Source organism: Homarus americanus, unplaced genomic scaffold, assembly GCF_018991925.1.
Source record: "Homarus americanus isolate GMGI-L3 unplaced genomic scaffold, GMGI_Hamer_2.0 scaffold11150, whole genome shotgun sequence".
Lineage (NCBI taxonomy): Eukaryota > Metazoa > Arthropoda > Malacostraca > Decapoda > Nephropidae > Homarus > Homarus americanus.
In genome coordinates, this window is record NW_024720555.1 from 2567458 (window position 1) to 2711636 (window position 144179).

Genomic DNA, 144179 nt, shown 5'->3' on the forward strand with positions numbered 1-144179 from the left:
AAACAAACACAATCGTCTAAAGTTTGCTTTTGATAGTTTAGATTCCAAACTATCAAAAGCAATATTCTGTTAGAATTTAAAAAAAAAAAAAAGGGGGGGGGGGAATTTAGTCAAAGAAAGAAGTCGCATTAACCTTACCATGCCTTATGTTCTGAAACAGATGAAGATTTTTGGTAAAGTTCCCCATTTACTGTAGACTTTCACCTCAAAGTTTTGTTGTCACTTTACCGAAATTCTTCATCATGGGTTTCGGATTACAATGCTAGCGCTGTAAAACACGACTTTACTCTTTTACTGTATTGTAAACTCGTCATATTCCACAGAAGTTTAAATCACACACTTCAAAATAGCTTAAATACAAGATATAGAAGTGGTGATGTACTGGTAAATAAAGGTAGGAAGTCTGGCTCTGGGCCTGTTTAAGCTAGCCTAAACCTAGGCTATTGTAATGTAAGTAGGCATAAACATCCAGAAACAAAAATCTGATAACCAAAATGCATTCAGCCCCAAGGTTTGTTGATAAAGGATCCTGGACCTGTAATTCTTCTTTGCAAAACACTTTTCATTATCATGTTTATGAAAATAAATATTCTTGTTACCTAAAACAATGCTGGAATATGTGAATGTGTATGAATGTAATATACTGTATATGGAAAAGTGATTGCTGTAAGAGCAAAGGGACAAGTTAAGGGTGCCAAGTCAAGATTCTGTACACTTTAATTCATCTACCTTCAGTATTTTGGATGAGCATTTTCATCTACCTAACAATCTATTTATCCTACCTGCTCCTCTCCATGCTTCAGGGCAGTTTCAGCCTTGTTCAGTCCAGTAAGACCACCGTAGTGACGCTCATTGAGTCGCCAAGTCTTGTAAATTGGGATGTCTTTCTGGTCAATCTCTTCTAGGATAGCAAACAATGTTTTGTGGGCACGAGTAAGGACCGAAGTGTGTGCAACATCAAACTTGAAGCTTGCGTCCTTTAATGCCTTCCCTGCAGCGTGAGCCTCCTTTACACCTGGTGATCATAGAAAAAAATATTATTGAAATGAAACATAGATCTTCTATCTATCTCTTATCTTTACTCCTCTACTACTGTGGTATGGAAGAAACAATAGGTCCTTTGTGATAAAAAGTAAGCGGTAGGAAAAGGCTGCAAGAGCACCACTTGCCATCCGATCAGTGAAGTTTAGCAATGTTGGGTCTGGTTAGTATTTGAGGGAACACCAGATGCTGCTGGCATGAGGACCCTAATGGATACAAGCTTCTAATGGCTTTGTCAGCTATTCTGGGTCAAATTAACTATACATTAATTCATCAGTTAGGTATTACAGGTATTAAATAAGAATGGAGTGTAGCTACAAAATCGTATTTTCTCAGATCCATATATGAAGACCACCTTCATGGATGCCAACTCGAAATCGTCTACTACAGAACATTATTTTAATGTTCTGCTGCAAGCATGGAACCTGAGAACTCTTCTCTGAAACCAGCCTGTAGAAATACTTAAATACTAAAGAAGAGAGATCAACTGCACAATTTAGTCAAATTCCTTAGAGAATAGGACACAATCAAAAACTGCAACAGTATATGTAATGTACTGTATATCAGTAGTCATCGTATTTATCCCAAGCACACCTTTACGATTAATTCTGCAAATTCTGCAGAAAAGTAGAAACCAACAAAACAAATTCCTACATCCTTTACAGCTCAAATCTGGAAAATAATTCAGTTATCTATGGTACATGAATCCAGGAGGAATAGAAAGAATATTCTGCCCGAAAGATCTCTCATTCCCGGTCCGACTAATTACCCAAATGTAGCCGCAATGAAGTCAAATAATGGTCGTACATGAATAAATCAGACTGCTAATCACTTCTCGACTAGTATTTGGTGTCAGAAAGTCACAAAAAATTGGAAAACTTACTTTAATCTGAGTTAATAGATCGCGTGCATGTACCGACGGAGCGAGGAATTACCCAAATGTACCCAAATGTAGCCGCAATGAAGTCAAATGATGGTCGTACAAGCGTAATTCGGCCTGTGAATCACTTCTCGATTATTATTTGGTGTCAGTCAAAAAAAATTGGGAAACTTAATTTAATCTGAGTTGTGTTGTGTTAGGTTAGGTTAGGTACATGCACTTGATCTATTAACTCAGATTAAATTAAGTTTACCAATTTTTTGTGACTTCGTGACACCAAATACTAGTCGAGGTTAGGTTAGGTACATGCACTCGATCTATTAACTCAGATTAAATTAAGTTTACCAATTTTTTGTGACTTTGTGACACCAAATACTAGTCGAGAAGTGATTAGCAGTCCGATTTATTCATCTAGGACCATTATTTGACTTCATTCCGGCTATATTTGGCTACATTTGGGTAATTAGTCGGACCCATCGATAGTACTGTTTTGTCTATGCTCATTTTCTTATATTAAATTAGGTTAGATTAGGTAAAAAAAAATATCAGACACTTTGATTGCTGTAACCTGCAATTTACCAAACCATTAAGGGTAATTCACATTAATAAATACAGCTAACTGTACTTCCTCCTCGTAATCATATTGAGTAAATATGATGTGCTACAAATAGATCAAGACATCTCAATCTATTAGCAACCTCCTAAGCTTATCTTTTGAAGAGAATTGATGGAGAGTAGCCTGCCATATTCTATTAAATTACTTTAATCACTATCAGAAACCTACGTAATTTGAAATCTGGATGACTTTCTGTCTAAGTTGCCAGGAAGTGAGTGGAATACATTCTCTACTTGCCGAGATTTTTTTTTTTCTCCAAGCAACAAAATTCTCACCCTGCTCGGAGAGTTCAGCGTCGTGCCACCCACAGAATTTGTTGAGCTTGTTCCATTCGCTCTCTCCATGACGGACCATAACAATCTGATACTTGGCCATTTTGAAGAGGAGTCCTGTAAATCAACGAACAGAAAGACAGACTGAAGGAGACTGAGGGAGGGAGACAGTGCCGGCTGTGAGGTGTGTCGTCTGCCCGCTGCCTCGACCGCTGTGACCTTCAACGTCCCTGACAGTGGTGCCAAACGCTCCTCTTCTTCTGTCTCTATTTTCCTCAATATTTTAATTATTAGGAAGATGTTTTTAGACTTGTTAAAAAAAATCATTTAAGTTCTCATTTATATAACTGCGTAAAATCAATCAACATAAAACGAAAGGTTTGTATTGAACTAGTAACTTAGCAACAGTAACCTTAATTGTGAGTCTGACACTGAAAATATGCGAAACTCGTACGTGCGTCATTCTCATTTTTAATAATGCAGACTAAAATGATCTGGCTATAACGTTTTACAGTATTCATCATTAATAAACTGTATATAGTCAACGGCATTTGTATAAATAGCCTTAAAAAATTGCATGAAGGTATAAACACACGACTAAAATTATTATTTTACTCGATAATTCCAATAATTATCTAATAACACTTATGAAATTAGAAATAATGGTATTCAATGTATATTTGAAGCTAAGGTTTTAAATAAATATTCTAATCATCATACTCTAGCAACGCTGGTATCAGTCAGGTAACCTTATGCGGTACAATAACCTTAACTCAGGCACCGGGCGCCAGTCTGGCTCTCACTTCAAAAGTAATTACCGTACGTGAGAAAATTTAACTCATCTACTGTAAGTAATTTCAAAGATGATTTATTTTCAAGGTAACTTTAAGGTAATCTGTAAGATTTCACTGCCAGAACGTATGGTATTCCGAGATACGTACTCAAAACTCATCGTAGTTACATACTGTAACCGATTACACTACAGTATTAAAATTTACAAACCTTGTAAATTCCTCATACTCAAAACTATTTTGCGATGCTGTAATTAGCAGTCACTGAAAATACCTTCTCCATACGTATCTTGGACTGGGAGTTGAACCCAGGATACAATAGTGAGACATATACAGTATATATGACTCAATTAAGAGTTCCAGCTTGCTATCTCCGTTTTCATGTTTATTATAAGCCACACCATCCTACCTAGACATGGGGTGGGAGCTTCGTGTAGGTTCCAGAATTTTTATAACCCGACACTCAGTGCTCATCAGTTATTGGCGGGCGGCACATTACTGCGGTTTATGAAACTACAGCACCTATACTAGCCCTTTATTGGCCCACCACGTTATTCTTCCCAATGTACTGTAGGTAGTTTGTTGTGCTTTTTTTATTTTACATTTTATTCGTTAATGAAAGTTTGAAGGAGCTTTTCTCCGGACACCTTGAATTATCATTAGCCAAACTTGGAACATAATATTGATTTGGGGGTGAAACAAAGGGCAAAATTTCTGTATTTTTCCCCAAAACTTAAAATTTATCATGAAAAACTTAATATTTTAAGTTTTAATGATTTATCTCTCTCTCTCTCTCTCTCTCTATATATATATATATATATATTGTTATGTCATAAATTATCAACTTGAATTACGTTAAAGATCAATATACTAATGAGGGCAAACATGGCACAACAAAACAAAAGAAAAAATGGCAATCAACCCAAAACCCAGCTTAATCTGTGAAAGTTTTGTTTGACTGGGCCTATGCTTATATTGCAGGCACCGTAGACACTCACCAATTTGATAACATGAAAACTTCCTTCACCAGTCACTGTCTTGTCAGGTTTCTCGACTACATATATTGCCATATGGAGAAACGAAAAACGTCAGTAGCTGTCGCCTTCATGGCGTTCAACCTAGTCGACCACAATTTAATCAACAAAGCTAACGACATCAGGTTTCGAAGAAGTCTTATACTATGGCTTGCAGACTTCCTCAGTAACAGACGCCATGCTGTACGCTTCCGAGGGGCTGTCTCCACCTTTGTCACTCACCTGTGGCGTCCCCCAAGACACCAAGATGGGACCACTATGCTTCCTCATGCTTATCAATGATGCCCTAAGAGAAACCCCTGCTCACTGGAAATATGTCAACGACTCCACCATTGGGATCAGTGTCAACAATTCTGCTCCCGACTATACTGCCCTTCAGGATTTATTGAAGTCTCCAAAACTGGGCCACCAAATACCATACCAAGACCGTGGTTATGCTCAGCAACCTCTCCTCCGACATTGTCCCACCCCCTACCATTACTTTAGATCCCAACACACTCCAGGTTGTAGATTCCACGAAGCTCCTCAGCGTCACCAAAGACAACAAACTAAATTGGAAATCACACGTCAGCGAGGTTGTCAAATCCTCCAGCTTCCGTCTCCACCACTGACTCACGTCCCTCGAAGTTCCTGCCCCCGAGCTCCTCGGTGTTTATTCGACATTCATACTTCCCAAGCTCACCTATGCCTCCCCTACCTGGTCTTCCTCCCTAAATACCACAACGTCAACACCTAGGAAAAGTACATGCAAGATTCTTCTTTCCCCTTCCTACTCCACATATCAAGAAGCATTCAACACACTGACCCTCTCGGCTCTCACTCACCATCACCACGACCTCATCTGCAAATTTGGCGAGAAGCTTCTGTACCATCCTTGACACCTGCTTCTATCACCCAAGATCCCTCGTCAGAACAGCCCAGTACCAACCATCGAAAAAATTACCAATAACGTGTGATCAACCAGTGTATTCACTCCCAGTCATTATTACATTTTGCAGTCACTATGTTGAAATGCCCTGTAGTTTGATCTTCACCCCACCTAGTTATTACAGCCTTCCGGCTGCCATGTCTTCCAATAAACATTTAATATATATATATATATATATATATTATTTTTTTTTTTTATTATATATATAATAATAAAATCGATAAGATAAATCTTGATAAAATCACATGAAAAAGGGAAACAATGGAGCACCTTAGCTTTCAACTTTATTCAAGGCATCATCAGGGCAAACTGAAATACAAGGACAGAGAGGGGCTTAAGTACACAGGGTGACCTTACTAAACATGAAGTCGGGTCATAAACATGACATCCACTAATCCACACACACAAAGGAGCTTAAAAGAAAGGGATGCAACAGGTCATGTTAAATCAGATAAAAAAAAGGAACCCACTGATCATCCATCCTACATCTTACTCTAATGTTTTCAAATTTATTATACTGTACAGTGGTCCCTCGGTTAACGAGCACAATCTGTTCCAGCAGGTTGCACGTTAACCAAAATCTCATTAACATAAACCATTGTTTCAATGGGTAATTGGTTTCAGCTCACAGAAAATTGCCTAAATTCAACAAAAAAGGTAGAAAAGTACACTTACTTTGAGGTGTGTATGTAGAAGGCCCCTGGATGATGGGAAATATAATGGGGGTGGAGAAGGGAAGGCATTGGGATGGAAGAGAAGTCACCCCATGGTGCTATTTCACCCATAAAATTTTAGTTCTCTTGGTGTAATTAACGATTATTTTCTTTAAATCAAAACTGCACTGCAATATATATATATTAACAATATGTAAAATAAATTTCAAAATGACCAATAATTTGCTTGGAAACAAAAAAGTGTTTAGTTGGAGTCAAGCAATATGTTACCTCCACTGAAAGAGAGACTAATGCCTGTTTGTGTTTTAACAGGCTGGATGGCACACCAGAAACTAGTTTCTTTACCTTCAATTATGTTCAATAATTGTTAAAATGACTAAAAAAAATTATTAAACTTTTAAAATTATTGAATAGTATAACTTAATATTTACTAAAATAGTAAGGAATTCAAGCCCTAAAACCGATTACTGTACTAGCGGACTAATACTACAGCTGGTGGACCGCCAAATGCAAGCGAAAACATGTTGAGGTCGGCTTGTAAAAAAACTCGTTAATCGAGGGATTGCTCATTAACCGAAGTTAAGAATCTTATGGAAGGTAAATTGTTAACCGAGGGGTCACTGTATATATCTCAAGTGATTCGAGATGTATAAAGGGACTTGGGTTATGTTATAGTGCACATTGGGTATGTGTTCCGACTTAAGGACGTCCTCAAGAACACGAATAATTAGCAACCCGGGGACCCCCAGTATTTTCAATATATATTTTAATATGGTTTACTGGTAATATTTTAGGCATCCACTTTGACTGAAAGTAAAATATCTATCTGAAAGTTGAACTTAAATCTCTGGAAAAGTTCAAAGGTATGCAGAGAATAAGGTGAATAAATACATAGAATGGCTTTTATAGTTTATTACTGAAAATGTAATGGCTTAATATATTATTATTTGGCAGACCACGGCAGAGGCTGGCACGACAGTTGAACTTGATAACCACCATCCACAAGTTATTTCTGTACAAAATCAAATCTAAAATTAACAATCCCATTTATAACCATTAAAAGGTTTTCTATATAATACAGCAATTTAAAAATATACTAATGTAGACAAATTTCCATAAAACTGTTGTAGTGTAACCCTCCCCTCCCTCCCCCAATAGAATAATTCAATTGATTAAAATTCCAATCCCAAAACTCCTAATAACCATCAAGTTACAGCATGCCAGATACTACTAAGTATCAATGGAATTTTGTTCGTAACTGAACAGCACCTGCAGTAATATTTAAATTATACTTTTGCATCTCAATTACAGTTAAAAGGGAAATATTATTTAAAGTGTAAAACCTTAGTGCAAGGAAACCATGATAATTGTTTATTCAAGTTAAGGTTTATATGGACAAATGGATGAAAAATTTCTGTAATAATAAATCATAACTTAAAACTGTACCACATGAGAGTTTAGTTTAACCACAACAAGGGCTATTGATGCAAGACAACAACAATATATGAAGTCCACCTGTATCGTTGGTTAATATTTGTCTATAAATTATTGAATATCTTTTGTTTGTTAATGACTTTGCTTTAGGAATTATTGGTTTGTGAAGAATGCATTTGGTGTTAATTAAATTTACTAACTTTCTTGTCGGTCTACAGTACCTATCACAGGTCTTGTCAAGCTTTCTTAGTATTTTACCACCTGGTATAGTATTGTTAACTTATATTTTAAGTTGCCAAGTAGTAATTTATTCGGTATACACAACTTCGAGGCAAGTTAACATTCAGTACAGAATTTTTTTTACACAATACCATCTATTTTTCTCAATTATTTCAACATCTAAATATTAATAAAAGCAAAAATTACTTTACACCCGTTTCTTATTTTCAGGCAAATTAATTGAAGGCTGTCGGTAGCTGCAACCATCCAAAGGATACTGTGCACGTTGTGTACACATGACTTAATCCATTGCATAAATATATACAGCATAATAAAAAGTATGGACTAATGCTCCAATTCAAAATAATCAAATCTAGTATTAAAATCAAACCAACTAACTGTTTCAATGAACTTTGAAGTTGCATGTTCATCAGGAAATTTCAAATAACCCTGCCCACTTTCTCCCATCTTGGATTAGCTTTTGATTGCCCATCCTGGATGAGCCTGATGTAAGGACTCCCGATGATCAAGTACATGTCTAGCAGAAGTGATCGAGATTGGTGGAATGAGAGCCATTTGTCTGTTGCGGTTTATAAAATGATATCTATTAGTTTTTGATGCAACACATTCATTAATGACCTTGAAGGTGTTACCAAAATATCCTAATACAAGCATTTATCTAATTCAATTAGTCTTCAATCTTTATTTCTAAATATCTGAACAACTGTCATTTACACAAGGCAGACAGCACACACATGTAAAACTTACCCCCTAGTGTTGATCGACCACAGTGAACCAAGTGTAGACCTGAAATTATAGTACAGTATACTATTACTATAAATTCAAGTCATGTCAACAGGAAACATTTTACACATTTCTTCAGTAGTAGCTGATAGTGATCACAAAGTCTCACACACAAGTTTTATCATCATGTCATTAAAACACCACCTAATTTATGTCCATATAGTCAACGATACTTCCTTACCGCTTCATCAAAAGGAAGAGATTATATTTACAATAAATAGAATAAAATAAATCATGATCGATAGTGTTAGAAAAATTTTAGGGGACCTCAAAATCTGTGTATTTACCTAGTAATATACAGCAACTCCTCCAACCCAACAGTAAATGTCTTCAGGAATGCAATTTCCTGTTGAATATAATGGTGTTAATTATGGATATGTACCAGTATTCTAATAATTACATCATTCTTTTGCATTTACTTCAGTTAGAGCTAATAGTTATAACATAGCAATATTTCAGAGAAGAATTTATCATCATTTTGAAACTGATAAGTCAACATATTATGTAGTGACATCAGGTCTTTGTTAACACAGGATACTTTAATATTAAACTAGGTGTACCATATTGTTCATTGTCAAACCAGGTGATATAATGAGGTAGGTCTCCAAAATTACATCAATGCAGATTTAATTAGAAGTTAAAAATGAAAATTCATACCTGAACCATGGGTACAAATAAAGTTACTGTAGTCTTTTTTAAACAACCATAACTTCACAACTGTAGGCAGGTCATTTCATCATCTTGAAAACCTGTGAAGTAGTCTCTATTAACCTTGATATTAACCACAGTAAAATAAAAATGCTTTCAGAGTTTCAGTTTCAACTAAGATTTTTGCAGCATATTGTAAATCAGATCTGGTGCCGTGTTATCATCAGCTTTACCCCATAATTTTTTAAAAGCTGAAGTAATATCAACCTCTTTAGGCATTTGCACATTTTAGCCAAGAAATTCAGACATATAAAGGGACTTTAGGATCCACATGGTGGAATAACTTCATTACTAACCTGATTCATGAATCCAACTGTTTACAGCTTGTTCTTCGTCAGCTCATTCTCCAAATGTTAAACAAGTTCCTGTAAAGGAAGTACAGCATATATTTAATAAACTATTACCAAATTACCATAACTTATCTGGCCAAATATCCTCAGAATGTTGGGACAAATGTGTCAACAAGAAATTCAGGTGAAAGATGTTATATCATCATTAAATATCAAGATGTAGATAAACCATTTCTCTATACACTAGAACCTCACTACAGTACTGACTAATTAGAAAATTTTTTTTTTGCTCATTAAATATATTACATCCATCTTTATATTTGCTTTCAAGTGTTTGGGCATTTCCAGAAACAATACAAAATTTATACAAGAGATAACCATGCAGTACAAGTTCCAAGCAGGTTGGAACAGACAGTTTCCATGCAGGCCTTCAGTAAGTTTTAGAAAAGATTGTGATAAATATTAACTTGGTAACCATTAGCGATAGCACCGTATTATACAGTAAACTTTTCCATTATGTAATTAGCCTTGCAATACAAAGGTAACATTTGATTATTCAGGTGTTGGTACTGCCTAGACTGACAATGAAAACATTTTAGCTAGTTGTACAGGTGAAAGAATTAGTTTCATTAAGGATCGCACATGACGGTCTGTTCGGTTCCATATCATGCGCCTACAGTGTGAAGCAAACATTATGACCTAATGTTATTAGTGTTATCACCCCACATGTACTATTTGTAGGTCATAAGCAAAATATAGTAATGTTTCATTAAGACAGACTTACAGCTACTTAACTTTGGACAAATATTATGCAAAGCACAAAAAGGGGCCTTTAAAATGGGGTAGAGCTCAGAGCACATTAAATTAATGAGGTAAGAGTGTATATACAATCTCTTCAAAACTGGTTCTTCCAAGCATAAGACATACCACATGAATGTAGTATATGGGCTTGCATTTTCAATAGTTGTCACTACACAACAGAAATTCAATATCTCACTAGAGAAGTTCTCTCAAGCAGTGCAGCCATCCCCTGTAGATCATTTCATATTGTAGCAGTAGTTTTTGACCAATACCCTTGTGAATTCTTTGTCATCCTGCTGTACACTGTAAGCGAGAAATTTAAGAGTTAACAAAAATAGTCCACCACAACCTAACCTGTCATACAATTCAGCGACTTACATAAACCATCAATTGTTCAGAGTAATTGTTTACAAAATTTTACTTATATATTTTTTTTATTCTAAATCCTCAAACTACTAAACACTGAAGCAGTAGTTCTTCCACAGTGCGACAAGTAATTGTTGGAGAACCATTGTAGATTTCTAATTCAAACCAAGATTACTAGAATAAGAATGAGGGTATGTCAACAGCATCCTTGTTCTTTATGAACCGAAGTTAAAAGTTCCAAACACCGTAGTTGTGAAATAATCAATGCAGTACATGTACAATAAGTGTGAGGTCCTGAAAAATTGGTGCCCGAAATATTCGAGTACGAAAGATCCGAAAAATTGGGAATTGTGACATTTGTTACGCATTTAAAACAGCAGCCTCACCTAAAAGTAAAGAAAGTTTTGCAAAGATGTAAAGGTTTCTGCAATGATTTCATTTTTTATCTTTAATGTATAGCAGTAATGACACTGTTTTATATAAGGTACTCTAGCCCATTTTCAAAATGGAGATTGCGTTAGGCAGAAGTTATATCACCGAAAGGTTCTAGTGAACATTTTCACACAAATTACTACTTGACCAGCATCATCTTTAAACTCCAAGACCTCTCTCTTCCATTGCAGAATGCTTTCAATTTGGGAATTTTGGCCAATATTCTAATCAATGGTGGACTAATTTGTAGTGAGCCAAGTTAAAAATTGTTAATTTAAATTTTTCCATACTAAAGCAACTTGCCTCGTGATAATCAAACTTGAACTCGGCTAACATCACATACCTGTAAAGATAAGGTTAATAAAAATTTCTGAAGTGGGGGAAAAATATTACAGTATAGATTTAAAAACCTTAGTCAGAAAAAAACTAGTGCACAATGTTGACTAATCATAGACTGTCATATCCAGTTATCATCATAGTGAGTAAAGGCAGGAGAACAAATCAACACAGGAACTGAAAATGCTGTACTGTATACCCAACAGATAAAATAAATGTAGTGCAGTTTGTCTCTGGAAAATCTGCAGTGACATTTTAAATCTCTTGGCATACAGGGTTATCAAATTAGTATTCAAACAAACCCCAAGTTCAATACCACCACAATTTAAATTTATTTCTCTGCCAGTATCATTCAGATCAATATCATATCTTGGCAAAAATTCCAATTAGCTTGGCTAAAAAACTCTGTATATACTAACCACCAGATTGACGTGGATGTGCCATAGCATGCGATGGCTTCCTAACCTGAAACAATAGAATAAAAGTAGTAATTCCACACAAAAATCACTGGACATATAATTGGACACTTAATATCCTCAGAGATCTTGGTGGAAATGTAATCATTCCAATCATAAGTAGCAAATATTATCATTATATAAGACAGCCATAATGCTGCTGTGAGACAGCTTGCTTCAAGCTATATTTTTACATTTATAAAGAAAGAATTACCGGTAGTAAAGAGGGATGTACAGGTACTGTATGATGTGTTCGCACATTGTAGACATTTAATTAAAATTACCTGTTGATACAAGTCATATTTCAAACCAATGCTTTTCTTGTATTTCAGGGTACAACATTGGGGGTTATTACAAAGAAAATTATCTGGCAATAATACTGTATTTAACTCCCAACCAAACCCTTTATAATTACCATCGACATACTTGTTAAGTCGTTTTAGTTATGACAAATAAGAATACATTACAGTGACTTAGTTTCTCAAGATTGCTTGTCAAAGGAACCACAAAACATTAATCAACTCATACACACCTTTCTTCACTGCATTTGTAGAATTAATCCAAGTTTCTAGCAGCCTCCCTCTCCATTTTTTGTTGCTTGAAATCTATTAAATCCACAGGATCTTGGTCAAAAGTACCCCCCCGCTCCTTCTCATTCCACTAAAGTTGTGTTCATATTCACTTTGTTTAGCAAAGTAATCCCGACCATGACCAGCCATTTTACCTGAGGAAACAATATAGAAATCTTAGTGTGACGTTAAAACCTTCCTAAAAAAATTAAAACCTAGATTACTGTGACAAATTCAAATGTACCTTTTCTCATTGAGGCATAGTGCATGAATAGCTTGCTTGACTCACCCAATAGAAAAGAAAATATTCTACTTCCTCTTGACGGCCAGAAGGGAACAAATCCAGACTGGTGCTTTTGGGAAGCTAAAAATATGTTTAATACCTTAACAACCCTCTTACAAATTAATATCCCAAACAAACTATCAACTTTTTTTCCTCAAAAACTTTTCAGTAACCTTGGATAAGATTGAAGGGTTTTCTAGACTGACGCTCAAATCTTTTGAAGTTTTGAATTTTCCCACAAATAATTTAAGTTAGCACAGTCAAAGTCCTGGACTTATTGATGCCTCCAGGATCCACTATGTCTGAATTATGACTTCATTGTCAATATATATCCATCTCTCCTGCATTATGGTGCACAACATATTGCTCAGGTGTGCAGAGTCTGCCAGCACAGTGACCCAGCAGTAAATTTGACAACTATTATGTTAATCATCCAGTTTAAGCCAACTGTAAAGTATCAGGCAACACAAGACTTCCAGGTTGCTACACCATAGCGGGCATGCTTTTAATTTGTGTCACTATGGAGAGGTGATGTACTGCAATGTTTTCTAGGCCTTAAATAATTCCACCAAATTACATAAAATTTTAATGTTCCACTCGCCGTAAATATTACACGATCATCATTTTTCAAAAGAAACGCCTTTCTGCCATTACAGAATGCTTTTAATTTGGGAACTTTGGCCAATATTTTAATCAATTGTGGACTAATTTGTAATGAGCCAAGTAAAAAATTTGAATTTAAATTTTTACATACTAAAGCAACTTACCTCGTGATAATCAAACTTGAACTCGGCTAACATCACATACCTGTAAAGATAAGGTAAATAAAAATTTCTGAAGTGGGGAAAAAATAATACAGTATATATTTAAAAACCTTGTCAGAAAAAAATTAGAGTGCAATGTTGACTAATCATAGACTGTCATATCCAGTTATCATCATAGTGAGTAAAGGCAGGAGAACAAATCAACACAGGAACTGAAAATGCTGTACTGTATACCCAACAGATAAAATAAATGTAGTGCAGTTTGTCTCTGGAAAATCTGCAGTGACATTTTAAAACTCTCAGCATACAGGGTTATCAAAATAGTATTCAAACAAACCCAAAGTTCAATACCACCAATTTAAATTTATTTTTCTGCCAGTTTCATTCAGATCAATATCATATCTTAGCAAGAATTCCAATTAGCTAGGCTAAAAAACTCTGTATATACTAACCACCAGATTGACGTGGATGTGCCTTAGCATGCGATGGCTTCCTAACCTGAAACAATAGAAAAAATTAAGTAATTCCACACAAAAACCACTGGACATATAATGGGACACTTAATATCCTCAGAGATCTTGGTGGAAATGTAATCATTCCAATCATAAGTAGCAAATATTATCATTATATTAGAGCCATAATGCTGCTGTGAGACAGCTTGCTTCAAGTTATATTTTTACATTTATAAAGAAAGAATTACCGGTAGTAAGGAGGGATGTACAGGTACTGTATGATGTGTTTGCACATTGTAGCCATTTAATTAAAATTACCTGTTGATACAAGTCATATTTCAAACCAATGCTTTTCTTGTATTTCAGGGTACAACATTGGGGGTTATTACAAAGAAAATTATCTGGCATTAATACTGTATTTAACTCCCAACCAAACCCTTTATAATTACCATCGACATACTTGTCAAGTCGTTTTAGTTATGACAAAAAAGAATACATTACAGTGACTTAGTTTCTCAAGATTGCTTGTCAAAGGAACCACAAAACATTAATCAACTCATACACACCTTTCTTCACTGCATTTGTATAATTAATCCAAGTTTCTAGCAGCCTCCCTCTCCATTTTTTGTTGCTTGAAATCTATTAAATCCACAGGATCTTGGTCAAAAGTACCCCCCCCCCTTCTCATTCCACTAAAGTTGTGTTCATATTCACTTTGTTTAGCAAAGTAATCCCGACCATGACCAGCCATTTTACCTGAGGAAACAATAATATAGAAAAATTAGTGTGAAGTTAAAACCTTCCTAAAAAAATTAAAACCTAGATTACGGTGACAAATTCAATTGTACCTTTTCTCATTGAGGCATAGTGCATGAATAGCTTGCTTGACTCACCCAATAGAAAAGAAAATATTCTACTTCCTCTTGACGGCCAGAAGGGAACAAATCCAGACTGGTGCTTTTGGGAAGCTAAAAATATGTTTAATACCTTTACAATAACCCTCTTGCAAATTAATATCCCAAACAAACTATCAACCTTTTTTCCTCAAAAACTTTTCAGTGCCCTTGGATAAGATTGAAGGGTTTTCTAGATTGACGCTCAAATCTTTTGAAGTTTTGAATTTTCCCACAAATAATTTTAGTTAGCACAGTCCAAGTCCTGTTCCTGGACTTATTGATACCTCCAGGATCCACTATGTCTGAATTATGACTTCATTGTCAATATATATCCATCTCTCCTGCATTATGGTGCACAACATATTGCTCAGGTGTGCAGAGTCTGCCAGCACTGTGACCCAGCAGTAAATTTGAGAACTATTATGTTAATCATCCAGTTTTAGCCAACTGTAAAGTATCAGGCAACACAAGACTTCCAGGTTGCTACACCATAGCGGGCATGCTTTTAATTTGTGTCACTATGGAGAGGTGATGTACTGAAGTGTTTTCTAGGCCTTAAATAATTCCACCAAATTACATAAAATTTTAATGTTCCACTCGCCGTAAATATTACACGATCATCATTTTTCAAAAGAAACGCCTTTCTGCCATTACAGAAAGCTTTTAATTTGGGAACTTTGGCCAATATTTTAATGGTGGACTAATTTGTAATGAGCCAAGTAAAAAATTTGAATTTAAATTTTTACATACTAAAGCAACCTACCTTGTGATAATCAAACTTGAACTCGGCTAACATCACATACCTGTAAAGATAAGGTAAATAAAAATTTCTGAAATCGGGAAAAAATAATACAGTATATATTTAAAAACCTTGTCAGAAAAAAATTAGAGTGCAATGTTGACTAATCATAGACTGTCATATCCAGTTATCATCATAGTGAGTAAAGGCAGGAGAGCAAATCAACACAGGAACTGAAAATACTGTACTGTATACCCAACAGATAAAATAAATGTAGTGCAGTTTGTCTCTGGAAAATCTGCAGTGACATTTTAAAACTCTTAGCATACAGGGTTATCAAAATAGTATTCAAACAAACCCAAAGTTCAATACCACCAATTTAAATTTATTTTTCTGCCAGTTTCATTCAGATCAATATCATATCTTAGCAAGAATTCCAATTAGCTAGGCTAAAAAACTCTGTACAGTATATACTAACCACCAGAATGACGTGGATGTGCCTTAGCATGCGATGGCTTCCTAACCTGAAACAATAGAAAAAATTAAGTAATTCCACACAAAAACCACTGGACATATAATGGGACACTTAATATCCTCAGAGATCTTGGTGGAAACGTAATCATTCCAATCATAAGTAGCAAATATTATCATCATTATATAAGAGCCATAATGCTGCTGTGAGACAGCTTGCTTCAAGTTATATTTTTACATTTATAAAGAAAGAATTACCAGTAGTAATGAGGGATGTACAGGTACTGTATGATGTGTTTGCACATTGTAGCCATTTAATTAAAATTACCTGTTAATACAAGTCATATTTCAAACCAATGCTTTTCTTGTATTTCAGGGTACAACATTGGGGGTTATTACAAAGAAAATTATCTGGCAATAATACTGTATTTAACTCCCAACCAAATCCTTTATAATTACCATACATACTTGTTAAGTCGTTTTAGTTATGACAAAAAAGAATACATTACAGTGACTTAGTTTCTCAAGATTGCTTGTCAAAGGAACCACAAAACATTTATCAACTCATACACACCTTTCTTCACTGCATTTGTAGAATTAATCCAAGTTTCTAGCAGCCTCCCTCTCCATTTTTTGTTGCTTGAAATCTATTAAATCCACAGGATCTTGGTCAAAAGTACCCCCCCCCTTCTCATTCCATTAAAGTACAGGTTGTGCTCAGGTTCACTTTTTTTAGCAGTTTAATCCATACCATGCTCAGCCATTTTACCTGAGGAAACAATAACACAGCAAAGTTAAAACCTACCTAAAAAAAATTTAAAACCTAGATTATGTGACAAAGTCAAATGTATCTTTTCTCATTGAGGCATAGTGCATGAATAGCTTGCTTGTCTCACCCAATAGAAAAGAAAATATTCTACTTCCTCTTGACGACCAGAAGGGAATAGCTCCAGGCTGGTGCTTTTGGGGAGCTAAAAGTCTATTTAATACCTTTACAAACCATGAAGTTAAATGATGGTTTAGGAATTAGCATGAAATCATTTTTTGTAAATATATGACAAATTTTCTCACCTCACTAACTGGGCTTCATAAACTTGGCTTGAATAAATATTCTCCGAGCATTTATCCCTTCTTTCTTGTTGACGGTTTGACGCGACACATAATGGTTACTGGACACCACAAAACCACTTCCTTCAAACAATTGCCTCAGCTCTTCCTCCGTAAAGTAGTAAGACCTAAGTTATAAAAAGATAATAAGGACAAGACTCACTTCACATATTAACACATCACATATGTACAGTACACGTAAAAAATTTCAAAACCTGAGTTAACTTACCTAGTCCCATCTTGACGCACATAAAAGCGTTCACCCAATTTGTTTCCTGGTCCAAATCTTAACATGGCCATGTCATATAATCCATAATCTCGAACCAACACCATTCCTCCTGGTTTCAAGCAACGGTACAAATTGGACACTACTTCCTTAAACTTCTCTGGATGTAATGCAGAGAGAACAAATATCAAACTTATTATATCCACTTCATTACCAGTTATACTCCTTAACTCCTCCTGTAAGGAAACAAAACAGTATTTAGTTTTTTAGTTTCCAAAGTTCATCCAGTTAACATCATCTTTTAAAGACATTCAAAATATCACAAACTAGACCTTAAAGAAATACTGTACTAACATTACCTTTGTTATGTCACATTCAAAAGCTTTGACCTTGGATTCATCATACTTGGGATGACTTTTGACAAGCCGAATGGCACGTGGAGAAAAGTCACAAGCATATACAAAGAGGTTTAGGTTCTCTTCCAGTAGCGGATACAAAAAGTTCCCAACACCACATCCAACCTGAAAATAAATTTCCTTTAGTATTTTTTAACAAAGGTTTACAATTACAGTACTGTACAGTTATCTTAAATTCCCAACCTTTAGTGGATTAAATTAGTTTAAAGAGCCATAGATGGTAATATACAGTGGTCCCTCAGTTAACGAACACAATTTGTTCCACAGTCGTTAGTTAACCGAATCCATTGTTTCGATGGGATATTTGGGGTATTGGTTCCAGCTCAGAAAAAAAAAAAAAATACAGTACTGTACACTTACTCCGAGGTATGTATGTAGAAGGTTCCTGGTGGTTGATATGATGGGAATTAGAAGTGGGGGTGGAGGAAAAGGGAGAAGAGAAGGAAGTGGGGATGGAGGAGAAAGGAGAAGAGAAGGAAGTGGGGATGGAGGAGAATCGCCTTTCAGGGGACCCATGCTTGATGCAGTAATTTTACCAATAAAATTGTAAGTTCACTGTGTAATTCAAGATAATATTTAAATCAACACTGCACTGCACTATACTGTATATTATCAATATGTTAACTAAATTTCAGAATGACCAATAATTTTAATGTAAAAATGCAAAAATATTCAAGACACCAAAAAAATCAATGTTCACTCCACTGTCAACAAAGCCAAACTGACGCCCGGTGGCTGAGTCAAGCGGCTGATGGGCGCACAAAAAACAAGTTCCCTGTACTGCATATACTATCAATATGTTAACTAAATTTTAAAATGACTAAAAATTTTAATATAAAAAATGCAAAAATATTAAAGAGCACAACTTAATTGATATTTACTCCACTGGAAATAAATGTAAACAAAGAACAGATTACTGAATTGGCAGACTAGCCCATCAGCTGATGCTCACAAAACGTGTTGTTCGTAAGGATTTCGTTAATCGAAGTTCTGTTCGTTAAACGAATCGAAGATCCGTATGGAAGGTAATTCGCTAACCGAAATTTCGTTAATCGAATCGTTCGTTAACCGAGGGACCACTGTATCAGTCACAGATGGTGCTGTTGACTCAATGAATCAAAGAAAGAATAGAAGTTTAAAGATCAAACATAAGATTTTACTATCAGGAAGTGTTCAGTGCTATTACCCATCTCAAAGTACTGTACTGTACTGTACTACTGTAGTCTACTGAAATTTCTGAGAGAAAAAGGCTTCACTCATCCTAATCAACTTTTCTAAGAAGCAATTTAAAAACAAATACGTACAGTAATACTTACTTCTATCAGTGTCCGTGTGGTTTCCCCGTCCCCAATCAATTCTTGAAACTCCCTCGTTGTCCAATGACGATCCTTGAAGAATCTATACAAACAAAACAGGACAATAAGCGTTTGACATTATCACGATAAATCTAATTGCAATTGGTTAAACAGCATTCTTCTATTCAGGACTTCAAACAACAGTTATTTGGTGGCTTTTTATTTCTGTTACAGCTAGCCACTTAGAGGAACTAAGACAGACCGTGTGAGCACGTACGTGTACAACTTTCATGACTTAAGCTTGAACTGCAAAACTGCCTCTATCAACTTAAACACACCTTGTTTCATTGCGTTTGTAGAATTTATCCCAATTTTTTGCAGCCTCTCTCTCCAGTTTCTGTTGCCGGAACTCTCCCACTAATCCACGGGAATCTTGGCGAAGTAGACCCTCCACCTCCGATTCCAGTAGTGTGCGTAAGTAGTGCCCAACTTCACTTTCTTTCTCAGGTGAATCCAAACCAGGCTCTGACATTTTACCTGAAGAAACAAGAATAATGCAGCTACCTTAAAACCTGTGTATAAAACTAAAAGCTGGGTTAATAAACAAATGAAAATATTTAAATGTATCTTTTCTCATTGAGGCATAGTGCATGAATAGCTTGCTTGTCTCACCCAATAGAAGAGAATATATTCTACTTCCTCTTGACGGCCAGAAGGGAACAACTCCAGACTGGTGCTTTTGGGAAGCTAAAAATTTATTAAATACTTCTATCTTTCCTTTCAATTAATATCCCAAACAAAAAATATTTATTATCCTTTAATAGGAATCCACACTGCCCCAATACACTCGGGGAAAGTAAGACACTGGAATATTTTAAGTGCAAAAATAGATCTAACTGCCAATATGCATTCTCATTTTATATACAGTATAATAATGGATCCCCTCGCCATCGAGGATGGCCGGCCCTAGAGCCACCTAAAAGTGAATTTGTTTAAGGTGTAGAAGCTGTCACCAACAACACTCAGTGAAAGTAATAAGGAAATAGGGATCACCTGAAGAATTGTCACCCCAGAGTTAGGCAGGGTGACAATTCTTCAGGTGGGATATCCTGGGGTGATTCTTTAGGTGATCCGGAAATAGTGTACACACACATACAATGAAATGCGCACACACAATGAAAATGTATTATTGCACATGAGTACTGTACGTTGAAAGGGATGAAAATTTTTTTTATACTGTACAGTATACCATTAATTTATAAATAAATACTACAGTAGTATACTTGTTCTGCTTATTTTGATGAAATGGGACTCCTGGTTTAAGTACTGTACAGTATATGGTGGGAAAAGAAACCAGGCATGTGGTGGATGTGGGAGGCAAGTATGGGCAGAGTTAAACACACTGTAATGGTGGCGGGGAATGGCGGCTGTGAACAGATTGCAACCAGTGTGAATAATGGGAATTAAATCGTATATACTGGAGTCACACACTGCTGTCAAGGTGTTTAAACTGTTACAGAACTGGATATTAAATTTTTTATGCAGATTAATAAACTTTCACACAATATTTTGTGTGTAATGGTCAGCATGCTCGCCTCGCAAGCAAGTGGACCCAGGTTTGATTACCAGGCAGGGTGAAACTTTGGGCTAGTTTCTTTACCGGTATGCCATTTGCTTCTGTCTGCCCAGCAGTAATTGGGGACCTGTATGTTAATTGATTTGTGGATCGTGTTCCAGGGCAATAGTCAGCCAATGTAGTTGGCAAGTTGTCTGAACTTCTTCCACTATTCCTTGACACCGGATCATGCAACTACATAAGAACATAAGGAGTCTGCAATAGGCCGGTTGGCCTGTGCAAGGCAGCTCCTGTCCAGAGTTACTACCACTATCATCCATGAATCTATCCAGTCTCCTTTTGAAACTTTCCAGCACTTACTACAAAGTTGCTAAGCTTGTTCCACTCATCCACCCTATTTGTGAACCAGTTCCTTCCTATCTCCCTCCTAAACCTAAACTTATCCAACTTAAATCCGTTGCTATGAGTCCTATCCTGCTCAGATATCATTAGAAGATGATAAAAGTAAAATGCACCATAATACAGTAGTAATTTAAGAGGTGACAACTTTTTATAATATATATATTTTTTTAGTTTTTCTATCTAAGACCACAAACCACCTGTAGTGGGCAGGGCATGGACGAGGGAAATTGTGGGGGTAAAACACCAAAATGACATTTAGGAGCCTTGAAAGCAAGGAAAATTATTTACCATAAATATTCCTCCAAAAAAATTGGCCAAGTCCCCACGTGTCATCAGTTTATTTACAACTGACCCACTTGGTCTAAGCATAATAGCAAAAAAAAATATAATAATAAATAAATAAAAATAAAGAAATATAAAATTACACCACATCGCTTCAATAAAGTTGCTTTCATTGGTACCAGATACCAAAATAAGTACTTTCGGTATAATTGCAGTTTCAAACAATATGGCTCTAGTTGAGCAATGTGTTCTTCCGATGGTTTATACAATTTTAAGACCCCTTTCTTATGACATTTCCATTAAACATTACTTAAATTGTCATGGGTTGCATTAGGCTTACCCATGCAACCAACTCCAAAGTTTGTTTTACTAGAGATATGGCACCCGGCAAGACATGACCGACATTTTTTTCCATTAGTGGTATGTTAGTCAGTCTATGCATAAGAACATAAGAAAATAAGGAGTCTGCAATAGGCCGGTTGGCCTGTGCATGGCAGCTCCTGTCGAGAGTTACTACCACTATCATCCATGAATCTATCTAGCCTCCTTTTGAAACTTTCCACAGTTCCCGCACTTACTACAAAGTTGCTAAGCTTGTTCCACTCGTCCACCACCTTATTTGTGAACCAGTTTCTTCCTATCTCCCTCCTAAACCTAAACTTATCCAACTTGAATCCGTTGCTCCGAGTCCTATCCTGCTCGGATATTAAAAGAACTTTATCTATATCCCCTTTATTGATAGCAGGAGGCCAGTGAGACAGTGTTGTACTGTTCATAGCCTCACACCCCAGAACCACATTTTGAATAGTATCCCCTAGGCCATGGGTTAATACGTCGTCCCCACCCTCTCCCTCCTGAAGGGAACGGGACACCGCCACCACGTCCTGTGGACCGTCAGCGACACGAGATTAAGTGTGCTAACCTAGGTTGTTATCCCCGTGGAAATATGTGTGGATGCCTTGTTGCAACAAGAGCAATCCAGGCTGGCCTATCAAACCTACAGTAAATGGTTAATCAAGTCATGTTTACAGAGTTGTCCTGCACGACACCCGTCTAGTGACCTTGATCGACACGAGTTTAAGCGTGTTAACCTAGGTTGTCATCCCCGTGGAAAAATCATGTGTGGAAGCCCGATTGCGAAGAAAGCAACCCAGGCTGGCCTACTGAACCTAAGTGGTTAATCATGTCACGCTTACCAGTTCTCCTGGCCGCGACAACCGTCTACAGTGACTCAGTGACGCAAGACCATGTGTGGTAACCCAAGAGTATCTTTGTTATTCCCCATGGAAAGAATTTCTTGTGCGGAAGCCTGGTTGCAACAAGAGCAATCTAGGCTGGCAGTAAATGAATCACTTGAAGAATTAAGGCTGTTAAGTCATACCCATAGAATAATCACATGTCCCCAAACTGAAAATTCCTTCTTTTAGAAGATTAATTTTATTACAGCGTGAATGTGAGGGACTCATATCCACGAGTCACCCATGCCCGTATCTGTGATCCTATTTTAGTATTACTAAAGGTAATGACTGATTGGTTATGACAAAGTATAACCAATAACTTAAATGGATGTTGGAAATTAATCAAACTCATTAAATCATCATTTATCAAGTATAAATCATGGAATGTCGGGTGGTGGAGTGCATTTCTACGTAGGTGCACCATAATCTCCTGTAAGCAACCAGTGTTAAGGTATCGAACTCTACGGTAAGAAATATAATTAGCAATATATTATAATCTATATATAATATAAACCACACTTAGACCATCACGATGAAAATCCATGACAAATATACCGGGGAGTCGAGTTGGGTTATGTTAGGTAATTTTAGGTTAATTGCGTGGAAAAAGCCACTGTCTTAAGTTTTCTCAATTATCGGAAAAACACATTAATCAACTCGAGAACCACATTGGTTGAAAAAGTAAATTTACCATACTTCTGTTTAATATGGTGGGGGTCTGCCCTCCTGGCTAGGTAGTTTGGTTAGTTAGGTTTCTTAGAACATAACATAAGGAGTCTGCAATAGGCCGGGTGGCCTGTGCATGGCAGCTCCTGTCGAGAGTTACTACCAATCTATCATCCACGAATCTATCTAGCCTCCTTTTGAAACTTTCCTGAGTTCCAGCACTTACTACAAAGTTGCTAAGCTTGTTCCACTCGACCACCACCCTATTTGTGAACCAGTTTCTTCCTATACCTAAACTTATCCAACTTAAATCCGTTGCTCCGCGTCCTATCCTGCTCGGATATTATAAGAACTTTTATCTATATCCCCTTTATCGATTCCTTTCACCCACTTAAATACTTCTACCATATCTCCCCGCACTATTCGTCTTTCTAGGGAATGCAAGTTAAGTTTCTTTAACCTATCCTGATATGGAAGGTTTCCAAGTTCCGGAATCATTTTCGTCATTCTTCGCTGCACCAACTCTAGTGAATTGCTATCCATTCTATAATAAGGGCACCAGAACTGAACCGCATTGCGGCCTGACTAGCGCAAGATATAGTTACAATAAGACCTCTGCACTCTTATTACTTGCACTTCTAGATATAAAACCCATTTTTTTTTCTTGGGTTGGTTAGGTCAGGTTCTATTAGATTCTGTGCAAAAACATGTGGAAAATAAAATTAACAAAATCTAACAACACCTCTTGGTGTTACAGTAGTCCTGTTCTCGGATATTACCCCAAAAAGTTACCAAGTGGAACATAAGCGAGTTCTGAAATAAAGTACAATACTATACAAAATACGATTTATCAAGTAAAGTGGAGTTATGGCAGGTACGGTTAGGTCAAATCTTTATTACTTACGGCGCTATAACTATATACAGTACTGCATACGATTTTGAAACAAGACCTTTATCCGAGCAGGATAGGACTCGGAGCAACGGATTTAAGTTGGATAAGTTTAGGTTTAGGAGGGAGATAGGAAGAAACTGGTTCACAAATAGGGTGGTGGACGAGTGGAACAAGCTTAGCAGCTTTGTAGTAAGTGCTGGAACTCTGGAAAGTTTCAAAATGAGGCTAGATAGATTCATGGATGATAGTGGTAGTAACTCTCGACAGGAGCTGCCATGCACAGGCCAACCGGCCTATTGCAGACTCCTTATTTTCTTATGTATCTATCTAGCCTCATTTTAAAACTTTCCAGCACTTACTACAAAGTTGCTAAGCTTGTTCCACTCTTCCACCACCCTATTTGTGAACCAGTTCCTATCTCCTTCCTAAACCTAAACTTATTCAACTTAAATCCGTTGCTCCGAGTCCTATCCTGCTCGGACATTATAAGAACTTTATCTACATCTCCTTTATTGATTCCTTTCACCAACTTAAATACTTCTATCATATATCCCCGCACTCTTCATCTTTCTAGGGAATGCAAGTTTAGTTTCTTTAACCTATCCTGATATGGAAGGTTTCCAAGTCCCGGAATCATTTTCGTCATTCTTCGCTGCACCGACTCTAGTGCACCCGACTAGCGCAAGATATAGTTGCAATAAGACCTCTGCACTCTTAATACTTTCACTACAAGATATAAAACCTAATACTGTCTTATTTCGAACATTAACGCACTGTTTTCTAGGCCATAGGTCCGGGTAACACTCAAAGTATAAAATAAACTATCATGAATAACCATCAGTGGCGGTATTTCCTTAGAAGATTGAATGAATTATTGATTAATTTAACTACCGTAAACCAACAGAGGAATTGCTTAGTACGCGGTGGCCTCCCAAGATAAAATTGACCAAATGCACTCGATCTATAAACTCAGATTAAATTAAGTTTACCAATTTTGTGACTTCGTGACACCAAATACCAGTCGAGAAGTGATTGGCAGTCCCATTTATTCATGTAGGACCATTATTTGACTTCATTGCGGCTACATTTGGGTAATTAGTCGGACCCAATGACTACAGTAAAGGAATGAGCCAGCTTTAACATTTACAAATTACTCGGCAGAATAATTTTACAAAAATAGTTAACATTTGGAATCCAAATCCGGTCATGCGCAAAATTAAAATTAAAGCAATATTTTATCTTCCTTGCAGTATAAATAAAATATGCCAATGTGGGTAAATAGTACCGTGAAGGCCGTACTTTACAGATCCATTCACCCAGTAGCAATGACCTTTTTAAAACATCAGCAGGAATTTAAGATTATGAATTAAATAAATGATAGGGTACAAGTAGAAGGAGAGTAACGGGAGAATGATTATGAATTAAATATTACCAAGTCGCCAAAATTATTTTAGTTAGGTAGTCGAACAGCAAATCGAATTTTGTGCTGCACGTATAAAAAAAACTACAATTATATAACTCCATGTGGGTTCCTTGATGGCCGGGACACGTTGGTAGTCGATGACCGCGTGGCAACATGGACGGTGGATCTTGGTAACTAAAAAACCTTAAAATTATCAAAGTTTATCGGCCTCGAGAGAATGTTCTGAGATTATGTACACATGGCACAACTATGCTTACGTGTCGAACAAATTATCAGTCGATGCTTTAACAATACTTACAACTAACTGGACCGTACAGCAGGAGAGGAAGAAGTGGACGTGGACGTTAGTTTCTGGTGCTTTCTCGGCGCTACACTGACGTCACTTCCTTGACGTGTAAAAAATGAGAACCAGTAAGATCCTGAAATTTATTTTAAAACTATTACTGAAAAATAATTACACCTTTATTTTAAAATAATGTATAAAATATTTATTTAAACTAAAATATCCTTTAAGTCTATATAGTTTATAATATATAATACTCATTATTATTTCCAGGAAAATAAAAAATAATATTTCAACACTTGAAAACAGCGAACCTTGGCGTAGGCAGACGTGTACCAATAGCAGTCGAGACTGTGTGATGACGTTGACCAATCAAAATAACAGAAGTTGTACCACGTGGTTTAAGCTGACCAATAGGAAAGGTACACGAGACTTAGCAGACGATATTTCTAGTGCCTCTCCGGGAACGCTCGAGCAAGTGTCATTCACCGACCAATAGTGAATGGTGGTAGGAGTTGTGAATATTGTTTTGGAAATACTCTAACGGTTCTAAGTGGTTATACGGTGTTAAATACGGTAAGTTAATGGAGTAAACTTCTTGTATATTTTAGTTATATGTTGAATTGACAAACCTGTATTGATTTCATTTAGGAGCTTTGCCGGCATTTTTCCGACTTTGTGAAGTGGATTTAAGGGGGCGTCAATCTCTCTAGGTATTTAGGTGGAGATTGATATAAAAGTGTATATTGATTAACATGTGGTTAATATCTATTTAAATAAAAAATTGTAGAATTGGAAATAGGAAGGTATTGGGTTTTCTAGAATTTTCCATGATACGCCATGTAGCACAGGCTAGAGGCATCCATTCTTGGTTATTGTGTAACTACTGGGAATATAGTATAGAGCAGATATAACACGATTTAACTGTTTTGAGATGGAAATAGGCTTGTGTATAACTGCCGTTCATGTACGTATTAACCAAATTCTTTGTTTAACCTGGGTTAGTTTTGGAACTTAATCCTTGTGCTACAGTGTGAGTGGCAAAGTAAAATATATTTACGTCCTGTAGTAAAGGTTTTGGAGTTAAGGGTGGCCGGTGTAGAGTTGGTACCGTTAGTCGCTGCCGCCCGTAACTAGGTCAGGCAGTACCCGCCTTTACGATCTTTAAATGTCAACCAAGATTCTTGAGAAATACCTGGTTTGGTTACTCGGATGTTCAGTATGCGCATTTTTTTTTATTAGAAGCCTGCATGAATAATTGGTCTTTCCAGTTACGAATTTTAGTTCTGTAACGCTATGGTTTATTTACAAAAAAGTAAGGTACAGATAATATATTACGTGAGGGTAACTATTTTGTAAGCCCTTGACTCGAGTTTTAATTGTGGTTTTAGCCAATTTATGTATATGGCTTAAATTTTTTTAATGCCCATAGTACAGCCACTAACCCAGTGACTGTATAAACCTAAGAACATAAGAATGGAGGAAACTGCAGCGGACCTATTGTCCCATACTGGGCAGTCCCATTTACACCCAACCCCTATTGCTCATATATCCATCCAACCTATGTTTGAAGCTATCCAGCGTATTCGAGTTCATGATATTTGGTATCTTGTTCCAGTCGTCCACGACTCTATTTCCAAACCAATGTTTACCTTTCGCGCCTAAATCTAAATTTGTCTAATTTAAAACCATTGTTACGAGTTCGCTCCTGGTTGGATAGTTTGAGTACCTTTGTAATGTCCCCTTTGTTCAGCCCTGACTTCCATTTATACACCTCGATCATGTCGCCCCTCACTCTCTCTCGAGGGAGTGCAAATTAAGATGCTTTTACCTGTCTCTGTACTCAAGGTTCCTAATGCCCGGGATTAGGCTCTTCTAAAACTGGTGGGAACTGGGTAAATTAAAAGTAGTTAGTTAACCCAGACTTCATCCAGGATCATATCTAATAATGCATTTAATGGGCATAGACAAGAGCTATTGATATTTGGCAAGACTGGGAATGTCTGACGTAGCAGATACTGCCATTTTGTTATTCGTTAAATAAACTAAATTAACTTGCCTAACCTTTATAATACAAGCAATACAGTGCTGTTTAATGTTTGGCCATTACTTTGCTGACGGCAGCTAAATTGTCGCCCCAGGACCTTCACGCTTTGGGGTACGAGTTCAGTGTGATTAATTTTATGAACAATTGTGATTTTCTGCTATTTTGGAAAGTTCCCAGTCTTGGCAAGTTGGTTTAATTCTGTTCTCCTGGCCACTGAAGTTTAATTGGAGTTCAAAGTGCCCTTTGTCTCGTTACTAATAGTGTTTTAAATTTCTCCAGTGTTGACAACTTTGAGCTAATAAAATAATTATTTCAGAAAAATGAGGTGTTGGACAGTTCTAGCCCTGGCAGCTGCAGTTGCAGTTGTGACGGCCAAAGAGAGCAAGAAGGAAGAGGTTGGAACGGTTATTGGCATAGACTTGGGAACCACTTATTCCTGGTGAGTGAAGGAAACTTTGGGCTACCAGCTGGTCCTTAGGCCAGCTGATCAGTTATTTTTAAAGTAAGTTGTAACCATGGCATTTGTTAACATCCTTTAATGTCCTTGCAACTAACTACAGTACACTGTTCTTCAGGAGCTCTTTTGAGAGGTTAAATTTGTTTCTAAAGGCTAAACCACATTTATCCATTTTGCTTCCAACACCTAATAGCATCTCATACTCTTGCAGAGCTAGCTGCATTGATCATTCATATACATTACTAGTTCTTCGTGGATGCTCCCTAACCATTTTCGCCCCCCTATCCTTCCCTGGTCTGCCCTGGCACATACATGTTTGCACACTAGATTGGAATGTGATACAGTATGGTGTAATTTCATTAGGCAAATGTTCAGTAATTTGTCCACTGGATTTATTTTTCATGTGTAATTTATGATCGAGTTTTGAGATGAATAAGACGACCGCTTTGGCAAGAAAAATTAGTGAACAATCTAAATCTGCATTATATTGTACTGTACTTGCTTCAAAGCACATACCTTTAAATTTGGATTGATTGTGTACTTATTTCACCATTGCATTTAGCATTGGAAGTAAAAATGCTGTAATTGGTAGTTTTAAGGTCCTCTTGAATCTTTCTGGACATTGCATTCTAGTCTTCAAATTTGAAAAATAACTCCAAGTTATGGCCTGACCATCCAATTTCATAATTGCTGCAGAAAGCATTTGTTGGAGAATACACTAGTGACTTGCTATGCAAAGTGCTGATCTTATTACTTCAACTATTATGTACAACGTAGTCTTTGTATTTGTCCATAAATGAATTTCTGATTACAGTGTGGGCGTATTCAAGAACGGCAGGGTTGAGATCATTGCCAATGACCAGGGCAACAGAATTACCCCTTCCTACGTAGCCTTCACTGCTGATGGCGAGAGGCTTATTGGAGATTCTGCCAAGAATCAGCTCACTACAAATCCCGAGAACACTATCTTCGATGCAAAACGTCTCATTGGCCGTGAGTGGTCTGATAAATCGGTTCAGCATGATATCCAGTTCTTCCCTTTCAAAGTAATAAAAAAGAATGACAAGCCACATATTCAAGTCTCTACATCTCAGGGTGATAAAGTATTTGCAGCTGAAGAGATCTCTGCCATGGTGCTGGGCAAGATGAAGGAAGTTGCAGAAGCTTATCTTGGCAAGACTGTTACTCATGCTGTTGTTACAGTTCCTGCCTATTTCAATGATGCACAGCGTCAGGCTACTAAGGATGCTGGAACTATTGCAGGCATGACTGTCATGAGAATTATCAATGAGCCTACTGCAGCTGCCATTGCATATGGTATTGACAAGAAAGATGGAGAGAAGAATATTTTGGTGTTTGATCTGGGTGGTGGTACTTTTGATGTTTCCCTCCTTACCATTGACTCTGGTGTGTTTGAGGTAGTGGCAACAAATGGTGATACTCATCTTGGCGGTGAGGACTTCGATCAACGAGTCATGGAGCACTTCATTAAGCTCTACAAGAAAAAGAAGGGGAAGGATATCCGGAAGGATAACCGTGCTGTACAGAAACTCCGTCGTGAAGTAGAAAAGGCGAAGAGGTCTCTCTCTGCTAGTCATCAGGTCAGGATTGAGATTGAATCCTTCTTTGAGGGTGAAGACTTCTCGGAGACACTTACTCGTGCAAAGTTTGAAGAGCTTAACATGGATCTGTTCAGATCAACAATGAAACCAGTGCAGAAGGTAATTGAAGATGCAGACCTCCAGAAGAAAGAAATTGACGAGATTGTACTGGTTGGTGGATCCACCCGTATCCCAAAAATTCAGCAGCTTGTTAAGGAGTTCTTCAATGGCAAGGAACCATCCCGAGGAATCAACCCTGATGAGGCTGTGGCTTATGGTGCAGCTGTCCAGGCTGGTGTGTTGTCAGGTGAAGATGATACTAACGACTTGGTGTTGTTGGATGTTAATCCTCTTACCCTGGGTATTGAAACTGTGGGTGGTGTCATGACAAAGTTGATTTCTCGCAATACTGTAATTCCCACCAAGAAGTCGCAGATTTTCTCCACAGCTTCAGATAACCAACACACTGTCACCATTCAGGTGTTTGAAGGTGAGCGACCAATGACAAAGGACAACCACATTCTCGGAAAGTTCGACTTGACAGGCATTCCCCCTGCCCCTCGTGGTGTACCCCAAATTGAAGTTACTTTTGAAATTGATGCTAATGGTATTCTTCAAGTATCTGCAGAAGACAAAGGCACAGGGAATAAGGAAAAAATTGTTATCACCAATGATCAGAATCGCCTTACACCAGAGGACATTGAACGAATGATAAAGGATGCAGAGATCTTTGCTGATGAAGACAAGAAGCTCAAGGAGCGTGTTGAAGCTAGAAATGAATTGGAGTCCTATGCTTACAGTCTTAAGAACCAGGTTAATGATAAGGATAAGCTTGGAGCAAAACTTTCTGATGAAGACAAAGAAAAGATTGAAGAGGCCATTGATGAAAAGATTAAGTGGTTAGAAGATAATCCAGATACAGAGGCAGAAGATTACAAGACACAAAAGAAGGAACTCGAGGATATTGTTCAACCAATTGTTACAAAGCTCTACCAGGGTGCTGGTGGTGCACCCCCTACAGGTGGTGAAGAGGAAGATTTTGATAAGGATGAGTTGTAAAAATGTTTTGGTTTATTGACAACAATAGTAAATTATTGATTTTTTGTTTGTTTAAAGGACATCTTTCATCATCATCATGTTATCACAGGTATTTGGCTAGGTTTTCATCTCATCATGTTTCAGTGGGGGTACCACAATGCCAAGTATGTATGCACAAGTCCATTCCAGTATGTGTGAGTGAGGAAGAATGGTTTATAATAAATATGAAAATCTACTTTTGATTTTTATTATTTCCATAAGAGTTGAAAATAAATTTTTTGGACAGGTTAAGTTTTGCTTTCGCGATGTTGAACGAATCTTTCTAAGGAATAGAAATGGTGGACACCATAAATTAATGACCAGCATGAAAATGTAGCTAGGAATTGAGATTCTCGAAGGTTGACCAGGAGTTTGAAATGGTTTTGGATGCAGACAGTTTCTGGAGGAAGTTTTTATTAATTGGTATTAAATGAAATTACATACTGTGCACCAAATGGGTTATTTGAAACCCAAGGGGGGGTTAAGTCCTGAATTACTGTAGATGACCCAAATTGCTGGGTCATCATTTAATCCAACAATTCCCTGTTCATTAAAGCAATCTAATATACAGATGTAACATTTTCATTAGACTTTGTGCAGGACACTAGTGTACCATTTACAATACAGTAAAAATAATGTTCAGGAAAACAAAATTATTTACTAAATCTTTACTTGTGAAAAAAATTCATAGAACAGTGCAAGTCAACAATTGGGCTTTGCATGTGTTGTTTGGGACTGACCTCTTTAAGACTGCATAACCCAATGGTATAAAGTAGTTTGACTACTTCAGGGAATGATCTGAAAGTTTACAATTTTTGTTTAGGAACTTCGGCTGTAATTAAAATTAGGAAGATAACTTGACCGCTCATCCAAAGCCGACATTTTAGTCCATATCCTCCTCACTGTCACTAAGCTCCCAGATCTGAAGAGAAATGTAGATTACACTTTATAGATAAACATTGTATACAAGAAGTAACATAACTAAATGGTGGTCACCTACCTAGCTGAAATATTTCTCACTGGAGTATCCATGGAAGAATTGCACTAAAGCATTGTCAGCATATGGCTACTAAAAAAATTCTAGGAATCTGTTCTCACTCGACAGTATCAACTTCAGGTTACTGAAGCTAAGACCTATTAAAGGATGCAAAGTTAAGATGTCATATCCTAATGAGTTCTCATACTTGAGCCACTTGCATCCCTTGAAAGTATAAAAATTACTGTGGGGAACAAATGAGTACGTCTGTCTCAAGGCATCACTGGTAAAACTTACATAATTTAATCAGTACCATTCTCTCTCGGACAGTACACTATGAATGGCGATGGTTGTATTAATTTACATTAAACTTCAATTAGTTTGCAGTTCTTAAGTCTGCAAAATTTACAATCCACTTAAATATATATAAAACGTTCATTTGCAATTGGTAATGTACTTGAAAGGTTACACACCTAGAGAGATGTTAAGATTCCTCAAAATATCTGGATCAGCAGGAAATAAACCACTTTTCTTCAAATAAAAAAACAAATTACTGATGTTGTCAAACATTAATCTCAGTGAGAATAATGCTGTACATATTTCAAGTTTTATTCTTTTATATACCCTGTAGTTGTTTGATGTTGAATGTAATACCATATCTCAACATATGAATGTTTCTTTGTGAACTGCAGCACTAAAAATTATGAATACACCTATATAAACAAAGCAGTACAGTACAGGGAACAGATCTTCTGGCATCATTGTACCCAAAGGAGGTACAGTCTTGTTCAAGATTCTTCGAACACTGCTGGAGACGGCTGGCAACTCAAGGCCGTTTATTTACTATAGTACGTAGTAAAAAATTATGAATAAATGTAAAAGTGATCAGTGTTTGGTTGCTTAGTTCCCCATTGCTTAATTTAATGGTTGGGCTTTGTTGTTTCGTATTATATTATACAGCTCCTCCCCGGCTTACGACGGGGTTAGGGACCCAAATCCAGGTCGTAAGTCAAAAATGCTTAAATAATACATGGAAAACCTAAAATGGTTGTCTCTCTTTCTTCTCAGCACCACAAAACTCTCACTTTTAAGCTTGCCAGCCATTTTAAAGCGAATTACAAGCGAAAATTTTGTCAGTACACAGTGCAATCACTGACGTTGGGACTCGAAAATACGTAATTTGACAAAATTACGTAAGTCTGGGAGTAGCTGTACTATCGTAAACAAACGGCCTTGAATTGCCAGCTGTCTCCAGCAGTGTTCAAAGAATCTTGAACGAGACTCTACCTGTACTATATCAACAAGTAAGCTTACCCTGTTCTGGCAAGGTGATTATAGTATTTGCTTTCTAAAAAGAAATGACAACAGTGTGATTTGTGCATAAAAATTCCTTTAACTTCCATTATTCTATTACATTAATTAACTTACCGGTATAGCAATTGATGGTCAGACACTACATCACTTGTCATAATATTGTACACTCACTGATCAACTTACGGTACATTTCAATCTTCTGTTCCGTAACAATACTCACTAAACGCCCTCTTTCTACACATTTTAATCGGACTCCATTTTCAGTTATTCCAGACCCTCCAAGTTTCCCCGTAATTCCTTCCACATCCCTATTACCAACTGAGGCTTTCATTGCAGTTATTCAGGTCTTCCCAGACCCCCTCCCTTTTTTATTTCTAGCAATGTATGTACTTTCTGTAACCAACATTTCACTCCCATTTATACAGCTCCACATTTCATCATTCAACAACAAAACCAATCCTTTCACTCTTGATTTTACTCATTTCACTTCTCTAAAGTTCACTGCTCATTTGCTCTTCAGCTTTGTTTTGGAGAAAATCGGTACATCTAAATTACTTATACTCATCATAGTTTCAGTCATCTTCAAGCACTGTTTTTATTAATTAACTTTTTTTCTTTTTAACTGTTTACAATAAAGTGAGGTTAAGTTTGACTGGTGGCCTCACATGGAAGTCACTCATGCCAATACACTATTGTATAATCAAGGAAAATACATGAGTGTTTTTAATACTGAATATACTTAAGACAATTTTATTTAACGTAATTGTATAATTTTTGAGAAATTGGTTTTGCACAGAACAAATACATGGAAGATGATTCACAGGTATTGCTTTACCAATGGCAGTGGTGTCAACATAAAATTTGTGATTAAGGCAGATTCACAGGAGATGAGCTTGATAAATATGTTAACTAAATCTAAATCAAGGCATTATAATAACAGACAAAACAAAGCTGTATCCACACTTATTGTTCTTACCCATTACTGTGACAATAAACCATAGCATATGTACTCTATATTGAACATGACAAATTAATCTAAAATCACAGCGTCATAATCTTCTGGAGTGATTACCTGAGAATCATCGATACACTGGTGCAGCTCACTAAGACCTGATACTTTTTCTAAATGTGTTGAGGAGTTGAAAACTTTTAACAGAAATTCAAACCCTTCTTCTCTATACGCTGATATCACCTGTTCGAAGAAGAAGACATACATATTAATGTACATACTTTACTGCAATCCTTAAAGTGTACAATACAAAAGTAAAAAGTGAGTAATGAGTAAAATAACAATACAGCTAAGGTAGGAACTACAGTATAATGAACCTATGTTGTGGTAGAAATACTGTACAGGATATTTAAAAAGGATTACTTTCCCTGTAGAAAAATTCCGTGACTTACATAGGGGTTTTGTTGCTAAAAGCCCTTTGTATTTTAAATTGATTTTCACATCATATTGCAGTGTACTGTGTAACCTAAACTTTTCTTTCTTTATATCTCACTACTAATGTGTTTATTCATGTGCTAAACAATAATATCTGCATTTATCAGAGGAATTTGATTTCCAAAGAAGGAATTTTTGTCAGAATTGTAAAGGATTGTCCTCCAAATTATATTTTAATATTCAATGTTTATTGTTTGTCTCACATCACAGTTAGTTTTGGGGTTTAAGTGATTTTCAGGGCAATATTTTGTGACTGGAGTCTAATCCTACTTTCATCACAGGCACAAATAATTTACAGACTACAATACAGTAATGTACAGTATTTATGACCTGAGGGATATGGGGGAACGTAACCCCATAGATTGGTCAAAATTGATACACACCAATAGTATCATATCAGGTTGTGTGAAAATACATTACACTGAAGACTGGTGGACAAGTTAATACAACAAAATTTTGGATGGAATCATGGAAGAGCATCAATTTGGTACAGGCACGTCATCCACCTATAAACACCAGGTGTACCAAGACCACATTGTAGAGACGACATATAAGAATAAAGAATAATCTTACATTATAAGTTAGCTCTGATAATAATATTATTTAACTCTAAATGTGATGTTCATGCATAAAATCATTTTTCCTGGCACAGTACAGTATTAGGAACACATTACCTTATCACAACAACCAGAACACTGCTGGAAGGCTGTTGAAGCAGGTGTTAAAAGCTGATGTCGCCCCAAGAATCCTCGGATGGAGTGAGGTACTGGACCTAACTCCCCCTCCTTTACATCGACCTGGTCATTGACACGTGCTTCAGCTAGTCCTCTGAATAAAATAATAATATAGAGAACGAGGTTAATTTATGCCGGGCATCTTTCTCGAGTAAACTTAAACTTAATTCCTTCAAGCCAGTTTTTATTATTAATTGTTTTCAAGTACAACCTATTCATTCATATCCTATAACTCTTCTCTAACATCCTAAGACAAAATTAAAAACCTGTTTGGGGCAAGTCTCTTGCAAAACAAGTACAAATTTTCACTCCATACACAGCCCAATAACTTCACACAACACTCACATTTCAAGGTTGCACTGATGCCTGCTAGTCAATACCTTTATGCAATTCAGCCCAGCAATGGTTATATTCCTTGAGAATGAAATCTTAACCTCTCCTAAGTACCAGCCACTGTACATCACATGTAATACAAAAAAAACTTCCCTAGGCCATAATTAATAGTAAAAAATTCTTCTTACCAAATTAAAGTAATTAATACATAGGGTGTGTATACATACTTGTCTGGGTGCTGGAGAAGTGAGACCAACAATTCAGTAACATGAGCAGCAGCTAAGTAAGACACACCTGGACGAGTGACTGTACATTGTTGATCAAGTGTTCGGTCATGGGTTGACTGGAAAAATGAAGGATTGAACTTGAAACACCTTTTTTTGATAGACCTCACAGCCAAGCGGCTTCTTGTAATACAGGGGGATCTGTGTCCTCAGTCATACCAGCCAGGGTTGATTTAATAACCCACATGAGTACGGTACACCAAGCACCCTTCCCTCTCCCTCACAGCTACTGGGGAAAACAAGTGCATCAGCTGTGATTTGGGATGAGTTCTTTTGTAAGCTGTGTCTGCATAATCATCACACCATGGGTCTGCCTTCTCTTGTTCCAGGTCAATCCACCATTTTTGATGATCAATAGGATGGGTTCCACACTTCAAAAAAGCAAATCCCATACATGAATGTGAACTGAGATACTAAGCCACAAGGAACAGGTCCAAAAGGCAAGCCTTCCCAGAAAAAGTTAACCTGGACTTGGGAAGGCAGATAAACAATGTGAATAAACCTTTCAAAATTATATACATTAAACCCTCCGGAGATCCGGATTTCGGAAGATCCGGACAAAAAATTGGGGGGTTCTGGGCTAAGAAGCCTCCTAGAACCTTCCCTAAGAAACATCCCAAACCAGAGCAAAGAACATTTTAGGCCCGTGGGCGCTGCTTGACCCGTCAGTTGCTTGGACACAGATGCCCGAGGAGGTGGGAAACAATTGTTGCTTGTGGGAATATTATTTCATTCACTCTAGTAATGATACAATGATTCTTATTATGTTATCATAGGTATATGCATGGTTTATATACGATAATTTGTTTCACTACATTAGTACTGTATTTTTTGGTGTTTCTTATATCATTTATTATTTGCCTGAAAATTCGGACAATCGGCTTTTCCGGACAGGTGATCCCTCCTTTTAATCCGGATATTCGAGGGCTTTATATATATATATATATATATATATATATATATATATATATATATATATATATATATATATATATATATATATAAATATATATATATATATATATATATATATATATATATATATATATATATATATATATATATATATATATATATATATAATAATAGCCCACCCGGGCACATGTCATCACCCTGGCAGGGACATGAGGGGCGAAAAAAAAAGAAAAAAGAAAAAGGTTATATTAATCTACACCACGAAGATGCCGAAAAACCATCTTTTTTAAGTGAGGCAGATTGTATGAGTGTGGAAACACAGAAGAAGGCAGAGCATTCCACAGTTTGGCTGTGTGAGGAAAGAAGGATGTACTATTATAACGGGTTATTCTAGTGTGACCGACATCCACAGAGAAACGGTGGGCACTGCGGGCAAGACGAGTGTTACGAGCCCATGGCCTTGACGGCGGTACACAGGATGCCAAATCCACTTAATATTGCCTGTAAAAGAGATAGAGTGAAGCAGTACTCCAAGTTAGGGCGAATCATGGAGTGAAGTAGCTATGGCATCTGTACAGCATTCCCAGCTTTCAGGAGGAAGCTTCAGCAATGTTGAGGATGTGTGTCTTCCGTGACATATTAGAGGAAATAAACTGATATTACTTATATTATAACACCTAAACTATCTTCAGAATTTTAATTTCAACGACCAAAATCTTTTTATATATAGTACAAGGAGTCCCCGGGTTACGAATGGGCTCTGTTCCTGCAGACGTTTTTAAGTCGCATTTGTACGTAAGTCGGAACACATGCTATGTGCATACCGTACTTACAGAACAATATTTAAAATCCCACTATGTCATAGCCTAAGTCCTTATATACTTCTAAAATCACTTAATTTAAGACAAAAGAAGAAGTAGAATGACAAAATACAGTATAAATGAATAAAAATAAGTTAGCAGGTAAATAAAATACTGTAAATTTCAAGTTTAACCATGTTTGTATCAGCGGGCGTTCGTAAGTTGGGGACCCCCTGTATACAAAATACTGCTGTTAAAATTAGGTATTTTAGTGTTGCATAACATGATACTAGCTGATTACTGAAGAGGGGCAATAATTCAGACAATGGGAGATGTGGCATGTTCCTGACATTCCATTCTCCAGAATAATAACTACCGGGGTCCAATACCCAGTTGAGTTTCACATTGGGGAAAATAAACACACTACCATGTGGTGCAAACAAATGATCTCTTGCCTGCCTATAACTACAGTATATGGATCTGTTATTGATAGCAAGTATACAGGGACATAAATATCATATCAAATAAGAAATGCGGGCTGTGCAGATTAGCAGTGCCTGGCATACAAGTTAACACTTTGAGAGTAAAATACCGAGATGGGAATTTGTCAGATGGTGTGTGACCCCACATACTTGTACAAGTTTAACTTGGGAGGTCATCAGTGTACCAGGATTAATGACCTATGTCAGGTGCAGGTAATTTACCTCTACATTAAGTTGCCTACCCACCTCTAGTCAGTAAGTCAACTAGTCAACATGTCACAGGAACCACCAAGCTAAGAAGCTATAGACCTGAGGTGACAGGAGTTATGACCCCACCTGACAATTGTTACTGCCACTGACACCAGATTATAGGGGGGAAGAGTGGTGGTGAGGGTAGGTGATCATAGATACAGTAGATGCTGCCTGCACCTCCCCACACACCCTGCAGGTGTGAGATGACAGGAGTTATGACATCACATGACGAGGGTTACTATAACTGACACCATTTAGACAGACACAAGTGATCTATGAGTTGATACACACGATAGATTTGAATGTTTATAATATTTATTTAGCTTTTTCTATAAAAAAATCTGGGCAATCAAACTTTCTCCAAAAATTTTCAGGGTAAGTAAGTTTAAAAAATAATTTGCCTGGGACAAGTAAATGGTCTACATAATCTGCACAGCCTGAAAAAAAGCCAGTAAGATATAGAAACTCACATCTCCTGGAGCTACAACATCATTACAGAAGTAGCATCCAAGCATATCACCAGGTATTTGTTTACTAAGAGCAGTGGGACACTTGCTGCTACTGGTGCTTGCTTCACTTTGATAATCTTTAGTTCGGTATCCATGACGAATCACCAAATATGAGTCAAAACCCAGAGCTGCTGTTAGCACTAACTGTGAATATAAAGAAACAATACTATTAATGTTACAATGAATTTCAGGTACAGTACTCTGTTTGATAGATATACAATAGTATACCCGTACTAAAATAATTACAATTTACAGAACTTGTATTTTTTAAACCACTGAATAATGACTGAATAGTACATTAACAATTTGATAATCACATATAATGGATAATGGAAGCCCCTCGAAATAGAAGATGGCCGGCCCAAGGGCCTTCTAGGCGTGAATTTGTTAAGGTGTAGAAGCTGTCGCCAACACAACAACCACACCCAAAGTTAACGAGCTGCAAATCAATTAAAATCCAGGTTCCCAATTACTGCTGGGTAGACAGAGGCAAATGGCATAAAGAAACTTGCCCATAGTTTCACCCTGCCCAAGGATCGAACTCGGGTCCGCTTGCTTGCGAGGCGAGGATGCTGACCATTACACCACAGGTTGCCACAAAAATCACATATAACACAAATATCCAATACAGTACATAGCTCTCAATCATATGGGAGTAACCCCACTGATAAGCTGTACAGCATTAAATATAAAGGAACATAAGTATTCTAAATATTTATTCAGTAAATACTGTACATCCAAAATATAAGATTTACAATAAAAATCTATTCACCTTATGTTTGGCAGCACCAAGTACTGTAGGAAGCCATCTACTCTCACGTGAGTCCATGAGAAGAAAGATAACGTCATGTTCATCAATAAGTTGTTCTAGAGTTGACACATCATTCCTCACTTGTTCCACAAGACTTTCACCAACAGTGTGGCCAGGCATTGGAATATTTACAACTACACCTTTAGAATTCTGAAAAAGATATATGCTGTATATTGTAAAGGCAAGCTGAAAAATGGAGGATTGTTCCTGGAATCTCATTTCATGAATGAAGCTGAAAAAGGATAATTTACATTATAAAACCTGACTAAATCTGCAAGGTAAGAACCCATATAACCCTTGAAATAGCAGCTAAGTGCTGTCAACAGCTACTCCTTCCAACTATAACTCAAGCCCTTACAATATTTTTCCAAGAAATAACTGTTGTCATTCAGGGTTTAAGGTAGGCTGAAATGGTTTGGGCATGTAGAGAGAATGGTTGATTAAGAGATGCACGAGTTTGAATGTGGGGGGGGGCAGGCCAAGAATGACATGAGGAGAAAGTGAGAACAATTACCTTAGAGATAAGAACTATAAAATGGTGATGATAACAACACTGGAACAATGACCTGTGCCAGCTGGGCTTAGTCTAAAAGGATTGTTTCTGAAAGCCTATTTTATACCCAAGTCTGTGAGGAACAGCTCTATAATGTACTGCTGCTCCTCTATTTACGAATAAGTTACATTCCTGAGGCTTGTTTGTAAGTCCAACTTTATTCTTCTGGATACTGAACATATACAGTCGTAAAAAAATAAAGGATGTACAGTACAGCTACAGTACATCCCAATAATAAATACAGCACATTATGCTACAGTATATCTTACCTGCCTTTAACAATATGTCAAAAGGACACATGGACAGATTTGTTCATAATCTCTAAAAGTTTGTAAGTTGAATGTCTAAATGCAGAGAAGCACCTGTGCAACAAAAGCACTTTGGTTTTGCTCAGGTAACCCCAAACTAAGCCTCATAATTATCAGGTTGGTTCAGATGTCCCACAGCTGTAGCTAAGACAGAGGAGTAAAGTTAAGAGGAATGATAACACCATGACTCATATGGCCCTTAAATCTTCCATGACAACAGATATTTCTTGGGAGAAGCCTCGTAAGGGTTCAAGTTAAAGTTGGAAAAAGATGCAGTTTGCAGCTCTAAGCCACTATAGTATATCAGAGACTCACATGACTTCTAGCCCCACAAATTTGGTCTAGCAGTATTACATGAGTTACCCACAAAAATTGTTCAGTCAATGAAATATCTTTAGATATCCAATAATAAAACACTTTGTTTTTACATTAATAAAAATATGGCATTAAAAAATAAGAAAAACATATATAGTGTTAAGAAACAAGCACTGATTAATTATGTTGAATCTGAGCAGATGACTTCCAAATACAGTTAATTGTTCAAATACTGTAATTAAAATCATATAAAAAATAATTACCTTATTAATCATGCTACTTTTCTCAAATGACTATGCCTAAATATGATGCTACTGTATCAAGATCAATCTATTGTTTAACATGTAAGTGAGACACTTCTAAATCTTAATGACATAATCCCTCTAATAAAGTGGTTCTTAAACTTTTTTTTGCCTTAGCGCCCCCCCCTCTGCATAAGTCCTAGATCCCACGCACACCCCCCCCCCACATGCCCGGATGCAACCCTTGGTTATTATAGAGTGGGAGGGATGAGCAATCGTGTACAAGACGCGTTCAGTTCCTGACCAGACTTTTCTCTCTGACCGCTCACGCCCCCCCTGGAATCTTCTGGCGCACCCCCCAGTTTAAGAACCACTGCTCTAATACAAAGGGACCCACTGATAAGAAATATGGCATCACAAAAATTGTGACCAAGTCCCAGGTTGCTGATCTGACTTTCTGCCTCATTTACACACAATTGCAGGGTCTCAGTTGTTTCTCTTACTAGTGACAACACAACATACATACTATATATTGTTTCTCACTATTGATATTTATATTTTTTTATTTTGTATTTATTTATGGCTCTTTATTTTTACAGGGGGTAATATTATTATTACAGGGTATTTAAAATTTTTACCTGTATAAACTTTTATTATTATTATTTTCTTTTATTATAATTGTTACGTATTTTCAAATATTTTTATTAATTTTATTATTATTATTATTATTATTATTATTATCATTATTATTATCACTATTATTATTATTATTTTCTTTTATTATACCGGTAATTGTTATTTATTTTCAAATATTTTTATTAATTTTATTATTATCATTATTATTATCATTAATATTATTAATACTGTATTTTCTTTTATTATAATTGTTATTTATTTAATATATTTTTATTAATTTTATTACTATCATTATTATTATCATCATCATAATTAATATTATTATTATTTTATTATATTATATTTTCACCCCCCAGGCTTGATGTGGGTCATTAAAAATGACCTGTGCCAGGGTGGGGTTAATGCCAGTGTAAAAAAAATTAAAAAAAGAACAAAAAAGTTACTAAATGTGGTAAGTCACTCACCACTTTGGGGTAGATCTCAGCAAGTGATTCTGCAGCTGCTGTGGCTTTATATTTCCCACCATCCAGACAGTCATTAAAGGTGAAGAGGTTCTGCCGTACAGGGTTGCTGAATGATACCTTCCCACTATCTACTAGCGATATTTGTCGAACACCCCAACCCTGAAACATGGGTAAACGAGGTTAAATAAAAATGCTAATATATTCTGAAAACAGACAAGACTGTGATTAAAGCCTTTACAAAGTAATTTTACTTGGGTTTCCTGATTTATATTAAAATAAAAGGCCATATAATAAATCAATAACAATCTTTAATTACTGTACAGTATATACTGGTCAATTCCTTCACTAAATATCCTAAATAAATAATACACTTGGATACCAAAAATTGAAGCCACATGAGATAAATCAAAATACCTGTCCAGTGACAGATATTTCTAATTTGTCTGCAATTTGCAAAATTTCATGTCAAATCTGTCCAATTTTTTCCAATAGCTTATAGTAATACCAAGGTTTACTTATCATATTATCTGGACACACACAAATTTTAATAATAACTTTAAATTTCATTAAAAAAAATGTGTAGAATCAAAGTTTAGCTAGGTGGGTAACCTACAATATTGAAATACTGTACACAGATTCACATTCTTAACTCCAAATCTGGAAAACATATTGAGACCCACCAGGAGGCAACGTGCCACAGAGCAGCCAAGAGTTCCTGCACCTAAGAGGAGGCATTTTGTGTTTTGTATGATGGGAAGGTCAAGCTGGGGAGCTACTCTCCATCTCATTAATTTTAGGTTCAGGTCCACAGCAGACTCAGCAAGCCTACAGGTGTCAGAGAGGTTTACATGGAATATATTAACAGACCGACAGCTTTAAATAATTAAAAGGTTAAATTCATAAAATTAGTTAGATTTGAAAGCAACCAGTTATAAATAGTGTAACTCAATACTGTGTATACACACGAGATTAAAATTTCTAACTGAAATGACTGTCACAGAACTTACTTTGTGGGATCCATGCTTGCAGACAGATTCACTAGGCGTGGTCCCATCTTCCCCCTTTCATTCCTCTCCCAGCCAAGGAATGGTGGCATTTCTGGAGTGTTGCCTTGACCCACTAACCCTCCTAAATCCACATCAACAAAAAGACTGTGACTTGCATCTTGTACTCCATGTCTTGTTCGTACTCGCAGACAAAGAATCTTGTAAATGGACCAGTGTTTTGACCTATTGAAAGATTAATCTTCCATCACATATAAATATATTCCAATAATCATTTTTTAAAAATTTGCAATTATTGAACCATTCAAGAGCAACTTTACAGATACTGTATAAGCAAATTGTTATTTTCTATCTGATACACAAAGATTTCAAGCCTGATATTTAGGACAAATTTTCAAACAACAAACCTTGAAAAGCTTGACCATTTGTAACTATTGGGTCCAGGCTAACCCTCAGTGCCAATGAGGTATACACTTAGTTTAATGAAATGTGGAGTTGGACAGACAAATCCATCCCCAGGGAGCTTGACAAAATGTGATTTAGAAATTATCGAATGAAATGTGATCTGTGCAGTAGGACTGAGCTACACAGCATCATGACCCATCACACTCCCTTGACTTAGTGTAAACCATGATCTCTCATTCTGAGTGGACAATCAAAATGGCCTAAAGGTTCTCTAGGAGGGGCCCCCCAACTCCTGTTCAAAAAAATAAATAAAATAATTAATTAAAATTCAAAATAAATATGTTCTTGGTTTCAGCTACTCTGCTTCATAAAGCGAAAGGGCCTGCGAGATTGGAAAAGAAATGAATGTATTGTAACTTGAAGTCATTTTGAAAAAAATTTCATGCCTGTACAATAATCACATAAAATTATAAAATGTGATCCCAGTTTGAGTTTTTTTTTTTTACGGTCATTAGCCCACTCAGGCACAGGTCATTTATAATGACCCACATCAAGGCTTTGGGGGCGAAAGTATAATAAAATAACAATACTAATACTACTACTACTACTACTAATAATAATAATAATAATAATATAATAATAATAATAATAATAATAATAATAATAATAATGATAATAATAATACTAATAATACTAACAATACTAATAATAATAATAATAAAATTAATAAAAATAAATAACAATTATAATAAAATAAAATATTAATATTAATAAAAATTATAAATAATAATAATAATGAGCCATAAAAAAATAAAAAATAAAATATCAAGAGTGAGAAATATTGTATGTATATTGTGTTGTCAAAGTAAGAGAAACAATTGAGACCCTGCAATTAAGTGTAAATGAGGCAGAAAGTCAGATCAGCAACCTGGGACTTGGTCACAATTTTTGTGATGCCATATGGCAGCAGGGTCTACCATTAGACAACACATTATGCTTCCATTATCTTCCCAGGCGGTAGTACCTCCCTGTTTGATAGCTGCCTACTACCTACTACGCATGGTATATGTGTCCCCAAGTTTTTTAAACAGAAAGTTTCATTCCTTCCCTCTCTTACAGGACTCAGTACAGTACACATGTTTTACTCCAAATGGGACAGGAGACACAATTATAAATAAATAATTAAATAAAATGGTTCAACTATTAGGTTATTTTTGCTGAAGACAAGGGTTACATGACCAAACATTACCATTTTAGAGTCACCAATGTAAGCAGGTTGCGCAGTGGCCACCCTGGGTTCTGTGGCAGTGTACAAGGGTCAGAGAAGACCAGATACACGTCTCTGTTTGCCTATTGTCAAAAGAGCCAATAAATGATTATTAAAATTTTACCTATTAATAATGTCTATTTAAACTAAACAACAATTTCAATATTAGTTGTAATAAACAATGTACCTCTCAGAATCATGTCATAAGGAATCACTAGGATCATGATTAACAAGATGTAACTACTATAACTGATCAGCAATTTATAGCTCTCTTTAATTTAAATGTTCCTCTTTACTCTCTATCATGAAAAAAATATGTTTCTTCATACATTAGGTTGCAATAATTTTCGAGACCTTGACACACACTCAAATCTGGATAAAAACAATGTCGACAAGCTGAGCTCATGCAATCAAATACCCATACAGGGCACTCTGCTGGTACAGAGAGGCCACTCATGCCAAACACACTGGATAATCTTGCAACTCACATTACAATCTTCAACAAAACACAACAACCAACAAAAAGAGAAAAGTGAAATATGGAATCTAGGGGAAGCACTTAGCCTCCAATGAGAGCAGAATGAGGTAGAGTATATAATGTCTGATCTAAAGACTCGTATGAACAGAACTGAGGTATTGATCCGGGAGTCTTAAGTGAGGTGAACAAAGTAGAGTGTGATGGTTTACATGCTGGCAAACACTCCCTAAACTTCTTCCGTTTGAAAAATCTTGTTCTGTTGTGAAGGTTTATAAAATTTATTAATTTACCAACTTTTTAGTTTCCAGTCACAAGTTTTGGGTCAATAAGAACTGATTATCACCCTGTACACTTGCTGACTATATGTGAGTTGCCCTAAATTAATGACAAGTTAGTAAAGTAAAAGTAATCTCCCAGCACCTGGACTAACTCGAGTTCTCATTACCGTATATTGTGAGCACATGTAACAAATGTTAAAATTTACCTAACCTAAGCTAACCTAACCTAAGTTAACCTAACCTAAAAAGCTTACTCCATTAGCTGTAGTTCTTAGCTGTGGGTAATCCTTCAGTGGGTGAATGCAAAATTCATTGCCACTTTGAGTGATTGTGAAGAAACCACGATCCACATCAGTACCAAGGCCTTGGCAAACCAGCAGAAGTGAAGCACTCTGTAAGTTAACACAAAATATGTAGATTATTTCCTCCTATGCCAATGTTTTACAGCACCTAAAACAGCTACAGTAAAGTCAACAACAGGTTGTCCTGATTTATACCAGACTCAAAAGAGGTGAATCCACTCATGAACAGTATACTTTTACCATTCAAGTTTCATTTATAACATGCTAAAGGTCAAACATACACATCTGCACACCACACTCTTCATCCTCTGCACATAAACTACTACAAGAGCACCACCAAAGAGCAAGCCATTAATCGTGTACCATTCCCAAAATCCCTGGGCATTAAAGGGTCTTAGCCATCATACTTATCCTGTTCAATGATGAATTAATAAAATAGCCTGGGTAACAGTACAGCTTTATGATGGATGGTTTGTCAACTGTTTTTGTGTGGAGGTAGAGTATACTGTACATTCATTTTCTATATGAAAGTTATATATCTTTTAACAGGCACAGAAAAAACTATGTAGCAGTTTTGTCCAGGCACTATTTACCTTAACGTAAACAATAATTGAATTCACATGCTCAAAAATAATAAAATCAACCAAGATCAAATGAGACTCAATTAAAAATGTTCACTACAGTTATGTCCAATTATAAAGAGAAAAAAAAAGGCTGACCTGTTCAGTAGTTAACTTAGCAGATAGATTCTGTGGCTCCTTCACCAAGGGGATGGTCTTTGGTAATGTAAATGCTGGGAAGGCAAACCAATAGTAATAGTGGTACTTCTTCAGGTCCTGTGAATTAAATACAATCTATTTATTTTCTTTCTAGACACCTTTCTCCACAATACAGTATCTGGTTTCAGCATTTTCATTTTGATAAGTAATGAGGGGACTTACCGCTATGTGTACTGTACTGCACAGTACCTACAAATGATAAACTTAGATGGTAAAATCAGATGAGAAATTCAATTAAAAATTAAATTAAAAAGCACTATCTGAATAAGGTAGGACACTACAGCACAGGAAAAGTAAAACACTGATGTGTGTCTTGACAGTGGGAACAAGCTAAAGAAAGAACATTGTAATGGTACACACATAGTACAGTACAGTACCATGCACTATAAACACATCTCACACTGGTTACCCTGTTATTAAACAGTCAATGTAGTCAAATTTATTAACCCTTAAACAGCAGCCATCAGCGGTGGAAGTTCCATAATCTTTGTGTTCCATATTTGTGCAGATATGGAAAGTGGGGAATCCTTAGAGACTGAGTATAAGAGTTCAAGAATTAAGTAATACAACTAAATATTACAAAAACTATGAGATTCACTTACTGCAAAAGTAAACATTAAAAAGGAGGACAAAAGGGAAGGATTTTCCAATGCACGGTCAGAGTTGATGGCATCCCAGAGACCACAGGCCGATGTTTTTAACAATTCCTGTTTGGTTCTGTTCCGAAACTCTTCCAATGTATTAGTGTTAATGAGTGTTCCCACAGCAGCACATGACAATTTTGATGGCAGTCTGTCCCTGGAATATGAATGCAACTGTCAGATGAAATTTATCCAACAGCACAAAGGAGGCTGAATATTTTACTCAGCTGGCGAGTACAATATAATGTTTGCAGTAGTATATTTTGTTTATTTAACAATACAGTATACTGTATTGTACATGTACAGGAGTGTTTGCAAAAATAAATACAGCTGTGTCTGTCTGACTGCAGTCCGACATGGAAACATTTGCCAGTCCCCAGATGTGTGATTTTTTCCAGGGAGAAAATTTGTCTCAATAACTGCAAATCTCTCCAACTCGGAACCATTCTGCACCAATTATTCCGGCTATTGGGGAGATTACTGTATAAAGTACACTTTTGCAATTTCAAGGTAAATGAGAAAAGGCCAGTCCAAAAATTTGAATTAAGTATTTACAACTTTACCTGTTCCCCAATTACACATACCGGTACTTCCTTGAAGAGAAAGTCTCGCTTTCTTAATGACTTTTAAATATTCTCAGCTTCACATTTTTCTTAATAATTCATTATGTGTACTTTTCTCAACTCAATAATTAAAAAATAATTTTAGATCATAAAAATTATCAAGAAAGGCTAATGCAGCATCTAAACTTCAGGAAGACAAATTAATAGTTCAGACAAACCTTTGTAATGCATCATATTCCACATTAAGTCGTGATGGAAGTCCTGGAGCATCACTGTTAACATAACTCCCAGCTATAGGTACTGCCTCCTCACTTAGATGAAGCACATCCAGCTGTATAAGAAAATAGCCTACCGGTAGGTAAACATTTTGGCAGAAGAGAAGAAAACACAAAATCCAATGCTGTTGATCACCACAGACCAGTTAAACAAATTCAGTACTAAACTGTAACTATATTTTCCTTCAGAGTAAATAAGATAAATAAGCTTAAAGGGAAGTTAAAATATGAAAGCTTCTTTCTTGTAGTCTCCAACAGGTTGTAAGAACCAATTGGATTTCCACACAGTACCACAACCAATACCATGTTCTTTTTCTTTTATAATTATTTCACCTTCCTCTAATCTCCTTGGGTTAATGTAATAATTAACAAAAACTACAGTAATATCTTCAATTTCTTATACATTAAGAAGATACCAATAGCAGTGTAATACCAACTTGAAGACCATGCACAAGACCAATTGCAATTTTAGTCTTTATAGATCACGCAGAGAGTTTCAGGGTGGTAAAACTTGAGGCTGATTAAGGTGAGGTGGCCAAACTTCAGGTAAGCACTTGGGGGCTAATCTTCAGGTGATACATAAAAGCTAAAATTGTAAATGGTCTCTGGATCAGTCTCTCCTACATCACCAGAAGATAGCACCTCTTTCACTTCAACAAAAACTTAACTAATGAGGAGCTTTAGTTACAGTAGTGAATATGCAAAATATTGTTGTTGAAGCTTTGACTATTAACTTTATGATGACGACTGTATAGATTTTTAGATTTTCTTTATCAGAATTCTTGTTTTACCTGGAGGTAACACTCACCACTAGATATAGATATGAATGATCCTTTTTTTTTATTACATATACAGTACTACTGTACTGCATTAACAGATAAAATGGATATACAGTACAGTATTTTACTGAATATGAAGAAAAAATTGCCTTGACATGTCCCAAGCACAAGGTTGTTAGAAAAAATACAAATACTATTTAAGCTATGCTGTACAGTACAAATATTGTAATCTGACTTGTTTCATACCTTAAACTGTGTGAACTGATGCCAGAAGCCAGCCTCAACAGCTGAGCTGAAAGGAGCAAACTGCAGGATAGCTGTTTCTCCCATTATCTGGCAGGGACAACAATCTGGAATAAACCACCAAAATATTTTGACTTCAATTTCAATTAAGAAAATTGAATTTGGATCATAAAAAATGGGCTGAGATTAGAAGTAAAGGGAAATTGTGGGGTAAAAACATGCAAAAAAACTGACCAAACCAAATCTAACAACTCTCAAATATTAGTATACATGTGTAACTTAACCTAACCAGAGAAACCAGAAGGTACTGACCTATCCTCCTATCTAGGGGGCTCTGCCCCCCTGGAACCCCCAGTGTGTAGACTTAAAAATATATTAATAATAAATACATAAATACAGGTACTCCTCTACTTACAACATACTCGACTTAAGACAACCCAGACATATGACTGCCGTGGTAGTATAAAACATTTTTCAAATTACGTATTTTCTAGTACCGACGTTAGTGATCGCGCTGTGTACTGTACTAACAAAATTTTCGTTTGTAATTCCCTTTAAAATGGCTGGCAAGCATAAAAGTGAGAGTTCTCATGGTGCTGAGAAGAAAAAGAGACACCCATTTCAGAATTTCTATGTATTATTTTCGCCTTTTTGACTTTCGACCAATTCGACTTACGACCTGGTCATCGGGACGGAACCCCGTTTTAAATCGAGGAGAGACTGTAAATAGAAAATATATAATAATAAATAAAGGAACCAAACCTGAAATCGAAAAGTAAAAAAAAAAAATCGACATTCATCAATTTTCAATGAGCACATGCGCACAAGTATCATATAATATCAGCACTTCTGCTGATTGGCTGAGTAACATGTAAACAATGTGTACCCGCACAAACTTTTACTCACTTACGTGAAATCGAAAAGCAAAAATAACTCAAAATATAAATTTCCGATGGAGACGCTATAGGGTAAAGTATTTTTATATTTTTGGGGTAAAGGTGGAGCAGACGGCTAACACCAGAAGGAGTTGTTTGATTTTGTTCATTTTTTCCAGATATTTTTTGAATGATAATAAAAAAATGATATAACAATGCACAGAACCTACTAGAACCTAACCTAACCACAGAAACCTACCAAACCTTACCTAACTTCCTGGAGCACACAAACACCCATCCAGCATATTTGGCATTGTGTAATTTTACCCTTTTTGTGGACGTGGTAAGGCCAGTTACTGAACCAAACTGACAGAGGACGACAAAATGCGCCAAGTGGCAGATTTTTCGCACAAAATATTTACAGTAAACAATTACTTTCTTCCCATATAAAGCACATAGATACACCTTTTAGTGCCAAATGAACAGTTTTTCACAGTGTTTAACCCTATTATTTCCCTCATCCTTCATGGCGTCTGCTCCACTATTACTTTTTTTGGCCCTATATAAAAATCAATATAAAATTGTGTACATAGCCACTACAGAATATAAACCCAAATCCTAATTTGCCCAATATTCTCTTACACTGCCAACGAAGTACTAACCTCTCAGGATAGAAGGTACAGACTAACATTCCTCTTGGGGCCAACCATGTATTTTATATTAATATTCTACATAAATGTAATGAGAGAATATATCCACTATATTATGTGTTTTAACTTACTCTTTGGAAGTCTTAAAGCACGGGTGGACAAGTAACGTAGACTCACAGGTGTCAAGTGTTACTATAGCCAGTCATTCACACCATGGAGCTATAGACTACCGCAGCCGAACACAGTACCCAGATAACATTACTGAACTCTTTATTAACACAGGATGTAATGGTCAAATTAAGAATAGTAAAAAATAATAATTTTCCGGCAAAGGATAAATTTGTAATTTTAAGAGACTTTTCTTCTCTGATGTTTCTGTCGCAAATTACCTAAAATTACCGGGGGATCTAGGGGGCGCAGCCCCCTGGTTAGGAGGCTAAGTTAGATAATTTTAGGACTTTTGCAACGGAAACGTCATAGAAAAGTGTCTTAAAATTGTCTGAACCATCGGAAACACACATTGCTCAACTCGAGAGCCATATGGTCCGAAACTGCAGTTTTACCCAGTAATTATATTTCAAGCCCCATAAATGTTTGTAAAATACTTATGTGGATATGGAAAGTAATATATGATGTTAGTATTATGAGTTACCAGAAAAATCACGTTTTATTAAAAAAAATGCGATACTGTACTTACTTTATAGATAATTAAGGGGTTCGGGGTTCGGTTAGTGAAGCAGAGTTCCACTCATTTTATAGCTCAGTCTCCCAGCTGGTAACACTAAACTTTACTTTACTTCTCAAGTCACGAATGTTTTAATACCCATTATTTCTTTTTGAGTTGCTGTTTCAATGCATTCATCTGGCATTTTATTAATTTAAACATGAAAAAGCAGACTTGCTTAGGGGAGTCATCTTAGGAACAAGGGAAGTTATGATAAAAAAGTATCGTTCGAAACAGTTATTGCAAGATATAGTTGATATTCAATAATAGTCTTATGAGATGAAGTCGGTGTACCCTGATATATTGATCTTCAAGAAATACCAGAAGATCGGAATACATGACCCAACATAACAATAAATTTAGAAAATGTTTTGTTTTATATGCTCGAGACTTACAGTTGGTTCATTGTGAGTTTACACACTGTCAGCCCACATTCATTCAAATACCACACACTAGTTCCCTCTAATTAATCAATACATTATGGGAACTGATAGCATTTTCACGAGGTGCTGTGACAAACTCTTGTAAACTTAACAAGAACGAAAATAACAAGAAAGGCTACATCTGAACACAAAAATCTTACCCAATAAAGCCTTTTTCGGGTTAATTTAGGTTTGATAAACTACAGCACAGTAATACTATTTTGTTAATAACAGTATATTTAATTTGTATTTATTTACTTATTTATTTATTTTTTTACTGGCATTAGCCCGCCCGGGCACAGGTCATTTTATTGAATTGAATTGACTTGAATTGAAACAGTTTATTTAGCCAAAAAAACAGATACAGAGTGGATAATAATAACAATATTAACATGGCTGAGCCAGTTGAGAACAGATTCAGATTTGCCCCCGAGGGGGCTAGTTTATTGGGCACCCCCTTACATCCTGTGCAAGGTGAAGCGCAGAAGCGTTTACAGTGCCCAACAGGGAAGTATGAAAAGTTCATACTTGCCTTTACCCCAGTTGAGAACCTGAGCTCTCTTTTGGGCACCTGATATATACTATACATATATCTCAAGAAAGTATTATGAAGCATTTAGTATCATCTGGAATAGCATGGTGGTAATAAGAACACCTCATAATGTTACCACGGTTATCCCTTCAATATTTATTAATTTTATATATTTATTATATTATTTTAGTTTATTTTTTATTTATATGTACATAAATTACATAAATTATGACCCACATCAAGACCTGGTGGGCGAAAGTATAATAATAAAATAATAATAAAATAATAATAATAATAATAATAATAATAATAATAATAATAATAATAATAATAATAAAACTTAATATAAATAATAAAAATACTAATAATAAAGAGCCATAAATAAATACAAAATTTTTAAAAATATCGTCAGAAATGATATATGTATGTTGTGTTGTCAAAGTAAGAGAAACAATTGAGACCCTGCAATTGTGTGTAAATGAGGCAGAAAGTCAGATCAGCAACCTGGGACTTGGTCAAAATTTTTGTGGTGCCATATGGCAGCAGGGTCTACCATTAATTAGACAATACATTATGCTTCCAATATCCTTCCTGGTTTGATAGCTGCCTACTACCTACGTATAATCATGTCGTCGTCTATCCATGGTAAAATAAAGTCATTGATCAGTTGTCAACAAGTATTAGGTCTGTGTCGTTACCTGTCGTTGCCACGGTAACGGGGACGCTACCTGCTTGTGGTTGCCAAGACAACCGGGGACGCTACTTGCCGCACACGTGATGGTTGAGCGAGATCACCCGACTTGCACTGATCTGTCTCTCTGGTTCTTTAAGTAACTAAGCTTTCGAACAACTTTCAGAATTGTGGCTAAGATATGTGTAAAGTCTCACTCTGCTAGGACGAAGCGCGACATTTTTCGGAATAAGAAGGACTTGTTATCCAAGAGGTCACAGGGTGATTAGAATAACGATCTGTGTACTGTACTGTAGTGCTGCACCACGTAAGCAAGAAGAAATTATATATAAACTCAAGGAAACTATAAGACAGAGAACACCCGGAAGACCTGCTAAAGATTTATACGTGTTGGAAGGTATAATAAATCTGTTGTTGAAAATATTAAACGTTGGTAACATAGTGTGGAGAGTGTTGCGCCAGACCCCGTACACGACACAGGTGAAGGTGTCAACAAAACGTAAGAGCGACACGGAGAAATACTGACAAAATACACGCTCACTAGTATACGTTTTGAGTGTGAAGTGTGGATGTGGTACACACCGCGAGGAGGATACACTGTACCGTATATAGCAGGTAACACACTCCTTGTTTCGGTGATTAACTATAAGTGAAGAAATGATGGAGCAACTGTCTGGGGAGGACGATGCCGTGTTGGCCGTCATGGGAGATGTATCGGACCATAACCAACATCCGGACGACGCAGAGGAAGGCGGGGCAGATGGAGCAGAGAATGGTGTAAGTGATGATGGTGAAGAGAGGGACGAGGTGGAGGTCTCACCACCAGCGTCACCACCACCAGCGGAGGATACGACAGGTGTGTACTAGAATCACACAGGTAAGCATAAACCACCGTAAGAATAAACGGCCAAAGTCAACAACACTATATGACCTCTCCGTAAACCTCTAACAATGTAACTATGTGTTGGTAAGATCCATCAACATGTTTGTCTGTTGTAATATCTTACTGCCACCGGGACAACGAAGAATCATGACTTAAACTGTCTAGTGTATCAAGAAATATTATAACATTGGTGACTAATGATTCGTCGAGGTAGTTAGAAGGTTGCAGTAAGTGAGTGACTGTTTTAGGGCGTGGTACTGCTGCAGGTGGAGGACCGTCGTGGGAAGCTGTGCTCAAGACCTTGAGTCCGGATCATCCGCTGCTGCATCGCTTCCAGGAGGCCAAACGTAGGCAGCTGGTGGAGGAGAAGAGCCAGCTGCAGCTACGACTCAGACAGCTGGTAAGAAATCGATTTTCTCCTTATATACATATTCTTACCTTATTATAGTACAGTAAAACAAAATATCTAAATCATAATAATTAGCTGAAGGACACCTGTAAGCTGCTGCCTCGGGACCCATCATTATGTTACTAAAGTAAACAGGTACTGTCCGTCAGGAAGGCACCACTCATAGTGTACCAAGTCTCCCGTGTTGAAGAAATAACTCAACCATACTGTACTGGTTATATATACCTTACTTTCTGACCTTTATAACTGTACTGTACTGTACTGTACTGTATAACATTAGCTCATATACCTCGCTCTTACAGCGCCAGCAGACGGAGGACCTCAAGCGGGATAATACGTCGGTGGGAGCTCAACTGTTCGACGTGCAGCAGGCGGTCACCAGGGCGCAGGTCTGTACACACTCCTCTACTTCTACAAGATTAACTCCCACTTTATTTTTACGTTAAGATTAACCGCCCTAATGCTGACCTAATTAACCTAACCAAACCTCACTTAACCTAACCTAACCTAACTTATCCTTCCCTCTCCCAGGTAGAGTTAAGGTGTTCCATTAACTAATCTTTACGTGATTCCAATACTCATTTTTCATAGTGACATAATTATCATCATCATCATCTGTTTCTAGTGTGAGGTACCATTCATATTACTACAGGGGTCAGTACTGGGCCCCTCTTGTTCATAATCTACATATACGATCTAGATACTGGGATCAGCAGTGACATAAGTAAGTTTCCGGATGATACCAAAATAGGGCGGCATATTAATTCAGAGCAGGATGCAAATGCACTACAGGAGGATTTAAATAAACTGCAGGAGTGGCCAGAAAAATGGCAAATGAAATTTAACACCAGCAAGTGCAGCGTACCTAATATTGGAAGAACAAATACCGTCAATGTATACAGCCTTAACAACATCAACCTAGAGAAGTCGACTTGTGAAAGGGACTTAGGGGTACAGTACTTGTAAGCCCGGACCTACGGCCTAGAAAACAGTGCGTTAATGTTCGAAATAAGGCAAACAGAGTATTAGGTTTTATATCTAGAAGTGTAAGTAATAAGAGTGCAGGGGTCTTATTGCAACTATATCTTGGGCTAGTCAGGCCGCACCTCGATTATGTGGTTAAGTTCTGATGCCCTTATTATAGAATGGATATCAATTCACTAGAGTCGGTACAACGAAGAATGACGAAAATGATTCCGGGACTTAGAAACCTTCCATATCAAGATAGGTTAAAGAAACTAAACTTGCATTCCCTAGAAAGATGAAGAGTGCGGGGAGATATGATAGAAGTATTTAAGTGGGTGAAAGGAATCAATAAAGGAGATATAGATAAAGTTCTTATAATATCCGAGCAGGATAGGACTCGGAGCAACGGATTTAAGTTGGATAAGTTTAGGTTTAGGTGGGAGATAAGAAGGAACTGGTTCACAAATAGGGTGGTGGACGAGTGGAACAAGCTCAGCAACTTTGTAGTAAGTGCTGGAACTCTGGAAAGTTTCAAAAGGAGGCTAGATAGATTCATGGATGATAGAGTGTGGTAGTAACTCTCGACAGGAGCTGCAATGCACAGGCCAACCGGCCTATTGCAGACTCCTTATTTTCTTATGTTCTTATGTTCTCATATGTTGACTCTATGTTTCTTATGTTTTCGTATTGAAAGCCTTTGTCAATCAAGTGACCCACTCCCCGATTTCACCACATCATATCTGTTCATTGTATATTTTCAGCCTTCGGTCTGCCATGTTATCTCAATAAACCGTTAATTATTATTATTATTATTAATATTACACACTCATACACACACACACTGCTACACGCCTACTAACTGAGGGTCTCTGAGCACAGGTGAACTTGGACAAGGCAAAGGCAGAGAGACGCAAGACGCGGCAGACCACGCAGGCGGCCCAGGAGACGCTGTTGCAGGCCCGGGAGGAAGAGAGAACGATGATGGCGGCCCTCAACCACGCCAGGAAGCACGGTGAGTCAGAGCATTACCTTTCAGTAATTACGCTTTCTTTTCACCTAACCTAACCGAACCTAACTTAACTTAACCGAACCTAACCTAACTTAACCTAAGCTACGCTATCCTCCCTTATGGTCTCCCTTTTCCTCAACATTATCTTTTAAACCTATAACCTAACCTCTCCCTTCCCTAAGCTAATCCTCCCTTATGGTCTCCCTTTTCCTCAACATTATCTTTTAAACCTATAATTCTCCCTTCCCTTAATATTGTACCTTCATCCCCTCCCTACCCACTTCTTCACCTCTCAACCTCCCATTTGGCTAACACTCTTCTCTCATGCTTCCTCTTTAATTTCCTTCCCACGGCATTATTATTTTCCCTAGAGGCTCATTTCCCTCCCTAGAATTTCCTTCCCTCACTCTCCTTCCACACGGCATTATTATTTCCCTAGAGGCTCATTTACCTCCCTAGAATTTCCTTCCTTTCCACACGTCATTATTATTTCCCTAAAGGCCCATTTCCCTCCCTAGAATTTCCTTCCCTCACTCTCCTTCCACACGTCATTATTCCCTAAAGGCCCATTTCCCTCCCTAGAATTTCCTTCCCTCACTCTCCTTCCACACGGCATTATTATTTCCCTAATGGCCCATTTCCCTCCCTAGAATCTCCCTTTTATGCCCACAGAAGTGGAGGTGGCGAGGGAGGTGGCGCGGATGGGAGCGCAGGTGGCGGCGATGAGGATGGCGAGGACCCAGAGTGAGGGGGACGTAACTACTCTTACCCGTGCCCTCCACAACACTGCCTGGGACAGAGCCAACCTAGAGAAGGACAAGATGACCCAGGTGAGAGAGAGGGTCTACCTATAATAAAATGACTGTCAGCACAACTAACTTTCAGGTGTATCCCCATCTGTCCAACACAACGTAGAAAGAAATATTTATACCAGTGTCATTATATTTAGGGAAAAACCATAGACTAACGTAACTTTTATTGAGTACATCAACTCGAAGATGATGCTCCATATATCCTTTATAAGAATGATTAAATAATTAGCATTAACCACTGGAGACTGTCGCTCTTAATTATCGTTGAATAATATAACAAAAAATGATGTGCAGATTTAACCCGTCATTTATATCGGTAAATGGTTCTCACAGACAAATATTATATGGCGTTGTCACCCAAATTTAGTGTCTATCTATGCTAGTATATGTACAGGTGTGTGTGTGCTTCCAGGATATGTTGGTAGAGCGGTTGACGGCGGCCCTAGAGAGGGAGGTATCCACGCTGACGGCGCTACGGACGGCGAAGCAGGAGGAACAGGAGGTTACCCAAGCCCTCCACGCCCGCGCCAGGCGACAACACGAGGAGCTGATGCAACTTGGTGAGAGAGAGAGAGAGAGACTTGTCTCCTCACCCGAGCTACCCGCCTCTGTTAAGCGACATGAACTATTGGAAACAAACGACTAAAACCCTCGACCCCAGAAAATAAGATTCATACATATTTCCCAGTTTTCCTGTCCGGCCTTATATAGAGGGCGAGGTGAAATAATGTTTATACATCTCCACATTTTCTATCACAACAACAGAGCACGAGGGCGTAGGGGTGAAGAGGGCGTGGGAGGCCAACGTGGTGATGTTGCAGCGACGGTCTGAGGAGGACGCCCAGAGCCACCACCACCTGCAGCAGCTCCTGGCACAGCAGGCAGGGCTCCGAGCAGAGGTAAGGACACACTTTCTGCTCAATATTGAAACATGTCTGCTGCCATCAACACGTCCACTTGTAAAAAATTGATTGAGAAATATTATCATTAAGTTTCGCTGCAGTAAATTATTTACACGAGGGGGAAGGGTTACAATAGAAGCCTAGTAAGAGTACACATGGACAGTCGCCTCAACCACGGCCAACACTTGGCTTCCTCGCGTCATGTTCTTCAGTCATGGTTCACTTAATGATTCCTATTTCTTATCTTCCCGACCTTCTAATGACCACGTCTGGTGCTTGCAGCTTTACAACACACGCAAGGCGGTGAAGGATGAGCAACTGCAGCACGAGCAACACTCAGGCAGGTGAGTTCTGTTAACGAGTCTTCCTCCTTCATACATACTGATAAATATTCTTTTACTACCTCTTTCTTTTATGATCTAAGTATGACCACAGTATATTTCATCCATGCATCATCTTTCTGAATTGGTTTTGTTTTAGCTCTTTTGGGTCACTATTTACTGATCATAGAACAGAACAGAAGCTTCCCGGCGGTAACTCAACGTCGACCATGAAACAACGTTGTGCTGCTTTACTGTATGTTAACTGGGATAATATTCCACACAATAAAAAATAATTGCATGACAATAACAGTTGGTTTACCTTTGACAAGGTCAACTAATATTTAATTATTATAGGTGTCTAACAGCAAGATTCAATGCTATAGGCTGTTATCCCTGGAGCGCGATGTGACCAAGCAGAGAGAACGCCTGGCAGCTGCTCGTGAGGAGACACAGCAGCTGGCGGAACGACACGAGGCTTTGGCTGCTGTCGTCGACCAGCTGGAGGCTCGTTGCCAGGCCAAGAAGAAGGTAAGAGTTATGTAACACGACGCAGAAGGCAGGACATGTGCTCAGTTAGCTAGTAGTAACTACGCTAACCAACGAGAGTAATGTCACGTCCTGCAGGAAGAGCTAAATACTGTGGTACTGAACCTCAGCTTGTTTCAGTACAGTCCTCATAATCTTGCTTTTAAATGAAATCTTTAAAATTGTCTGAAATTATATGTTGTGTCTACAGGAAGCTGCAGACGAAGCGCAGGCGCTCGAGCACCTGTATGGGCGGGTACAGGTAGCGACTGAGCGGCACCGCCGGCTGGAGGACCACGCCCTAGACAAAGTGGGTGAACACACGGCAGCCTCCAGGGCTACCCAGAACCTGCGGAAGAGGGTCGCTGAGACCAGAGCAAAGTGCCGCAAGCTGGTGAGTGAATCTCTTGTTGCTGGACACACGGCTGCTGAAACTAAGAAATAAAATATAAAGACAAACCCAGCAGAAGAAACTTGACGGTGACGTGTTGCAGGAGGACGAGCTGGTGGAGCGTGAGAGAAGTGCCGCTGACGCAGCCCTCAGAGCCTCAGACGGCCGCGCCGCCGTGCTCACCCACACCACCTCCAGGGACTCCCTCAACACCCTTGTCGACCACCTCAACGCCGACGTGGTCAAGTAAGTCACTGTATAATTATCAGAATATTAAGTTACGTCGAACTGGACCGGTGCATCATCAACTGCCCATTAACGTCTCCAGCTGTACTTGGGCATGGACAGGGTTGTCTCCAGCTGTACTTGGGCATGGACAGGGTTGTCTCCAGCTGTACTTGGGCATGGACAGGGTTGTCTCCAGCTGTACTTGGGCATGGACAGGGTTGTCTCCAGCTGTACTTGGGCATGGACAGGGTTGTCTCCAGCTGTACTTGGGCATGGACAGGGTTGTCTCCAGCTGCAGGGCATTTCGTGAGTACTAAGAGCTCCACATCAACCTGGTCAGACGTGACACAATTAGCATGAACTGGTCACGTCCTTCACGTCATGCAGGCAGCTACTGTACAGTACGTCATCAACTGCTCGCTGTCGTTACAGAAAACTAAAGTATTGTTCTTTTTTTCCGAAAATGACGAATGTAACGACTTGTATCCAATAACTATCTTTTGTTTATTATTGCATAGGAATATTTACTCCACTCACTGTGACCAAAATACGCTATTACCTATTACATACATTAACTTACATTTAATTTCCTCTCTGTTTTCCCAAATTATCTACTAAAGTTTGTACAAAAGTAAATTAAAGTAAGCTTTACTTTCTGTACTCTCAATGTACTTAAATGTGCAGTAAAATATAAGTGAAGGAAAGAAGAGTGAGTGTTGAGTGTGTGTGTGTGTCTGTCAGGTACGAGAGAGAGCTGAGGAAGGGGCAAGAGAGGATCAGCGCCAACCAGTGTACCGTCGACCGCCTCAACAAAGAGCTGACCAAGGTGCTCGACTTAGCCGGGGTGAGTCTCTCAGCTGCCACACCTTCCTCTGTATAATAAATGCCAAGTTATTATTAAGTACCGTATATTCACCATTGTGCTGTAAAACACTAAAATTAACAGGAATAAAAATTTTATTTAGAATATCAGTGACAAGTGGGACGAATAAAGTGAAACAATATAAAGAAGTCACATGAAAACATTTAGTAACTTAACTAATGTACTCTTAATTTGAACTAATTTTGAACGCACTTTCAAGGGTGTGAGACGCCCACAATAAAAATTAAAACATTCAGTTCAATAAATTTACCAATTGATTCTTATATAAATTTATTACAATTTTCAGGGGAGTGAGGCTCCCCCAGCAGAAAGGGAAGAGCGTCGCTTGCGAATCCTACTGGAGGACCGAGAGAGAGAGAGGAAGGCGCTGGAGGAGAAGGCCCTCACCGTGCAGCGCCACCTACTGGAGGCCAGAGAAGCCAGGGACACCCTCACTAACAATACCACCAGACTTCAGCAAGGTCTCTCTCTCTCTCTCGTCATTAACAACACTTAATTTAAGCAAATCTTTCTCGTATATGAAGTAAACAGCTTTACAAAAGGTTCTTACTTTAATGATCTGGAAGTGATTTTGGCGACACAGCTGAACATAACGTTGACAGTGTTCCTTGTTTTTGTTTTTCGTTTTTATCCTCTACGCCACTGATCGGCTCGTTAGCCGCTTGGGCGATCGGTCACGTCTCTGATTACTTTTCCTTTTCATATAAGTGTTATATTATATCTTAAGTAAATAAGAAATAATTGTATCTAAACCATGACCAGTTTTGTCTCACAGCATTAAGCCATAACAACATTTTCCTTCGACACATCAGTTCAGTCAGTTTGTGCGTGTGTTAAGTTGTCATACTTTTGTTTTTCCTGCACTTAACATCTCCAAAACCAATGCACTAAAGAATTAAAAACACCTCCTCCCTCCCAAACCTCTTTCAAGGAATTGGCATCAAGGTTTGAATCCGTCATACATGCTGGTAGTGTGCCCGTGACCCAACACACCTTCTGCACCATTGATGGATGAAAGCTCACTGAATTCGTTGGTTGTGGACAGAGTTGAATGTACTGCGGGGGCGGCAGGCGCGGCTGGAGGGTGAGGTAGAGCGTGAACGTGGAGCCCTGAAGGAAGCTCATGTACGGCAGGAGCGGCTACACAGAGCTGTGGCCACGTTGGATGCCAGACTCCACCTGGAGAATCAAGAAAGGGAAGCCACCTCGCGTGATGCTCATGCCTCAGAGACACAGCTCCTCGCCAGCCTCCAGGTGATCTTGACGTCCAGCTCGTGGAGAGTTAATCCACTCATGTCACTCTGGGTAGTCGAGTCGTGATGTTGTAGTTGTTCCCGTAAACACTAATCACACTTTTTATATGACCCATAACACCCAACTCCCCCCGGGGCTGAGGAAAGGCTTATTAAATTATATTCCTCCACTCATTAGTATCACCAACCTTCAACAGCACATTACCACACTTTCCTGACTTCTGTCCACGTTATTATCATAGACTCTTAAGTGCACAAACCAGTTATCATCGTTCTTCTCTTCATCCTTTACTCTCCATTCCGTTTCTCTTTATGGCAGCGTCTCAGTACAATAACAACCGCGCGCCATTTTACCTGTTATCTCTGCACTTGGATCTCATGTGAAATCATCAAATGGATTCTCGCATCTCCAGTGAGGGAGGAAAATAAACAACTTAGCCAACTGAATGTCTATATCCTGGCCAAGGTAATACTGACGTTTGAAGGTTGTCAGTAGACCTAAGGAGGGTGTAGACTATTGAATCTCCCGAGACATGTTGTAGCGTCTGACTCCACACACCAACCCTACTTCCGCTACTTCTTCAGGAGCTGGAGCAGGAGGAGGAGAGAAAGGAGAGGGAGCTAGATAGACAACGAGAAAAAAAGGACAAGATAGAGGGAGAACTGTTGGGAACCACGCAGGAGAGGACCCGCTGGGAGAGGAGCCTGGTGGAGCTGCGTGACGCCAAGGACTCCCTCACTAAGGAGACCGGGGTCGAGGGGGACCTTCACTTCATGAGGACGGAGATCAACCGCATGCAGGTGAGGCGCATAAAAACACAATCAGAAATAAGCACACTTGCAAATGCTTGAGAAATACAGACCAGGTGCTGACTCTTACGAGTGGTTCACTCAGCAACAAACACAGACTAGGTATAATTTGCTGTACATTATAAAAACAAACTCCCAACCTCATGACATCTTCATTATGTATCAGCCCATACGAATGACATCAAAGTGGAATACATAGTTGTACGTGTTAAAATCGTCCAGTAACATGTGGATCATCTCTCTCTCTCTCTCTCTCTCTCTCTCTCTCTCTACGTGTAGGGTCGCTGGCGCACACTAGAGGCGACACAGAGGGAATTATCAGGTCAGCTGGAACAGAGCGTGAGTGTGGAAGGTTCCCTCAAGACCCGCACGCTGGCCACGGTGCAGAAATTGCGCCGTGACCCTAACTCAGCTAAGGCCACCAGGCTGATGCATGAAGACATCCTCAAGAGGAAGATTGCCAAAATTAAAAGAGTGAGATATACGTCGTCACTGTCTCTCCATCTTAGTGTTGATATAATTTGCTGTGGGTGGAGGAGATGGGATGTTTCCGATGGGGGTAATGTTGGGGGTGGGGGGCGGAGGAGATAAAGTGGGGGGAGGGGGAGAAGTTTAACTCATGGACTATAGGAACAAAGTAAAAATCCAGAACCTCGATCATACAATAAGTTGCTTGTTGAAGTTATATCCGAGTCGTGTTTACACTTCCATTTTTCATCTGGTAAAGCTTACTGTTAGGAAGTACAGTAACTATGGTGCCTGAGTGTTGGTTAATTTGAGCTATATCAAGTCATTATACACACAGTACAGTGCAGAGTATTAAACATGAGTACTGACTAGACTGGACTTTTTGTACTGCGTCACAATCTCACTGTTACGTGTTGTTACCAGAGACCCAGTGTTACCCCCTCACAACCAAGAGTAGTAGAGTACATGTTGTTATAACTGTTATAACTTGTGTACATGTAGAGGCTGAGTGAGCTAGAGGATGCGACGGAGGCGGCGAGGGAGGAGCGAGAGCGCCTAGAGGAGGAGGGGCAGCGTAAGGAGAGGCTCTACGCCCAGAATGTCCGCCTGCTGCAGGAGGCTGCCACCCACCTGGAGGAACGGCTCGTCAAGAAGCAGGAGGTGGGACAACTCTCTCTCTCTCTCTCTCTCTCTCTCTCTCTCACACAATTGTATTGTCCAACTCTGGTCTGTGTCACACATCTTCACACAACCCTGATCTCTTACAGGAGCAGCTGCGGTTACAGGAGAGCCGGGCGAGGCTGCGGCACTTGACGGCGCTACGAGACGATCAGTATAAGACACTCTCGGCACCTAGGGAAGACGCCCAGTACGCCCTCAAAACGAGACTGGTTACGCGCGCCCACGCCTATACGGGCGTCGTTACTCAGCTGGAGACAGGATACCCGCAGATGGAGGTCAAGCTCAGGAATATCAAGGTCCTCCTCCATAACTTCCTTGAGTGAAGACGCTGTCTACATCTCCAACCCCACAAGTGTACTTATGTACTACACCAATACTGTACTGTACTGTACTAATTACCTCAACTAACGTACCTTGTACTTACTGATTGTTGTACCATACTGTAATAGTTACCATAATTAATGTATACAATTTGTGGATCAGCTGGTGGCCGGGGTAGTCAGACAACACTATGGGATGACAGCCTCGAGCCCACCCAACCTCTTTTACAGTGTGTCAATTCTAAACTTTCAAACACTAGATTAAATTCCCCTTGTGAAGCAGAGTAAGAATCACACAGCATTCCTTAGCACTGTTCTCAGAATGTAACGGTCATTTTACTATGAATATTTTCCATAAACCTTCGTTCACAGTGTTAGGACTCAGTTGTGTCACTTTTAATCTTAAGCTGTATAAGATAAAGAGTTAAAACACTACTCAATTGTGTAACTTATTTTCCAACTTACAATTGTTTGATGGAGAAATAAAATTTTGTCATCCATTGAACTAGTTCCTTCATAATGGCTTTCTGGTAATCTTGTAATTATTCAAAATCTTCAAGAAATTCCATAAAACTAAAGGCTAAGATAAACGGGGTTTACGTCTGCAGGGAAGTGGGTACACAGACACTCGTGGGTCGTAAAGAAAGTCAATCTATATCTTTTACCCCTTGGGTTTTCAACTCTCAGTGGGAGAATAAATATGCCTTTAGGTCTTATAAGAAGGTCGTTCAGATATCTAGATTCTAGACGGTCCGTCCCTCGTAACGATCTTCAAGAGTGAAGTGCTTCCCCATCTGGAGTGCTGTCACCCCGTCTGGTCCCCGAGATATACTATACAGTAGGGACTGTCAGTTGATTGAAAATGTTGAAAGGAGGGCCACCAGACTGGTGCCTGCACTTTGGCACCTCAACTACCCTGATAGATTGGAGCGCCTGAACTTGTCTAGCTTATAATACAGACGGGCAAGGGGCGAACTAATTGAGGTGTATAAAGCATCTCAAGGGGCCCTACTCAGTCGAGTGTCCTTACTTGGAGCTGGCAGACGCTCGCCCCACAAGGGGTCACAGCTCAAAATTGAAGAAGCCGCAAGTCCCGAAAACTGTGAGGGCAAACTTTTTTCGGAGTCAGAGCTGTGAACTCTTGAAACAATCTGCCAGAAAGAGTTGTGACGGCACCGAGTGTGAGCTCTTTCAAGACAAGACTTGACCAACACTGGAGAGGGTTCAGGTACATTCAGGAGCCGGTGCATGCCCAGTACTTGCCAACAGTGCGTAACAGAGACGTGACAGATCGTCCAAGCGGCTAACGAGCCGATCAGTGGTGAAGAGGATAAAAGTAAAAGTAAAATTAATGAATAAAATTAAATATATGAGTCACCCTCCTCACCCAACTCGCGTTTTCTGTCTCTGTGCCCTCAGGGTATTGCACCCACTCGTTGAGTTGTTAGATACCCAAATTATCTTATCGTCTTATCGCTCTCTGCTGAGTTAGCCATAATTATTCCTGTGTAGAGCGGTATAGTATCGCTTATAGCATTCACTGTGAGTATGTCATATGTTACTTAATCGCAGGAATCTGATCTGACTCACATACGAAGTACAATGTCCCAGAGAGCTGAAACCCGAGATCAGAAAAATAGTTGTTTAATAATGTTATCGTCAACTTTAAGTAGTCCAACTTATGCATATAAACAGTCGTACACGTCAAAGTTCTAATGTTACGTAATGTGAATTCTTAAAGAAATGTAAGGATGTATAAGTGCGGTATTTATATAACTAAGGCACGCTTTACTAAGGTGAGATAAACATACTGTATTCACTACAGTACTATCACTACTATACTGAGTAATCTTACTGGTACCACTTGAACAGTTCCTTTTGTTAGGTGGTGACTCCCACCATCACATCCAGACAATAAGCTCTATAATTATCATCACTTTCATATTTAAATTATGTACCATGGGCAAGTTACCTTTGTGAATGGATGCAATGGATGCTGGGCGTAGGCGTGCAGTGACATACAAAAACATTAGTTGGTAACAGCAAGTAACAGGTGGTAAGAGAGTCAAGCGGCTTGAGCCTCGATGAGGCCACTTGTAGTCAACGCTGCCAACACGGTGGGTGTGATAACCCAATCCCGACTAGCACTAATTCAAGGATCTATAGTTTACATTGGGTATTCGTTGGCTTCATCTTTTTTATTACCCAGGCTGTCGTAAAATGTCTGTGTTAATATAATAGAAGTTGCCAGAAAACAGAGATCATGTGTTGGAAGACATAAAGATCGCAGTAACTCTTGGTACAGTATACGACTGTAAACTTAAGAACAAAAGGTGATCTAGTGAACCAGAGCGATGAAGACAATTGCAGTGAAGGTGGTGGTCCTGGGGTCCCAAGGTGAGGAAGATTTTTGTCATATCCCCTGTATTTATAAACATAGACAAAGGTTACGGCAGCAGACACCAGGGTATAGCTCTCTGTTGACGGAGCTGTAACTGAGGCATCATTCCGTCCATGTTTTACCCGAGGTGTCCGTTTTGCTTATCTTTACCACTCTGACATCCCCGATTTCTTCACCCTTAACTAATAACCTTCTTGACTTAACCAGTAGTTGGGCTCCTCTGACGACAAAAATTCTTATTCGTGAAGTTATGCGAGAAAATCAGCTTCGAGGACATACCAAGATGACTGACACAACATCGACGGAGCTTTAAATCAAGGGGTCAAGTTCGAGTAGAGGACATATTTCGATATTGTTTTTTTGTTGCTAATGATAAGTTCAGACAAAAACAAGACGATTTTCATCTACGACACTTATGGCGGAACAAAGACGAGCAAACCTGTTCTTAGTTAGTATAGAAGGCAAGTTTATTTTATTTGGATATTATTTACAATGGCCTACTGAGGTATAACAGCTAATACAGTGATATGATTTTGGTGCAGGAGTGGGCAAGACTTCACTGGTGACCCGCTACGAAACCAAGTCTTTCCACAGGAAAAGCAGCTCTACCATCGGTGCCTCTTTCAGCAACGTGGATATACTTCTAGAAGGAACCAAAGTCAAGATGCAGGTATGAGCTCAGCAACATGTCCAGTGGAAGAGGAAGATGGGAATTACAACTGCCTCCATCCTTAGTTAGCGGATGATTCAGAAATTTCTCAGGGGGTGTCCGATAGGGGGAGGGCAACACTTGTCAACTTGAGGATAAAAGTATGCCATCATCAAAGAGACCGACAAGGTCTTACAGGCCTGACATCCCCTCGCCTCCCCTGACTGAGACGTGATAGTGAGGTCAAAATGAACATTCGTCAATTTATCTCACAACTGATCCTTGATCTGTTGGTATCATACAATAAGCAAAGCTATGGTGTGAAAGAGGTTCTTGAGGAAGAGAGAAGAGATTACATAATTAGGACTTCCTTGGCTTAGTCACGATGGGTCCATTTAAAAAATTTCCCCCTGGACCCCAAAATGATAGGGCTGGCCCTGCTAGGACCTAAAAGCTTTCCTACCACAACTTAACAACTTAGCCCCCTCGATCAAATTCACTGTGGAATTAGAGCAAGACTGTAAATTGCCATTCCTAGACTGTCTGATACACAGAATAGGTAACACTTTTAAGTTCAGTATTTATAGAAAACCAACTAATGTGTGTTCATACATTCATTATTATTCTGCCCACCATAATAAAGTCAAACAGTCAGTATTTTCAACAATGTTTTTACGTGCCTTGAGAATTTGCAGTCCGGAATTCATCGATGAGGAATACAAATATATATATAATATTGGCTCAAACCTTAAATACCCTAGATCTTTCATAGACAAATGCTTAAACATTACTAAGAAAACTTTTTATAGAACTGACCCCAAGCCCACCCATGACCATAAGAATATCTTAATATTACCATTTCACAAAAATTTCTCACACATTCCTGCACAGCTAAAAACCTGGAACGTCAATGTGACATTTAAAAACTCATGCACTGTGAAACAAATGTTAATCAAGAACTCCCCCAACAACACAATTGGTTGCATTTATAAAGTTCCTTGCAAGGAATGTAATATGTTTTACTTAGGCCAGACAGGTAAAGATCTTGCAACTAGAATTAAACAACACAAATACAGTGTTAGGACAGGCCAGGAATCCAATGCTCTGTTTGTTCATTTGAGGGATAACACGCATTGCATTGACTGGGATAATGCCTCCTCAATATTACCATGTAAGTCAATTGACAGTAGGAACATCATAGAATCTAGTCTTATTAAACATACCGAAGCATTCAACATGAATTTGAGTAACGGCATGTACAAGCTGGACAATTTTGTAATTAAGAAGATTTGTGATCAGGTGAGAAGGCCGGGTCACTTGACCATCTGACCTGACCACCAACCGTTGTGTGCTATTTAAAGATTAGTAGGGTCATTACCTAATACCTGACCATTGTGGACCTGGTCTCACCCTCCTCTGTATATATACACCTTGATTTGTATTACTCTCTCTAGTCTGTACTCACCCCTGAAGATGTGAATTACACGAAAGCGCTTGGGAACTTCGTGTTTTCTTCTTTCCTTGTGGTTATCAGCATATACCTAGATCACGCGCACCTACAGTGATTTACTTGCATATATATATATATATATATATATATATATATATATATATATATATATATATATATATATATATATATATATATATATATATATATATATATATATATATATATATATATATATATATATTACTTACCTAATGGTCACCCACTAGAGGTGGCCATGCCAAGTGAAGGAGGCCAGTGGCCTGTGTAGGATCTCTCCATTGGTCTTGATAAATTGTCAAGGGTTATTTTGAAGCCCAGTACTGTACTTGCTTCCACAGCTTAGGCTGTTCCATAGGTCTACTAGCCTCTGTTTGAAAAAGTATTTCCTTATCTTCGTTCTGCATGATAATGGCGAGCTTATAGTATGTCCTCTCGTGTTGGTGGTGTTTGACATCACAAAGAAATGGTCCAGGCTCACATTTTCCATCCCTTTCAACATTTTGAATGTTTCAATGAGATCTGCCCTATTGTGCCTTGTCTGAAGGGTTGTTAGTCCTAAGGCCCTCAGTTTACTTGAATAAACTAGATGAAAGTTCTGGAATCACCTTAGTCGGTCTGTGTTGCACCTTTCTAGGGATGTTAGGTCTTTCAGGATGTTTCACAGAAGTCTGGGAAAATGGTAATAGTTCCTCCTATATGCTACATGGGAGGCTACAGTCCCCCTCCCTGATATACATTGCTGCTTGTATTAATCAGTGTTTGTTGTGTTCTAACATGACAATTTAGACCGAGCAGATTATTCAATAAACAATTCAAATTTACTGACACTATTGCATCTTTACAGGTTTGGGACACAGCAGGTCAGGAGAGGTTCCGTTCCATGGCACCTATGTACTACCGAGGAGCTAATGCTGCTCTCTTGATCTTTGATCTGTCTAACTATGTCACCTTTACTGATATTCAATCCTGGGTTAGTGGTAAGTTGGTAACAGGGGCTTCCTTAAGTACTGAATAAATTACAGGGTAATTTATTTTGTTTTTTAATATTCTATAGCAACTGATTCTTTTTTGCTTGGCAGAGTTAAAAAGTCGTGTGGGAGAGGGGTTGATGCTGGTGCTTGTGGGTAATAAGCAGGATCTGGTTGATGATCGGGTCGTAAAAAATGCCACTGCCCAGGATTATGCCGACTCCATAGGAGCTACATTTCTTGAAACTTCTGCCCTTGATAATACAGGCAAGTTTTATTTTTTTTAAGTATTACGGTATGTGAATATTTTTTATATAAATGTCTGAGTGGATTTTTGTGGCTAACCCATATAAGCCTGAAAAATTACCGTAAAACAGTGATGAAGGCGATGATGTAAAAATGTTGAAATTATTCTTATAAGAAATTTATAGTTACTGTTGTCTAAAAGTAATTGGTTTAATATTTTCTGAAAACTAGCACCATCTCCAAAGAGAGTTAGAAAAGGAATACAGTATTGATACTTTTTCAGTCAAAGATAAAAAGGGAAAATGATACAGTGGTTCCCTAAGCAAGCTTGAGGTTAGGTGAATTGAATTCAACTTTGTGGGAAATACTATAGAGTACTGTATCTTAGACACAAGAAAAGGAAGTTAAAATTCATGTTATTTATAAATACAGTGCTGGTAATGAGCAACATTTCTTCTGAACCATATCACATCCCCAGGTGTTTCTCCCTCAGGTGTTCAGGAGATGTTCAATATAGTGGCCGTTGAAATGTTCAAACGAGCAGACAAGGAAGAAAACTCCAGCCTTAGAGTATATTCACCAGATGTAAGTGGGTTCTTAAAATGTTTTTTCCTTGAACCTTCTCTGTTACTGATGATAGGGTTTTTCTTAGTTAGCTATATGATGAAGGGTTATTCTTCTTAATACAGTAAGTGGAAAAAATGAGTCATTAAATTTTGAGAAACTTGACAGATAAGTCAAGTCATGATTAAGGAAGAATTAATATAAAATGTACTTCAAGAATTAAGGATAGGGCCAGGGGTCTGACACTAACTTGTTAAGGAAAATTAGGATTTAACCCCTTAACTATGGCAAACACTAGACAAATTTATTCAGTACAATATAAATTTTGCTCCTTTTCTTTTTCTTTTTTCTTTTATGCTTTCATTATTATTTAAAGTACAGGTATATCCTTTCATTATTGCTGTTCATATTCCTATAAGTCTAAGTTTTAATGTTACAATGTGCAGTTAAAGCTACTTTTAGGGGTGAATCTAGTGATCTGAAGTCTTCACAGCTGGTTACAGATGTTTTATTGTGCATTTATTGTATTTTAGACCTGGTGCTCCATATTCCAGAAAAACCCTTATGTGACAACCCCCGGTTCCTGGGCATGTCAGATAAATGGTCCCATACCTGTATTGTAGCTTTTGCTTAGTGATTTCAGTGAAGTATTTATGAAAACATAACCGCCAGAGAAATCAGGGGTTTGCTGTACACATAATACATGGGATTTTTAAAGAAATACTGTATCTTCATTCTTCAGCACCATTATGATATGTATATTAGTTACTAATTTTTGTTACTACTTTATTTACAGGGCAAAAATCAAAGGAATGAAAACACATCAAATGTGAAGTTAAGTGAGATACCTGTGCTGGAGGAGAGAAACAAGTGTTGCTGACTTGATGGGCCTGGAAGAACAGCTGAACACAGAACCAAAAATAGTGGATAAGTAAACCTTTCTTTGACAGAAAATAGAATAAATAGTACTTAAAGTAGGTTAAGATAATAACAAAAGAGGCCAGTGGTACTGATATCACTGTCAGGCAGTAAATTTCAGAAATCACATTTCTTTGTGATGTCAAACACCACCAACACGAGAGGACATAACTATAAGCTCGCCAAGTTATCTTGCAGAACGAATATAAGGAAATAATTTTTCACACAGAGGCTGGTAGACCTATGGAACAGCCTAAGCTGTGGAATCAAGAACAATACAGGGCTTCAAAATAACCCTTGACAGGCCACTGGCCTCCTTCCCTTGGCATGGCCATCTCTAGTGGGTGGCCATTAGCTAAACAGGTAAATAGGTTGATGTTATTCTTCCATGCAATTTATATTTGAATGTGTGCAGGTGATACTGTATATGAATACAGTATTGCCTTTCCAAGTATGAAATCTTAATTCACTAATACAAGATGCCTCATATCTCCTTCACAGTACAGTACAGTACACTGACAATATGGCAAAATAGTCAAATATTATGTATGACTTACTGTACTTTATTTTATATTCTTCACTACTGATTGGCTTGTTAGCCACTTGGGCGGTCGGTCACGTCTCTGTTATGCAATGTTGGCAAGTACTGGCTCCTGAATGTATCTGTACCTGCACCAGTGTTGGTCAAGTCTGGTTTTGAATGAGTTTATACTCGGTGCCATCACAATGCTCTCTGGCAGATTGTTCCAAGAGTTAACAATCCTCACTGCATAAAATTTTACTCCAACAGTTTTCTGAATTTGTGGTCTTGTGGTCTCAGAACACATAGCACTGATATGCACTGTAAACATGTGAGAGAGGCCGCCTCAGCTGCACAAGTTGCCAGTTATGGGAAAAAGTGGTCATCTTCCTCGTACTGTGCAGTAAACCTACTGTGTTACTCACTCTTTTTATTTACTTTATCTTTCTAGTAATTACTCAACAATAAATAAACAGATATTTTAACTATTACTATATTTTCATTTTATTTCCTGCTCATTATGCATGACTAGTTTGTTCACTTGAACATAGCACCTGAGACCTAGAGTCAGCTTTTAACAAGGCAACTGATTGGTTGGCAGATGAACACGGCAAAAGTCATTACAGTTCTTTAGTCTTTAATCTGCTGTAGTATTTATATTCTGATATTTTAAGGGATAATAATTATTCTGTGTTGATCTCTGACAATTTCCACACTTGAGGAGCCAAAAATTAGCATGTGAAACGCTCTGGTAACAAATATCTTCAAGAGAACATAATGAACAAGGTCCAAGACGTAAACTCCTCCTCTCTGTAAGACATCACATGGCATCTGAATTTTCTTTTACTACATTATACTCCAAATTTATTTATTTATTTATTTTTTAATTTTATCAACATTATCCACTGATCGGCTCGTTAGCCGCTTTGGTGATCGGTCACGTCTCTGTTACTCACTGTTGGCAAGTACCGGGCATGCACCGACTCCTGAATGTACCTGAACTCGCTCCAGTGTTGGTCAAGTCTTGTCTTGAAAGAGCTCACACTCGGTGCCGTCACAACACTTTTTTTTTTTTATTATTATTATTATTATTATTTATTGGGCACTCCCCTACATCCTTGTGTAAGGTGAAGCGCAGAAGCGTTTACAGCGCCCAACAGGGAAGCATGCTAAGTTCATGCTTGCCTTTATGTCTCATGAGTTAAGGGCGTAGAAGCCTGAAGAGTCAAGGGCGTAGAAGCCTGAAGAGTCAGTGGTTTATGTCATCAAGTTATTGGAAGCTCCAACAACTTTCCCTGAATACAAATTTGCAACTTTCGACTTACAACAGGTACCTACTTTACTGTTTGGTGAACAGGGACTAATGGGGGCTAGGAAGCAAATCCAAACTACTTCCACCGGCCCAGGAATCGAACCCGTGACATCTCGCTTCCAACACTTTCTGGCAGATTGTTCCAAGAGTTCACAACTCTCACCCCGAAAAAGTTTGCCCTCACAGTTTTCTGGCCCTGCGGCTTCCTTCTATCTACAAGTCTAAATGTTGCTTTACTACATTATACTCCATACAGTACTGTGCTTCCTTCTATCTACAAGTTTATATGTTCTTTGTCTACCAACTACAGTGCTTAAATATACAACTAATCTCACTTACATGTATCATGGAGGAAGGTAACAGTACAGTACGTCCTTTAACATTTGTTACACTGGTAATCTCAACACTAGTTCATCCACTAGACCTGTGTGTTTACAAAATGGTACTTAAAATTAGAAGTCCAATTCTATCTTGAATGGAAGTTATCAACTTGAGAAATAGCATCAGAGTTAAACAAGCCTTGCTTTTATCTTTTATTTACAACCATATTTAAAATATACATTTTTTTGTAACAATTTGTCTTATGCAAAACTAATGTGACACTTATAAAACAACATCATGCTACAGTTTCTTAAGCACTATTAAAACATTATTGAAAATACTGTTTCATAAGGCAGTAATACTGAAATAATTCAATATGTATCAAACAGTTTCAATGACTTTTCCTTACATGAGGAAATTCATCTTGTGTAACAAAGTTGTTTTCTAGAGGTGTGATAAGAAAGACAAATGGGATATTTGGCACTAAATGAAGAAAATCAACTGTAAAAAGGCAGTACAGTATCACTGATAACTTCAGGCATAAACAAAACAAAGGTGAAGTTCACACCAAGACATACAATCAACAAGTACATCAACAATATACAGTACTGTATGTAACAGTGAACCTAAATCACTAGGTTATGAGTCAATCTGGTAAAGTTAATAAGAAACTGTAAATGTTTTCTCATACCATAACAGGTTCTTCCTATATTTTATGGTTAACAGTAAGACACCATGCAAAACTGCACAGCCCATCATTAGCATTCTAATTACTGTCTTCTTGAATAAAAGTTATTCACTTTAAAGGTACCGGTATACAAATATTTTCACTGTCTCATTTGCTTTTACTTGTACAGTAAATAATTAAGATAAAATTCTATAAAACACAAATCTATTTGATAGTGTACAGTAGTATTTTGTCATGCGTTTGTTGCTAAATCCTGAGACTTAATATGTCACTTAAAAATAATTACAATTTACCTTCTCTTAGCCTCAGTAAAGATTCTTATGAGAAACTCTCCAGTCATTTCAGGTTCAAAAGTGGATGGGATGATGACATAAGCACCAGGAGGGAAACGGAATCTAGTAGTTAATTCACGAGTATTGAGGAAAAATGGTACTTTTGCCAAGCTAGGATTGTACTTGAAGAACTCTGTGTCCAGCTTTTGTCCAGGCTGCATGTTTGCTGGCAACTGTGTGGAATAAATAACAAATCTGTTAACTTCACTGTTTTCATACACTGTACAGCTCATAAACTGGAACTGGAGGATTACCCCGGTAATTCACTGAAGGAATATTTAAATTTATGAAAATACAGGTTGTCCCATAAAAAGGTAACTATTATTATTTGCTGAATTTGTCAGAGTATATACATCACAGTACTTAATAGTTAAAATTTATATGGAACACTTATAGTCTATAATATTAAAAATTTATTTAGTACTTAATATGTCCACTTTCTCATTCAATAAATGTCTGGAGAACTTGAATAACATAATGTTCCCAAGACCCTCAGACTAGACTCCCAGTGATTTTTTTTTTTTCAATGTGGTTTCTTAAGGACACAGCTTAAGCCACTTACCCACAGTCCTTGGGTGATCAAAGAGATCAAATCACTGATGCTGTCTGAGGAGGACTGATCCTGAAATCTTGTTTTACAACCAAATCTGAATCAAGCTCCTTCCATCCTTCTTCCCTTTGAATACTGAGGTGTACTGTATCTGGGGTGTTGTTCCTTTATAGCCAACATCAGATAACAAATGAATGTATTAGAGCAGCTGTGTTTATGTTCAACGGCAAAGTTCTTAAGCCATCCTTTTTAAAATATCAATACTGTACCTTTTACCCTGTGGTCAGCCTTTGGAAGCCTGGTATGAAGACAATGGCTTACCACATAATTTTATAATTTTTTAGATCTCGGTCACTAGTCAGGGTTCTGGGGCTAGTGTTTTGATTAACCTTATTGGCTATATGAAGTTGCTCCATCCACATTTGGCTATACAGTACAGTACAGTATATGAGACTTCAAGGTCAGTGCTGCATTTTATGCCTCCTTACCATAATCATATTTAACATTTATTCATGCCAACTTGTGTTAAATTCCTGAAAATACCAGAAGATTAATTTCATATAATATATACAATACTGTACCGCATATATGGTGAAGCCAATTGGGACATAGTCAACTCCATAGCGTTTGAGTTGTCTGACATTCTTCTGCATAAGAGAGACAACTATGGTGCATTGACCTCTGTCATCATCATCATCGTCATCATCATCATCATCATCATCATCATCATCATCAGGATCCTCCAGCTGCACTGTAAACTGTGGGTTGCTTGCAAATGTGTCTGAAATATTAAAGATTAGACAGTGACAGGCAGTACAAATTCATTTAATATGGTATCCATAACTAATCCAAAAATGGTGTGTACAGTTTCCTCCAAGAATTAAAATACTACTGTACTGTACTTGCACAACTCTCTTTCCTGTACTCTACTATAGTAACAACCTTGGCTATATGGCAGCAAAGGCTTGATATGATTCAACATTCTGGAAATAATCAAATTAATATAGATAAAGAGATAAAACACTATGTCAAACTAAAAGTTGCTCTAATTGTAACTACATAGCAATAGTCATCTGATAAACACAGAATATCTTAAATTTGTCAGTCACATAAAGAGATATTGAATAAATTGATAAATAACTTACTAATAAAGTTTCTGCAACCACCAGCACTATGGTGTGCAGCCCAGGCCCCCTCGTACATCACCATCTGCCACCTCTTTGGTGCCGACTCCTCCATCTTTGTGTTACCATTTTCATCATCACTATCATCATGATCAAACACTTCTGGGGTGACATCACAGATTTCAACTGTGGTGAAATTTGATGCAAAGTCCTGATTGTGAGGATCATAAATTATTATTCAAGCATACATGACAAGCATGGGCACAGTACAGTATAAAAATACACCAGTATAGTATAGCCACAAGCATAACATTAGTACAGTACATGAGATTATGGTCTTAACATGTGAGGAATACTAACAAAGATAATTTTCTAATCAATACACTACCTGGAAACTCATCCAAAACTCCCCATCATCTTCAAAGTTGAGTTTAAGACGTTGCTTCTCCTCAGGAGTGATAGAATTCCACTCTGGAGACTTGTCACTCCACGAACCTTTCCATTCAGCTTCATTGCCCCAAGGATTATGCAGACGGATTAGTTGAGCCTTGCCCTACAACAGCGTTCAGAGATAAAAACGTTATCTACAACTCTGACACCCATAATAATAATTACAGTACATGTACTAGTTATAAGAAAGTCTCACTATATACTGTATTATACTGTACTGTATAACAATACAACATTTGGATATTTGGGCCGATATTCTGGAACGGGGTGGTAATATCGACAATATATACCTAGATTTTGCCAAGGCTTTCGACAGTGTACCCCACGAAAGGCTGAAAATTATACTAGAAGGGTACGGAATTTGGGGAAATGTCCCAGCGTTGATAGAAGACTTTCTACATGACCGCAAGCAGTGTGTGATGATTAATGGCACGAAATCATCATCTGTACCTGTCACAAGCAGGGTACCAAAGGGCAGTGTATTGGGCCCACTGTTGTTTGTTTGTTTCATAAATGACATGCCTGACGTTGTACACTCCTCCATATAAATGTTTGCCGATGACGCCAAGTTATTTTGGTAAATGAAGAACCAAGCGGACTGTGAAGAGCTGCAGAAGGATTTCTGTGGGCTCCAAGAATGGTCAAAGAAGTGGCTGGTGAGACTCAATGTCACTTGTTGTGTATGTTGACAATGAGCTCAAGTTCTTGAGCCATTGCGAGAAGAAGGTAAATCAGGCAAATAAATTATTGGGTCTTATAAGAAGGTCGTTCAGATATCTAGACGGTCTGTCCCTCGTAACGATCTTCAAGAGTGAAGTGCTTCCCCATCTGGAGTACTGTCACCCCGTCTGGTCCCCGAGATATGCTAGGGACTGTCAGTTGGTTGAAAATGTTTAAAGGAGGGCCACCAGACTGGTGCCTGCACTTCGGCACCTCAACTACCCTGAGAGATTGGAGCGCCTGAACTTGCCTAGCTTATACTACAGACGGGCAAGGGGCAACCTAATTGAGGTGTATAAGCATCTCAAAGGGCACTACTCAGTTGAGTGTCCTTACTTGGAGCTGGCGGACGCTCGCCCCACAAGGGGTCACATTTCAAGATTGAAGAAGCCACAAGTCCAGAAAAGTGTGTGGGGAAATTTTTTCGGAGTGAGAGTTGTGAACTCTTGGAACAATCTACCAGAGTGTTGTGACGGCACCGAGTGATGAGCTCTTTCAAGACCAGACTTGACCAACATTGGAGCTGGTGCATGCCCAGTACCTGCCAACAGTGCGTGACAGAGACGTGACTGATCGCCCAAGCAGCTAACGAGCAGATCAGTGGTGAAGAGGATAAAAGTAAGTAAAAGTAATAAAAATTCACCTCCCAGCACTGGTAAATTTATGGTGAATCTGATCCTTCTTAGGTAATGTTTCACTAATACTGGAAAGGTAATGTATTATCACTTGATTTCATAAATTCACAACAATGCTGGAAGTTATCTTTACAAATGCTGTATGTATTTAAACAGAATAATTTCTATCATTTCTAAGTTTAATAAATTTTTCAAAACCTTTTTAGTCCAATAAAATTATCATTGTAGTACAGTACAGGTATTCTAACAAAAATAAATAAGTGACCTGGGCTGAGAATTAGTAAATAGTTGATTGTTGTTTCTGTCATGTATTTCATCTGTGACTTTAGTGGAACAAGAAGACCTTACCACTGGACAACAAAGGTTCGTAACAAAGAGCAGACCGACTGCCCAAACAGATATTAAACTGATAAGTGGCAGAGAAATGATATGATAGATTATATTAAAATGTCATCTTTCCATTGTTTTTCCTTGACTAACATTGTTCTTCTGTGACCAACACCACCAGTACGTGCTCTCCTGTTGTATTTTTGTTGTTGTTGTTGTCTACTCTTCTACTAGAGTAACATGCTTGGCAAGGCTGAGATTGTTTGGACATGTGGAGAGAATGTATGAGACCAACTGGGTCAAGAGATGCACGAGTCTAAATGTGGAGGGGAGGAGAGCCAGGGGTAGGTCAAGAATTACATGGGGAGAGGTTGTTAAGAAATTATATTACAGTTAGGAAGCTGACAAGAGAGACTGCAAGAGACTGTGCAGCACGGAGAGCTGCCATCAGGTAATAGTGGTTAACTCACGCAAGTGTGGAAAATGGCTGTAAAACATTCATGACGATGATTAGAATTATGAGTATAGCAATTGTTTGGCAGTTTCTGTTGTTTCTACAGATATAACATGTCCAGTCAAAGATGTGTAGTAAATGCATGTCATGACATGATTCTGGTACAGTACAAGAGAGAAACCATTTGTCATCACACTCCAAAATATCTTGCTGTCCTCTATCATAATTTAAAATACAGTTAACATTTATATATGCATGATAAAGATAGGTTAATGAAAATTAGTCGCCTTAAAAATATTAGAAATACGTGTACAGTATTACCATAACTGCAATTCAACCTTTTTAATCTTTCTTTTTTTGAATTAGAAATACTGTCTCAAGGTGCATTTTGAGATATCAAAATATATATGAGAGCCCAACAAACCTCTTAATTGACAATAAAGCATGAAACACTGAAGCTTCTAAAGAAGAGTTCTTATAATTAATGTATTTTATACATTATTAACCCCAATGGTAAAAATTTAGTCAAATTAAAAAGGGTTAATACTTGTGATTATTGTTAAAGACAGAAAACTGACATAATACCTCCACACTGACCTCAGGGAAAGCCAAGCCTAAATTCCAGTTGGTTAGGGAGGCTAGGGTCTGGTAAAGGGGAGACATGCCCACAGGGCTCGAGCTCTCCTCAACAGAAGATGCACCAAAGAGGGTTTTATTAATGATGGTCAGGGCACTCTGCAGGTGAGATGTGGTTGAGTCTATGATACTTTTCTTCTCATTAGACACATCCACAGAGCATGAGATCACATCCACAGCAGAAGGCACACCAATAAAATGGTTATTCATGGTTGCCAGGGCACCCTGGAGGTGAGGATGGTTTGAGGGTGTGACATTTGTCTTTTCCTGTAAATTAAATTTTTCGTTTGAGGAATGGATGTGAAAGGTTAAGCTATCTTGAAGGAGTAAAGGAGTACCAAATTGCCTTAATGAATCTACAGTATTTCCTTGCCAGATGTTGGACAAAATCACTCTCACAAAAGTACATGGTCATATGCAAGGGGATGAAATTCTGCAGTGACAGACTGTTGCCATTCATGGATTTAGCAAAATTTCTCAAACTAGGTACAGAACTTTACTTTCTTATAAAGAAACACAACATGTCAGAAAAGTGTATCCATAAATAGCACCAGTTTTTCATGCAAGGGTTGGAAAGCTAATGTAGTTATTATTGTACAATATACAGTACAGTTTAATATTTAATAAAACACAATAAAAATTCATCAAATTATTAAGCTGTGCAAATCTAATTATTAAAACAAGCCAATTACTGTAATGAGAAGACAATCACAAAACACAGATGACTCCTTTCAAAAGGCCCCATGTGCATTAAAAACAATACAGATATCTTTAACATCTTATTGTCTTTAACAAACCGGATATAAGATTTTGATATTAATTCAGCAACTTTTGGTATAGTATTAAGAATACATTGTACTAAAATAAGACAACTAACACAATACAGCATTAATGAAGCTAAAAATCTTTCTGAGTATAAAATCTGCTGTCATATTAACAGCGTAATTCATTCACAGAATTTATTAATCTGTTTTTAGGGAATGCTGGCTTGTTAAGACAAACATCTAAAAGCAATGTGTGTGTGCACTCCACGTGAAATACAATGAATTTCTTATACTCATTTTGTTTCCACATTGTAAACAGTGAAGCAAATATAGTAACAGGAGCTTTCCTTGAGTAGTACGCCTCATATTGTATAGGTGGGGTTAAGTGTATGGGAAGGAAAGACTCACCTGCAATCTGGAGACAACAGACTTAATATCTACTGTAGTAACGCGGGTGATGGAGTAAGCATGACGCATTATAAGGCCATTACTGAGGATGCTCTCTGCCTGTATGTTTGACTGGTCGGGCTGAGGAATACAAAACGAGTTAGGTATTTTAATTCTCTTATAAATTCATCTTATCGTATTCTAAATACATTTACAACAAAACTGACTGGTGTAAAACCTTCAAGAAATCAGTGGCTACAGCTGTCACTGCCTTGTCTTTCACCTGAAGCTGAAGTAAATAGATGAACACACAATAATTTGTTTTGCAGAGTAGCTATTATAACCAGAGGCTGGTTACAGAATTTGAAAAAATACGATTTCCAACTTACTGTACGTTAAGTCTCTGAATTCCTCCATACTATTTGGAGATGTAGCAGGAAATTTAATTAAAATAGTTTCAACTGTGCATATATATATACACACACAACTAGTTTACTGGTTTACTGTACCTCTATAGCAGTGCCTATGAGAGCACCTCTACGGTAAGCCTTCCACAAGGTGGAAAATAATTTGGGTGGTGGATTACGAAGATCAATCATCTCCACCACACCTCCTGTCAGGTCAACCATACTCTCATTAATGTTGCCGCCACGCAGTGATTCATATCCTCCATATAACCTGTATGTTATGAAAAAATATATATATCTTCAAGACAGCTCTACAGTAAAACATGGAGTAACTGTAACTGAATACTTCACATTAAAATTCCAGTATAGTACAGTACAGTGTTTGTTATATTGAACAGTATTCATATGTCTCAATGTACAGTACAGTGCAATACAGTGTAATACAACTGCAGTTGATGTAGTTGCCTTTACTTATTGGTAAGTAAACTGATCATACAAGAGTCCAGCTAAATTCCTAAAATTTTCAGTACAGAATATTCCTCCCATTAAAATTAATGTTAAGCAGGCAAAATGGTACTGTACTCACTTAGCATATGCCTTCTCAAAAAGAGCACACCAAAATTCATTTTCAGTCTTTGAGTGCATGAATACAAGCCTTCCATTGTATGTGGGCAGCCTGTCATCCACCACCACCTCTTGCCACTTCCCATACTGCCAGAATCTGTAAGAAACAACACTGAATTTGTCAAAGTAAAGTACAGTACAAACTTAATGGTGGTAATTTGAGTGAAAGCGTGTCACATTGACATAATTTTTAGTCGGCTTTTGGGGTAGAGAGAGCTGTTACTCCAGTTGGAAGCCAGAACTATCAAACAGGGAGGTACTACTGCCTAGGAAGATACTGGAAGCATAATGTGTTCTCTAATGGTAGACCCTGCTGCCATATGGCATCACGAAAATTGTGACCAAGTCCCAGGTTGCTGATCTGACTTTCTGCCTCATTTACACACAATTGCAGAGAGTCAATTGTTTCTCTTACTTTGACAACACAACATATAATGTATGTACAGTAAATCATTCCTCACTCTTGATTAGTTTTATTTTCCATTTCTGTATTTATTTATGGCTCATTATGTTTTCGCCCCTCCAGGCCCCGATGTGGGTCGGTGACTTGTGCCCGAGTGGGCTAATCACCATAAAAACAAAATAAGTTGAAGTGTATTGAACTAAGAATAACTCAGTTTGTTTTTATTACGCTAAACACAAAGTTCATATCAACAAAAGCTATGACTCATCACTGGATGATCCTTAAGAGGACTTTATTAAAGATTCATAACCTCTTCTGCAAGTTTCTGACAGTTCTGTAGAGACAAGTTGATAAAGCAGGATTGAGGTTGAGGGGAGGTAAGCCTCCATTTCCAAATTTGATTTAATTTAATTTAATGCAAAATTAACAAAGATTAATAACTACAATAAGCATTAAGTGTTGTACAGTGGCAGCATCTAATGTGACCTTATCTAAGACCAGACTTGACTAATACTGGCACATGTTCAAGCAAATTCAGGAGCCAGTGTGTGCCCAGTACAATATTAGCCAACAGTGTGAAACAGAGAATTTCCCGAATGGTTAGTAAGCTGGCCAGGGGTGAAGAGGATAAGTAAATAAGTGATGGGTGTTCCTATGCCTGAATTCAATGTTTATAAAACTTATGCCTATTTTATACTATATTTGGAAGATAGACTTTTGTCATTAATATAAAAGAGCAATTTACTTAACAGTAGTACAGTACTGTACAGTTTATCTTTAACCATACAAATTTAATGACTTGGACTTACTTGAAATGAAAGATGCCTGCATAAAGATCAATGAATCCTTGGTCTCTTGGTACCACCGCATGGAACATTTGAGGATTCAAGGTCAGATTAGATACTGCAGCCAAGAGCCAACAGTCACCTGAAAAAGTAATGGAAATTTATGTCTTATTCTTACACATACAGGTTGTACTTACATTTCCTGATTTAAATATTTATAATAAATTAGTACAGCAGTTAGGTAAACCTTTCAGTTACTGACTAATTCCATATGTTGTGAGGCATCACTTGAAATATCCCACCCTTTGTAGTAATAAAATATAAGGAAAGAAGAACTAACATCAGTCAACATTCACATGGAAAAGACACACACACAAAATGAAAGATACAAGGAAAAAAGGAGAACTGGAAGAGAAATTACCTATACAGGGTACCAATACGATACATGTACAGGTATTATCTAAAGTACTGTACTGTATATACTGTATTTGTCTCATTTTTGTATGGGAAGGATCAAGAGTTATACAGAAACCTTAAGGTGATGAGGTAAATAATAGAGCAGTGTCAGACAAGTGCATCACTAGCAGTAATACTGACGGTGAAATGCGAATATCAACACTCACCAAGTTCTCCCTGTTGAATGTCAAACCGTGTTGCACCGTCAATGAAGAAACGTGGATTCTTTGTAATCTCCTGGGAATAAAAATACCAGTGGTTGAAGATAGAACCAAAAGAGAAAGATGGATGCACAATGTTAAGCATTGGTATCAAGATATCAGTAAATGTAAATCAAACATTACAAATTATCCCGAGCCATCCGAGTAATAACAGGAATACAAAAGTTTTCCAGTGTCAGGAGATAAAGATGTCAGCCATTTTGTATTTATTGATATTAAGCAAGACCGTACATTACCGAGAAATTTTTATTAAATTGGAACAAATATACTGAAAATATGGATTAAAAATCCTTACGTGAGGTCTCTTCCAAACATAGGTTCTGCGGGTGACGCCATTGAAGTTGATAGAGTAGTCATTGGCTGGGAACTCAGGGTCCTCGTATAACTTACTGCTCTTAAGACACTCATCTCGCAGAGTCCTGAACCCCTTCTTGGGGATCTTCAACCCACCTTTGGCTATCCGCTTCTGGGTGTACTATGGAAGGAACACCTCTGTTTATACATCAATTAAATCATAAAATCCAAACTTAAACACTAAATTCATATAACAATTCATAACAACCCTTCAGACAAGACACAATAGGGCAGATCTCATTGAAACTTTCCAAATCTAGATAAGGATGGCACGAGGGCACATGACTACAAGCTCGACATCTTATGCAGGACGAACATAAGGAAATCATTTTTCATACAGAGGCTGGTAGACCTGTGGAACGGTCTACCAGCCTAAGCTGTGGAAGCCAGTACTGTACTGGGCTTCAAAATAACCCTTGACAAATTATCAAGACCAATGGAGGTATCCTACACAGATCACTGGCCGCCTTACCTCGGCATGGCCACCTCTAGTTGGTGGGAGGAAGACAGGATGACACGGGAGGGAGGAAGGACGAGACAACAGGTTATATTGTGAGGGGAGGGAGTGGTACTGTATCCCTCTCACACCTCAAAATATATTACGTCGCTGTAATTAACCATTGCGGCAAAATTTACAAAATCTTCAACATACTTTCCTTGGAAGTTAAAACTGTCGCGATTAATTTGTTTATGTTGTTGTTGTTGTTTGTATATTCACTTTCTTTTCCCCCAGCACGTCACAGTCAAGAAGTTAGAGGGGTGACTGTTGTTGTGTTAGAGGGATAACTGCTGTTGTGTTAGAGGGATAACTGCTGTTGAATTAGAGGGGTGACTTGTTGAATTAAAGGGGTGACTGGTGTAATCTAAAGAGTAAAATGTATGGTAAGTTCATTTTACACGTACAGGCAGCACCAAAGACAGATCCTGGTAACATACAATACATGTTTGTCCATAATTATGATACAAAGACCCGAGTAAAGACAAATTATCTCTAAATTCACTAAGAGTTATGATATAATTCAGTGTAATATTGAAGCGGTGAAGAGGATAACAGTAATACAATTATAATGTTAGTAAACATGAACTGCAGTACCTGAGTCAGTATGTTTTGTTAAGCCTACCACCTAAATCAGCCTCAGTTCTGATGCAGACCATAAGACTGCTATACCAACACACAAGCCATAATGAAGTACCCGGGGCTGACAGGGTTGGCACAGGGACGTTCATATTGATACAGATAATGTCATGACTGAGTTAACGAGGTCACACAAGCAGGACGCACCCGGCCAACCTCCCAGAGGCTGCTACCATGAAGTGTGTAATATTTTATTTTATTTATTTTTTATCAGTCAAACCCCCTTTAGGAGTAAATTTGGGACGTCGATACAGTAATTACCCCCAAAGACAGGGTGGGAGGGTGAGTGGCCAAGGTTGGAGCCCCCCAAATGAAATCCCCGTTACTGTCTATGTAATTGACATCAAATACCACCAGTCACAAAAACATATAAATTTCATAATAATGTACAATATTATCTTTTCACATTTATCCTCTTCGCCGTCTAACGCTTGGGCGGTCTGTCACGTCTGTTACACACTGTTGGCAAATACTGGGCATGTTACTGGCTCCAGAACGTATCTGTACCTGCACCAGTGTTGGTCAAGTCTGGTCTTCAATGAGTTCTCACTCTGTAGCGTCACCTTTTTTTTTTATCCTCTTCGCCACTGATCGGCTTGTTAGCCGCTTGGGCGATCGGTCACGTCTCTGATTACTTTTCCTTTTCATTTATCTTCTTCACCAAAAGATCGGCTCGCTAGCCGCCCGGGCGATCGGTCACGTCTCTGTCACGCACTGTTGACAAGTACTGGGCATGCACCAGCTCCTGAATGTACCTGAACCCGCTCCAGTGTTGGTCAAGTCTGGTCTTGAAAGAGCTCACACTCGGTGCCGTCACAACACTCTCTGGTAGATTGTTCCAAGAGTTTACAACCCTCACTCCAAAAAAGTTTGCCCTCACAGTTTTCTGGACTTGCGGCTTCTTCAATCTTGAGCTGTGACCCCTTGTGGGGCGAGCGTCCGCCACACTGGTAGATTATTTATACAAAATTAAGATAATGATTCTTTCGATATGTTGTAGTTTTTTAGCTGAAGCTGCTTCTCCTTCAACTATTGTTTGTTATAATTTCTGTGTTAACCGATTAACATCCTCAGTTACGAGAGAATTCACCGTAAGAAACTTACTCTTTCCTTCAAGCAGCTAAGGCGCCCATACACTATCAAATATGTTTGTCAATGATGTCTGATCATGCATCATACATCGCCACACACTTTACAACTAGAATGATCAAACTTCAGTTGGTGTCGGGTACGTGTCGCCTCACCACTGGGTGACAGCATGAGTAAGGAGGCAGCCTGTATTACTATTATATTGCTTTTGAAACAGAGACTTCAAAGAAAAAACGAAAAAGAAATTATGGATGAAGGAATGGCAGAGAAAAAGACCCAAGTTCTCTCACAACGCCCTATTAGTGGTATCATCTCAAGATTATAAGAACTTTTTGAGAATGGATAATGAAACTTTCGTTGAACTGTTGGAGAAAGTGACATACATAAAAAAGAGGACACTATCTGAGAGATACCATACAAAGACTCATAGTACACTGCCTTGGTCGCAGTAGGGATAATTTCTTTCACATTTTTCACTAACTTCCCATAATATTCTTGTATAAGAGATATATTCTTGTAATCTTCACTTTTTATTTGTCACCATGATGGAAACTGCTTATAAAGTTCAATAAACTCTCTCCAAAACTCGTGAGAGTTCCGTGCGCTCGCCATAGCTACTGCTACTCGACTCAGCATGATTGATCATACATTACCACACACTATCCAACATGTTTGACAAACGTCGTGCTGGACGAGAAAATATCAAACTTGTTTAATCTTCTTCAAACATATTCAAACTTGCCCAGACACTCTCAAATTGTATGATGAAACACCATGTTTGACAAACATATTTGATAGTGTGTGGGCGCCTTAACTAAGTTACAGTATACTCCAAGCGACATAAGCTTTTGTATACATTTGACATTATCTCAATATTCGACAACTTGTGATAAACATCATAAAAAAACAAGAGACCACTATTTGTTTTCGTCACACTGGTAAAAGTGTCCGGAGAATTTCCCGTTTTCGGTAAAACACGAAAGAGATCGAATTGGTTTGATAAAGTTGCAGCAGTTGCTTTTGCAGCCTGCATTTATCGCCATTCTATAATCTCTACATAAATATATCCTTATCGTGCACCATTTTATAATACCCGTTTCTAATGTAAGTGTTTAACAAACACCCACTTGTCACATCAACTTATTAACGAACGCGTTTGTTCGTTTTGAAGGATTATCGGTGTATGAAAACGTGAAAATACACCTGCGTTCGTTTTGAAATAAGCACGGTATTCAGCTGGTGAGCCCGGAACAGCAAGGCATACTCGTGGGTGATGATTTCACAGATTCGATTTTCCAAGATTTCAGGAAAATTGGAACCGGGATGACAGGGCTGCATAAAAGCGGTTGTTCGCCCTCGCTAGACTTCCCCAGAAATTGTGGCTGACCTCTACCTCCCTGAGCGAAGACTTTAGAAGTGGCGCGGCACTTCCCATATTAGTGCACCGCTTTTTACTTTTGTTACGCTTGAATTCTCATTCCTAAACGCATTGAATACTCCGCGTCTATAACTCAAGGCAAATCTATGTTAAAAAGAAAGTGTCTTGCGGATAAATGTTTGGCTACATTCATATAAGACAACGACAGGTGGTTACAGCATAGCAGACGGTGGCCGCGGTAAGTCATGAACGTACCATAGAGGAACCAGACGGGAACTCACCGGAAGTTACCGGACGATTTTCCCACGACGATAAGTGGTGTACAGGTAATACTCTCACGTCGGTCGTTACTATTGTTTGAGGCTCCAGTCACCAGTTACGACGAACCAGCGCATTTTCTCTTATTTCTGACTCCCTCGTCTACGTGCCACAGTGATTGACAGAAGCAGTTGGCGGTTTTGTTTGTATTTTGACTTCTTTCTTCTTTCTTTTGTTTATTATTAATTATCTCGTTACTCGTCTCTTTAGAGTTCAATCTTCTCTTTAATATGACTTCGATGCTTTTATTATTTTATTTTAACTTTCCCTTCTAATCTTCATTTTACATTATCTTATTTCACGCAACAACACTGGTGTAATACACCATTGTGATATCACACCAGTGGTGGTGTTTTGTTCTAGTGGTATGGTGTGGTGCCAGTGGTGGTGTTTTGTTCTAGTGGTATGGTGTGGTGCCAGTGGTAGTGTTTTGTTCTAGTGGTATGGTGTGGTGCCAGTGGTGGTGTTTTGTTCTAGTGGTATGGTGTGGTGCCAGTGGTGGTGTTTTGTTCTAGTGGTATGGTGTGGTGCCAGTGGTGGTGTTTTGTTCTAGTGGTATGGTGTGGTGCCAGTGGTGTGTTTTGTTCTAGTGGTATGGTGTGGTGCCAGTGGTGGTGTTTTGTTCTAGTGGTATGGTGTGGTACCCAGTGGTGGTGTTTTGTTCTAGTGGTATGGTGTGGTGCTGAAGCAGGTGTTTGTTCTAGGTATGGTGTGGTGCCAGTGGTGGTGTTTCGTTCTTAGTGGTGCGGGTGTGGTGCCGCGGTGGTGTTTTTGTTTCTAGTGGTATGGTGTGGTGCTGGTGGTAGTGTTTTGTTCTAGTGGTATGGTGTGGTGCCAGTGGTGGTGTTTTGTTCTAGTAGTATGGTGTGGTGCCAGTGGTAGTGTTTTGTTCTAGTGGTATGGTGTGGTACCAGTGGTGGTGTTTTGTTCTAGTAGTATAGTGTGGTGCCAGTGGTAGTGTTTTGTCTTCAGTAGTATGGTGTGGTGCCAGTAGGTGTTTTGTTCTAGTGGTATGGTGTGGTGCCAGTGGTGTGTTTTGGTTCTAGTGCGGTGGTGTGGTGCCAGTGGTGGTGTTTTGTTCTAGTAGTATGGTGTGGTGCCAGTGGTGGTGTTTTGTTCTAGTGGTATGGTGTGGTACCAGTGGTGGTGTTTTGTTCTAGTAGTATGGTGTGGTACCAGTGGTGGTGTTTTGTTCTAGTGGTATGGTGTGGTACCAGTGGTGGTGTTTTGTTCTAGTGGTATGGTGTGGTGCCAGTGGTGGTGTTTTGTTCTAGTGGTATGGTGTGGTGCCAGTGGTGTTGTTTTGTTCTAGTGGTATGGTGTGGTGCCAGTGGTGGTGTTTTGTTCTAGTAGTATAGTGTGGTACCCAGTGGTGTTTTGTTCTAGTGGTATGGTGTGGTGCCAGTGGTGGTGTTTTGTTCTGAGTGGTATGGTGTGGTGCCAGTGGTGGTGTTTTGTTCTAGTGGTATGGTGTGGTGCAGTGGTAGTGTTTTGTTCTAGTAGTGGTATGGTGTGGTGCCAGTGGTGGTGTTTGTTCTAGTGGTATGGTGTGGTGCCAGTGGTGATGTTTTGTTCTAGTGGTATGGTGTGGTGCCAGTGGTAGTCATTTTGTTCTAGTAGTATAGTGTGGTGCCAGTGGTGGTGTTTTGTTCTAGTGGTATAGGGTGTGGTGCCAGTGGTGGTGTTTTGTTCTAGTAGTATGGTGTGGTGCCAGTGGTGGTGTTTTGTTCTAGTGGTATGGTGTGGTGCCAGTGGTGGTGTTTTGTTCTAGTGGTATGGTGTGGTGCCAGTGGTGGTGTTTTGTTCTAGTGGTATGGTGTGGTGCCAGTGGTGTTGTGTGGCACGAGTGGTGGTGACTGAGCTTGGCACCACAGTTGTACTCACTCTGGACCGCACATGATTCTGGCACAGTGAGGCAGCACCTGTGTTACTCAGCCAGCGTCCCTTACTTCTATCGTCTGTGCTGAACACACGGTGACACTTTTTAAGTCAGAGCTCAGCTACCTTAAGCATGGCACTAGTTACTATATTTGTTTAATGCATACAGTGAGGAGGAAGGTGGCGTGGACAGAACAGAACTGTACCGCACTGCACTGTACTTTACTGTACTGTACTGTACTGAACTATTCTGTACTTTACTGTACTGTACTGTACAGCTGGACCGTACTTCAATAAAGCAGCTGATTTACACTTACTAAAAGAAGACTGGAGATAAACCAGGGGTAGTGGGTGAGCTTTGTCGACATATATATAAAAAAACACTTATTAATAAACTACAAAGCCTAGTTGTAACTATGGACACTTAGTGAACCCACAACGTCTACTGCTAAAGCCTCGGTAAGCTTCTCCAGCCAACAACACCACGAGATACTCAAGGCTGTGTCGTATTAACAGATACAAACTTGAAATATTCTTAACGCTAAACCACGTCCTGGGGTTGACCTTGAGGCTCATGGAGACGTTACCATCTTAGATAATGTACAATACAACACATACAGTGCTCTGTGTCACCCCAACCAGGCCTCATGAAGCCTCAGCCCAAATATGCGGCGAGTTGTGTAGCAGTTGGCAACCCGGGACACTATTGTTACCCGAACTGCCTTGGTTTAGTGGCGGCCCAACTGTCCTTACCTCAGTAACACATACTAACCTAACCTAACCTAACCTAACCTTACCTTACCTTAGTAACACATGGCAGTACAAGTCACAATGTTCATACTAACCTAACCTGACCTGACCTTACCTCAGTAACACATGGCAGTGCAAGTTACAATGGTCATACTAACCTAACCTAACTTAACCTAACCTGAACCTTCCCGAGTTAAACACGTACATCCCAGCTGGTGAGGATGGTCAGGAGGCTTGAGTCGGAAATGTTTTATCTCCACCTCACTGTCTGCTCAAACACCATAAAAATACTGTGTATATTCAGGGCCTTATCCAGAGGTGTGATTAGGGCGATTTTCTCACCTACTGCAAAAGTAAACGAGTCAACCAAGGGCAAAACTAGGCACTTTCTCGTGGTGCCATGTAAACACACACACATACACACACACACACACACACTCTATAACAGTATATGTTCACCTCATTACTAATATCGTGAGAGCAGAAACAATGCTATTATAAAATTGTTCTCTGAATTACCTAAATAACATTGCGTAATACATTTATCTATAGCGGTGTTGGACAAGTGGACAGTTATCAAACCTGGATGATTAGCAGCTCCAACTTCCGTAATGCGCCTTTATATCGTGTTTTGTTTACTCCAATTACCCGCTAACTTCTTCGTTTTCAGATGAGCACAAAAATGAGTGTACAGATATGCAGACTTGTTCTAGGCATCCCGGAGACCCACAGTAACTTGGGATTAGCTGAAGTCATAACATAGACGAAAATAAGAATCCGTGCTTGGGTTTGACGACAAAGTCAACAAACAGCGATGGTGGTGTCCTTTGGCGTGGGATCACCTGAGTGGGGAGATGTCTGGGCGGGTGGGTCCTTCCCTCCCCTCCTCCAATACGTGTAGTGCATGAGGTTGTTCTACGCGCCGCACTTTAATGCGCTATACAGTGAAGATTAATGTTAAACGCGTGTTTTGTGTTTAAAACAACAGAGAATATCTTATTGTGATTTGATAACTTGTCCAGGTGTGGAGATGTTATTACAGACTTGGGGAGAGGGTGAGATGGCCGTGTCTGGCATACCTGCCCTTGACATTCCTCTGGCATGGTACATCTTCGCCGCCTCCGTCACCACACCCGATCACCAAGCACTGGGCTAACTACATACAGTACTATGATTTATTTAAGGCAATATTTAAAGTTTCCGAGACAAAGAGCATTTTTACCTGCGAGGTATATCACTTAAAACCTGACACAAAGCAGACCTACATAATGTTTGGGTGAACTTCGTAAAGCAACTCAAGTTTTAATATTACAGTGGCCTCCTCGGACCCCCTTTTGGCCATATCCTGGTAAACGCTGCCCACTAACGACCCTCTCACACTGTACAGCACAGTATAAAGAATAATTATTGTAACGACAGAAACCGGGTCCCATAATATCTCAAGACCAGCAATTACGGTGTCGTAAGATTGGAGCAACTTAAGGTTGTAGGTAGTAGGCAGCTACCAAACAGCGAAGATATTGGAAGCATAATGTATTGTCGAATGGTAGACCCTGCTGCCATATGGCATCACAAAAATTGTGACCAAGTCCCAGGTTGCTGATCTGACTTTCTGCCTCATTTACACACAATTGTAGGGTCTCAATTGTTTCTCTTACTATTGACAACACAACATACAAATATTGTTTCTCACTATTAATACTTTTCTTTTTTTTATTGCTTTATGGTTCTTTATTATTATTATTATTATTATTAGTGTTGTTATTATTATTTTATTTTATTTATTTTATTTTTGTTTTTATTTACTATCAACTAATTATTATTGTTATTATTATTACATTTTCGCCCCCCAGGCCCCGATATGGGTCAGTGACCTGTGCCCGGGTGGGCTAATCCCCGTAAAAAAAAAATTCTTCCCTTCACCCAATTTCGTTTTACCTTTTATATGTATCGTGAGTGACTGTTTCCCCAGCCTGATCTGATAGGCCGAGTATGATCACTTACTCAAGAGCTTTTTACCGCTGTTATGACAATATATTCCCCAAAATCATTCCTATCAAACTCAAACTATCCAACCAGGAACGAACTCGTAACAATGGTTTTAAATTACACAAATTTAGATTTAGACGCGAGATAGGTAAACATTGGTTTGGAAATAGAGTAGTGGACGAGTGGAACAAGTTACAAAACATCATCATTAACTCGAATACGCTGGATAGCTTCAAACATAGGTTGGATCGATATATGAGTGATGGTTGGGTGTAAATGGGACTGCCCGGTTTGGGTCAATTGACCCGTTGCAGTCTCCTCCATTCTTATGTTCATATGTTAAATATTATCAGATTTATAACTTATGAAAATTACAGGTAGACCAATATCATGGCTCTATACAAGTCGTCGGTTACATTATGGGAGGGCAACAATGTCATGTTCTTCTAGCTTACTGACTGATTGGGTGTTAGTGACCGGAGTGGTGAAGGAGTAATACTTACATCATTACTGACGCGGCTGTAGTAGGTAGACTTCTGAAGGGAGACGGACTCTATGCCGTCCACCATGTGGCCGTGGCCCTCCCGTTTGTAGCAGCGGCAGTGACTGTCATGGTCCTCCGTTGGCTTCCACACACTCTGATCCTCCACCACCTCACTAAGCGACATCCTGTTGTTGCTCCTCACTTAACCACACACTCGCCTCAATAAATTTTGGTGGTACTTTAGTAACAAATCTTCACTATATGTTCAGCTCGAGGTGGTGTTGAGATCTTCAAGATGGAAGTGTGACTGGAAAGAAAAGACACGTTATATTATTACGAAAGTGACTGCGTGATGTAGAGATATATTCCACGACACAGACAAACATACCCAGGTAAACATACTGTACTCACTGCTCATGTTCACAACATAGATCTGAGTCAGGGGACACTAATCACGTCAGAGATATGTGATCTTTTTTAATTACTTAATTTTCGTAGTTTCGAAAGATGTGACGGCCGGTATTTTACAAAACACTTTCTAAACATCGGTTACGAGTGTCAGGTGTATGTTAAAATGAATTGTTTACTCTGACAGCAACACTCCCACATCATGTTTGTTGACATTATAACGGTCCACCAGCTGACAGTAAGCGAACGCCTGAAAATTAAACTTTTTGGGTAATTTTTAGTCTTATTCGACATAAGTAAATCTATTTGACATAATATGCCTGGAATAATATACTGAAAAAACCTATATATAATTAGGAAACTTTTGGTAGTAATGACACATTAAACCCAACACCACTCGCACACTGCGACAGCTTCTATGTCGTTACCACCAAGATCCAAAACCTGTGATTTATTTTAACAAAACTGGTGTCTGGAAACAATCTGACTGCACTGATTATACAGGATATATATAAATAGAAACTTGATTAGGGACTCGGACTTAGAAATTCTAGTTTTCTGCGCAATTAGAAGAGGAAAAAATACTCAGTTACGTAAATTTTTACCTCACACTGAGGCTAGCGTAAACAGAGATGTTATCCCCTGTTAAAGACAATAATACACGTGGTTAGAATCTTTGAGAATCTGGACCCAAAACATTCCTATGACTTAACTTTAAGAATGGGAAAAATTACCTTCAACTTCATATATCCAACTTAATGTACAGAAGTTGAGAACGGCAGGAACTAAGAAAGTATCACCCAGAAGTGGAGATACATACCCCCCCCTGTATATTTGTTGAGTCATGGCACACGACACCTCTATACAAATCTACTTTATTAACCTAACACAACTCTCTCCTTCACTTCTGGTCTTATCGAATTATCATATAGTTATCCATAATTACGGTTTTCTCATGAACTTTTGCGAAATGTTGAGTTTAAATCATTCTCCTCTGACACTCAGGTACAATGTTGTGGTGAGGATACTAGTGGCGCGAACTTTATTTCTCGCTGAGTGTCGCTCTCTGGACCCCCGGGCTGTTGTTACAAGTTTCAGAGTTCATCTAATATATAAAATAAATCAATAAATACCTGTTTAAATAAATGCACACAAACACTTTAGACATTTAATTAGTGAACTTACTTAATGCACTTAAGTTTCAGAAGCTTTGCACTGATATATGATATAGTTTCCACAGGACTGTGAGAGGTGCGGCAGGCAGGGCGCGAGGATAGTAACTGGGGTGGCAATGGTGAGTCTCACTTCCATGTCCCTCACTCAGAGCCTTGGCACCAGTGCCCGCTGAAAACTGTATCGCAGATGTACTGGGAACTGACACGGGGAAACGCTTCTCGGGATTTGAGTAGATTCGCGGGTAAAGCTGATCCTTAAAACACGGTGAGTTATCGCTCACCGACTTCCCCGATCATTATCTAAATCCCACTGATTCAGAACAAGAGAACAGAACTCTGCCAGCTAGGAAACTTCGGAGCCACGAGCACAAAATAGATCACTTTCACGGAAGTTTATTGGTTGCCAGGAAGATGTGTCTCCGAGAATACACAGCAACTTTATTGAGCGTGACGAAGTGTGGCACTCTAATATGTGGCAGTGGCACCTAGGCGACGTGTTGTGGCTCAAATGTTTAACCTCAGGAGTTAACCTCGTCCCCCTCCCATGCCAAGACATACCCAGCACATCCATTAACTGTAGAGCCACACCTTCCAGACTCCACTACCACACTCCATCATCCACACACCTCCCTCACTCCACCGATGTTACCTGATCTCAACATAGTGCGGAAGGGAGGGGGAGGGAGGGAGGGTGGAGACACTTAAGGCAGTGTGGATTAAGGAATACCTGAGGATCGTCCACAAGCACCGGGTTAGTGGGTTTCATGGCTGTCACCAACGTGGAGGATTGTCTGTGTGGTTGTGGCAAGAGCTAGTAACTTTATTTTCGAAAGTGACAGTAATTACTACATTTTAATTTATTATGTGTGGCGTGTGTGTATGTAATGAAGATCTGAGTACATGTAGTTATGCTCCAGCGGATCAATGATGCACTGATGATAGTACAGTAGTTATGAGCGGAGTGTTTATTAAGGCTGTACAACACAAGTTAAATCCAGTGGTTTTAATTGTTTCCCTGTGTGCATAACGGGTGGTGGTAGTGGTGGTAACATCCTATCTCCAAATTGGTTTTATTAATTACCTTTTAACTATTCAATTAGCATAAACCTACAGGTACATGGCGTATGTACACAAACAGATGTCCTCTGGAGTAACAAATTTGAATGCGTTTTCTGAACCTTTAAGTACTCCTGAAGGAGTGAACGGGAGAGACCTATTTCATTTATTGCCAACACTGACTTCCCTAATTGAAGTCTATTATTTATGAAGCTATAAAGTTAAGCAAGTGATCAACAACTTCAACAGGAACTATTGTTCTTTTGTAGATCGACAGTAGTTATTTAGTGTGTTAATTTAGTACTAATTGACACATTGAACATTATACATAAACAAGGACAATTAATGCTTTACACACACACACACACAGACGACATATCTGAGCCACGCACCGAGGACCTGATGAGTTACTGTGGGGTACGGGTTGTTGGTTCGTATTCAGGATGGGATGGAGAAAGGACACTCACAATGCGCTCTCTGTTTACATATTGTTTTGGATGTACAGTGCAGCTTGGTGCTGGGAAGGCAGCGTGGTTACAAGCGTGATGTAGAGAGAGCTGGTTGGTGAGGATGCTCAGAGGAGGACCAGCTTGTGGGTCGCCATGCTCGCCGGCGGGAGCGAGGGCCGCCAGGCAGGAGGAGGAGGAGGTGTTGCTTGCTGGTTGGTGTAGGTAGAAGAGAGAGGTCACCACGAGGTCAGGTCTTATATAGCGGAGGTAGGCGTGGCTTAATAGTTGACCTCCGTCATGTAAGGCGGCGCTGGCTGACCTAGACCACGAGGCATACACTGGGGAATTCGCGGGGTCGGCTACACAGCGACAAGCGTTTGTAGGGGAGGAATCCACTACATAACAACCATTATTTCAGTGAGTCTTGGCCACAACTTAACCTTTTATCAACAAGAGTTTTGTCCAGGTCAAGTTGTTCCCATTGGCCAAAAGACAGTCAGTCAGGTGTGGGTTTGGCATCACCTCAACACATTAAACAATAAATTAATTTTAGATGAGTTTAGCCAGCCATGTGTCCACTTTTTCTTATCTAACTGGTCAACGTTCTTGGTGTGTGCGTGTGTTGAGGTGCAGCTGACGAGTGCCAACAAGTAAAGTAGTTCTTTGTTTATCCTAGTTACACTAGATGTGAACGTCCATATTTGTAAGTGTTGATTATTAAATAATAAGACAAATCTGAAAGTAATAGAGTTTCTCACATTGCCTCAAAAACTGTAATGTAGTCAGTCCCTTGTATAAGTGTTTTGTTTCTAGCCTTTACTCTTAAGTGATGCGCGTCATAGTCTCAACTCGCACCTGAGATTTTGTTCCCCATAACTGCAGGGAGGAGAACCAAGCTTCTAAAGGCGGTATACACTAGCCTCTGACTAATTTCATATTTGTTATACAAGATTTTGTACTACTGAGTTTACATGGTGCACGTGACGTGAGGCTGCTGGCTAACACGCACATCACCCTCCACCTCAGAAAAGGACATCGGGGTCAGTATTTACATTTTTTTTACGTACACTTTTGTCAATATATTCCCCACGTGTATAATCGTCTTATGAAATGTGTAACAACTAAACAGTGTAAATTATACGCTTGAATATCTGGACACAGAAAGTTGTCTACTGTGTCAGGTTTTCACCACTCGAGGATATAACTCTTGTTCACCCACCCTGACGAGTTCATTAACTACACAGCCAAACCCAGAGATTAACCTCCTTTACCCCTGTCACTAGCCAGTGATTGATTGATTGAACCCTCTGCCGTTTATCTTCCCCTTGTGTACTTATCTTGTCTACCTCTAATTTTTTCACCCCAGCTAATTTAAACCGTTGATTAACCACTCTGTCTTTCTACGGGAATTAGTTAAGGTTGTGTTAGGTTAAAGTACAACATATCACTTAAATACTAACAAGAACCTGTAGGCACAAGACACTATGCAGTATTAAAATTCGCGGTAAACACTGGCAGCAGTTTTGTCACCACACATTGTATTCATTGTAGGGTAGGAAAAGTTTACTGTTACGTTAACGACAAAAAATATCATCAAACATCTCAATGCGTTCACTGAAGAAGGATGACGAACACTTTTTGCATTTATTCCAATTTATTTCACTTTCTCCCAGGAAAAGTCAGAGAGTGTTGTGACGGCACCGAGTGTGAGCTCTTTCAAGAGAAGACTTGACCAACACTGGAGCAGGTTCAGGTACATTCAGGAGCTGGTGCATGCCCAGTATTTGCCAACAGTGCGTGACAGAGACGTGACCGATCGCCCGGGCGGCTAGCGAGCCGATCAGTGGTGAAGAAGATAAAAGTAAAAGTAAAAGTCAAAGAAAACGTTCCCATAACCACCGTTCTTCTTCACGCTTATGGGGTAACACATTTGTTTCACAACCTCCTGGCAGTACATAAAGTCTCGTATACACAGTATAGATTTTTTTATCATATTCGCCACTTATCAGCTTACTAGCCGTTTGGGCGGCAAATTCAATAAAAATAAACAATCACGTACAGCTTAAGGGGACAACACTTACCGCAATGCTGTCCTCTGGTAACTGAATACTGCAATTCCGTTGGTTGATGTGTTTGTGGATGGCGGTGGCTGTTTTACTTCTGGTAATGCTGTGTTCTTGGGTGTTTAAACTGCTCGTGTATAGGTCCCCTTACGTCGTTTACTCTTTTGGCGTCGAGTTAAACATGCTACGCTTGGCGGGTCGGGGAGTGTGAAAACGTTAAACAGTGGATGCTTCATCACTCAGTCGGTACAGTATCTTCCTAGAGGTGCCGTGACGTCACTCTTGGAAAAAAGGCCGTGTCACCACACGCGTGAAGGCCAGCTGGGGGAAGTACAGGGCCATGCCACACCACACCACTGTTAACCTTTATTTTTCGTTTTCCTTCTAAATTTCTATATCATTTACAGCAATAATGATTTGTTTGTGACAACCTAAGCCACTTTACCTGAGGGATATGAATCTAAAACAGCTGAAATTTCACAGATTAATTCATACAGTTTAACTTTATTAATTCGTTTATAATATCATATTGCTAATGTTAGTGCAGCGCAATTAACTTCACTTTTTCTAACACTTATTATTTCTAAAATTACTTACTCAGGTTTACTTTGGATACACTGTAATACGTTTCAGTTTTTCTTAACCGAACAAGGTCCGGGTATAGCGCCAAACGTTTCCTACTTGTGTTGAGTCACTACCCTATACTACACAAAGCGGAAGTGACTATAATTCTTCTCAGATATTTCCTTATAATTAATCAAATAAGATTTTTGAATCTTTGTTTATTTTTTAGTAATTTCACTTAGTTATTTGTACCTAGATAAACAAGGAATAATAAGTGTTCAGGCTTTGTAAGATAAACATAATTATTCTGAAATATACGAGTATAAGACGTTAAATGAAGAAACTAACACCATTTCTCTCAACCTTAAACGTTTTCAGGATGTATTTTCCAGTCCTGCTCGAGTTTGTATCTCGGCGAGGAATTTGGCTATTTATTTCATTCACTAATTTTACTTAACACGATCTTTACTGTCATAATCACTGTTGTTGTTGTGGGGTGTTATGTCATGGAGACCGTTATGTCATGCTTGAAGAACATCATCAAATATTCTTTAAGGAATGGCAATAAAATAGGTGAGCATGTCACACTTGACGCTGGAGATGTGGCTAGTGTGTCACCTTAAGTAAATAAACATGACACATCCAAAGACTTAGTAGTAAATAAGATGACGAGTTGGCGCCATTATGTTGTCAACTATGTGCTGTCATCATCAATATTACTGTTGTCATATGGTGTGTCGCTGAGTCATAGTCTCTCCCTCAGTACTTGCCCCACACCACCTGTAGACGGGCTCCTGCTGGTAGACAGGAGCACGGGGGTACACCTCATTTCACCTAAGGTACGTTGGGATGGTCGTAGGCTTCCCGAATGGTCCGCTTCTACCTCTAGTAAATTACATTGTCTTTTAGATGCAGTTGACTATGTGTGACTTTCAACCTGCCCTCCAGATCCTCTCCTCACCGCTGGTTGAATGGCACCGCTGTTCTCGCCATTTCCCCTCAAAATTGTGTCAACTTACTTTTGAGATATGATCCTTTTCACTCAAGTTTGTGTCAAGATGACGCAACATATCAAAATATCTGGTGCTCATTAAATAGGGAAAATTACTAATCTACATTTTGTTCACGTTCTGTGACCGATTTGCATGCTGTAATATTACATTATAGGGATCTTATAGAGATGAGTAACCATCGCTTATTTCACTTGATGGGGGTTAGGTTAGGTTAAGTCTGTATTAAGGTGTTTAATCATCAGGTGGAATAAGTGGGGGTTCCAAATCTTCATGAGATCCGATTACAGGTAGCGTTGCTAAAGTATACACAGATAACCGACACACCTTCACGACACAGGTGTTAAGGACCTACTCACCCGTATAACTCCCGCCTTTCCTGTGCAGCTGGCGAGATGCGTCATCGGTTCGTCGTGTTCGGCATACGTCACTCTTGCGTCACTGATCACCCAAGTCATAGTCTCGTGATGCTGTGTAATTGAGGAAATGTTTGGTTTAGTATTACCTGCTAACACAACTATACCACTTTAAACTATATACGGTATTTATAAATAGAGAAACGGAAAAAAATTGCTCGTAGATAAATAAGTAACATTTTGATGCTCTCAGAAACACTTTACAACCTTAGAGAGAGGAACTCAAAGGATCCAACTCACCAACGCTACACTGCCACACACACTCAGGCTCCTGCGTTACGTGTACTGTAGGTTTGTGGAGCAGATGGCCACATGTACACTACACCTGTTCGAGAATCTATAGACCAGTTGGATTTTTACGACAAGTCGGTAAGTAAATGATTATACACCTAACACTGACTCTGAGTACTGCATCACTCACGTCGCCTCCTCAGTAGACACACCTGGGACTAATAGACTGCTGCCAGCCTACTATTATGATGGTGTTTACTTAGATAAAATAGCGATAAATAATGACAGAGTGACACCAACAGTCATACAGTCACCGTAACCTAACACACAGCTCCCCTCCGTAATATACAGTACAGTACATATAACCAACGCCCAGAACACTACCAGGGGAGCCAAGTCTTCACCTAAGTTGGGTTGTCAACATGATGCACTAAGTTACTAAACAGTCTCAGTGGTGATGCCTGGGAGGTGATGGTGGTGGTTAAAACACATGAATCACCTTTCAAAATTGGTATTAAATTCACACTGAGATTTTGCCTTCACTAGATACGTCCAGTTAATTAACACCAGTTCGGGGATAAAAGAGTTTCGTGAATCTGGACAGTTATGTAGCCACTCACACTTTCTCGCCCTCTCTCAGATGTTTTTTATAGTAAACGCTACCTCCTTTTCTCACTCCTTCCCCATCAAGTGGTGTTAGAAGGCATCCCAGCTGCCTTTCTTTACCCACGATACACAACAGGCAGTCAGAATGGCGTCGAGAGACATAGATGGTGGAGGGGAGGGGAGGGGAGGGTACAATATAGTTCCATAACTGTGTCATTGTGGGGGTGATTAGAGCACGCCTGGCGCTGTTTTTATGGTGCGGGTCTGAGTTGCCATTACCACCTATATAGCGTCTACCCTCCGTTACCATACCACGGGGAGAGAATTGCCAGGCGTTAGTGTGTGTTAGTGTTGGCGTTGATTCTATGGTAAGGGCCACAGCCACTATAGATGTACAGCATTAACTCAACAGCGTTGATGAAACGTTTGGACACAGTGCGGACTAAAGGCGCATGAGGATGGACTATACTATAGTCACTATAGGAATGGTTACATAAAGCCTTACCTCCAGAAGGACTTAACATCCCCCCAAAATTGTGTGTGTGTGTGTGTGTGTGTGTGTGTGTGTGGCTATCTCGTACGCATGTGCATATGTTTGGCTGTATTTATGTGTTAATATTTTGGACGCGTAACTTCTTCAGTGGACATTGTAAACAAAAACATGAATGGACTTTGTAAACAACGTGTACAATGTTCGTGATACACCGCGACCTTGACAACACAAGGGTTCAACTGGCTTTAAAAATACCACCAACAGACTGACGCGGAAGATAACACTGAACCATCCGCTGATAGATCAATACGTGTCTACCGTCCTCAGTGTTTTATTTTTGTCAGGATACATATATAAGTAAGTAAAAATAACCCCTGTCTGTCTGTTTGTTTGGCTCTGCAAGACGTTATCAGTGTCAGTGTACTGTACATGGTTCTTCGCTGTATTAGCCCGCTCTGACTAACTCACTGAGAGCACTTGAGCACTTGAAGGATTATATTTGCAACTCTCCAAGAAGCCCCTCCCGGGCGACCATGACTACTCAGGGTACTAATAGGCTTGTGTGAGTTTTCTGGTGTAGTTTAGGAAGTTGTTTTTTTCCTGGTGTAGTGAGAGAGAGAGAGAGAGAGAGAGAGAGAGAGAGAGAGGAAAAAGGGGAAACAGAAACAAATAGATTGACTCACAGACAGACAGAGAAACATTGTAAGGTGAGAATGTGATGGTGTCTGGCCAGCATGTCACACGTGCAACAGTTGTAGCTAAGTGAGGCACAAGCAACAGGTGTGAACAGCGTGGGAGTGTGAGCAGCTGCACAACCACACACACACCACCTTCAAGCTGTTGTGCCAGTGTGCTTGATCTAACAGCCCTGGTCACTCACACACACACACACTTAAGGGACCTGAGCAAGTGGTTCCACAGACAGGTGAGACGAGGCCTCCACACATCAAGGTGACCAAGTTTCATCTACAGTATTGTTTACATTGTCTTATCTAAGGTATTATGTGAAGGTTAATGTATTAAATAACTATGGGAAAGCTCTTATTTTTAAATTAGACAGGGTATTGTTGCCAAAAATGTCATTCATATTACTTACCCTGTGATCTGGCCTGCACCTCAGTGGTTCCCTTGTAGAAAACTACTACATAAAAGGCGAGAGGGGGGTGTCTATAACAATAATTGGCTCCGGGGGGGTGTCTATAACAATAATTGGCTCCGGGGGGGTGTCTATAACAATAATTGGCTCCGGGGGTGTCTATAACAATAATTGGGTCCGGGGGTGTCTATAACAATAATTGGGGGGGTGTCTATATAATAATTGGCTCCGGGGGTGTCTATAACAATAATTGACTCCGGGGGTGTCTATAACAATAATTGGCTCCGGGGTGTCTATAACAATAATTGGCTCCGGGGTGTCTATAATAATAATTGGCTCCGGGGGGGTGTCTATAACAATAATTGGCTCGGGGGGGGTGTCTATAACAATAATTGGCTCCATTCAAGTAAAACTGCATATTTCCGTCTCGTCTCTAGATCTCACTCAACATATACAATCTATTATTGTTCATGTTTGGTAGGTTCCTCTCTCTCTCTCTCTCTCTCTCTCTCTCTACTTCCTAAAAGTGCCTTTACTAAACTATCATCAGGAAATAAAAGATAATTATGTTTTAGTGACGGAATCAAATTGTCTATCATCGTCTACATATGAAGAAGAAAATAGCGTGTGTAGAGGAGAATTACATCCATGACAAAACAAAAACACACACAATAAAAACACAAGACACAAAACAAAACTCATTATTAAAATACACCAGTCACGATATATCCCGCCCTCAACGTCAGTCCTCTCAGATGGTCCCGGTGTAAACAAAATACCTTTACAATGATTGTGTTTGTTGTTTACACATTCTTCTGTATAAACAAGTACGTAAATATATTTCAATAAGAGAGAGATGCTTAAGGATATTTTGATAATTTAATGAGCGCAGCAGGCAAAGGTAAACGTCTGGTCAAGGTCGCTTTTTTTTTACTCGGCCACAAAAAAGGAAAATCCTGACTGTCTGACTTTATTATTGCTTGTGTTACCAACTGTTTTGTGTCCCAGGTGAACAAGTACTCTCTAGAATGCGGTGAGGTCTCCATTTGACTTATTTTTATTATTACTTGTTATCCACATACGAGATCCAGTGGCCAGTGAGACATAAGTGTTACAATGGGAATATACTACACTAGGAAAGAAAGTGTAGGGCACGCTGGCGGATGAACCTGGCGCGCCGCCAAAATCCACCCACTTCTAAGAATCACAGCTGCTGCGGATTCACAAACTTCTTCGTAAAATAGACACCTTTAGGAAAACTTCAAATATTTTCTAATGGCCATCTCCGAGAAATACTGTCGAATACGATGGTGTTAGTGAATATAAATCATATTAATACTTTCACCATTTTGTTGTTATGAGAATGCCGACATAGAATTTAAAATACCTAACTTTATGAGCGAAAGCAATATGTTTCTTGTATTATTTAAGACATTTAACTCCAGCAGCATGAAATTCAACGTCTATCTCTAACTGTTGATGGAAGTTATCAAGAGGTATCTGGGTACAGGGGTGTGCCTGATTGCCTAAAAAGGAATTTCCTGAGAAAAGACCCAAATTTAACGAGTGTTTGTATGGGGCGAGTTTGTATGAGAGCGAGTTTGTGAAAATTATATTTTTGAGCTTGCTTTTGCTAATTGAATTAACGATAAGTAATTTAAACTAGAGATATCAACTCCGTCAGAATCTGAAGAGACTATTACACACTTTGTATTGTATAATTTTATATAAAGTAAAGGTTTCGTAAATATTTATATAATATTTATATTTATATTTATATTTATATAATATCACCAGAAGCACCACTGTTCTCACATCTTGACGTACTGTACATTACAAGAACACACGATCAAATGATTACATCTCGAGTATCTGGTACAGCTGCCAGACATTTTGATATGATTCATAACTCAAACGTTTAATGTACGTACGCTAGTAGTTGTTGTTTGAGTCTTATTGGTATCAATACAAAGAGATCAAACTGGATGACACAGCTTTACAAAGAAATTTTTCATTAAATTATAATTGATGCGACTACATTTGAAGATCATCTCTGTTGAAATGTGAAGATAAGCTATTGGAAACAGACAAGGAAACGAGAGTGGGAGAACAAGGAACACCCACTTACAACTGATAAAACCTTTGTAATCTGATCATGAATTAGAATGTTTTAAGTTTAAATCACTCATTAAATACAAACACTTACAATAAGTAGTTTGAGAAAGGGTGCTGGCAACAGGCTCTAAATAGCTATATATAGCATCAGTCAGCCTTACTACGGTCCCATGGTGTAATGGTTAGCACTCTGGACTTTGAATCCAGTGATCCGAGTTCGAGTCTCGGTGGGACCTTACTTTATTTGTACGGCGACCTGTGGTGTAATGATCAGTATGGTACTCTGGGGTAATGGTTAGTAAGTGCTGTTGGCGAGCTGTCAAGTCTTCTCAGATTATTCCTTGACACTGGGTCATTCAGCTCGTTAACTTAGGGTGTGGTTGTTCGTGTTGGTGACAACTTCTATACCTTAAACCAATTCACACCTTGGTGGCCCTAGGGCCGGCCGCAATTTTTTTCCTGAGGGCTTCCGTCATTTTGAACAAGCGGCACCGTCGCAGTGATTGAAGCGCGGCACCACTGTACAATCAGCTGGTGGCAGCAAGAATTCGTTCTAACTTGGCCGTGCTAGCTAGGTTAGGTTAGGTTATTATTTGTTTGTATTAGTATTTATTACGTTAGGATATGCAATATTAAGCCAAGCATGAATGATGGTCTCTTATTCTCTCTTTCTTACGGAGTGTACAGTGGTGCCGCGCTTCAAACACTGCGACGGTGCCGCTTGTTCAAAATGACGGAAGCCCTCAGGAAAAAAAAATTCGCCAGCCGGCCATTCTCGTTACACGAGGGACTATGAATATAAAATTCCCATAAAAATATATCACAGATGCTCCAGCATCCTCCCAGAAATGTTTTAAATTCATATAATATACAGAAAATTGCGCGTGTATAATTAGTTTTTTTCGTAGCTTTACAAAACGCTTCTGTGTTGTGAGTATTCAAAAACCAAGATCATTGATAGATTCGCCTCCTAGCTTCTTTTACCTGAAGAATAACCATCCTAACGCTATCCTAATATTATAAAATCTTCCCAAGGTAGCGTTTGGGTGTTTAAATCGTCTGGTGAAATAAAGTAGTGGTGTATTCAGGTGATTCACAAACCTCTAAGTCTAAAATATTTAAGATTTTTCACTCTTATTTTTTCCACAGTTAAAAAGTTAATGATATCTTCCTGTCAATGGTCACTGGCTAGGTAGTGCTACACAATTTGTTTACTGGCGAGCGTGACCCAGACTCCCTGGTTTAGGTCATGCAGTGCCAGTGTCTAGGGATGAACTAACACTATCAGAAGAACCTCCACCGCCTGACTTCACAAAGGTCACTCTGATATACAGACAGTCGGATGCGTGGCGGGAGATCGTCCTAACCAGACAAATCTCCATGATCCACACTACACTGCTGGTCTGTGTAATGTAGTGTAACAGAAAAATGCATCTGAATTAATGTGCAAATATTTACACAACTTTCGATGCATTTATGGAATTCCTTCTGACCCCTTGTAGATGGCTTCGTGACCTCCAGGTTGGAAATAATTGATAAGTACAGAAAGGTTAGAGACACCATCTGTTTCCCCCGGTGATCCTGGTAGATTATAAAACACAATACTGTGTCGCTCAGTAAGACGGCTATCACCGGAAATAACAAACGGAATTGCACCAAAATTTTTGGAAATGTTATTTGCATGACACTAAGAAAAACTTAACAAAACCTGACCTATACTACCTAACCTTACCTAACTTACTAAACGAGGATAAAAGTAACAAAAACCAATATCATCTTACTTGCATAAACTTCGGCAGGAATAGAATGTAAACCTCTTCATATTTATACACATACACTTCTTTCCTTGTGGTTATCAGCATATACCTGGATCACGCGCACCCACAGTGATTTACTTGCACACATATGCTGTCTACATTTGTTATACGCATATATTTCCTCAAATATGAGTAAAAAAATATACAGGCGTACACATATTATGTATACTTGAGCCCGACTCATTTTAATTCACTTCATTCTTTACACTAAACTAACAACGATAATGTCACACTCGTTTTACCTTATTTTGCTCCCTTTGCTCTTAATGTTTGACAGTTTTCGCAATGCCATGGCAAAATCTACAGTTCACACTTAAAAATCCACATGTTTACCTCACAGCAGTATGGCAGTCAGCGTTACAAAAGGAAGTGACGTCACAGTATCTTCTTAAACCTATTATTTTCTTTGTGGCCTCCGATTGATGTTCTATCTATAAATAGTACATCATATTTTTTATTCATAATCGTATAATAGATGAGATGACGGTCGGAATTTTTTCGTAAAATGGCATGTCAATGGGTAACGAAAACGCTTAAATTCACGAAGGCAATGAAATTTTAGAATAAATTGGGCCAATAAGTGTCAAAAATAAGGGTTAAAGTTGCTGAAAGATCAGGTGACTGCGAGAAGCTCTGTGGTTGGTTGTGACGTCACTGGTTGGGGGTGACCTTCCCAACGGGAGACAGTCAGCTGTAGATGTCCAATCTTCACGACTGATCGGCTCAGTAAATAAATATTATTAGATAATTAATTGTGCTTTATTGTGCAACACAGTAATACTATTTTGAATATATAATTATTAATAAGCACATAAACTAATTCAATGGATATTAGCTGACCATACAACAATGTGTTGTCTAATGGTAGACCCTGCTGCCATATGGCATCACGAAAATTGTGACCAAGTCCCAGGTTGCTGATCTGACTTTCTGCCTCATTTACACACAGTTGCAGGGTCTCAATTGTTTCTATTACATAACAAAACAACATACATATATAGAGTTTCTCACTGTTGATTTTTTTTCATTCTTGCATTTCTTTGTATTTATTATTATCACAGTGTTGTTATTGTTATTATTACCATTAATATTTTATTTTACTTTTTATTATAAATTTTATTTACTATGAATTATTATTATTATTAAATTTTCGCCCCCCCCCCGAGCCCTGATGTGGGTCAGTGACCTGTGCCCGGGTGGGCTAATCCCCGTAAAAAAAAAATCGGGGAAGTGTCCTAGCGTGAATCGGAGACTTTCTCCATAACCGTAAGCAGTGTGTGGTGATTAATAGCACGAAATCGTCATGTGTACCGTCACAAGCGGTGTACCACAGGACAGTGTATTAGGCCCGCTTTTGTTTGTTTGCTTCATAAATGACATGCCAGAAGCTGTACACACCTCCATACAAATGTTTGCGGACGGTGCCACGTTATTTCGGGAAATTAAGAATCAAGCCGACTGTGAAGAGCTGCAGAAGGATCTCTGTGAGCTTCAAGAATGGTCGAAGAAATGACTCCTAAGATTCAATGTTACAAAGTGTAAGAGGCTGCATCTGGGACTTACCAATGGTAAGGAGGCGTATCATATGTCCCAACGGGACGAAGAGACTGCATTAATTGAAACTGAATGTGAAAAGGACCTAGGTGTGTATGTTGACAATGAGCTGAAGTTCTCGAGCCATTGTGAGAAGGTGAACCAAGCAAATAAATTATCAGGTCTTATAAGAAGGTCGTTCAAGAGCGAGGTGCTTCGCCACCTGGAGTACCGTCACCCCGTCTGGTCCCCGAGATATGCTAGGGACTTTTTTTTTTACGGAGACTGTCAGTTGAATGAAAATTTCCAAATTAGGGCCACCAGACTGGTGCCTGCACTTCGGCACCTCAGCTACCCTGAGAGGTTAGAGCGCCTGCGGCTAACGAGCCAATCAGTAGTGAAGAGGATAAAGGTAAAAGTAAAATGTAAAGACATACTGCAAGGCATTTCCACTAATATTTGGGAATAATACTTTCTTTATATTTCTTGATCAAGGAGTGAGTATACAAGAAGAAAAGTGAACTTCCCTTAAAACCTATTATTTTCTTCGTGGCTTCCGATTGGCCTTTATATTACTTGTCCTCCCTCCCTCCGTCAGTGAGCTCTGATTATTATCAAAGTTTCCTAAGTAATTTTGTTTTTCAATATTATATTCAGTGTTATACCAGCGTGTTTTTGTGCTACATCTTTGTATACTATTAACTTTTCTTTGACCTTTGATTTCAGCTGCGGGAACAAATAATTACACTTTAGCAGTTTATTAAGAATGCGTTAACAAATACTTTTAAAATTAAATGTAGTTATTTTACGTGTCTAAATATTTATTTTATATAAATATTCTCATTGCCGAGTATAGATCTTGACCTGACCACGAAACTGGCGCCAACCAATCAGGCGGAGACGAAACGCTGTCTGAGATCTGGAACAATTACAACAACTGGTGGAGAAAAACGACAGTAAACGGGAGAGTTGAAGGAAAAGTGCTGGTGTAATGCTGCCTATAACCTTCTTAACCCTCTGGCAGGATGCTACTCCACCTAGGCGTTGTTCTTACAGCGGCAAGGGCAGCCGAGTGTGTGCAGAGGTTAGTGCACCAAACGAGGTTTAATATAATAAACAGTACCCGTGATCATCCACTTAAAAAAGAAACGTGTGAATAGAGATACATTATTTAGAAAACGTAGTTTGAGATACTTCCATGTGAAGGATTACAGCATAGTAGTGTCACTGCCATGCTCATGACGTGTTTATCTGTGGCCTCTATGCCATACTGTACTTACTCCACAGTATTGGATCCCTCTTTCATCGCCTTCTCTTTCTTTACACTTAACAAACACATGCTGGGCTGAGGCTCACCCTCCCTCCTGCAGTAATTACACAACCACACCCATCTTCTCAGACCTAAAGCCACGACTGTCTCCTTTATTGTACCCTGACTTTCACCCTTAAGCATCGGGTCTGTGATTATCTGGGAAGCGTGGACTGACCTCTATTTTTTCTCGTCCAATATAACAGCAATTCCGGTGTCTGCATTTCCCACATATTGTAATTTGTACTTACGAATAAGAGATAAAAGAACTAGGTCTGTACTACATGGAGTGTAATGCTATTACTTCAGTTCGAATTACGTGTCTATAATACAGCCGTTGGCGATATTTCCATGGCGTTTATTTCAATAACTAATATGTATCTAAGATTGATCGTTCGCATCTTATATATATATATATATATATTAAGAAAATGTGTGTGTTAGTCTCGAATCATGAGTAAATTACTGTACATCGCATTACATCGTTAAATTAAGCTTGAGACTTATTTAAGATGCGAACGATCAATCGTGAGACATGTTCGAGGAAATGTTGGTGACTCAAGAGACCTCAGAGGTATAAATGTCGTACGTTAGCGTGATATCCTAAGGCAGTTTTCATTGATGTCTGCAGGTCTTGTTCGGTTACCACGTAATGCATTTACTGCCTTATTGTTTCTAGAATTTAAAGTTACGGAAAAGATTTATTATTTGAAATCATTTTCATAATATTAAACAAACATCAAGAATCAATAAAAGTGGAAAACGTAAATATTGAATGTATCCGTAGTTTATTATAGTAAAGTAAACAGTAGTAGGCTAGTATCCCTCTGCAATACTCGCGCGTGCGTCAACTCAGTGCACGAAGAGACTCTATCGTGTGAGGGTGAGCTGTGCTTCAGCCTCAGGTAAGTCTGTTATTTTCCAAGTTTCCTACGATTTCAAGCACTTGTCTCTTGCAGAAAGATCCTTGAATATACCCCACAGCTTGCACGTCAAAATGCCAATAAAGGGTCATGATATGAGAGTTGCTGGGAGAAATGCCGGCACTTTAAGAAGGAAACCGTAGAAATTCAAGCCTGTGATCAGATTACAGTAAACGACCAATTTACTTAATTAGGTTAGGGTTGGTGTGGTTGATCGGCGGTAGTGTGAGGTGTTGAAAGAAGAGAACTATGGGGGATTACAAAAGGATTTAGGGCTAGGGTAGGGTGTGCTGGTTGTAGTGGCGGGTCGGGCGGGGAACTCAACTCATGGCGGGGATTTTGAAGGTGTGTAAACGCGTTATGTGACTTATATCTGCCCGAGTCACTTTAAAATTGTCATTATAATAAACTTTAGAGAAGTTATAAAAGGTGTTAATCAATTTGTTACTAGCAAATTTGTGACAGGTCTCTAGCATACTGTATACATTGTAAATGACTAGACTTGTTTGGGATACATTACCTGTCAGTCTACCTGAAGTCAACTAAAAGAAGGCAGCTCAGTGACGACAGACAAGTTTAAGCGCATATTGAACTTATGAAAGGGACATTATCGTTTATATACAGTTTAGTATAGTTAAGGAAAATATATGTCCATAGAAGTTTGGTTAGTCTGTCTCCTGAAAATGAAAATCAACATGATATAAATTATTGCATTGAATTTTGTGACAGATGTCATCCTTAATGGAAAGCAAATGTAAAATTTCAGTCGGCATTTTAATTCATTATTGATTGCATCACTTTTCACTATATACAGAATCAGTACATGTATTTTTTAACTACAGTTTTGTTGCCCATTGCATAGTCTAGTTAATGTTACTGTCTTGACTGGCTGCGTCTACATCTTCACTAATATGTTTGTTTAAAGAAGAGAAAGGAAATGTGGTTGGGAAGTGAGGATGAACTCCGCTTTGAGTTTATTTAAGTTATAAAGCAGCAAGTAGACCATCACCATTGCAGACTGAATGTTTCAGTGATTAAAGTCAAACCATAGTTTACCAATGTCTTAATGAAGGAGGACCAGATCAGAGTATGGCAGGGTTCAGTAATCAGTACCTCCAAAAGTCAGACATAATCTATGGTTTGTTTTAATAAGCCAAAGCTTATAGAGACAGTGGCCTCCGGGAATCTTCATAAGTTATTTCAGAGTTGTTTATTTTTTACGGTACTTCTACTGAATTTGCCTTGTGTGTATTACAACAAACAAATTGTTGAAAATCATAATGAAAAAATTAAATAGGATGGATGGTGTTCATTTAGTATATTATATGTTACTCTTATTAGTTTAATATTTACAAACCACACCCTACCTATCAGTCTGTTCAAGGCTTACGATATATAAGAAGACTTAATGAATGTGTGAAAGCTTTGCTGCCCAGCACAAATAATTCTCTTCATAGGCAATGTCTTTAGCCACGACATTATCTGAAGGATTTACTGTATATGTCATTAGTGACTTATGTTATATTAATTTATAATCATAAGTTGTGCGTGCGACTCGGCTTATATGTACAGTATATATTTTCTAATTGGTTAATACCGTAATAGTTTAAACGTGGTGTTGTTTCTTGCTGAGCAATAAATTTATAATGCTTTACCATTTGGTGTAAGTCAGGTGGTGAATAGGTACAGTGTATTGAGTATTGAGGAAGTGAAGGTGGTTGAGCAATGCCTTGTTGTGTACTGAAGACTTCACACACATATGTATTGTATCTGCACTGTCCCTATGGATCCCACTTTCAGGTGTCTGGAGCTTTGAAAATTACACTGGTGGAAATTGCAAACCTGCCCTCATGTCTGTTACTTATTAATGGAGTGTCAGGTTAATGATATAACATGTTGAAATATTTTGGAGTGATTGTTACTGTCAGAGTACTTGCCATTTAAGTATGCTTATTACTGTACTCTGGTTATTTATGCTGTTTCATTATGCAGTGTTATGAGTACTGTACGTAATGCTTGGGTTATATGCCTGTGGGTGGCATGTTTATTAACTGAACAGTGTTAAGAATGTTGAAAGAAGTGGCACGTGTTGTTCTGAGAATTGAGTTCAGGAATTTAGTCCTTGACATACTTCATGTGGATGGCTCACTAAAGGTCATTGACCCATTACACTTATTCCCATTAGAGAATGTTATGTCTGATTAATTTATTTTTTGTATAAACACTTTATTTCCTCAAACATTATCAGAAATATTTTATCACAGTTATTATTAAACCAATCACCAGCTCAGACTAGGTAAGTTATTGACTGTCTTAAACTGTGCTTGGTATTTGATCGAGTTGGAAGTAATTAAGTGATAACTCGTAGCTATTTGATTCATCTAGAGTGAAGGAGCTCTGAGATATTTGACCATTGAGCTAGTGTAATAGGTCTCTAATATATCACAGCTGTTTGATCACCAAGATGGAAGAATAGTTTAGTATGTTGACAGCTGAGGTGGAAAACCTTTTGTGAAGCTTTTTCAATTGCTATGTTATTATGTGACGACTGTTTACTGTTTCCTCTATAAAGAATAAATCTTGTTAAAGATAATGAACATCATTTGTGTTAGGAGCTAATTTAATCAGACCTCAACCTGATTTACATAAACTTGAAAATGTTTATTCACAGGGACAAAAGTTCCTCTTAATGGCGTAAACCCAAATAGAACCTTGCCGGTTAAAGTTGACCAAATTCATAATTTAATTGGCAAAAAATTACCAAATTATGATAATGCCACCGTAGACATAGCTACAGTGGACGACTGAAGAATATTCATATTAGTACTGTATGTTGATATATTTTCTATAGCTAACTAAGCTACTAGTACAGTACAGTAGAAACTCTACACACTGGAATTTTTTTTTTCTGACTCTGCAGTACTCCCGACTGCCCCTCTATTGATCAGAAATATTTTTAAAAGTCTGGAAAATGATGATGGTTGTTAAATATTATAGTGCATGACTCTCTATACAGTAATTTGGATGATAACATCTCCATTAAACGGAATCCCTCAAACCCAGAATTGAAATTCTCAGATAAAAATTTCCTGATACCCGGAAAATTCCGGGGATGGGGATATTTTTCCAGGTTCAAGAGATGTGAGAAAATTTTTCCGTTATCCGGAAAATTCCGGGGATGGGGGATTTTTTCCGGCTTTGAGAGTCGTCTCGTTACCCGGAAATCTCTCATTCCCGGAAGTGCTCTGCACCAATTGCTCCGGCTAACGGAGATATCACTGTATAGCACCGTATGGCTCGTTACGTTGTTGGAATAACATAAGTACAGTACTATAATGTTTTTATGCCTTGGTTTTTGTTTCTTGGTTGTTGTGAAAGGCATAAAATATGAATTATGATGTACTGTAATTGGTTGATATATTTATAAGGATTGGAAATTAGAAATATATATTGTTAAGTTACTGGAATTATCTATAATAGTTTTTGTTAGGCGTCTGTGTTTGTTTAATTTCTTAAAACATAGGATTTTTTTTTTGGGGGGGGGGATTAGCCCACCAAGGCACAGGTCAATGATCCGCATCAGGGCTTGGGGGCGAAAATATAATAATGATAATAATAATAATAATAAAAATAAAGGACAATATTTACAAAAAATAAATAAATCAATAGTGAGAAACGATATACTGTACTACTGTATGTATGTTGTGTTAAAGTAAGAGAAACAATTGAAACGCTGTACAGTAATTGTGTAAATGAGGCAGAAAATCAGACCAGCAACATGGGACTTGGTCCCAATTTTTGTGATGCCAAATGGCAGCAGGGTCTACCATTAGACAACACATTATGCTTCTAATATCTTCCCAGGCTGCCTAATACCTTCAGACTTGTTCCTCGATATTTGATAAGGATCTTCAGATATTCCTTGATGTGTGTAAATACTGGAGAATAGTTTAGCCCTTTGGCTCCTGCATGTTTACCTAAGCTGAATAAAATCATCTGCCAATAGCAAGAAGAAAATTTTAAAGTGCAACAATTGGCAGGAAAGGGTTAAATCCATCCACCAAAAGCCAGGTTGTATATTACTGCACCAAGTGACAGATTTCTTGACCACGCTTCAGCTAATGTAATTACAGTGACCCCTCGTTTAACGAACGCCTCGGTTAACGAAATTTCGGTTAACGAACTGCCTTCCATAAGGATCTTCAATTCGGTTAACGAACAAAAATTCGGTTAACGAATTTCTTACGAACCGACCTCAACATGTTTTCGCTGGCACTGACCGGGCAACCAGCTTTAGTATCAGTCCGCCAATACATTAATCGGTTCTAGGGCTTAAATTCCTTACTATTTTAGTAAATATCAAGAAGTTTATACTATTCAATAATTTTAAAAGTTTAATATTAACTTTTTTAGTCATTTTAACAATTATTGAACATAATTGAAGGTAAAGAAACTAGTTTCTGGCGTGCCATCCAGCCTGTTAACACACCAGACAGGCGTTAGTCTCTCTCTGTTTTCAGTGGAGGTAACATCTTGCTTGAGACTCTCTTCAACTAAACGCTTTTTTTCTGTGTTTCCAAGCAAATTATTGGTCATTTTGAAATATATTTTACATATTGACAATATATAATGCAGTGCAGTGTTGATTTAAAGAAAATAATCTTGAAATACACCAAGAGAACTAAAATTTTATGGATGAAATGGTGCCATGGGGTGACTTCTCTTCCACCCCAATGCCTTTTCTTCTTCCTTCTCCTCCACCCCCATTCTAATTCCCATCATCATCATCATCATCCAGGAGCCTTCTACATACACACCTCAAAGTAAGTGAACTTTTCTACCATTTTTGTTGAATTTAGGAAATTTTCGGTGAGCTGGAACCAATTACCCAAAAACCCATTGAAACAATGGTTTCGGTTAATGAACTTTTCGGTTAACGAACGACCTTCTGGAATGGATTGAGTTCGTTAACCGAGGAGTCACTGTATTATCAATCAAATGTTGTAGTGTGCCTTTAGTATGTACAGTACAGTACGGTACTGTATATATAGTCTCCTTACTTACCAAGCTAGTAAAGTGCAGTACGTACTGCACCATTGGAATTTCTCGTGTTCATTTCCTGTTGAATTAATTATTTTTCCCCCATAAGTGAAGCATCTCAAATGGTTTCCTTTTACATGTCTTTCCTTATACCTCCCAATCTTCTGATGCTTACAGGTTTGGCACGATTCCTAAAACCCTAACATCAGCCAAAGGCAATATTCCCCTGGAGTCTCTACTTACTGTTCTGGCTGTCTGCCAGTATCGTCTCCTCTATAGTATTTAGTATGAAAAAATTATCTTAATTTTCCAATCATTTTACTTATTTATATATGTTTTGATCATGAAGGTACAGTACTGTGCATCATATTCATCTTGTTGACACTCTACTGTACGTATTTCTGTTGGTGAAGGTTCCCATTTTTGTACATTACTGTACAGTACAGTATTTACGATGCAGTACTGTACTGTACTTCTAATGCTTAGCATTTCATCTCCCTGGCACTTGGCCTAAGACTTGTATGTTTAATCCTTTCTGGTCTCCAACCAAAAGCTCTACATTATACAGATTATGTGGAACATTCACTTGTCCCATGCAAATGTCTTGAATTTGACTTGGCCGAAATTTTTTTTTACTTTCTTGACAAATTTTTTGAGGAAATTTTCTTGTCTGGATTTTTTTTACCAAGGGGAAAAAGTTAAATAAATATCTTAAAACATTCAGATATACAGTACAGTATTGTGTGTATCAATTCACAGATCTTTTTCATCTGTCTAGAACAGTGGTTCTCAACCTTGTTTGCCCCATACACCCCTTTCACCATCTGTCAGAATGTCATTCCCCCCTCCTTTCCAAGATTGTCTGCCTCAAAAAGTGCATTCCAAATAATATGCATATAATACTGAAAATCCTTTATTTTTTCCTTATTAGTACATGTACATTTACAATTTTACATGGATTATTTTTATAGTGGAGATTTACAAATTAAATGCCAATTGAAAATGTTGATGGATTTATAAAACTTGAATAAAAGAAAATAGTTTTTTATATTTATAATGAATTACTTAACAGACCAAACTGAAGCATAATGCAATAAACAAAATGTTCAATAGAATACCAGGATATTGTAAATTTGTAATTAATTTTATTCAGATGAAGATTACAGTCAATGAGAAACCTGTGATTGTTTTTTCTTCGCCAATTCTGGGATACGCGGAGGAGTGCTTGAAAGGGCACAACGCAGGTCATTTTCTACCTCTAATCTACTACGTTGCTTCGTTTTAATTTGCAACAGAGTTGAAAAGCCTGACTCACAAAGATATGTCGACACAAACGGAAGCAATGCACGGATAGCTCTTTCTGCCACTTTTGGGTAGGAATCGCACATCAAGGGCCAAAATTCTGTGATTGATTTCTCATCGAACATATCTCTTGCTCCCGAATCAGTTTCCCCCCCCCCCTGAAAACCTGAATTCCCCCCCTGGGGGGAATTCCCCCCTGGTTGAGAACCCCTGGTCTAGAAGGTGTCAGTGGCAGTAACTATTGTCATGTAATCTCATAACTCCTGTCATCTTGTGGTGAGGCAGAGGTGGCACCTGTGATCACTACATGTATGGGGAGGTTGGGTGTTGCAGCACCTGACGAGTTTCCGTCCAAGTACTGTACAGCACAATACTGTATTTTCCTCTCAAAATATTAGGTTATCCACTGGGCACATGGATACAAATAATCACTTGCCCGGCCTGTAATCCAGGCACTGCCATGGACAGCTAATATGCACAGCCTGAAGTGTATACAGGTAGTTCTGCTATAACGCGATAATTGTGTTCTTGTAAAATATCGTGTTATAGAAAATCGCGTAATAGAAATAACAGGGCTTATGGAGAAAATAGGGTTAGGTGCAGATTACTCGAAATCGAAAAAATTTAGTAGTTAGCCTAACACAAAGGATAGCACAGTCTAAATAAATGTTACATTCATATCTAATAATGAAATCATACAGTAAATGTAACACTTTACCTTGAAAAAATATGAATGTAACTTGATGGGGGAGAAGGGTGATTTTGAGGTTGATAACATCGAGCTTCTCTTCAAGTGTTATATCCTTTCTTTTACGATAATCACCGGGAATTCTATCATCAGAACGCTTTTTGGAGATATTCTTCTTTACCATAATCACAGTTAATACCACAAAATTGGAGAAATAGTAAGCAAAAATCGCGTTATAGCAAACAAGCGTTCGCGTTATACAAATATTGTTCCGAATTCATAAATCGCGTTAGAGCAAATTCGCGTTATCAAAACACGCGTTATAGCAGAACTCACTGTACAGTATATGTACTGTATATACTGTAGGCATCTTTGAAAATGTGCACATTCAGTTTATGAAAATTTGCCCCTATGGAATTTGTAAATTGTGACCACTAAATTCGGGACATGAAATGAAAATTCGCCCTTTCGTAAATTTCATGAATTTTCAACACACATGAGTAAAAAGGAAAAATCTTAAAAAAAAATTTATTTAGATTTCATAATGCTTTTGTTTGCCAGCAAGTGTGGGTATACTGTTAGTTTTGTTTATATCTGCTAAAGTGAGTAACATACAATCCTTACATTCTTTCAGCTTGCCAGTATAATAACTTATTCAAGGCTGTCCAGTACACAGTATATCCCTTTATCAAGGGGCCAGGAAAGAGGCCATCAAGTGCAAGAGGTACGAACACCCGCCAATACCAACGGGGTTAAACTTGAAATTTACAGTACAGTCGACCCTCGTTTTATCCTTGCTGAACTAAGCAAGGGACTGTCCGTATCAAATTTCTGGTTCTGGGATTGTCCGATAGATGGCGCGCGCACGCCAGACCGCCAGTCATTGTTGACTTAGTGCAATATTCAAGGATCAGTGTTGTGTTGCCCTGCAATTTTCGTTGATATTTCAGTGATTAGGCATCTTTCAGCCTTGTATTTTACACCATGTCTTCAAGGGAGAGTAATACGCCGAAGAGGAAGCATGTGACCCTTTCTGTGAACCAGAAACTGGAACTTATAAGGAAGTTAGAGGCTGGTGCTTCGGTGGCTAGAGTTTGTGACGAGTATGGTGTTAAAAAGCAAACACTTTCAGACATATGCAAGGCTAAGGACAAACTCATTGCATTTTCTTTGAAATATAATGCAATATTAACCCCTAAATTGGTTAATTCGGACAATCGGCTAAAACGGACACCCTTCCCCCCCATTACTCCGAATTAACGAGGGTCGACTGTATTTTATTTACCTGATGACTTTCTTTTTTCTTTTTTTCATTTACTGTATTTTGTCATTCTACTTCTTCTTTTGTCTTAAATTAAGTGATTTTAGATGTATACTTGTATAAGGACTTAGACTATGATATAGTGGGATTTTAAATTTTTTTCTGTGAGTACGGTATGCACATAGTGTGTGTTCTGACTTACGTACGAGTCTGACCTAAGAATATCATCAGGAACAGAACCTGTTCATAACCCGGGGACCCCCTGTATTGCTAAAGGAGCCAGAAAAGGAATAAGGGTCCTGTACTGTACAGTATCTACATTGAATGTAAAACTTGATGTGTTACAGAGATTTGGTGTGGGTGAAGAACTTAGCCATATTGCAAAACCATTACAGCTGGTTATGTCTACAGTGTGTGATGACAAAGACCAAATTAAGGCAAGTGATCAAGCACCTACACATTTAAGTCCAACTGCAGTACGTTGTAGTATTATTGAAGTGATGTGAGGCTTGATATTGATTGTCGTTAAGTGCGATGTTTCTTCAAGAGAAAGCAAAAAAGATTGTCTCGTGATTTTCAGGCTGAGGAAGGTGGTAGTTCAGAAGACAAACTTTTTACGGGCTAGTAAAAGGTTGGCTTGAAAGTTTTAAAAATGCCTTAATTTGCACATGAAGAGGGTGCAGTAATCAACATCATTTCTGGTGAGTTAAGTTCAAGCTCTTCATGTATTATTATCATGTTTTATATAAAATATAAAGTTTTTTATTATGCCTTTTGGCTGAAAATATAGGTTTCATTTTATAGAATTTACATCACGGACACTTTTTCAAAAAACGCATCCCTTACAGTTAAGTACCTAAACAACCTTATCTTGGACTGCCAACCCTTATGAAGTTTTTGTTATATGCTCTTTATAACAACTTTATGGGAAGCCTTGGAACAGAAGAAATCACCACAATACATTACTGTATACCTTGATTGATGTGGGGGTGATGTTAGTGTTTACTGTTACACCTTCTGCACTAGACATGTAATAAATATTGCATATCTTGTACAGGTTATCAGTATCTGGTGAAATGGGTGTTTAGAAAAAAATCAAGGCTTAGGTTTAGCACTCCTGAAGTCTCATCTTCCAGGCTGAAAATTCAAACTTGCTGAAAGATTCTCACATATTGTTTAAAAATAATAGTGTTTTTTGTTTGAATTCACAATAATCAGTTAGAAGAGAATGAAAATATATCTACCTTGTATCATACATGCAACCATAAACCGGCTGCTGGTTTGGGTAGAGGTTAATTTCCGTTTTCAGAAATAGACCCGCATGTTATATTTCCTCGTCCATTTTCCTGGAGGATTTAGTGTGCTTATATTTAATTTTTATGATGAATTCATTTTTGTTTGAACCCTTCAGTGAGTGTATTAAGCTTGGATATGTTGATTGGTTGGTGAAGTACATTTCTGGGAAGGGGAGTTATGAACTGTTCCCTAATGTAGTTGGTGTTATGAGGTACTCTACTCCCATGCTATCATAATATATTTGTAGGACTTCAGTGTGATTAACAACACCACATTTCTTCCTTTTGTATAAGAGAGAATCAGTCAATGGGGAAAATACCTAAACCAATCTTTGTAGACATCACATATGTACTGTATTTGTCTCTACAGTACAGCGATAATTGTTGTACAGTCATACATTTCACAGAATTACAGTCATGATTACTTTATACTTTTTGTTCCATAAATTGGGTAGAGAAAGATACAGTACAGTTTTCTCTCATTAACAAGCTTTATTTTCGTTTTTTCTAAAATTTGATTCTATTTTTTTGTGGATGAGCAATAGTTATGGGGTTGGTGGTGGGTGTTGGATTACCGGTACCTTCCTCGGCATCCTTTTGTTCTTTGTGGAGTCTTCCACTTTACACTGGCTGGCCTGCACAGTATGTACGTAGTTCATGTATCAGACCATCTCATCCAATTCTTCTCTAACAAGGCTATTGTGGTTCACTATTTTGTCAGTTTATGGTTATAACTGGTCATTCTGCCCAAAGGTGCTTGGATGATATCAGAAGACACAATACTGTTTTTTTTTTTCAACAGACACTTAAGCTCTACCTTGAAGTGATGGAGACATACAGATCAATTGTCTTATAATGTTTGTTGGACTTCTCCACAACGTGATTTATCTTTATGGACAAATATATTTGGCTTTGTAGATGTTATTCATGCAATGGAATTGAATACAGTTGTAGTGGTGTCATGCCTCTCAAAGCTTCACAATTAATTCTTTTTCTTTTATCCTTTTATCGTCTTCACCAAGGGTCACGTCTCTGATTACTTTTCCTTTTCTTTTATCCTCTTTACCAAAAGATTGGCTCATTAGCCGCTTGGACGATCGGTCACGTCTCTGTTACACACTGTTGGCAAGTACTGGGCATGCACCGACTCCTGAATGTACCTGAACCCTCTCCAGTGTTCGTCAAGTCTTGTCTTGAAAGAGCTCATCACTCGGTGCCTTCACAACACTTTCTGGTAGATTGTTCCAAGAGTTCACAACTCTCACTCCGAAAAAGTTTGCCCTCAGTTTTCTTGACTTGCGGCTTCTTCAATCTTGAGCTGTGACCCCTTGTGGGGCGAGCATCTGCCAGCTCCAAGTAAGGACACTTGACTGAGTAGTGCCCCTTGAGATGCTTATACACCTCAATTAGGTCACCCCTTGCCCGTCTGTAGTATAAGCAAGGCAAGTTCAGGCGCTCCAATCTCTCAGGGTAGCTGAGGTGCCAAAGGGCAGGCACCAGTCTGGTGGCCCATTTTCAACCAACTGACAGTCCCTAGCATATCTCGGGGACCAGACGGGGTGACAGTACTCCAGATGGGGAAGCACTTCACTCTTGAAGATCGTTACGAGGGACGGACCATCTAGATATCTGAACGACCTTCTTATAAGACCCAATAATTTATTGGTTCCTCTTTTTCTCTTTCAGATACAAAGGGAAATACTCTATATAGAATACAGTATGTGAAAGTTGCATCTTCTATTTGTGTGCAACATACTGTACTGTACATGGTTTGCCTTTTACCCGGGGTCACTTTTTATTGATGATTTTTAATGATGTTCTTTTTACTGTGGCTGAGATTATGAATTTTATTACAGTACAGTATAGTACTGTACCAAGAAACATATCACTGAAGTGCTGATATTTTGTAGCTGTTGCTTTGATCACTGAAAACTTGCTAAATTCTTTTATATACAGTACAGTATATGGAATAGATGTCTGGGGTTAATCTCTGGTATATTTATTGTGATGAATGGTAATGGCAAACTTTCATCTAGTGTTTATCTTATTCTTCAGGAGGGTATCAATGGAGGGGGTGTTATCTCTATAGATCAGTATTATTGTATTGAGAACAAATATATGGTTCCTCCCTGACCCATAACACTTTAGATCATAAGGAAGCTTCAGCTATTTAATGGAATTGCAGTTGTAGTAGCCACTATTTGACTTAAAGTAGCAGGTATTGTTTCCTTTGCTGTTCAAAACTTTTCCAAAGCTGCTTCTGATCATCTCCATGTTCTGTGCTGGAAGATAAGCAGAGATGCATAGTTCTGTCATCATTCTTAGTTTTATAAATTTCATGTTTGAATTATTTATGATCCCATAGTTTCTTTAGTTTTAAGGTTATCTGAGGTTCATTATAGTGCAGTACACTGTTGGTCTCTGGTAATGGGGACCTCAGGGATTCCCTTTTGTGTTCTCTATGACTGCAGTACTTGTCTTTTTCTTACTGACCTGAGCAGTAGGTGCTGTACTGTACAAGTACTTAGTTCAGGGCTTTGGACACAGTATCTTGTGACTTTTCTCTGTGAAAATGTACAGGCTGCTGATTATTGGGGATCTGGGTACTGGTGGGGTTTTTCTTTTGTGGAAGTCCCTGGATAATACAGTACAGTTCTGTGAAAAAAATTGCATAGTTGAGTCTGTTGTACGTTTCTGATTGTAATGGGTGACAAAATAAAATAAGATCCTCTCTCCAAGGAGTACATGTCTCTGTTACCTTTTCTAATATTGAAAGTATAACTTGCAACATTATAGCCTTTGGATGAAATCATTGCAAAGATTTATTGTGCAGACTTGTTTGTAGAGAGTTGATCACTACAAAAGAGTTACTACCATGAAACTATATTTTATAAACTTTTATTTATACAACACTAACTTTTTAATTTTACTTGTTTAACAGAATATTATGCATAATTTAAGCAAACCAGATTGTTTTGAAAACTGTACAGAAATAATGCTGTCATTATAATGTACTGTGCTGTCTGTCGTCTACTCATTCATAACAAGTGTTCTCAATTGTTCAACTTGATAGTCATTTCTTCTTTTTACCATTTTTGGCTCCTTTGTGATGTTACTATACACTATATCATCATAAAACATTTAAAGACGAGCTTATAGTTTGTCAGGTTTGAGTTATTATCTTTTTATATTTTCACAATGTTTGCTGATGTAGTCATTTATTTGCCAACGTTCTCTGTATTGTTGAGTGGTGATATATCTCCAGGGTTACCGTACTGTACACACAAGTGACAGTGATGGTTTAATTATTTTATTTGTTCATTAAAATTGTATTATTGAACATTATATTGGACAACAATGTAATTTAGATGAGTGTAATTAACGCCACATTTTGTGATCTTGTAATACATACTGTTGTCTGTTGATGAGAGTTTAGGTCTCTCTTTCTTTGGTTGGTTTGTTGAATGACTTGCTGAATACTGTTAAGTTATATATAGCTGTACTGTTGACACATTAATACCTGTACAGTATATGATACCTTTAAAAATATTGTATCTACTGAGCAAGTCACTGATACTTATTTAACAAATGTAGAGGTGTGTGTGTGTGTGCTGGTGGCCAGGAACGTGGGCAGTTCACCACTAATACTGTATCTATCATCCTCTTACCAAGTTCTGGCTACTGTAGTGTTAGTTTACTTTTTGTGAATCTAGGGAGCTACAGCCATCCCAGTATATTGTTGACAGTAGTGAAGATTGTGATAAAATGGTGGTGGTTGAAATATGTACAGTACAGTACAGTACTGTACAAGTGTAACTTACCAAACCAAGAGGAGTACAATGTTGAGTCTAGTGTAAGCTGGTGGTGTCGCTACGCTACAGTATTATGTTGATGGCATTTAAAGTTTCTCCATTACGATATTGTCGTCTAAAGCCGCTGTAGATGAGCCAGTGCTTAGTGTTTACCTTTAACATTTTTACCTTCTTGCTTTTCATCTCGCTCTTTTTATATTTATTTTATTTATTTTTTATTTTATTTTATTTTTTTGATAGAGAACAAATGGCCGGAGAGGTTACGATATTTAAGGCGTTTAAAAAGTGTCTTACTTATGGTTAGTTGATGACAGCAGCCATGTTGGAGTGTTACTCCCTGGTTAGGTGTGAGCTGTGTTGGGTGACTTATGATGATGATAATGTTGAGTCTGTAACTTTTTGATTAGTTGATGGCAGCGGCCCGGTTGGATTTTTTATGCCTTGACTGGGCGTGGAGGGGACTTATTGATTTTCTGCTGTCTGTTTGTACATGCGTCCAGTCAACCCAGATTTGTTGGTAGAACAATATTAAACAGGAAATATAATATTAGGTGTAGAGCATGAGGATTTGTGTATTGTATCCGATTATATTTTAAAGTTCTCAGTAATTTTGTAACAGTTGGAGCGCTTCCAGTACAATATAGTGTAAGTATTTCAGAGCACAACTCTTTTTATGATAATAGAAACGTCTGTCAATAGAGCTATGTTGGCTTTGTTGTTTTTGCTGTGAATAACAATTTCGATGGGAAATTACTGCCCTACTACACACACGCACGTGTAACAGGCAGAGTGTAAAGTTAAACTCATTAAACTAAATTTTATTTTAGTGAAAATAACGATAATGTGGGACTCTGTTCAGTGAGTGACCTGGGCAGTGAAAATAAACTGGGAGCCTTATATGAGTGAGTAATTTTGGTTGGCGAATTATAGTCAAAAAAACATCATAAGTTAATTGGCCAAAAATCTGGGGACAATTTCACTTAACTCAGTATTGTATTAACCCAACATTAAATAGGAGATGTTTTAGTGAGTAACAGTTATGAGTGTTGACAGTGATGGAGATGTGGAGGGAGGGTAGGGAGGAGAACAGTGTTGGAGGGAGGAGAGGAGAGTGTTGGAGGAGTGAGGGAGGATAGCAGTGTTGGAGGAGTGGGGGTAGGGAGGAGAGCAGGAGTGGGGAGGGTAGGGAAGAGAGCAGTGGGGGGAGTAGAGGATAGTGTTGAGGGAGGAGAACAGCGTTGGCGGTGTGGAGGAGAGGAGTGAGGGAAGGACCGTGTTTACACCAGCAGGGTACAAGGTGAAGGTGAAATAGTATGCCGTGGTTGCAAGAGAGAGAGGGGGGAGGGAGACCCGACCTTGTACCAGTGACTTGTGGAGTTGCTGACAGGATCAATGCTTTATTTTTACCAACAACCTCAGGGATCAGGGTTCTCAGAGGACCCTAAGGACAAATTTATTGTTATGGAAATTCCCAAAAACAATTTATAAGAGACATCATAAAAACCTTAGAGACAAGACCCAGGACACCTTTAAAATTGTAATGTATTAAGAGGAGCGGCAGAGGGCAGTGTATGGCTCCAATATTTCCAGACCTGCACGACCCACCAGTACAGTACAGTAGTCATAGCTTGATTGTGGGTAATAACAGTTAGTTCTCACCGTCCTCACCGTCTCGAGTCCGTTTAAATTATTGTCATGTAATAACTAACTTTGGGTTTGGTAGCGGTCCTCCTCTCTCTCCCTCCCTCCCCTGTGATAACTGCCCTCACTCCCCTGCCCGTGATAACAACTCTCCCTGACAGCTGACACACTTCCCTGGCTGTGACAACTACGACAGTGTCTGCATAACCCAGCCGATGGTGATTGGCCAATATTCCGCGAGAAGAGGCAGAATCAGCACATACTCGACCTGGCATTGTTTAAGCTATCAAGGCGATGGTTGGCCAACGTGCTGATGCCTCCAGTTCTTCCACAACAACTTTTATTTAGAAATATGGATATATAACCTCCCTGACACAGCTGTACTTTCACGAAATATCTTGTGTGATCGTTGACTAAAAACACAAACTAAACATAGAGCTGAGCTGTTGTCTACTTGTTACGGCATAGTTGTGTCATGTTGTCTGTGTGAGTGTTTGGACGCACGTAAACTATCCTTATCAGGGATCATAACACACGTAGGTTGTGAAACTCGACTGTATATAACCATTAGATACGTGAAGGTCATAACATACATCTCACAACGTATTTACCAGAAGTCAAGGTCACTGCTGAAGGCCACCTGGCAGATATGATAACAGATGTACGCTGTATCATTAGTAGTGTGTGGTTGTTTAAGTAGCGTTTACGGTGGGTGCAGGAGTGTATAGATACCATTGTGTTACACTGTACAGGTGCCATTGTGTTGGTGTTGCTCCGGCCTTGCTACCGAGCATGAGGAAGATGTACAGGTATATCAGGATGTCAGCGTTAATTGGCCCAGATGTTAACAGTACTCTGATGGGTCTGGAGCATAGTTTCTTCTCAGCCGCGGTTGAGGAACTGCTTTACACTACCTCCCTACAACATAAATTTGGTGATAAGAATGGTGTCGAGGTGGGCGGGGGAGGTGTGGTGTCTCTCTGTGGGGAGGTGTGGTGTGTGTCTGTGGGGGTTTGGTGTGTGTCTGTGGGGGGTTTGGTGTGTGTCTGTGGGGTTGTGTGTCTGTGGGGGTGTGGTGTGTGTGTCTGGGGTTTGGTGTGTCTGTGGGAGGTGTGGTGTGTGTCTGTGGGGGTTTGGTGTGTCTGTGGGGGTTTGGTGTGTCTGTGGGGGTTTGTGTGTGTCTGTGGGGTTTGTGTGTGTCTGTGGGGGTTTGTGTGTGTCTGTGGGGGTGTGGTGTGTGTGTCTGTGGGGGTTTGGTGTGTGTCTGTGGGAGGTGGTGTGTGTCTGTGGGGTTTGTGTGTGTCTGTGGGGTTTGGTGTGTGTCTGTGGGGTTTGGTGTGTGTCTGTGGGGGTTGGTGTGTGTCTGTGGGGGTTTGTGTGTGTCTGTGGGGGTTTGGTGTGTCTCTGTGGGGAGGTGTGGTGTGTGTCTGTGGGGTGTGGTGTGTGTGTTGGGGGTGTGTGTCTGTGGGGAGTGTGTGTGTCTGTGGGGGTTTGGTGTGTGTCTGGGGGTGTGGTGTGTGTGTCTGTGGGGGTTTGTGTGTGTCTGTGGGAGGTGTGGTGTGTGTGTCTGTGGGGGGTTTGTGTGTGTCTGTGGAGGTTTGGTGTGTGTCTGTGGGGGTTTGGTGTGTCTGTGGGGGGTTTTGTGTGTGTTCTGGGAGGTGTGGTGTGTGTGTCTGTGGGGGTTTGTGTGTGTCTGTGGAGGGTTTGGTGTGTCTCTGTGGGGAGGTGGTGTGTGTCTGTGTGGGGGTTTGGTGTGTGTCTGGGGTTTGGTGTGTGTCTGTGGTGGGTGTGTCTGTGGGGGTGGTGTGTGTCTGTGGGGGGTTTGTGTGTGTCTGTGGGAGGTGTGGTGTGTGTCTGTGGGGTTTGGTGTGTGTCTGTGGGGGGTTTGGTGTGTCTCTGTGGGGAGGTGTGGTGTGTGTCTGGGGGTTTGGTGTGTGTCTGTGGGGTTTGGTGTTCTGTGGGAGGTGTGTGTCTGTGGAGGGTTTGTGTGTCTGTGGGAGGTGTGGTGTCTGTGGGGGTTTGGTGTGTGTCTGGGAGGGTTTGTGTCTCTGTGGGAGGTGTGGTGTGTCTGTGGGGGTTTGTGTGTCTGTGGGGGTTTGGTGTGTGTCTGTGGGAGGTGTGGTGTGTGTCGGGAGGTGTGGTGTCTCTTGGAGGGTTTGGTGTGTGTCTGTGGGAGGTGTGGTGTGTGTCTGTGGGAGGTGTGGTGTGTGTCTGTGGAGGTGTGGTGTGTGTCTGTGGAGGGTTTGGTGTGTGTGTGGGAGGTGTGGTGTGTGTCTGTGGGAGGTGGTGTGTCTGTGGAGGTTTGGTGTGTGTGTGGAGGTGTGGTGTGTGTCTGTGGGAGGTGGTGTGTGTGTCGTGGGAGTGTGGGGGCGAGGGTGAGCGTTAGCTAGGGATTACGGTGCACTGGATATACAGTAACACACGGAAACACACACATTACAAAAGTCAAGATAATGTAATGTTGCTTCATCATAACATGGTCGTGTTGCTCGTAGCGGTATTATATATTTATATATGTGTGAGAGATTCATGTTATAGCCACTACCACGTACAACTTAGGTTTCAAGAACCTGTGCTGTAGTTAGGTCGTACATAGTGGTGGTGGCAGTAGGAGTGTCATATTCCCAACCCAACTTAACCCAACCTAACCTAGCCTCACCCAAACCAACCTATCCTAACCTAACCAAAACCAACCTAGCCTCACTAAACCAACCTATTCTCACCCAAACCAACTCATTCACCAAACCAACCTATCTCACCCAAACCAACCCAACCAACCCAAACCAACCTAGCTCACCCAAACCAACCTATCCTCACCCAAACCAACCTACCTCACCCAAACCAACCTATCCTCACCCAAACCAACCTATCCTCACCCAAACCAACCTAACCTAACATTAATCTTTACCCCTTGGCTGTGGCTAAGAGAACATATCCTTTACCACTTGGCTGTGGTTAAGAGAACATATCCTTACCCCTGGTTGTAGGTTAAGAACATATCCTTACCCCTTGGCTGTGGTTAAGAGAACATATCCTTACCCTTGGTTGTGGTTAAGAGAACATATCCTTACCCCTTGGCTGTGGTTAAGAGAACATATCCACCCCTTGGCTGTGGCTAAGAGAACATATCCTTTACCCCTTGGCTGTGGTTAAGAGAACATATCCTTACCCCTTGGCTGTGGTTAAGAGAACATATCCTTTACCCCTGGCTGTGGTTAAGAGAACATATCCTTACCCCTTGGCTGTGGCTAAGAGAACATATCCTTTACCCCTCTGGGCTAAGAGAACATATCCCTTTCCCCTTGCTGTGGTTAAGAACATATCCTTTAACCCCTGGCTGTGGTTAAGAGAACATATCCTTACCCCTTGGCTGTGGTTAAGAGAACATATCCTTTACCCCTTGGCTGTGGTTAAAGAACATATCCTTTACCCCTTGGTTGTGGTTAGAAGAACATATCCTTTACCCCTTGGCTGTGGTTAAGAGAACATATCCTTTACCCCTTGTGTGGTTAAGAAGACATATCCTTTCCCCTTGGCTGTGGTTAAGAGAACATATCCTTTACCCCTTGGCTGTGGTTAAGAGAACATATCTACCCCTTGGCTGTGGTTAAGAGAACATATCCTTTACCCTTGGTTGTGGTTAAGAGAACATATCCTTTACCTTGGCTGTGGTTAGAAAACATATCTTTACCTTGGTTGTGGTTAAGAGACATATCCTTTACCCTTGGCTGTGGTTAAGAGAATATCCTTTCCCTTGGTTGTGGTTAAAGAACATATCCTTTCCCTTGGCTGTGGTTAAGAGAACATATCCTTTCCCCTTGGCTGTGGTTAAGAGAACATATCCTTTACCCCTTGGCTGTGGTTAGAGAACATATCCTTTACCCCTTGGCTGTGGTTAAGAGAACATATCCTTTACCCTTGGTTGTGGTTAAGAGAACATATCCTTTACCCCTTGGCTGTGGTTAGAGAACATATCCTTTACCCCTTGGCTGTGGTTAGAGAACATATCCTTACCCTTGGTTGTGGTTAAGAGAACATATCCTTTACCCTTGGTTGTGGTTAGAGAACATATCCTCCCCTTGGCTGTGGTTAAGAGAACATATCCTTTACCCCTTGGCTGTGGTTAAGAGAACATATCCTCCCCTTGGCTGTGGTTAAGAGAACATATCCTTTCCCTTGGCTTGCGGTTAAGAGAACATATCCTTTACCCCTTGGCTGTGGTTAAGAGAACATATCCTTTACCCTTGGTTGTGGTTAAGGAACATATCCTCTACCCCTTGCTGTGGTTAAGAGAACATATCCTTTACCCCTTGGCTGTGGTTAAGAGAACATATCCTTTACCCCTTGGCTGTGGTTAAGAGAACATATCCTTTACCCTTGGCTGTGGTTAAGAGAACATATCCTTTACCCCTTGGCTGTGGTTAAGAGAACATATCCACTTATAGTACATACAGTCTCACATCTCCCATGTTTGTTGTTTAAGGATAATGATGTGACCGGAGATTAAGTATTGGGATGAAAGGCTCAACATAATAATTGAGTCTCCCCTTTTTTCTGTACTTATTTTCTATTGTTGTTTATTCCCGTTTTCGAGGACTGACGTAAGTTGTTCCCAGTTACTTGTTCGTAGTTGTGTTTCTCCTTAAGCAGGTATTATATTTCCAAACAAGGTGGACTGTACGTATGGCGGTGTTATCAGTCAACCCTATGACGTAATGAGTAGTTCATGATAGTCCCAGGTGACATTCCCCGGATAGCGGATACCACCACCACCACTATCAGTCCATTATTTATACCACCATTACAACGTGTACTAGTTTCTCCACCACATCACCGACACCTGTACCACTGTCATCACCATCCATCATTCATCTTCCTGTACCATAACCACCACGTTACCTGTAGCACTACCAGCAGTCTAGTCTGTTAGTACCACTATACCACTACCAACACCGGCTGCTGTCACTTGTATAGTCAGTTGTCTCCGATTTAGATTACCATAATTAGCTCCTTGGATACGCCGAGTCATGGGGAATTTGCTGTGTTTTGGAAATGAAAGTTGGCTGGGTAAACCAAGCGTCGTAAGGTCGCTGGAAGGTTCGTAAGACGCTGACGTTACCGGGAACATCACGAGGAAAATGTTTGGGTGATCCAACAGGTTGAGTCAACAGGGATATATACTGTACCGTGTAGTGTAGAGCGTGACCATTGTATACGATGATGGATGAGGCGTCAGGGGAAAGGACTACACGTGTTGGTTTATTTATATATCCTGTGTCACCTGGCCCGACTGTACTGGCATACATGATGCTAAAGCAGGTACCCGGTGTGCTTACTCGTTCGCGACGGTTTGTATTCGTACACACACACACACACACACACAGATGCATACATTCATAACCAATCCAACCAGGTGATCACTCGGACATATAATTAAGACATCGGCGATCCAAACAGCTTATGAAATTGGCATTATGAATTAATATGCGGCCAGTTAACGCAGAGAGGCTCCCTATAATTACACGGGTGTAGGCAGGCATACAGTGACAGATACAGTACGGAGTTGATGTTAACAGGTCCAGCACGTACAAGTGAATGTTGTTAGAAACAACTTTATAAACACGTACTAGTGATCGATCCTTGACACGTGCATTGATGGATGGGAGAACACAGGAAAGAGCTTAAGTTTATTGTCTTTGTGGCCGAAACGTTAGAAATAAAGGAAATTTGGGTTTTTTTTCCTGGTTTTTCCTCCCATCCATCAAATGCATTATACAGTAACGAGAGAGAGATTTAATGGGTAAGTGTTAAGCAAATCTTGATATACACCTACACGTGTCAAAACTAACCTAACCTAACCTTGGATGTGACCTCGACTGCTCCTTCACACTGCAGACAATAAACAGAACAAGGTGTTATGTGTGGGCTGACTAAACGAAGCGGGTCATTAAGGGGGATTGGTTGCGTGGTGTCGAGTCTTCCTTCTGTAACCTTGTGTTTAAGGGGTGTGGGTTGGGGGAGGGTGTAGGGTGTTGGTGAGGGGGAGGTGGTGTAGGGTGTTGGTGAGGGGAGGGGTGTGGGGTGTGGGGGAGGAGGTGTAGGGTGTTGGTGGGGGGGGAGAGAGGTGTAGGGTGTTGGTGTGGGGGGAGAGGTGGGTGTGGGGAGGAGGTGTGGAGGAGGTGTGGGGTGGTGTGGGGGAGAGGTGTGGGGTGTTGGTGTGGGGGGAGGAGAGGTGGGGTGTTGGTGTGGGGGAGGAGAGGTGGGTGTGGGGAGGAGGGGTGTGGAGGAGGGTGTGGGGTGTTGGTGTGGGGGGAGGTGTGGGGTGTTGGTGTGGGGGGGTGTGGGGTGTTGGTGTGGGGGAGAGGGTGTGGGGTGTTGGTGTGGGGGGAGGAGGTGTGGGGAGTGTTGGTGTGGGGAGAGGTGTAGGGGAGGAGGGTGTGGGGGAGGAGAGGTGTAGGGTGTTGGTGGGGAGGAGGTGTAGAGTGTTGTTGTGGGAGGAGGTGTAGGGGTGTTGGTGTGGGGGAGGTGTAGGGGTGTTGGTGTGGGGAGGAGAGGTGTAGAGTGTTGTTGTGTGGGGAGGGAGAGGTGTGGGGTGTTGGTGTGGGGAGGGGTGTAGAGTGTTGTGTGGGAGGAGGTGTAGGAGTGTTGTTGTGGGGGAGAGAGGTGTGGGGTGTTGGTGTGGGGAGAGGTGTGGGGTGTTGGTGTGGGGGAGGAGGGGGTGTGGGGAGGAGGGGTGTGGGGGAGGGGAGAGGTGTGGGGAGGGTGGGGGGAGGTGTGGGGTGTTGGTGTGGGGAGGTGTGGTGTTGGTGTGGGGGAGGAGGTGTAGGGAGGAGGTGTGGGGAGGAGAGGTGTAGGGAGGAGGAGGGTGTGGGGGGGAGAGGGTGTAGGGAGGAGGTGTGGGGGAGGTGGTGTGGGGAGGAGGGGTGTGGGGGGAGGAGGTGTGGGGTGTTGGTGTGGGGGAGGGTGTGGAGTGTTGGTGTGGGGAGGAGAGTGGAGGTGTTGGTGTGGGAGGAGAGGTGTAGAGTGTTGGTGTGGGGGAGGAGGTGTAGAGTGTTGGTGTGGGGAGGAGAGGTGTAGAGTGTTGGTGTGGGGAGGAGAGGTGTTGGTGTGGGGGAGGAGAGGTGTAGAGTGTTGGTGTGGGGAGAGGTGGGAGTTTGTGTGGGTGTGTATAGGTAGGTGGAGGGGATGTTTTGTTTGTGAATGAAGGGATGTAGGAGTAATTGATGGGTGTTGTTATGTTATATTTTAGGGTGGGGGCCATTGTATGTGGGTAGTGTGGTAATAATAATAATAAACGGTTCATTAATAGAGTTTAGCCGGTGGCTGAAACTATACAAACTTACATTTGATTTAGACATAATGATATGCGTTCAATACATTTACAGGGCTGTACAGTACATAAATCAGGAGTTATTTATTATTTTAACAATAGATAGGAGGTGCTATTCTTATATCTATCAGTGCGGGCTCTTATGGGCTGAATTATATTGTAGTGGCGGACTGCGCGAGGTGGGCAGGGGACTGCCAGTGACAGGAGGTGGCGATGACGAGGATGGTGCAGTAGTCCACTGCCAAACCTTGCTAGTGCTTGGTGGTGTAGGTCACTGAGGATGGCTCCAGGGTGGGACAGCGTTGTTGTAGCAGGAGTAGTCTCGCCGGTGCATGATTCTGCAGGCCCTCTTCTGTACCTTCTCTAGCTGTCATTGTTGAAGACGACCAGGCTGGTGTGTGTGTGTTGTGTGTGTGTGTGTGTGTGTGTGTGTGTGTGTGTGTGTGTGTGTGTGTGTGTGTGTGTGTGTGTGTGACCTGTCGAGCTGAGCATTCTTTTAAAAGGCCGTGAAATGTCGTTCCTCTGGTAAGTTTTTGCTTTGTTCCGACAGTTTCTAGGAACTCATTACTTAAAAGGTCTTCACTGCCGTATTGATGATGATCAACCTCTCCATGTTAAACTGAAAAATGGAGACCTAATCTAACCTAATCTAATCTAACCTAACCTAATCTAATCTAACCTTGCGAGAGAACAATTTACGAACCGAATATAAATAGTTAACGAAAATAAAGGTGCATTATGTTTACAGTGCGTGGAGCCTGGGTTACTTGTCATTGCTTCCGGCTTTCTCTGTTGCCTGAGGTGGAGGTGTTGCATGAGGTGGAGGTGTTGTCTGAGGTGGAGGTGTTGTCTGAGGTGGAGGTGTTGTCTGAGGTGGAGGTGTTGTCTGAGGTGGAGGTGTTGTCTGAGGGTGGAGGTGTCTGAGGTGGGGTGTTGTCTGAGGTGGAGGTGGGTGGAGGTGTTGTCTGAGGTGAGGTGTTGTCTGAGGTGGAGGTGTTGTCTGAGGTGGAGGTGTTGCCTGAGGTGGAGGTGTTGGGTGGAGGTGTCTGAGGTGGGGTGTTGTCTGAGGTGGAGGTGTTGCATGTGGTGGAGGTGTTGCCTGAGGTGGAGGTGTTGTGCCTGAGGTGGAGGTGTTGTCTGAGGTGGAGGTGTCGGAGGTGTCTTGAGGTGGGGTGTTGTCTGAGGTGGAGGTGTCTGAGGTGGGGTGTTGTCTGAGGTGGAGGTGTTGCATGTGGTGGAGGGCCTGAGGGTGGAGGTGTTGCCTGAGGTGGGGTGTTGTCTGAGGTGGAGGTGTTGCCTGTGGTGGAGGTGTTGTCTGAGGTGGAGGTGTTGCCTGTGGTGGAGGTGTTGTCTGAGGTGGGGTGTTGTCTGAGGTGGAGGTGTCTGAGGTGGAGGTGTTGTCTGAGGTGGAGGTGTTGCCTGAGGTGGGGTGTTGTCTGAGGTGGGGTGTTGTCTGAGGTGGGGTGTTGTCTGAGGTGGGGGTGTTGTCTGAGGTGGGGTGTTGTCCAGGGTGGAGGTGTTGTCTGGGGTGGAGGTGTTGTCTGGTGGGGTGTTGTCTGAGGTGGAGGTGTTGTCTGAGGTGGAGGTGTTGCTTGGAGGTGGAGGTGTGTTCTGGGGTGGAGGTGTTGCCTGAGGTGGAGGTGTTGTCTGAGGTGGAGGTGTTGCATGTGGTGATGTTGTCTGAGGTGGAGGTGTTGTCTGAGGTGGAGGTGTTGCCTGAGGTGGAGGTGTCTGAGGTGGGGTGTTGTCTGAGGTGGAGGTGTCTGAGGTGGGGTGTTGTCTGAGGTGGGGGTGTTGTCTGAGGTGGAGGTGTTGTGGGTGGGGTGTTGTCTGAGGTGGAGGTGTTGTCTGAGGTGGAGGTGTTGTCTGAGGGTGGAGGTGTTGCATGTGGTGGAGGTGTTGCATGGTGGAGGTGTTGCATGTGGTGGAGGTGTTGCATGTGGTGGAGGTGTTGCCTGAGGTGGAGGTGTTGCCTGAGGTGGGGGGTGTTGTCTGAGGTGGAGGTGTTGTCTGAGGTGGAGGTGTTGCCTGAGGTGGAGGTGTTGCCTGGGGTGGAGGTGTTGCCTGAGGTGGTGTGCCTGAGTGGAGGTGTTGCCTGTGGTGGAGGTGTTGCCTGAGGTGGAGGTGTTGTCAGGTGGAGGTGTTGTCTGAGGTGGAGGTGTTGCCTGTGGTGGAGGTGTTCTGTGGTGGAGGTGTTGAGTGGAGGTGTTGTCTGAGGTGGAGGTGTTGTCTGAGGTGGAGGTGTTGCCTGAGGTGGGGTGTTGCATGAGGGTGGAGGTGTTGCCTGAGGTGGGGGTGTTGTCTGAGGTGGAGGTGTTGCCTGAGGGTGGGGTGGTCTGAGGTGGAGGTGTTGTGTGAGGTGGAGGTGTTGTGTGAGGTGGAGGTGTTGCCTGTGGTGGAGGTGTTGCCTGTGGTGGAGGTGTTGTCTGAGGTGGAGGTGTTGCCTGTGGTGGAGGTGTTGTCTGAGGTGGAGGTGTTGCCTGTGGTGGGGTGTTTGTCTGAGGTGGAGGTGTTGCCTGAGGTGGAGGTGTTGCCTGGTGGGGGTGTTGTCTGGTGGAGGTGTTGTCTGAGGTGGAGGTGTTGCCTGTGGTGGAGGTGTTGCCTGTGGTGGGGTGTTGTCTGAGGTGGAGGTGTTGCCTGAGGTGGAGGTGTTGTCTGAGGTGGGTGTTGCCTGTGGTGGAGGTGTGCCTGTGGTGGGGGTGTTGCCTGTGGTGGAGGTGTTGTCTGAGGTGGAGGTGTTGTCTGAGGTGGAGGTGTTGCCTGAGGTGGAGGTGTTGCCTGTGGTGGAGGTGTTGTCTGGTGGAGGTTTTGTCTGAGGTGGAGGTGTTGCCTGTGGTGGGAGGTGTTCTGTGGTGGAGGTGTTGCCTGTGGTGGGAGGTGTTGTCTGAGGTGGAGGTGTTGTCTGAGGTGGGGTGTTGTGAGGTGGAGGTGTTGCCTGTGGTGGAGTGCCTGTGGTGGAGGTGTTGCCTGTGTGGGAGGTGTTGTATGAGGTGGAGGTGTTGTCTGAGGTGGTGTTGCCTGTGGTGGTGTTGCCTGTGGTGGAGGTGTTGTCTGAGGTGGAGGTGTTGTCTGAGGTGGAGGTGTTGTCTGAGGTGGAGGTGTTGCCTGTGGTGGAGGTGTTGTCTGAGGTGGAGGTGTTGCCTGTGGTGGAGGTGTTGTCTGAGGTGGAGGTGTTGTCTGAGGTGGAGGTGTTGCCTGAGGTGGAGGTGTTGCCTGTGGTGGAGGTGTTGTCTGAGGTGGAGGTGTTGTCTGAGGTGGAGGTGTTGCCTGTGGTGGAGGTTGCCTGTGGTGGAGGGTGTTGTCTGAGGTGGAGGTGTTGTCTGAGGTGGAGGTGTTGCCTGTGGTGGAGGTGTGCCTGAGGTGGAGGTGTTGTCTGGTGGAGGTGTTGCCTGAGGTGGAGGTGCCTGAGGTGGAGGTGTTGTCTGAGGTGGAGGTGTTGCCTGTGGTGGAGGTGTTGTCTGAGGTGGAGGTGTTGCCTGTGGTGGAGGTGTTGTCTGAGGTGGGGTGTTGTCTGAGGTGGAGGTGTTGCCTGTGTGGTGGAGGTGTTGCCTGAGGTGGAGGGTGTTGTCTGAGGTGGAGGTGTTGCCCGTGGTGGGTGTTGTCTGAGGTGGAGGTGTGCCCTGTGGTGGAGGTGTTGCCTGTGGTGGGGTGTTGCCTGTGGTGGAGGTGTTGCCTGTGGTGGTGTGCCTGTGGTGGTGTTGCCTGAGGTGGAGGTGTTGCCTGTGGTGGAGGTGTTGTCTGAGGTAGGAGGTGTTGTCTGAGGTGGAGGTGTTGCCTGTGGTGGAGGTGTTGTCTGAGGTGGAGGTGTTGTCTGAGGTGGAGGTGTTGTCTGAGGTGGAGGTGTTGCCTGTGGTGGAGGTGTTGCCTGTGGTGGAGGTGTTGCCTGTGGTGGGGGTGTTGCCTGGTGGAGGTGTTGCCTGAGGTGGAGGTGTTGCCTGTGGTGGAGGTGTTGCCTGTGGTGTGCCTGTGGTGGAGGTGTTGCCTGAGGTGGAGGTGTTGCCTGGGTGGAGGTGTTGCCTGAGGTGGAGGTGTTGCCTGTGGTGGAGGTGTTGTCGGAGGTGGAGGTGTTGCCTGGTGGAGGGTGTTGCCTGTGGTGGAGGTGTTGTGAGTGGAGGTGTGTCTGAGGTGGAGGTGTTGCCTGTGGTGGAGGTGTTGCCTGAGGTGGAGGTGTTGTCTGAGGTGGAGGTGTTGCCTGTGGTGGAGGTGTTGTCTGAGGTGGAGGTGTTGTCTGGAGGTGGGGTGTTGCCTGTGGTGGAGGTGTTGCCTGAGGTGGAGGTGTTGTCTGAGGTGGAGGTGTTGCCTGTGGTGGAGGTGTTGCCTGAGGTGGAGGTGTCTGTGGTGGTGTTGTCTGTGGTGGAGGTGTTGCCTGTGGTGGAGGTGTTGCCTGTGGTGGGGGTGTCTGTGGTGGAGGTGTTGCCTGTGGTGGGGGTGTTGCCTGTGGTGGGGGGTGTGCCTGTGGTGGGGTGTTGCCTGTGGTGGGGTGTTGTCTGTGGTGGAGGTGTTGCCTGTGGTGGAGGTGTTGTCTGGGGTGGAGGTGTTGCCTGTGGTGGGGGTGTTGTCTGTGGTAGGAGGTGTTGCCTGTGGTGGGGGTGTTGTCTGTGGTGGTGGTGTTGCCTGTGGTGGGGGTGTTGTCTGAGGTGGAGGTGTTGTCTGTGGTGGAGGTGTTGCCTGTGGTGGAGGTGTTGCCTGTGGTGGAGGTGTTGTCTGAGGTGGAGGTGTTGCCTGGGTGGAGGTGTTGCCTGTGGTGGAGGTGTTGCCTGTGGTGGAGGTGTTGTCTGGGTGGGGTGTTGCCTGTGGTGGAGGTGTTGCCTGAGGTAGCAGGAGGAAGAAGTAGTTAAGGTGAATGACTCGACCTTATCATTTATCCCCTATTGCCGGAATTGGTGCTGCCTTCTGTGTCTTGGTAATGTCACTCCTCCTCCCCTTCCTGCTCCCTCCCCTCCCCGTCCTCTTCCCTTCTTCCTCCTCCTCCTCCTCCTCGGCCTCCTCCTCTTCCTTCTCGTCGGCCGTACTGTTGTATGTCCTATATGCGTCAAGTACCTGGTCCGTAATAAAGTCCGTAATCAACGTACCGTCCTTGAACTGATAAAGCCCTTTCATGAAATATTTGAAGAGGCTTGACTGTGACCCGGATCCTGATTTATCGTATTAGAAGTCATATTTTGCTTTGGGTAGGTTAGGTAGGTAGGTTGGTGTGGGTTAGGTAGGTGATGAAGGTGTGCGTAGCGGCGTTTTGTCATACTCAGAATACAGTATTACTCATAACCCGTAACAAATTAAGTGTAGGTGCAGGTTAGTGTTAGGATTACATTAGGCAGGTGATGAAGGTGTGCGTAGCGGCGTTTTGTCTTAGTCAACATATTTCCCACAACCTGTAACAAAGTATAGATGCAGGTTAGTTAGTGGCCTTCCCCCTCAGTAGCAACCTGTAGCATTTATCGACCACCTATAAATGATTCACCAAGTAGTGAGGTTACTCCAATACCAAACTAAATATGACAGTTGGTGATGCATGGGTAGTGAGCGCCAGCTGCTGACCTACATAACATATTTTACCCCCAATTTACAACAGATGGTGAATTTCTGACAACCTGTCCACCCAGAACTAACCTTACCTTCCCAATCTAATCTAACCTACATTAACCTAAACTAACAACCCATAACAACACCTTCCTAACCTAACCTAACCTAACCTAACCTAACCTAAATTAACCTAACCTAACCTAGCCTAACCTAAACGAACACTTACTGTAGAGATACCATATAGCCTTTCCAGTGTTTATGACTCGTTGATCTACACGTGCCATTATACAGTATAACCTGTTTATTTACATTCGAGTTTTGGATCAAGCAACACGAATGACACGTATGAGACCACGCTTGGCATAAAAGGTTAGGTTAGGTGGGTCGGTAAGTTAGGTTAGGTTAGGTAGGTCAGGTAAGGTAGGTCAGGTAAGGTAGGTCAGGTAAGGCAGGTAGGTTAGGTTAGGTTACCACTGTTGGGTGGATTATGTATACTGGCATCTTCTGTGTTATTATTATTTATGTTGTGGGCAGTGTCTTATACGTCACAGTGAGGAAAGTGGCCAATATGTCACAATAAGGGAAGTGGCAGTGGCCTATATGCCGCAATGGGAAGTGGCTTACATGTCACAGTGAGGAAAGTGCCAAAATGTTACTAAGGGAAGTGACAGTGGCGTATACATATCCCAGTAAGGGAAGTGGCCAATATGTCAGAGTAAGGAAGTGACACCACAGATCTACGAGGAGAGGAGAGAGATGGCGATACATTAATTTTATATATAAAGAGAAGTGCCATAGTGGTCATAGGTTATCTAGGGAAGTGGTAACAACAGAGGGATTTGTTCATATGGTATACGGTAAATAGTCGGTCGCAGTAAGGGAAGTGGCATAGAGGTTAATGGCACCAAGGGACACGAGACAGTGTATCCTGGAAAGGACTCGTCTTCCGGTGCATTTTGGCAGTAGGTCGTCTGCCGGAAGTTATTTCTTCTGTCGGGATTACTATCATGGTATTTCGGAAAAATTCAGTCATGTTATCTTCGGAACGTTCACTGTCATGGTAATATTTATACAGTAAACGCGTTCATTGTTGTAGGTATTGGGTCAAGTATTGGGGACGGATATTCACATTAAATATTCATACAGTAAACACGTCCTTTGGTGTATGAGAACGGGAAGTGATACACTTTCAACATCTGGGTTAGTGAGTTAAAGATTCATCTGTCGATATGTTGTACTGTACTTGTCTCAAAGTTCACGATGGTCAGTGTCAGTTGTTATTTTTATGTGAGGGTGGGGTGAGGGAGGATGGGTGGGGGAGGGAGGGTGGGGGAGGGAGGATGGGTGGGGAGGGAGGATGGGTGGGGGAGGGAGGAGTGGGTGGGGAGGGAGGATGGGTGGGGAGGGAGATGGGTGGGGAGGGATGGCAGCACAAGAACCCCACTGAGAATGGGTCAGTTTAGAGGTCAAGTTGGGTTGGAGTAGAGGTCGTGCCCCGGGAGGTTAAGGATGGAGGTTACGGGGTTGACCCATGTGTTTGATGTGTTGATATGGTTACCCTCCTCTCTTTAAAAAATCAGTTAAATGCAAGGTACAGTGGTGATGAGCCTGACTGGTGTGGAAATATTTACACACTTACAATTACTCGACTGTTTAAACAACCAGGACATCATCAACCTTGTGAAGTCTTGACAAGCGTTGTGTCGACTATTCACTCACAAATCTCACTTATAACAATAAATTTTATTGGTCGACAAAGAGCCAATCGAAACATACATTGTGTGATGAGTGGCTGTCTAATTGACGCTGCTGCCGTCAGACTTGAACTAGACAGACACAGACAAGAACACTACTAAAACTGCTCTCATAATTTACTGCCTCCCCAGCGTCGTAACACGTCTCTTTAAGTTGCTCTTACGGTTTGGGATGGCGACACAGAACTTTCTTAACTGAGACGGATATTCTTCTTTATGGATATCTATACCCCGGAGTTTCACGGATGTTTTCACCAAGTGGTAAATGTGGCACAACACATTACCATACCACATGTTGATGGGTGTTTTATACTTTACAAATGTCTTAAAGGCTGGCAGTTTACATATATGTACTTTTTTTTGCTTTGTTATAAATGAACGGCTTCCTTCGGTCTCTTGGCAGCATAACACAATCAGACGTTGGTGAGTTAGGTTATTTCCTGGAGTGGTTACTGTATAGTACAGCGGAAGTGGTGAGACTAATTAATTATCTGTGTACGTGCGTGTGTGTGTGAGGTGTTAGGGAGGTGTATGTGTGAGGTGTTAGGGAATTGTATGTGAGGTGTTAGGGAGGTGTGTATGTGTGAGGTGTTAAGAGGTGTACGTGTGAGGTGTTAGGGAGGTGTATGTGAGAGGTGTTAGGGTATGTGTGAGGGTGTTAGGAGTGTATGTGAGAGGTGTTAGAGGAGGTGTTGGGGAGGTATATGTGAGGTGTTCAAGGTGTATGTAGAGGTGTTAGGGAGTGTATGTGAGAGGTGTTAGAAGGTGTATGTGAGAGGTGTTAGGGAGGTGTATGTGAGAGGTGTTCGGAAGGGTGATGTGAGGTGTTGGGAGGTATATGTGAGAGGTGTTCGAGAGTGTATGTGAGAGGTGTTAGGGTGTATGTGTGAGGTGTTAGGGAGGTGTATGTGAGAGGTGTTAGGGGTGTATGTGAGAGGTGTTAGGAGTGTATGTAGGAGGTGTTGGGGAGGTATAGTGAGAGGTGTTCGAGAGTGTATGTGAGGTGTTGGGAGTGTATGAGGTGTTAGGAAGGTGTATGAGAGGTGGGGGGGTGTGTGTGAGGTGTTAGGGAGGTGTATGTGTGAGGTGTTAGGGAGGTGTATGTGAGAGGTGTTAGAGGTGTATGTGAGAGGTGTTAGGGAATGTGTGTGAGGTGTTAGGAGGTGTATGTGTGAGAGGTGTTAGGGAGGGTATATGTGAGGTGTTGGAGGTCTATGTGAGAGGTGTTAGGGGGTGTATGTGAGGTGTTGGGGAGTGTATGAGAGGTGTGGGAGGTGTATGTGAGGGTGTTAGGGAGGTGTATGTGAGAGGTGTTAAGGGTGTATGTGAGAGGTGTTGAGGAGTATGTGAGAGGTGTTAGGGAGGTGTATGTGAGAGGTGTTAGAGGTGTATGTGAGGTGTTAGAGTGCATGTGTGAGGGTGTTACAGAGTGTGAGGGTGTATGTGAGAGGTGTTAGGGAGGTGTAAGGAGGTGTAGAGGTGTTAGGGAGGTGTATGTGAGAGGTGTTAGAGATGTATGTGAGAAGTGTATGTGAGAGGTGTATGTGAGAGAGGTGTTAGGGGAGGTGTAGGGTGTGTAGAGGTGTTAGAGAGGTGTATATGAGAGTGTGAGGTGTATGTGAGAAGTGTATGTGAGAGGTGTTAGAGGTGTATGAGAGGTGTGGGGAGGTGTATGTGAGAGGTGTTGGAGGAGGTGTATATATGTGAGGTGTTAGGAGGTGTATGTGAGAGGTGTTAGGGAGGTGTATGTAGAGGTGTTATAGAGTGTATGTGAGAGGTGTTAGAGGTGTATGTGAGAGGTGTTAGAGAGTGTATGTGAGGTGTATGTGAGGTGTTAGGGAGGTGTATGGAGAGGTGTTAGGAGGTGTATGTGAGAGGTGTTTGGGAGGTGTATGTGAGAGGTGTTTGGGAGGTGTATGAGAGGTGTTAGAGGTGTATGTGAGAGGGTGTTAGGGGTGTATGTGAGAGGTGTTAGGGAGTGTGAGAGAGGTGTTAGGGAGGTGTATGTGTGAGAGGTGTTTGGGAGGTGTATGTGAGGTGTATGTAGAGAGGTGTTGGGAGTGTATGTGAGAGGTGTTAGGGAGGTGCATGTGAGAGGTGTTAGGGAGTGTATGTGAGAGGTGTTAGGGTGTATGTGAGGTGTTGGGAGGTGTATGTGAGAGGTGTTGAGAGTGCATGTGTGAGGTGTTACAGAGTGCATGTGAGGTGTTAGAGGGTGTATGTGTGAGGTGTTAGAGGTGTATGTGTGAGGTGTTAGAGAGGTGTATGTGAGAGGTGTTAAGGAGTGTATGTGAGAGGTGTTAGGGAGTGTATGTAGAGGTGTTAGGGGAGGTGTATGTGAGGTGTTAGAGGTGTATGTGTGAGGTGTTAGTGTATGAGAGGTGTTAGGGAGGTGTATGTGAGAGGTGTAGGAGGTGTATGTGAGAGGTGTTAGGGAGGTGTATGTGGAGAGAGGTGTTAGGGGAGGTGTATGTGAGAGGTGTTAGAGAGGGTGTATGTGAGAGGTGTTAGAGGTGTAGGAGGGTGTTAGAAGTGTGTAGTAGAGGTGTTAGGGGTGTAGAGGTGTTAGGGAGTGTATGTGAGAGGTGTTAGAGGTGTATGGTGAGAGGTGTTAGGGAGGTGTATGTGAGGAGTGTTAGGGAGGTGTATGTGAGAGGTGTTAGAGAGTGCATGTGTGAGGTGTTACAGAGTGTATGTGAGAGGTGTGGGAGGTGTATGTGAGAGGTGTTACAGAGGTGTATGTGAGAGGTGTTAGGGAGGTGTATGTGAGAGGTGTTAGTGTATGTGTGAGGTGTTAAGGAGTGTATGTGAGAGGTGTTAGGGAGGTGTATGTGAGAGGTGTTAGTGTGTATGTGAGAGGTGTTGGGAGGTGTATGTGAGGTGTTGGTGTATGTGAGAGGTGTTAGGGAGTGTATGAGAGAGGTGTTAGGGAGTGTATGAGAGAGGTAGTAGGTAGATGGGGAGGGATATTCTTAGTGAAGGGTTTATAGTATCTGGCGCCAGTCTTATAAACACAGGCGGAGTTTCATCATCACTGTCTTTTTAACTTGGCCGCTATAACAGGGACACCATTACACCTGTGGGTATTTCAAAGTAACAGTACAGTACATACGCCTTTTAATATTTAATTTTATGGATCACCTGAAGAATCTTCTCCACCCTAGTTTATTTCACATGAAGATTAGCCACCCTGATACTACTTGGTGGGATGAACTTAGGTTAGGTTAGTTTACGTTAGGTTTCGTTAAGTAAGCGTTAGTTTAGGTTAGGGTGGTTAATCTTTAGGTGTATTTGTGTCTAGCATTCAGAATCAGGAGGCCAGGTAGGAATACACATGCGGGCCCACATCTCGGTCCTCATGAGTAAGACTCAATATCGTGCCACAAGAGTTGGCGAAGGTACAGTCATTTACCTCACTGCAGGGGACGGCTGGAGGTGTCTTGCCAGCCTCCACTGAGTAAACAACTGATCCATCGAGGTAGGGAAGAGCTGGTGGCGGGGTGCTGATATGGTGTGTGTGGGTGGGGTAGTGTGTGGGTGGGGACTGAGATGGGATGGTGTGTGGGAGGGATATACAGGGATGGGGGAGGGGAGTAGCCAAGATGAGGAGAGTGCAGTTTAGCGTCAGGAGAGCTGTTGGGTGTTGCAGGGGAGAGAGAGTTATAGCAGCAGGGGGCAGGAGATACCACATAGAACCCAGGGATGTCTGCCGCCGCCACCACATGACTCTCCTAGGTGGAGTTTAAGGCTTCCGGTGTGCGTGTTGACGGACGGGCGGGGACGAGGCGATGGGAATGTCCTGGAGATGAGTTTTTTAACCTTGGCTCTCACGGTGGCGCGTATCAGCAGCTCGGTGTTGACTCTGCTAACTGGGTGAGTAACTTGCACTTTCTCTACGTGATGTTAAGATGGCCAGCAAGTTTTGAGAGCGGGTTGGGTTAGGTTAGTAAAGGTTAGGTTAGGTTAGTAAAGGTTAGGTTAGGTTAGGTTAGGTTAGGTTAGGTTAGGTTTGGTAAAGGTTAGGTTGGGTTGGGTTGGGTTAGGTTGGGTTGGGTTGGTTAGTAAGGTTAGGTTGGTTGGGTTGGGTTGGGTTAGTAAGGTTAGGTTAGGTTAGTAAGGTTATTGGGTTGGGTTGTGTTGGGTTGTACGGGTTG

The 144179-nt window shown here is 40.1% G+C and overlaps 6 protein-coding genes and 2 non-coding genes across 22 annotated transcripts in view; 3 read left to right on the forward strand and 5 right to left on the reverse strand.

Moving 5' to 3' along the window:
- The window catches only part of LOC121860616 (phosphoglycerate mutase 2-like), a 6891-nt gene extending 3859 nt beyond the window's left edge, over positions 1-3032 (reverse strand). The window contains exons 1-2 of the mRNA XM_042357844.1: positions 2813-3032; positions 783-1015 (exon numbers count right to left, since the gene is read on the reverse strand). Coding sequence (XP_042213778.1) covers positions 783-1015; positions 2813-2912 — 333 coding nt within the window. The 5' untranslated portion in view covers positions 2913-3032. The remainder of the gene's footprint in view (positions 1-782; positions 1016-2812) is intronic.
- A 4101-nt stretch (positions 3033-7133) lies between these two features.
- LOC121860619 (tRNA N(3)-methylcytidine methyltransferase METTL6-like) lies at positions 7134-26174 on the reverse strand. Of its 9 annotated transcripts, none has more exons than XM_042357856.1 (21): positions 26077-26174; positions 19638-19836; positions 19321-19402; positions 17948-18109; positions 17592-17824; positions 17327-17490; positions 16965-17024; positions 16830-16914; positions 16263-16308; positions 15809-15848; positions 14716-14905; positions 14150-14195; positions 13701-13740; positions 12614-12805; positions 12046-12091; positions 10619-10795; positions 9698-9766; positions 9351-9442; positions 8981-9039; positions 8658-8696; positions 7134-7248 (listed from the first exon to the last, which is right to left on the reverse strand). In XM_042357856.1, exons 2-6 carry the CDS (start codon positions 19829-19831, stop codon positions 17331-17333), a joined length of 831 nt encoding a protein of 276 aa, XP_042213790.1. In that variant the 5' UTR covers positions 19832-19836; positions 26077-26174; the 3' UTR covers positions 7134-7248; positions 8658-8696; positions 8981-9039; positions 9351-9442; positions 9698-9766; positions 10619-10795; positions 12046-12091; positions 12614-12805; positions 13701-13740; positions 14150-14195; positions 14716-14905; positions 15809-15848; positions 16263-16308; positions 16830-16914; positions 16965-17024; positions 17327-17330. The 9 variants fall into 9 exon arrangements, with proteins under 9 accessions (XP_042213790.1, XP_042213788.1, XP_042213789.1 ...); XM_042357854.1 differs by adding an exon at positions 12296-12365 and having other exon boundaries at positions 16830-17024; XM_042357855.1 differs by having other exon boundaries at positions 10689-10795; positions 16830-17024.
- Positions 16376-16443, reverse strand: LOC121860649. The gene has a single exon (XR_006087903.1). It is a non-coding gene; the product is annotated as a small nucleolar RNA SNORD24 (small nucleolar RNA).
- A 304-nt stretch (positions 26175-26478) lies between the features above and the next one.
- LOC121860618 (endoplasmic reticulum chaperone BiP) lies at positions 26479-31439 on the forward strand. Its single transcript, XM_042357850.1, has 3 exons — positions 26479-26637; positions 28425-28547; positions 29380-31439. Exons 2-3 carry the CDS (start codon positions 28429-28431, stop codon positions 31223-31225), a joined length of 1965 nt encoding a protein of 654 aa, XP_042213784.1. The 5' UTR covers positions 26479-26637; positions 28425-28428; the 3' UTR covers positions 31226-31439.
- A 457-nt stretch (positions 31440-31896) lies between these two features.
- Positions 31897-66431, reverse strand: LOC121860617 (ubiquitin-like modifier-activating enzyme ATG7). Of its 5 annotated transcripts, XM_042357846.1 has the most exons (16): positions 66359-66431; positions 49633-49736; positions 48551-48663; positions 47731-47926; positions 47069-47185; positions 46302-46439; positions 45274-45374; positions 43623-43844; positions 43296-43440; positions 42616-42774; positions 40059-40247; positions 39248-39430; positions 36272-36387; positions 35652-35805; positions 34606-34725; positions 31897-32165 (listed from the first exon to the last, which is right to left on the reverse strand). In XM_042357846.1, exons 1-16 carry the CDS (start codon positions 66414-66416, stop codon positions 32127-32129), a joined length of 2154 nt encoding a protein of 717 aa, XP_042213780.1. In that variant the 5' UTR covers positions 66417-66431; the 3' UTR covers positions 31897-32126. The 5 variants fall into 5 exon arrangements, with proteins under 5 accessions (XP_042213780.1, XP_042213779.1, XP_042213783.1 ...); XM_042357845.1 differs by lacking the exon at positions 31897-32165 and having other exon boundaries at positions 34270-34725; XM_042357849.1 differs by lacking the exons at positions 31897-32165; positions 66359-66431 and adding an exon at positions 51852-51872 and having other exon boundaries at positions 34270-34725.
- Positions 66432-66479: 48 nt separating this feature from the next.
- Positions 66480-72633, forward strand: LOC121860620 (ras-related protein RabJ-like). The gene is made up of 6 exons (XM_042357861.1): positions 66480-66783; positions 67330-67457; positions 69773-69905; positions 70008-70163; positions 70636-70727; positions 71503-72633. Exons 1-6 carry the CDS (start codon positions 66741-66743, stop codon positions 71584-71586), a joined length of 636 nt encoding a protein of 211 aa, XP_042213795.1. The 5' UTR covers positions 66480-66740; the 3' UTR covers positions 71587-72633.
- Positions 72634-73976: 1343 nt separating this feature from the next.
- LOC121860621 (calpain-B-like) lies at positions 73977-98478 on the reverse strand. Of its 3 annotated transcripts, none has more exons than XM_042357863.1 (13): positions 98285-98478; positions 93135-93422; positions 84036-84215; positions 83687-83756; positions 83088-83205; positions 81838-81972; positions 81354-81522; positions 80866-80985; positions 79655-79960; positions 76860-77024; positions 76493-76682; positions 75929-76128; positions 73977-74970 (listed from the first exon to the last, which is right to left on the reverse strand). In XM_042357863.1, exons 2-13 carry the CDS (start codon positions 93297-93299, stop codon positions 74755-74757), a joined length of 2034 nt encoding a protein of 677 aa, XP_042213797.1. In that variant the 5' UTR covers positions 93300-93422; positions 98285-98478; the 3' UTR covers positions 73977-74754. The 3 variants fall into 3 exon arrangements, with proteins under 3 accessions (XP_042213797.1, XP_042213796.1, XP_042213798.1); XM_042357862.1 differs by lacking the exon at positions 98285-98478 and adding an exon at positions 94709-94968; XM_042357864.1 differs by lacking the exons at positions 79655-79960; positions 98285-98478 and adding an exon at positions 94709-94945.
- Positions 98479-104961: 6483 nt separating this feature from the next.
- Trnaq-uug lies at positions 104962-105033 on the forward strand. Its single transcript has one exon. It is a non-coding gene; the product is annotated as a tRNA-Gln (tRNA).
- The last annotated feature ends 39146 nt before the right edge of the window (positions 105034-144179 follow it).

Bases quoted from the DNA above. Each gene is read 5' to 3' on its own strand.
- LOC121860621 (XM_042357863.1), bottom strand. From the start codon at position 93,299: ATGTCGCTTAGTGAGGTGGTGGAGGATCAGAGTGTGTGGAAGCCAACG. The intron at 81,973-83,087 runs GTAAGTCCAAGT...TGTTTCTTACAG, and splicing joins GCAGGCATCTTTCATTTCAA to ATTCTGGCAGTATGGGAAGT. The intron at 77,025-79,654 runs GTCAGTGTGGAG...ACGCTGTTGTAG, and splicing joins TAGGCTTGGCTTTCCCTGAG to GGCAAGGCTCAACTAATCCG.
- LOC121860618 (XM_042357850.1), top strand. From the start codon at position 28,429: ATGAGGTGTTGGACAGTTCTAGCCCTGGCAGCTGCAGTTGCAGTTGTG. The intron at 28,548-29,379 runs GTGAGTGAAGGA...TTCTGATTACAG, and splicing joins TTGGGAACCACTTATTCCTG to TGTGGGCGTATTCAAGAACG.
- LOC121860617 (XM_042357845.1), bottom strand. From the start codon at position 66,416: ATGTTTTTGTATGTCACTGCACGCCTACGCCCAGCATCCATTGCATCC. The intron at 47,927-48,550 runs GTTTGTCTGAAC...TTCATATTCCAG, and splicing joins GAATATGATGCATTACAAAG to GGACAGACTGCCATCAAAAT. The intron at 46,440-47,068 runs GTCAGCCTTTTT...GTTAACTTACAG, and splicing joins CTAAGTTAACTACTGAACAG to AGTGCTTCACTTCTGCTGGT.
- LOC121860620 (XM_042357861.1), top strand. From the start codon at position 66,741: ATGAAGACAATTGCAGTGAAGGTGGTGGTCCTGGGGTCCCAAG. The intron at 66,784-67,329 runs GTGAGGAAGATT...ATTTTGGTGCAG, and splicing joins GGTGGTCCTGGGGTCCCAAG to GAGTGGGCAAGACTTCACTG. The intron at 70,728-71,502 runs GTAAGTGGGTTC...CTTTATTTACAG, and splicing joins TTAGAGTATATTCACCAGAT to GGCAAAAATCAAAGGAATGA.
- LOC121860619 (XM_042357856.1), bottom strand. From the start codon at position 19,831: ATGTCAGAGCCTGGTTTGGATTCACCTGAGAAAGAAAGTGAAGTTGGG. The intron at 18,110-19,320 runs GTAAGTATTACT...ATTTATTTTCAG, and splicing joins CCACACGGACACTGATAGAA to GTTGGATGTGGTGTTGGGAA. The intron at 17,825-17,947 runs GTAATGTTAGTA...GTTTCCTTACAG, and splicing joins TTGAATGTGACATAACAAAG to GAGGAGTTAAGGAGTATAAC.